Here is a 104,881-nt window from a genome sequence, read left to right as displayed (position 1 = left end):
GCTGGCTAGAGATGTCTCACCGTACCTGCTAAAAGTATCTGATTACTCTACGACAATTTCGGAACTAGATACACTTTTCAGTTTCAATCTGCCGTACAATTACTCGTAGCTTGTTTTACTTACTTTCATCTAATAATATTAAATTATGCTGCATTATTCAATCTCAGCGACAAATAGTTAGAGATGCTAGCAACATTGGAAAGGAACTTTGTACTTTTAATTGGTGCTTCTGTTGTAATTAATGTTGCTATCAATTTAATTATTTTATTAATTTATTTAATTATTAATTTTTAGTATTAAATTTATTTCATTCAACTTTTTACTAACGTCACTTTTTGCGGGCACTTTTTGTTTGTTTGCATATGAAACAAATATTTTATGCTGCCACTTAGTCAAACAACAGTTTCAGAATATATTCGAATCTCTTATCGGATGGGGTTAAGAATTGTTATACAAAACAAAACTTTTGATAGAGAGGTGAATGTTTTATTAACGTGCAAATTCCTTTCAGTTAAGAACACATTAATACAAAGTTCACGAAGCGTATAGGTTAATATTCGATGCAATCGATTGAAGTGAAAGTTACTGATGCTAGGTTCACATGTTTGTTGCACTCTGAACTCAGTTGATAAGTAGTAGATGGTATCAAAAGGGGAAGATATAAGCAAAAGTCCTCTAGTGCTGGTGCAAACGCTTCCCCGCACTATTCGTTGAACTTACAATACGGACGATCCACGGCAGTATTGAGCGAGTAGTTGCGGAACATACCGCACTGATATAGATGGCCGGTGAATTTGTGCGACTTGGGAAAATATCTATGGAAAAGAAAAATTAAAAACATGCCTCTAAAGATGTTCATAAACTCGCCACACGCTTGCTCGATGCTTACTTATGCGGCACGGTATGGGGACACGGTGGATAGTACCCGTAGTCAGCGTTCGAGGTGCGATAGATGGGATTGCGCCCCTCCTGCTGCGAACCGTAGCCAGAGAATTGATCTGTAAACGAAATGTGGATAAAGACACACAGTTTTGAGTAACTTGCACAATCACACACCGTCCCAACCACTTACAGGGACTATCGATACGCTTCGGCAGGGACAGTCCCTTGTAGATATCAGCCGTATTGAGCGCTTGCTCGCTAATCTTCTGGTTTTCGCTATCCATTTCCCACCACATTCAACACCAGCTGCCCACAGCAAACTCACTGCACTGTATGGAAATTTGATAATTAACTGAACTGCAACACTGACCGTGCACGGCTTTTTTATAGGCTGCGGGCGCGTGGCGCGTTTTGTTTAGATTTTGCTACTGCTTCGTATCCGTCCAACGGCACACTGTTTACTGAGGTTTGATAAAACAATAACAAGTGGGCCGCTGCTGCATAGCAACGGCATCCTGGCGGTGTCGATAGATATCAGGGGGGAAAGTTTGAATTGAGACTACCAAGCAGTTCGAATGTACGCGAACGGTCGTTTGGAAATTTCGTGAAACTTGCCTATCTTTCAAAGTGGGAAAGAGCAATTAAAAAAAACGTAAAACTTTTTTCATCTATGCTCGCTTATTTTGTATTATGTATTAGACCGTTTCCTGTGAATGTATTAAAGGGACGAACAGCATTGTAATGAGTCCGTCTAGTTTTTAGCAATATTAATTCAATTTAAGTCATAATTGAAAGCTTTTTAAGTTAAATAATTACTTTTTTAAATCAATCATCTAAAACTTAAGCTGATTGTAAATGCAAAAAAACACCGTTCAAAACATTTGTAGGTTGTAATTTTTTAAATTTTATTTTCAATAATTATTTTTCTACTCCAAAATTACTTCTCACATGCATCTTTCACGCGACACCCTGTGAAACCGATTCAATGCTTCATTTTCTCCGCCTTCCGTTTCGCAGGACGAACCGTACACTATTTGCGTTCGCTTCGTGACACATTTTCCACGCTCTGCAGGCGAAACAAGGCCAGCAAACGATTTACGAGGTCCCGCTTTGTCCTCCCCACCATGATGGATACAATACGGCAATCATATGACAAGCTGTCAGATTGGGCTCACAACCACACAAGCAGACGAGAATAGAAGAAAAAAACAACCCCACAACTTATCACGATACCGTAACTACTCCAAGTGTCGGGGAGAGAGTCTTATCAATTCCCATACAAACATTACATTCCCACCAAGAGGCAGAAGTGCGCATGAGCCTGCCACATGCATTCCGAAAGCGATGGTGAAAATGCCGAACCACTCTCCTGAGCAACTTCAACCGACCCGAACGGGTACCATATGATAGCGAGCAGCATGCGAAGCATTGGTTCTATGTGCGGGCTCGCAGTGCTGTCAGTGAGAACATCGTCCCTCATGGTGCGTGAGAAAAAAAATCAACACACGCACACACACTCGGCAAAAGGGCAAACGAATTTTCACGACCTCACCTCATAGCCAGCATTCCCAGTCAGTGTCGTTTTTGTTGGTCGCGCAGATGCATCGAGCGTAGTGGAGCTTACGCAAAAAGAAACGGTGGTCGTTCGCTGACCATATCTCGCCTCCCCCTCCCCTCTTACGGACAGAAAAGGAGTTCCCGTTTCTGAAGGAATTGGGAAGGCAGCACGTAATCACATCGAAGCAGATCGAAGTGCTCTAAACGTTACAGGTGGAGTGCGACACGGCGGCAATCCCTCTTTGTGTGCTTGTAAAGCTGGAAGAAAAAGGGAAACAATTCGTTCAATTATACGCTACATAACTAGCGCACACACACACACACTCAAACACATATCGTGAGTTTTCCTGCAGCGTCATTCGGAGCAGGTGGAATTGAGAGTGAAATAAAGCGCTAAAGCTGTGTGTTCTTACTTACTAACAATTAGTGCAGTCCCCTCACCGGGAAGTGTTCAAGTGGAGCCTTAATTTAAACAGCGAGAAGAAGGTTTATCGATCGTACGCGCCGCAGATTGCAGATACCGTGAGGTGACGTGCAGTCGTACTCAAACTGCCAACCACAGCTACTACCAATGAATTGTACAAAATTCTTTGGGAAGAACGAATGGAAAACCTCCAGCAGCACTATCCAGTTCCTTTGAAGGCAAGGGAAGGAAGGAAAAAAGAAACCCCGCTAATCCTTTAAAACTCCCCGTGAGGAAGCCGAACTGGGAGAGGGTCCCACTCCGCATGGGTGGGCTTGAGAGTGGTGCCTCACCGAGAATACTCCACCACAAACCAACGACGGGGCGTCTCCATCGGCAGGCAACGTGGTCACTTTCCAGCCATCGCGTAGAAGTACGCTACCTATCAAGATACAGAACATCAGCGCCTCCTGTGTGTTTGTGTGTGTTTGCGCGTGTGTTAGTGATAAACAGAACACTTTCGCTCTTTGGCGGTGTCTCTCTCGCTCTCTCTCTCGACTGAGTGTGTCTCTCTCCCTCTCTTTGCCACCGTTCAAGAAAAACGAGGGTGAGAAAACACGAAAACATTCTTAAACGGCGCTGTGTTGTCAAAATTATTTCGAAGTTGATCGAAACGCTTTCCATTGCCTGAGCCGTGCGTGTTGGTGCAGCTTACTGCTAAGGAATACTTACTGTCTGTTGCTAATTAGAACTTGTGTGTACGTAATTGTGAACGCTGCTTTCCTGTGTGCTTCTGTGGTGCCGGAGGTAGAGCCGTTTGCAGCTTAAAATCGAATCGAAAATCGCCTTTGTTGCGATGACCCATTCGCCACAGTGATGAGTGGGGGAGGAAGCACAACCAACACAGAGGAGCCGTACAGTGCAGTGGTACCAGTGAGCCGATGTAAGTGAGCAGTGAATCATACCGCAAGATGGGTTGACATCGCAGTGAAAAACGTTAAGGAAAAGCGACGACACACATCTCCGTCCAGTTTGTGCAGTGCGGCTTTTTTTGTTTTTTTGGGTACAGTGGCATTCTTTTGCTTTTGAGTGCAGCGGAAGTAATACAAAAGCTTGGGGCGGTGGTGCACAGTTGTAAGTTAAAGTTTGTGCGTGTGTGAGAGAGAAGGAGCGACACTGAAGGAAGGAAGCAAATGGAGCCACCTCCGCTTGCTTTGATTCCATGATAAACGCACTGGCAATCGGATGTCGATGCAAAAGCGTGCGGTGTGCTTGGAGAGAGTGTGTTTCCTGTGCAACGAAACAACGCGGTGAGCGTTATGCAGCATCCTGCCAGCAGTAGAAGGTGCCGTTCTGCTTTGCAGTTATGATGTTACCGTGCGCTAACCACACACCACCGCTACCATCGTAGAAGTGTAGTGCGTTCCAAGTCCGCTTTCGTCGTGAGCGGCAAAGTACGGCGAAAGTACGGGGTTTCCGGATTTGTTGCACAGTCGCGTCGCGTGCAGCGAGCATTCATCTTCATCCAGAAATAAGTTCATCATCAAGACTCATCATCATCATCGGCCCTTCGTCATCTACGTCGTTTGTCAGGGTGATAAATCGCTCTCACGCCTCCGGCCCGCCTCTATCGGTAGTGGTGGTGGTGGTCGCTTTTGGGGGCACCATTGTGCCTGCGAATTGCCGAACTCCTGGACACGGGCAGCTGAAAAACGGCGCAGTTAATACGTAAACGTGGGCGAAATCGGACACACGGGCAACGATTATGAATGGTAGTAGTATTTTTTGGTTTGTACTCATTGGCACAGACGCACGTACTTTGCTACCCACCGCACATTTTCACTCATGCACACACATTTCGATTCGTTTGCCAACTCATGTTTCGTTCATTTGGTCCGCTCGAGCCTACGATGCCAGCGATGGTAGGGTACTTTTTCGGTACAATCAGTACTATTTATGGTTTCCCTATCTGTGTTTCAAGCGCTTTGGGTAAATGCGGTAATGTTATCGCTGTTTACTAGTGTGACTGTTTATGGAATTTTACAAAACCTTTATTAGTTGATACATCATATTGTAATCAGTATTATTAAGGACCTTCAAGTAATTTTTTTTTTGTAAGCCGTAATGCTGAACCTTATTGTGCTAACAATTATCTACAAACAATATAACTATCTTCCCCTTGCTATTGTGCCTTATACCGGTCATACTCGGTTGTATTATTATTACCCTCAAGTCAATGTTTGTATTGTTTCTAACTTCTAAAGAAGCTTAGAAGTTAGAAAAAAATAATATTAAAACGATACAAAATCAAGATCATTATTACTAACCTATAGCAACGTTTTTCATACGGACCCAATGTACTCATTGTTTGGTGGTAGTGGGAAACTGAAAATATTGATCTATGGTTATACAAAACGAACTGAAATATGAATATAAATGATATTTATTTGAGACTTTATAATTAATATTAATCGGTGAATTAAAAAACCTCTTATGCATCAAGATGATTGGATTGAAACCCCATATGTTCTTACCTCATCTCTTCCTGGTTTCGGAAGCAGGATTTATGCGTCCCCTCAATACGTATCTTCCACGTTCGTAAATTGGGTGTACTGTTACATAGCAAAGATTGTAACACAATCTCTCCGAGCACCTCCAACAGCTCATTACTTTCCATCTTTCGGGGAAAAGCGTTTGATCCACCTGTGCCTTTCTTATCAAGCACATAACGATGGCGTTAAATGAAAGGGGTAATCGTGCAGCACCACACAATTAATAACAGTTGCTCACTTTTCCAACCGCTGATACCACACAATTCGTTGCAGGCCAAGCCTCCGTTGGACAACAATGGCCTTGAGGCTTGAGTAAATTGCATGCCCGTCGGCAGTTATCTGTCCTGTAAACGACTGTGAAAAATGGACCCCCTTCCCGGGGTTTGCTAGCTCGGGTCTGTTCTGCCGCATCTTGAGAGATCACCACCACTCGGAAAAGCCAAAATCCTCGAGACGGAGAGCCTAGAATGCGGCATCACTAGGGAGAAAAAATCGATACTCTCTACCCCGGAACGGCGAAACAGGCTTCGTATCCGCCAGCAGCAGCAGCAGCAGCATAGACAACATGGCATACCGTGTGTCTGCCTCATTGTCTACCATTGGCGCTCGAAACGATGACCCAGATGTTTCACCGGATTGTCCACCACGGGGTCGGGCGACGGTACGCGGAACAAACTCTCGTCCCGCCAGTTGCAATTATTTCCCTCTCCACCGCTCCACGCTTTCCAAAACGGAAGCGTCAAAGCGCACACCGAGCGATAAAAACCAAACGTGCCAACTGCAGCTGCCCGTTGCAGTGGTTTTGTGTGCCATGGGGCCTACGAGTGACGGGCGGTTAGTGTTTTTTTGGTTCCTTTCTCTCTCTCTCTCTCTCTCTCTCTCTCTCTCTCTCTCTTTCTCTCTCTCTCTCTCTTTATCTCTCTCTCTCGCCCTCTCTTTCTCTCTTATTCTATTATAATGTTTGCTGACCCTTGTCTGATCTGTGCCTAACTTTCCGATCGGCTGGTAAAGCGTGGCACCTTCGCTTTATTGACCGGCAGTGATAGAATGTTTTGCCATCGGTGGAAAATTGAGAACGTGTCTCTGGTGCACTATACCCCGCTCCAGACCAGGATCCCTGCATTGGCCCGGCTTTGTCGAGCTGTTCGGTGTTCATATCGTACTTCCCGTGATACATGAGAATGGTGTACTGGTACGATAGGTACATTGAATTCGTATGAAGCGTGTTGCGCATCACACTTTTGATGAACCGACAGGATCACGTTAGATATTGAGTGCTAATAGAAGATACATGCCGAAAGTGGTACAGTAGATAGCACGCTTTGAAAAAGTACACTAAATATTTCAGAACTGATTGATACGTTATTGGTGATTCAGTGCTTATTGTATGATTAATCCTATAAATTCATTATTGCGAACGCTCTTTTAACGTTTCACTGATATAATTGATGGATTCTTAGGGTTTTTTTTCCATCTGATCAGTGTGTGCATAGTAGACAATACGATATCAAAAAAATTAAACGAAGCTGTTGTATATTTTAAGATATATTTTCGATATTTTAGCACTCAGGGTTGGTTCATTCGCAACGTTATAAGGGAGTTAGATGTGAGGTAGAAACTATCTTAAATCCATCTTTACTTCATCAAAACAAATTGAAAACTTTCATCTGCTGCCAAACGATAATGATAAACAAAAAAATGTTGACAGACTCAATAAGGGTTCATGGGATGTACAATGAAATGGGATCGAAGCACTTTCTTTGAACAGTTGATTAAAATAGGCATTTCTTTACAATAAGTCAGCATTTATGTTACCTCATCGTGAGAGGTGAACTATGTTTGCTAGTATTTCAGTCAATATTTACAGTTTAAATTTGGTTTTGAAAATCACATTTTGCACAGTGCGTGCGTAATTTTAACAAAGTGCGCAATAATTGAGTGGAAAATCTGAACTTAATAACTGCTGGAAAATCGATATTTAATGCCTTTGGTGTAGCCGGAGCAGCACCAACTAAAATGAGACAGGCAGTTGTTGGAAACAATTACTCACATTTAGCAGGGTATAGTATCGGGGTAGGAGCGATATAGGGGCAATATAGCGCATAGGGGAGATCCCATAGTACAGTTGTCGACTCGTATGTCTTATGCGAGTAATAGGTTCAAGCCTAATGTGTACCGTCCCCACGCAGAAAGGACTGACGTAGCAATCCGGCTGCGTTTGAACGAACACGTCTCGAAAGGCATAGGCCGGCATGTCCGTGTAGGTCGTTACGCTAAATAGAAGAAGTGCCCGATTATTGCACGAAATTCTCATCCCAAATACTACGCTCCATACATTGAAATTGATGTGGTAAAGAAACGGTTGAGAGAAAAAGTAAGGCTAAAGCATTATCAAAAATCTATGTGTATCCCATCTCATCTAAATAAGCAGCATTATGTTTGGATGTAAAGATCAATTTATAGCTAAGGAAACTGGCACATTAGAAAAGTCTTTGTGGATTGGGCTCCCTACCGAATAACATACCTAAACATTGATCTTCTCTGAATATTTCTGATTGCTTAGTTCCTACAGACGATTGAATACGAATTTCTTCCTTTGTTGGTTTTAACAAAACATAATGCATTGTCACTTTTGTAATACTTCAAACCCCGTTTCATTAGCTGATTGGTATTATACGGACAATTAATTTAATAACAGTTCCATTTCCACGAACTCGATCCGTAAAATTTTCTCCATACAAAACATACAAACAAATTCAACCGTAACTGATTGAAAGGGCCGATTCCGTACAACTTTCCAACACGCCCGCCAACACAGGTTGCACGATTGCACATTGCTGCAGTCACCACCTTCATTGAATTCTAATTTCCAGTGCCAATATCCTTTCTGCTATCATTCGCCCTAGTTTCCATTTGGCACCCGTGGCACCACGATCCTCAGTTCTCTTTCGCTTCCGCTGAATGTGCCACCCCCTCCCCCCCACAGACTACACCGACCTGTGCAACGGATTGCCGCACAGACGCAATCATCGTACTGCCTCCGGTTTGCACCTGTATGAGTGTGGTATCGTTTTTAATTGAATTCACCGCATCGATTACAGATCGCGAGAGCACACAGTGTTTGTGTGTGTGTGTTCTCGCACCGAAATAGAATTCGAATAGAAGTATGGGGCAAATCTACCCGGAACCGGAAAATCCGAACACGGGCACGAATTGCCTTGCTCGGTATGCGAGGCACTGAAATGCATCGAATAGAAAGCGTAGGCTATTGCTAATGGGTTGTGTTTTCTGTTGTACCGTCTCTGTTCGGGGATTATTTCTCTAAGTGCTGTTACACCTAGTGCTGTGGTATTGACATTAACATAGACTCGCATAGCTCGCCCGTCTCCACCGGCCAGAAGCTTTCCTCGAAACGGTATGCTATGGTACTACCTGACAAACGTACCGGCTGAGCAACGCAATTCTCGATAAAAACGTTTGCTCGATGCGGCTGTCGCCTCAGAGGATGTTTAATTACCGTCTGCCTTCCCTTTTTGTCTTCTTCTTCGGACGGACTCATTCTCCGATCAACGCGTAATGGAACGACAGTTTAACCGCCCACGCGTTTCGCCACCTTTCCACTTGGATGAAGCTGTTGATTTTCCACCCCGACCAGCGCGCGTCAGCGGGGAAATGTTACCGTTAAACCCGGCCGCTCTCAAGCACGGACTTACTTGCTCACGAATGTGACCTTTCCACACGTTAAATATTCATCCACATGAAAATACTTCACCCGACCTGACCCGGTCTGACCTTTCCCTTCTCCCTTAATGTTGTTGATTTCTTTCAGCCTATAAGCCACGGGGAGGACGGGTAATATAAACAACATGCGCGATAAACTTCCAAGTACATTAATTTTGTATTCTATCTTGCCTCCGATATCTATGCTTTGAGTTTTTGTTTGACCCCCGGTGCGTCTAATGGTTGGCATGCACTGGTTCAACAATCGCAATCTGATTAGGGAAAAAAACCTTCGTTAATCGAAGACAAACTATTGATCCACGACGGCACGCGAGCTAGCGCATAAGCGCACAGAGAGAGAGTGGAGGAAATTCAACAAAAACTGGTGAAATGACACCGGATTATCTACGTTCAATTGGTCACGTGTTTGATGTGATATGGATGAGATCATTATGAGCAGCGCTTAGAATATTGAAAGGACATTAAAAATAAAAGTATTCTTTTTTTAGATGGTTCAATTAAACATCTTACATCTTCTGATAAATATTTTTTAAAATGCTTGTCTAATATCATCACACATATGATAACAATCAAATAAATTTGTTGAAAAATGATTTGAATCAATCAATTACGTATTAATTGAACAAATTAAACTATAACCTTTCGATAAATTGTCGCATTACTTGATTTGAAATATTCTCTTTTTGTATTCTTCGCAATTAAATAAAACGCTATAAAAACGGTAAAAACGGCTTGTGCGAGAACAATTGACCGAGCGTCTCCATTTCAACTCTAGAAATTTGCTAACATCCTATAGCTTCTTCTACGGTTGGCAGTTTATCGATCTGTACCCCGCTCTCCAGCCGATTCTAAGGCAAATATTTGCAAGATATCCGAGGCAATTTGTCATTCCATATCCCCAGTTTTCAATATATCGGCTTTTTACTGTACAAAAATATTGAATAAATTTAATCTAGTAAATCATTAACTAATCGGCAGCCAAATTTAATTTAAATTAATACGTGAGTATACCTAAATAAACTTTATTAGAATGTTATATACAGTTCCTCTGGAAGGTGTATCCTTTTTTCCAGCCTTTGTGAAGTCATTTCATAGCTTATTTTATTATTATATCAGAATTCTGCACACGCACTTTTACGTGTCGTTTTATGCCCAATATATTTGTACCAAAAGTTTTATAAATACCTTTTTTTTAACAATTCCCATACAATCAGTCATCACATTGTAAAACAAACAACTGAAGAAATTTTTTATTCTTTCGCGGAAGGCGTTCCCTTCCATCATATGAACAAACCGGCTCATGCAATTGGAATTTATTAAAAGCGCAACAAAAGGAAATTAATGCACAGTTCTTTGAAACCAACATTCCCAGCCAACACACACATCTACTAATTACACCCATGTGTGGGCCCGTTGCCATGGTATCAAATCAATGTTTTTGACACACGCAAGTGTATTCGTCGAATCAATTGAAAGCCGAATGCCCTTTCAAAGCATCCTTTAAAAAGCATTGTGTTCCAGCAGTCAGCCATTTTCCTACCATCTTCGTGCGGTTTGTACTCTCACCTCTTATCGTGCTGTGTTTTTACCTCACTTACAAACGAATGTGTGATTTTCTTCCCAATTTTTTGCTGCTGTATTCCAACGAAAGCTGAGCTTATCCCCGCCCTAGTTGCCATTAACAGATTGTTAGGCGGGCACGTACACGCCACCTGCAGTAGGAAGCAAATAACGGACCAAACCAGAGCATATGGTAGAGCATGAGCATGCCAAGCGAGTCGCTCCGACGTCATCAATCGTGTGGGTTTTGGAATTTTACATCGAACGTACGGATGCGTAGGAAATGGAGGCGCTAGCTCGTGTCTCTCGTCTTGTACCATGTTTTTCTGCGGTTCGATTACAGAGAAGAAAAGAAACGAAGTTCCAGCCAAACCTTGCCCAGCCGGCACGGAATGTGTCCTGGGAGAGAAATTATGTTTTCCATCATGATCAAAATTGCCCTTCGCGCCGTCGCCCCGACTCGAGCGTCCAACGGCGAAGTGGGCGTAAATGCGACGCGCACCGGATGGCGTAACTATGATAAGGAAAATAACGACCTAACTACACTAGAGTGAACCAGCCTACACAGTAACCACCACCGGAAAGGATGTCTTTTGCAGACCGGTGGTAATACCAACTGGCCAACATACAGTTTCACTGGCCCCGTCCACGTCCTCCTCCTCGTCGTTGTTGTTGCGGTTCATCATCTTTCGGTCGTTGGCATGTAAATGGCACGCCTTGTCAGCAGGAGTGCAAGGGAAACAGAGCAACGAGTAGAGTCTACCTGATGCCGCTGCATTGTGGTTTTAGGTTCGGTGACGTCTAACAATATATGGAGAAAAAAAAACAGCAACACAAATCCAAACACTAACCTACTCAAATAACAAGCAAACGATCCGTTTCCAGGCTGTTGTGTTTTTGTGTGCGTTTGTTGTGTGTGGTTCCGTTTTTGTGGTGGAATAAGTTGAAATTTTACAATGGCACAGCACGTGGACGAAGATGATATGATGAAGGAAGCACTAGAACTGGCAAGCTGGCTAACAAAGTTCACCGATGGAAAGGGAGGTACAATGCGGAAAGGGGAGAGCGAGGGGCATGATTTGTGAAACGTAATATTGTGAAAAGGTGAAAGTAACCTTCGCTTGTTTGCTTTGATCGTGTATGCAAAGGCCACGGAGTCTTTTGTGATGGATTGTGCGCGTGTGTTTCTATCATACTTTCGACGGAAAAAGGACAAAGACTTGGGAAAAAGGCGTCTTTGCACCGTAATAGATGCTTGAATTGATTGTACAGTCAGGAGATAAGCAATGAGTTTTCAATTGAACGCTCCTGAATATTTAGATCATTAAGTTAAATTGTAATTTCAATGACTCTAGGGTTTACTTTAATTTGCCTTTAAGTGTTTTCTACCAAGAAGTTGGATTAGGCAAGACAGGCTAGCCCTGAAGTATGACAACCATTCCGGTATTCTATCCCGGTTGAGAATGCTTTGCTAGACCCATACCATACCATCCCACCATCGAAAAGACAAACCTAGATTCGTGGACAACCCTACAGGCATTGTTTTGAGACTTTCTTGTACATTGAAACCTTGCGCAAACGAGATAAACCAACCACTCGTACCCAGTGTATTGTACTGGACCGAGTAAAATAGCCTCCAAGTGATTTTGACATCATCAACGCCCATACTAACAAGGTATTCATTAGTGAATAGGTTTCGCACGAGTGTTGTAGGACGCCTTTTGAAGTTGTCCCACAATTTCAACCTTCGTAGGGTCAAAAGCCACCCGCTGCTTAATGTTTTAAGCTAACAAAAATCTCTCGCTGAAAGGTTTTAGTTCGCTGTGTGGTGGGACCGTGTGGATGGTCCTTCTGAGAATAGCCAATTTTGATTATTTTTAATTCAGACGAGTGAGCTACTGTGAACGAGAAAGAGTGATAAGGGAGAGAGAGAGCTTTATATCATACCTTTAAACGTTCGCCTTCGTTTTACAGTTTCTGGAAAATATTTCAGCTTGTTTTTTTAACTGAATTCTTTCAACGAACAAATTAAAACCAATAACATCTTAAGGTCAATTTAGTGATCAAGTTTTTTTTTTTTTTGACAGAGACCAAAACTGAGATTCTGAAAAGACTACATCTTTAAAACATAATCGATAGGTTCCTAATTAACTACATCATTTAAGAATCTTCCTGCTCCAAGCTGAGACAATGGCTGTAATATTGTATGAAAATCAAATTAACCAGTCACCATTAGTCGTCAGACACATGCACACAGGTATTAAATATGAAAGCAAGCTATTGGTTTTCTGAATGGAAGAATGTGCTAGAGTTATAAATCATCTAATACTAATAATTTCTAAGTGATGTGGCACTTTAGTGACGTTCATCAACAAGGTTTTTCGTAGCTGGCGGAATAGCTAACTGGTGGGGATCATGATTATTTCAGGCAGATATCTAAACTCAGCCCTGTTCTTTATTAAATTGCACAATTTTTTATCGCAATATAACGTTATATTTACCAGCAAAAAGAATATTCAATTCCTTCAATACCTATTTACACCAATTTAGAAACAAAACAGATCTCATAATTATCGTACATTTTGCTCCTCGCAAATTTTTACGATGTATTCATGATTAGATTGGCCTGAGACGAACAACAACCAAACTCGTTTGGGAACTAACCATATTTATATGTTGATGGGTGTTTTGTGAGATATCATCGAAAAACAATACTTTTTTGCACGCTTACCACTTGCGCACTAAGAGGAGCTTGATTAAAATTTTCTCAATCTCGGAATGTATATGGTTTTCTGTAATTCATTTATAAACGTACATTACAATCCAGTTTTTTTCCGGTGAAACGAGGGAGACTCCTAGCTCAAAAGCACTCGGTATTGCGTCAATCGATGGATCATAAACGAAAATTAAATTACCGCTTCACCGAATCCACACACATCAATCCCATAGCCGTAACTCCATATCAAACCCATCACAGTCAAGCGTTCGATCGTCATCCAGCTCATCATCATCGTCATCATCTTCGTCCCATCCGGCAAGATGGGGCTCCTCCTGCTGCTTGCATTTATGCTTGATGTGGTTTTTACGGCGACAGGAATCGATCCTGCCGGTGCCGGTCTCCGTGCAAGCTCCAAACTTTGCTCCTGATAAAGCGTCACTAGGCCGAATGATAGGCGGCACCGGCGTCTTGACTGACCGTCGTTCATTAACCACTTTGCTTTTAATACCAACCTTAGCTACCGGGCACGTTCGGTCAAATTTCTAGTGGCCTAGCAGCGGAGAGCGTCGTCGTCGTCGTCGTCGTCGTCGTGGTCGTCGTCATCAGCACGACCAGCCACAAAATCAAGGACTGACCCTAGACGATTGTGCGTGGTACGTGCGTATGTGCTGTGTCTCGCGTGTGTGTTACTGAGAGTGTAGTGCAAATTCCACCGCTCCCTGCCGCCCGATGGTGTAGCATGGAATTTACGAGCGCCATGATTTATGATGGTGCTCCGCAGCTAAGGACCAATTGCCATACCCACGCAACAGCCGAACGGAGCCGCACCGTCACCGTCAGCGACCACCCGTACCGCCAGTGCCACCGAGTGCCACGCGCCCCGTACCGAGGTCTTCCGCCGCAGCTTGCCCCAGCCCGGTTCGGGCTAGCCTCTTGACATGAGTTTTCTCTTCAGCTCGATTAAGAACCTTACCGTCGGCGGTACGGGGGCTTCCTCAGCGGTCGGCAGCAGTGCGGCTCCGGCGACAACTACCCCGACCGCCGCCAGCACTGGCCCGATCGTCAGCTGCTATCAAGGTACATTCCAAACGATACAGAGGCCCCGAACGCTGTCCACCCACCGTGTTCGCTCTGGTGTCCGAAGGCTGCGCCCTTCACCGTTGGCCCCTTCGCACACACACTCCGGTTTGCTTGTTACTACTTTAGTGCTTCCCGGTTCTGCTTGCCTTCTTCATCCACCTACCCAGGCGCTTCTGGGGGTGGTTTTATTGCATGAGTTTAGTTTTTTTATGAATCAATAGCACGGTGACGGACGCCGAGGGAGATCGGTGGGCGGCAGGATGTTGTTGAATGGAGCGGCGTGCCGGAACCGCCGAAGGACACGCCGAGGGCGGAAGTCGTGTTCATTGATTCATAAGCGATTTGAACGGTTACATTGTTTGAGAGAGAGAGAGAGAGAGAGAGCATGTACGTTCTTTTTGCTTTTTTTTATTTATTTTTTTAGTTGAATCGCATTTTTATCACTCCCCATAATCGATCGTGAATTGGTACGATACATAAATTTCACCACCGGGTACGAGCAATTGGGAGCGATCGTGCTAAATTAATTTATTCAAATCGGTGCCGTCGGGTGTGTGACATGTGTGACAAAGGGCTTCCACACAGATACACCGGTTGCACAGCTTTCACGCGTTAACACGCTTGGTAGCATTAATTGTTCCGCTAGATAGTTTGTCATGGACAGTATTACGGTTGAGCGTGTTAGACATTGTGATTTTGGAGTGAATAATAAATAATGATGATAATAGAAGATAGAAATAGACACATCACATCGTTATCCCGATTGACGTAGATTCCCGGTAAAGTAAGGTTTGCTTGATAACTTATTTAGCTTCGTTCGAATTCATAGTTTTTCTTAGCTAATTTCTTTTCATACTGTATCTTTTACCCCTTTATAATTAAGTTTCGTTTATTTCAACATAATGCTTCCTTAGCAATACACATCATATGTTCAGAATTTCTGATTTCCCAACAGGTTGAATCACCTGTCGCTAAGTAACGTAATTCTGAAATATGCAACACTTTTTTCTAAGCTTATCATATAAATATTTTAGAGCTTTTTGTACAATTAAAAAAAGGTCCTACAAGATTCTTTACATATCAGTATCGTAGTACATACCATTTCCTCTATACCCCATTGAATCAACAATTTAAATTTATTGTCGTTCATTGCAATGAATCTCTTCTTACAAATTACGAACAAAATCGATACTGTTTGCAGGAGTTTCGGCTGCATTTTCATGCATCCATAAAATTACGACCAATGCCCAACTCTGACAAAAGCAGGGCTAACTACATTAACTCCAGCTCCATTTTGTTTAAAAGGAATTGAATTGGCATTACACCCTTTCTCCAGCGTTACAGTTGAATTCCGTGCGTCTTTTGCTTCGAATCGCGTGTCGTCATCTGCGAATCGCATGTCATCATCAAATGTGTGCCTTTGCAATGGAATACAATAGTTTATTTTCTTATTAGACGCTTACAGGATTTTCCAAGTCAGTTTCGAATATAAACATTGTTATTTACCGCATCCAATATGTTTTTGAACAGCTGTCAAATGGTTTATTTGTTTCAAAATAAGAATTTCAGTTTCAACACACATAACAAAGAACTGTCAAACTCAATCCAGCTTGAGTCGTGTTGAAAATCATGCTGTAGAAATTAAAAAATATTGTGATGGAAATGAAATGCCATATCGATGTGGAGCAACATTTTGCATGCGGTGAATAACAATGGTTACATTCGAAAGTGACTTGGAAAACCCTGTATCATACGAGAGGAAAGACGATGAGCGGAGTGTGTATCCTTTCTCTCACTCCCTCCGCTACCTTTGAGGGATGCTGCGAGCACTGGAAACGCTACTAGCGGGGACTACACTTTAACGTATCGTAACAGGAGATCATCCAAATCAGGAGGAAGCTCTATCGATCTTTTTAATCGATCCTTTTTATCCGTTTGATAGATAAAGAGAGACTTTGATATTTCAGTATATCGTTTCGCCTCTTAATGGTTTACGCTTAAGTCAGTTCTATCAAAAGATTTTTTTTAAATGTATCAACAAAGTACTCTGACAAGTAAGTCCAAAATCTCGATTTGAAGTGTCTCGTCTGTCTAACTCGTACTTTAAGCCATTAATTTTGAAAAGTATTCTGTTCGAACTGTATATGAAAGTAAGCGCACATCAAAGCTAATAATAGTAATTGTGAAAAGTTTTCAATGTTACTCACTGACACTAGCCACCTCAAAACCGCACCCCACTCAGCAGGACTTGTTGTGCGTTGTCCAAAACCATCCAACAATTTTCCAGCGACGGAAGCGGAAAAGTCCATGCAACCAAACAACAGCATGCTTTTGTTCACGCAATGCGAACCATAAAAAGCTCACCCGGTAGCTCATGCAGGCTGCTCCGAGTTCAAGTACAACACGAGCGAGTGTATTGTTTGCTGCTGTATGCTGTTCAAACAGCAGCAGCAAAACAAGCTACAACAACAACATCAACACCAGCCATACTTACTTTCCGCTGCTTTTGTGCTGTTTATGAGACTTGAGAGCCGACTAAATTAGAAAACATGTAGATGGATAAGCGCGGTAGGGTCGCGCCTGTGAACAAAGCAGAAACAAACAAACACAAACGAAAAAAAACGTATCCACCGCCACCCCACCTTGACCGGACAGTGTCTGCGGCGGTGATGCGGAAAAGTAGCCCTACCCCTGGTGCACTTCACACACAGGCTCGTGCAGACACGGTTTCTCTTTTGCGTTGGCCCCTTTTTCGCATTGTGCACCCTTTTGGCACTGCCCACAGGAGGCTCATCGTCGGCTGCAAGGGCATTCAAAAAAAAAAGCCTACGAAAAGCGGCAAAACGTGCAACAAATGAACTAGTTGCTTCCGTTTCACTTTGCCACCTGCTTGCCGTCTTGTGAGAGGGCGCTTTTCCGTTGGGCACACGCTCCCTGCTTCTTTGCCTTCTGCTGGGGCCAGCTTTTTATCAGCTCGAGCCTTTGTTGATAGGTTGACGATGGTGACGTCGGTATCAATATTTTCTGCTTGCTATCCCGCTCTCTCTCTCTCTGTCTCACAAGTTTTCCAGCGTGTCAGTTGCCGTTATCTTTAACACTTTCACCATACAGCCGAAAATGGGCCCTTCGCATACGGTGCCACAGTATCGGGGAAACGACGTCTATTTTCGTCCTTCACCATTATTGACAGGTTCACCCAACGCCCAACAAAACGGGGGAAGCCGAAAATGAATACTTAATCGGATGGAAATGAATATTTCCCTGGCAAGCGTGCGAGGAGAAATACGAGATTAGTCATTCAAGGACCCGGTTATTGGGGATGGTTGATGGTAGACGGGCGCTAAAAGAAAGAAGAGGAAAAAAAAACGGAAGCTTTTCCTATCCTCCGTTTGGTGGCAATTCAATCGCTGCATCCTAATGCCACAGCCGTGCACGAAAGCTTCGAGGGGCGCTCGAAAATAGAATCAAACTAAATAGCAAGCTTAATAAAACGTGTAATCCATCGTTTTAAAATAAAATCATCAGGAAGCACGTACAGCATGTTAATCGCACGTCGCGCCCTAAGCCGTCTGGCGTCCAGCGTTGACAGGCCATGGCCCCCCGTTTCCCTCGTTTAGAAGCGGCGAACCATGATAGCGCTATTTTTAATGCTTTTCCATTCCGCAATGCCCTCGAACGACTTTCTAATGAATTTGTCCTTCCCTCGGAAGCTTCCAACGGGCCGCTTCTCTTTCCCTCGCTACCCTCCCTGGCGCAGCATTAATCTCAATTTGCACCGTTGGCTTTTGCTTCCTTGGTCGGTCCTTGGGCGCAGTCCCCGCGTTCGTTGATTTTTGCACTTGGAAGGCAAAATTTTATTTCCTCATCATTCGCACATAAAAACGCACCCAGCCCGCGCACAATCTCGAGTCCGTCCGTCCGTTCGAGCCGACCACCAGTTAGCCACCAAGAGTCACCAAACAACAGGTGGTTCAAGGCAAAAGTCGCGAAAAACGGCGCCACTTTCCACTCCCCGTTGTTCTTGCTTTCTTTTCCCAGAAACGGTTTGTTCCCCGTGGCTTTGTAGAATGTGTCTGCGTGTGCCTGTGTTTGTTTACTTTCGCCTCCTTCTCCATTGTGCCGACATCAGATTCCGTTCCGGATTTCCGACAAACGAGCTCGATTATCATCCATCGCGAAGCAATCGTGTGACTTGTTTCGCACTTTTTTTACTCTCCTCCACCTAGCCACTAGTCCACCAGCTGGTTTCTTGGGCGGATTTTCGCAAAGATTGAGGGAGGGAAGAGATTGTTTATCGGCGCTAGTTAATATCTGCAGTGCAGTTAGCATCTTTTTGTGTGTGTGTGTGTGTGTGTGCTTTGGTTTGAGTTGTTATCATTGCTGACTCGCTTACAGCTCAATCCGCTAGGTACGGATTATCGAGGCGGATTAAAGCGGCTCGGTAAACATACTTCCAGCGACTTACGATGCAGCCTAAATGTGATGAACAACTTTCTCACCACATCTCTGAACTACTTTCCATCAGCGGCGAAGAAGTAATCTTCGCCCAACTCTAATTTCCCTAACGGCTCGCAGTAACGCTGAGATAAACCGGCCGTGTCAGACAGGTGAAAGATTAGGTGCTTATGCTTGTTGAGTGGTTAAATTGCTAGTTTTTATTCAGCCCGATTGGCTAAGTCTCCTGACCAGAGAGAGCTTACGACCGAAAGATCTTGGAGAAAAAGTTTGGCTTCATTCAGGAATGGGAATGTTGTTTCGTGCGAGCAATTTCTAGTGATGATTGTGATTCTTCATTTCTCACCTGTGCCCTCACAGTGCCCTCGTGGTAATGATATCACTTTTACATCTCAGATTTATTTCAGTTTTTTTGTTTTGTAGGAAAAAAAGTTTTTCCATTTATTAGAAGTTTTTCCCTGTAGCCAAAAGTTTGTTTATTGCACGCATTTTAATATTTCCTACTCAGTTCGTTCGTTTCGTTCGTTCAATTCGCTTCAGTTACTAACCCAAATCTGACACTAGTGCACCCAGAAGTTCACTATTTTGTCCTGTTCCAAGCTCCAAAACACTCCCTTTCGTTTCGTTTGCAGAATCGGAAGAGATGCGATTCAATGCTTTATCACCACCACCACCTCCCCCGCCGCCCCCACCGTCGGCCTCGAGCTCCGACTACAACATCAGCAAAAAGATGGGCGTCCCGGACACGCAGTCCGACTTTAACCAATGGCTGCACGCGATGAAGATGGTGGCCCGGCTGCCGGGCGGCATGCCCTCGGAATTTCGGCGAAAGGTACCGGGGTCGCATTGCTTGTTGGGCGGTGCTTACGTGCAATCAATTGATCTTCAATTTTTCTCCCATCCCGAAACAGCTCTGGATGGCGCTAGCCGACCGGTACCTAAAGACGCGCTCGCTCAACTGGGAGGAAGAGTCGGCCAGGTGTCTCAGCGAGCAGTCGGACGAGGACGACGAGGAGCTGGGCATACAGATCGTGAAGGACCTGCACCGGACCGGGTCGAGCCTTTGCTCCGGCCCGTCCGGCACGATCAACCAGGGCAAGCTGAAGCGCGTCCTGCTCGGCTACTCGCGCTTCAACCCGGAGGTGGGCTACTGCCAGGGCTTTAACATGCTCGGCGCACTGATCCTGCAGGTGATGGACAAGAGCGAATCGGACTCGATCAAGGTGATGATACTGCTGATCGAGGGTCTGCTGCCGGCGGGCTACTTCTGCGGTTCGCTCGGTGGGCTGCAGGCCGACATGGCCGTGTTTCGCGATCTGCTCGGGACGCGGCTGCCCAAGCTGGCCCGCCACCTCCAGAAGCTGCAGGGACCGGAGGGAGCGTTCGAGCCACCACTGACCAATGTGTTCACGATGCAATGGTTTCTGACGCTGTTCTGCACCTGCCTGCCGATACCGCTGGTGCTGCGCGTCTGGGATCTGATACTGATCGAGGGTAGCGATGTGCTGCTGCGCACGGCCCTCGCGATCTGGGGCATACTGGAAAGGTAGTGTGATGGTGCATTGAAGGCTCTGGCTAGGCTGCTTGACAATCGAGTCTTTCCTTTTGCAGCAAAATCCTCGCCACCAAAACGGCGGACGATTTCTACTGCAAGATGGGTGCCCTCTCGTCCGAGCTTGTCAACGGCAGTCTGGTCGACTCGAACGCACTGATACAGCGGGTCGTTGACATTGGACCAATAGCGGACCTGCAGAGGCTGCGGGATAAACACCTCAACAGTATTACCCAGCTGAAGGACACTTCCAACTTGAAGTAAGTTTGCACTCCCCAACAGATCGCCAGATTGGGGGCGTTACTAACACTCACTTTATCCACCATTTCCCAGGATTTTCTACTCCGACGACGAGGGCGAATCGGACGAAGACTCCCGGCTGGCGGTAACGGCAACGGCCTGGGGTTTGCGGTCCGGTCGGCGGGCCTCGCTCGGCATCCCGCCCAACTTTGCCCGCGCCGAGGGCAAGGAAAAGATGAACCTGGACATCTCCCTGCTGAAGAAGCAGTACGACAAGTTGCGCGAACGGCAGCGGCAGGCACATATCATCCTTACGGCGGCCGTCGCCCGCCAGCCGGCCAACCCCTCGCCGAACGCTGGGACGCTGCAGGTGAACCAGCTGCTCGTCGGCAAGAACGCGCTGCTCAGTGCCAAAGGCAAGCGGCTCGGACCGCCCCAAGGTGCAGTGCCGCCCGTGCGCTCCGGCTCGAAATCCTCCTCCAAACAGGCCGGCAAACAGTCCACCGGCCCGTCCCGGTCGCCGAAACCGGTCGAGACGCTCCACTGGAAGGATATGGACGAGACGAAGCAGCGCCGCAACAGTCTCAAGTGGAAGGATCTCCCGAAAGACGCGGCCACAAAAAAGCCGCCGGACGAATGCTCCAAGCCGGACAGTTCGCCCAAGCTGAAGAAGTCGGCGAGTGCCTCTTCCGCCATCAGCAACCTGTCGGAAACGGGGAGCAGCGGGGGCGACGCTTCGTCCAGTGCGCGAACCGGCGGTGCGCTCAAGCGGCGCAGCGAATCCTCCTCCTACAGCGAGGAGTCGGACGGTGAGTCCAGCACCAGCACGTCCCTGTGCGACGACGACAATCAGCCGCTGAGTGCGTCCTCCCTGGAGGCTTCGCCGATGAAGCGGCGCATCACGCCCGAGTCCATCATCCGGGAAGTGCCTGACGAGGAGCGGCTGGTGGTGATCGTGCCGAGCGACAGTGAGCTGACCGACATCAAGGAGGAACCGTCGTCGTACGGTGAGGACGAGGAGGCCGAGCTTAGCCGGGCGTCCGAGGTCGATCCACAGCTGGTGGGTGAGCTGGTAAGTCCTCTGTCGGACGTGGTGGTGGAACCGCCACAGCGAACAGCGCCAGACAAGCTGTCCCCTGCTAGCCGACCGATCCAACCCGAACCGGAAGATCATTCGCTCTCGGTGGCGATCACCAGCACGAGCCAGCTGTCGCCCATTCCCGACATCACCAAGTACGTCAGCATGTCCACCATCAGCCCGCTCAAGACGCCCTCCTCGCTGATGGACTACTCCGACTATCTGGCCAACATACCGACCGACAATACCGTTACCGTGGACGTGACGAAAAGCCCCACCCCGATGGTGGAGGTCGCTCGGGTCGAGTCCGAACCGGCCGCGTTCAAGGTCAGCGACGAGGGCGTCACGAACGAGCTGTTCGAGCGGATCAATGCGGCCGAGCGGCCCAGCAAGCTCGACCTGCACGTACTCAAGGAGCGGCGGGTGAGCGAATCGCTCGTCACCACCGCGGAGAGTGTGCTGGATCGGAGCGACGCTACCTCCAAGCTGGACAACTACAGCTTCACCAACGTCTCGAACCGCTCGTCCATGTCGTCGTCCTTTGTGCTGGAGCTGCCGATCAAGAGCACGCTGCAGCACGACAGTCCGCTCCTGCCGCCCAGCGTCGATCTGGCGGCGGTCGTCGAGCGCGAATCGTCCCAGCCGAAACAGCAGCCCAAGTACCAGATTGCCGATGCGCTCTGCACACCGACGCCGCAGAGCGAAGCGGCGCCCGGCGAAAGCCCGGAAGACATCGAGCGCTATCTGGCCAACCGGGTCAAGTTCCTGAAGGAGAAATCCTTCTCCATGGACGACCCGATCAAGGGGGAGGATCTGCCGCCGGAGGACATCACGAAACGGTCCGCCTCGGAGGGTCTCGTAGCGATCGACAGCAATCCACTGAAGAGCGACAAAATGCTGGAGATCATCAAGGAGAACTCGCTCATCCTGGGCCGAATAGTGCGCAAAACGCGCGACCAGGACGAGCAGCGGACGGATCAGCTGATCAAGCAGGACGAGACGGAGATGCTGATCCGCACGATCGAGCAGCTGCCGAGTTTGCAGCACGGCCAGCACTCGCCCGACCTGAAGCTCACGCACAGCGTGGTGGACGAGCTGTTGGAGCGAGCGGAACCGGACAAACCGCTGCACTCGCCCTTCCGGCTAAAGTTTGAGTGTGAGCCCACCGTTCCCAGTACTCAGGGGGAGACCGACGTACCGATGTTCGCCGGCGAGGACATCAAATCCAAGACGGATCTGCTCATCCAGCGTACCGAGGAGCAGCTGGCACGGTTTGCACCGCCCGAACCGACGTACTACGTGCGGAAGGACAACTTCCGCGAGATCATAACGCCGGAAGAGGAGAAAGTGACGACGGAACCGGCCAAGGGCGCAATTGTTGAGTCGATGCCGGCCGCGATCGTGCCACCACCACCGCTACCGGCGGTCGTGAAGGAACCGGACCCTGTAGATCCCGTCTCGCCGACGGCACCACTGAACCTAAGCTTTAATGCGATCGATACGAGGGCCGTATCGTCGAAAACGGAGGAATTGATCAAGAAAACCGAGGAACAGTTGGCGCGCTTTCGCACCCACGACAAAAAGATGATCGACAAGCTGGAGAAGCGCCTGTCGCTGATCGACATGAAGCTGGGAGAAAGCACCCCGCCAGCGATGCTAGCCAGCACTACCGCCTCCACCACCACACTGTCCGCCACGGTGGCTTCGAGCAAAACGGAGGAGGTGTTGAAGAAATCGGAGGAGCAAATTTCGCGCCTCGCACTGGCCCGCAAATCCCCGACGCGCTTCAAGCCGGGCAGCGCGGCCGACCACAGCGCCACCGATCCCGCCCCCACGATCAGCCTCAAAACGGAGGAGCTGATCAAGAAGACGGACGAGCAGCTGGCCCGCTTCAAGGCGGCGGCCGAAAGCACGGCAGAGAAGCGCAAAAGCCGCCACGAGCTGGACGAGCTGCTGCGGCCCGAAAACGGCTGCACCGAGCGGATGCTTAGCCGGTCGTGTGAATCGATCCGCAGCGAGAGCCTCTCGTCCCTGGACGAGACGGCGATCGTGCGGCAGGTGCAGGAGCAGATGCTGCGCACGATCCAGCTGCCGGACGAGGTGCGCACCTGCAAAACGGACGAGCTGATCCGGGGCATCGAGGACGGGAAGATCAAGCTGGGCGACGACTACATCACCACGATCAAGACGATCGACTATCTGAAGCGCTCGAACGCGAACATGCTCGCGACGCTGTCGTCGATCGAGAACTCGATCAAAACGATCGACAACTACTGCGACTACGAGTCGGACATACAGTCGGACCGGATCAACGACACGATCGACAATCTGGAGAAATCGCTCAAACAGTTCGACGCTCAGCACCCGGCGCCCCCGCTCAGCCCAACACAGCGCCGCTCGTCCGGCCCGCTCGGCACCGAGCCACCGCTCGTCATGGTGCACGACTACTCGACCACTCACCACGAGGCGCGCTCCTGCCGCCCAACGTCCTGCAATCGACCGAGCCGGCCGCGCAAGCGCAAAGAGTACTCGCCCCGCCGGCGCAAGGACAAGGAGCGCGACCCGGACGGCAAGAGCGTCTCCGGCAGCAACAATCGCGCGCGCAAAGACCACAGCAGCGACTACTCGTCCGACAACCAGTCGGTCGAGCGCGAATCGCCCAAAACGTACACGTACGCCTCGTACTACAGCCACTCGCCGCCGATAACGCCCCGGCTCGTGTCGCCCTCCCGCAAGCTGCCCCCGGAACCGACGAACGCGCGGCCGACCACGCTCAAGAGCACCTCGCACGATCGGTACACGCTCGCCCTCGGCCCTCATCCCTCGTCGCCCTCGCGGTTCGACAAGTCGCCATCGTCGCCGATCATTACCAAAGCCTACCTGGAGTCGCTCAAGCCGGCCACCCCGGTAGCGTCCGGGCGGACGACCCGCTCGGCCGAGAACTCACCCCCGTACCATCCGAACCAACCGGTCCCCCTGTCGCCCACCAGCTCGATGCAGATTGGCCGCTACCAGGCGGGCACGCTGCGCAGCGCAACCGCCCACCACGATCCCGACGCGCACTCGCACATCAAGAGCTGCGAGAACATACTGATGCGGTTCGATTACGAGCGGATCTCCGCGATCGCGGCCAGCTTCCCCATCAGCAGTGCGCTCTCGCCATCGCCCACCAAGTACAGCAGTCTCGACTTTAAGCAGGACGGCGGTGGCGGTGCGCTCAGCCTGGGCAGTTTGGCCGCCTCACCGAACAACAAGTCCCTACACTAACGGACCGAACACAACGACGATCGTTAGCATCACACTCACGCTCTCTCGCGCTCCTTCTCTCGCTCGCTCTGTTTGATCCACAATTTCTGTGATAACTCATTGTGTATAAAACCAACCGAAACAAAAAAAAGCAAAAAGAAAATGCACGGAAAGTCCACAGCCCAATTCTTCAGAGGCAGCGAGTACGAGATTTAGCCAGTTGTCACCAGATCATTACACCTGTCTTCATTGCGCTTGTATAAGAGGCAGGAGTCAACGAATCAAAGTGTTGTCGTTAGTGGGATAGCTTCCCAGGTTTCCCCGTACTGGTGGACGGGGCCTCAAGTCTCACCGCACCTCACCCTTAACCAAAACCCCTGCAATCAGAAGTAAGTGGCGTGTTGTGGGGCGGAGAGCGCTTATGCTTCTAGTAACTACACCCTCTAACTATCTACATTAGATATGAACGGTTGTGTAATGGGCACGAAAGGCACTAAAAATAGCACAGGAGATACTTGGAGCGTTGGGTGAGTTTTATGAGCGACAGACGACGAACGGAAAATCCCCTTACATACGAACGTTATGATTAGCAGAAAGGTTACATCCAATCCAGTACAGCTACGGCAACGAAAACAAAAGGCTTTGCAGGCAGATACGTTGCAGGGTTGTTCTTTTTGTTCAGTTAAACTAGCAGTAGCAGATCGCTGAGGGGAAAAAATAGGAAGAAGGAGATAATGTTGAAATTAACTATAAAAAAACACACGCAAAACCTTTCTGCGATCGTTTGAAATGTTTTCCGTTTTTCCGCTTTTTTCCCCCCGATCGCATCGGCATCCGGAAACTTGCGGACATAAGCACAGTGTGCGCACCACCACCAACATTGTTGTTACCTGTATCGTTCGTTCGCTCATCTCCCGCCATCCTTGCATTACACATCGGTTGTTTATCGCACGTTGATTGTATCATATATTCGACATTGTACTTGTATAGTTATTGGGGTACATTTGATATTACCGGCGGACCGGAGGCGAAAGCAAACGCATAAGCAAAACGGATGTATTATTGTCCCCACTCTCCTTTCCCCCCCCCCCCCCCTTAACTAAGCAAAGGAAACGAGGGCAGGTTTTGCGGGCATATATGAATTGAAACAAACAAACAAATATGTAAGAAGAGGTCAGTCAGCTGTTGCGTTGGCGCGTGTCTGATTGTTCTTCCCGTGGAGGTGGATCCCCTCAAGGAAGAATAGAAGAACAAACCGGACAGGCAAAACGACACATTCATTGACGGGAACGAATACCAATACTAGAGAAAATATACACGAAAAACTGACGAAATGTGTGCGTGTGTGAGAGTCTATTGCCTTTCTCATATCTCTCCCTCTCTCTCTCTCTCTCTATCGGTGTACTAAAGAAAGAAAGCAAAAAAGAGAATAAATTCTTCGCATCCAAACGTGTGATTGAGCCGTGGTGGGCCGGAACAACTGTCCTGATAACCCGACACTCCAAATCATTTGACCTTTTTTTCCGAAACGACACGGCAATTCTTTCCCTACCCATCCAGCTTCCCTTTCCCAGCGATGGCGAAGTCACGTGATACGCCGTTACACGCCCCGGGAGGAAACGTCATCTATCATCCGCGTAGGGGATGATTTGGCTTATCATGCCGCGGCCGCTACTAGGACTACACACCGTAGTTGTACCGTAGTCCCGCGGCCGTGCCGATTTTTGGTTACTCCCCGCGGTCACAACAATCTGCGGACCCGGACCCGGCCTGCAGACCTGGAACGTTCCCCCTCTCGAGCGTCTTTAATCATTCGGAGCTGATCGGTCGAAGTGATCGTGTCGGGTCGTGTTTCCCTGCTCCATTGATAAGCCACGCATCCGGTATATAAGCTGCCTCCAATGGCCGGATGCGTGCTCAGTACGTTCGATTAGGCGGTCCGGACCGGCACTCCAGGGTGTCGTTTTGCGTTGTGGTTGGCTTACGCAGCAGCGGGGTGATGAAAAGACGAGCCTCCGTAAAGGAAGGGTGAAAGAAATTGTGCGACTATACCTCAACATTTGCCACTGGACGGTGCTGGTGTTATTGTGCAATGCGATAAGCACTCTGACACAACGGAAGCAGCATCTCACTAAAACCCGGATACTACCACTTCAAGACGTAGAAGAACGCGCCACTCCGCAAATATCACAATGCAGCGCACAATCGTTCTGAGCAGGCAGCAGCTGGGGCAGGGCTACAGCCGCATCGGTGGTCTGCTGGCGCCCCGCCGGTTGGCCACCGCCAGCCTGCAGCTCCAGCGCTATCTTGCCACGGTGGAGGAGCTGTTCCCGAACAAGCCGGACTTTGCCTCGCGCCACATTGGGCCGCGCAAAACTGACGTCGTTACCATGCTGAACTCGATCGGATTCAAGGTGATTATTGCGCGCGCGCGCGGTTGTGTCTTGAAGCGCTGATATGAAGTGTGTGTGTGTATGTTTGTTTGTGTGAATGAGTGTGGTTGTGTGTGTGTTTGTGTATGTGTGTGTGTGCTCTTCCGACAGGACTGTGAATGATGCTACATTGTGGCAACGATTAACAAAACAACAAACTCCCTTTTTTAATCTCTTTCCCGCCACCGCCGCCACCGCCAGTCGCTGGATGAGCTGTCCGAGAAGGCCGTCCCGGATACGATCAAATTCAAGCGCATCCTCAACATCGAAGACCCCTTGAGTGAGTATTGGGAGCAGTGTTTGGAAGAATTTCACAACTTCCAGCGATATGTCGGCACCGCGCTAGTAACCGCGCCTCCTTGCGCGGCTCAGACACCATGCGGCTCCTTTGCGTAAGCGTCATGGCATCGATCGATTGGCTGTAGTGTGTGTATGTGTGTGTGTGTGTCGGTGTGTTTTCCCTTCACCGATAACCCCGTGAAGGCGAAAGATCAACCCGCAAACAACGGGCACGACGTTGCTGACTCGACGTAGTAGGCGCTCTCAAGGCCCTACTCACTGGCTGAAAGCGAAAGCGAACGAGCGTGCTTCGGGCTCTATGGCAACGATGACGTTTTCCGATTTGGGTCTCCGTTGTTTGTGAATCCTTTCGCTTCGTTGATAATAGCACAAACACGCGCGTCCGCCCGCTCTACAGCGCTAACCGATTGACCCCCATGAAGCGCTACGCATGGCTCGGGTCAACGCGGACGAGGTAGAGCGATAAGCCCCCTACCCCCCTCTCTCACTCTCTCTCTCTCTCTCTATCAGCTGCAGCCAGTGAAGGTTCCGTGTATTCATTACAGACTGTCCAAAAAGTATCCGTCTAGCTGCATATTTTACAGAAAAAGGCGAATTTTGGCCGCAATAGGCATGGGGTTGTAAAGGTAATGATGAGGTTTGATAAAGGGACCAGTAACACACACATATTGCTGGAAAATCACCATCACAATAGTGAAATAACAACTAGATTATTTAAAAACTAAAAACAGTCGTTTGAATGGCGCGCAAAAAGTATTCAGCCTTTTGGCGTAATGTACGTAGGGAAACAAAGGAATCAAAACCTGTCTGTGTCTTGATCTTGTTTCTGTTTGCATTTATGACTAGTAGTAACTACTTGACCAACGCGATAACTAATTGGAACCTTAAAAAGGGCGCATTTTTGACCCACTCATCTAACAAGACTTGTTCTCTCAATTAATCTCTGGTAGAAATATTGCATTTCCGGACCACGTGGCTAAATTCCTTTGAAGAATTGGCAACTGATATCATATTGAGAGTCTGTTAAATCGTTTTCATCAGTTTGGTTTCAGCTAGTTTGGTATTTTGGGCAAATGACAATGCACTGTATATTCTCCCGCTCGACTCACTTTGAACTATGTGTTACTTTTTAAGTACAATTTCTCAGAACTGGGACTCAAAGTACTTAAACACTGCAAGAATATGTTCCCCAATCACGTTTCCTTTCAATTCGAATCATTTTTCTTGTATTCATCATCTTTCCTCACTGAGTCCTAGTAACATGGCACCATGGTGCTACCGCTACACGAGATTTTGCTGCTACATCTTAGTAGACTGTTTTCGCTATAGTAGACTGCGGCCGCATGACCTTGATGTGTTTAACTTGTTGCAATATGCTAGTAGAGCCTAATTTGAAATGAATTTTTGAATTGTTGGATGCTTCTTACCAGATTTGACCACTTTCTGGGTGTGGTATTAAAGACGTCTGTTCTTACTGAAGGGTTTATTACAACTAACTAAGGAATGAGGCCTCCCAAGCATTTTGTAACCTTTAAAAATGGGTTGGATAGGTTATGCATTGGATTAAGATACGATCTTGGTGATCATGCTCCATTATTTAAATACCCCACCTTTAGTGCCTTTCTGACCGCTCGAAGTGCAATTGCAACAACAGAAATGCATTCATTTAGAAGCACGTTACTAGCGAATTGATAATAATAAATTTAATTCATGTTTACGTAGAGTTTGGCCAGAGGAAATGGGTAAAAAGTTAGAAAGGAGAATACTTTGTGCGCGCCAATCAAACCACAGTTTTTAGTTTTTTTTTTAATAATGTAGTTGTTAATGTACTATTTTAATGATTATTTTTTAGCAATACGAGTGTATTGATAATTCCTTTATCAAACCTCATCGTTACTTTTATCGCCCCATGTTTATTGCGGCCAAAATTCGTCTTTTTCTGTAAAATATTTAACTAAACTAATACTTTTTGGACTGATTGTATTTGTTTTTATACTTATTTTTCATATTTTTTTCCTTCTCTTTCTCTTCTCTCTTTTTGGTATTCATTCCATCACTCCCAGACGAGCACGAGCTGATCGAACGGATCCAGCGAATTAGCGACCAAAATGAGATCTGGCGTTCGTACATCGGCATGGGCTACCACAACTGCCTGGTGCCGCACCCGATACTGCGCAACGTATTCGAGAACCCGGGCTGGACGACGCAGTACACGCCGTACCAGCCGGAAATTAGCCAGGGCCGGCTCGAGTCGCTGCTCAACTTCCAGACGCTCGTCACCGATCTGACCGGGCTGGAGATCGCAAACGCCTCCCTGCTCGACGAGGGTACGGCCGCGGCCGAAGCTATGAGTCTGTGCTTCCGCCACAACAAGCGCCGCAAGGTGTTCCTGTCGCGCAAGCTCCACCCGCAGACGGTTGCGGTGGTAAAGACGCGCCTGGAAGCGTTCGGCATCGAGGTCGTGTTCGGCTCGGTGAAGGAGATCGATTTCGGCGACCATGAAATCTCGGGCGTGCTGATGCAGTACCCGGACACGTTCGGGGACGTGCAGGACTTTGAGCAGGTGTCGAAGGACTGCAAGAAGAACGGTACGCTCGTGGTGGTGGCGACCGATCTGCTCGCCCTTACGCTGCTCCGCCCGCCGGCCGAGTTTGGGGCGGACATTGCGATCGGGTCGGCTCAGCGGTTGGGCGTACCGCTCGGGTACGGTGGTCCGCATGCGGCGTTCTTCGCCTGCCGCCAGAAGCTGACGCGCTTGATACCGGGCCGCATGATTGGGGTGACGCGCGACATGGACGGCGAGGATGCGTACCGGTTGGCGCTGCAAACGCGCGAGCAGCACATCCGGCGGGATAAGGCGACGAGCAACATCTGCACCGCCCAGGCGCTGCTCGCCAACATGGCCGCGATGTACGCGATCTACCATGGCCCCGAGGGGCTGAAGAACATTGCCAACCGGGTGCACAACTGTGCGCTCACGCTGAACGCCGGGATTGAGCGGGCGGGTCACCAGCAGCTGAACAAAGCGTTCTTCGACACGCTGCACGTGGTGCCCGGGGGCGGCTCGACGACGGCCGAGATTAAGGCCCGGGCCGAGCAGAGGAAGATCAATCTGCGCTACTTCGAGGACGGTTCGATCGGTGTGTCGATGGACGAAACGGTCAAAACGTCCGACATCGCCGATCTGCTGTGGGTGTTTGGCTGTCCCGATTTGGACAGTGCGGTGGCGGATCCGCAGGCCACCGGGCGCACCATCCACGGCACGCAGTTCCGGCGCACGTCCCCGTTCCTGACGCACCCGGTGTTCAACAAGCACCACAGCGAGTCGCGCATGGTGCGGTACATGAAGCAGCTGGAGAACAAGGACATCTCGCTCGTCCACTCGATGATACCGCTCGGGTCGTGCACGATGAAGCTCAACTCGACCACCGAGATGATCCCGTGCTCGTTCCCGAAGTTCACCGAAATCCACCCGTTTGCGCCGCGCGAACAGGCCCGCGGCTACATGCAGATGTTTGCCGAGCTGGAGAAGGACCTGTGCGAGATCACCGGGTACGATCGGATCTCGTTCCAGCCGAACAGTGGGGCGCAGGGCGAGTACGCCGGGTTGCGCGCGATCCGCAGCTATCACGAGTCGCGCGGGGAGCAGAACCGCACCATCTGTCTGATCCCGGTCAGTGCGCACGGTACGAATCCGGCCTCGGCCCAGATGGCGGGCATGAAGGTGGAAGCGATCCGGGTGAACAGTGCGACCGGCGTGGTGGACATGGAGCATCTGAAGGAGAAGGTGGAGCAGCATTCGGACAATCTTTCCTGCCTGATGCTGACCTACCCCTCGACGAACGGCATCTTCGAGGACAACGTGGTGGAGGTGTGCGAGCTGGTACACAGGCACGGCGGCCAGGTGTATCTGGACGGGGCGAACATGAACGCGCAGGTGGGTCTGTGCCGGCCGGGCGACTTCGGCAGCGACGTGTCCCATCTGAACCTGCACAAAACGTTCTGCATTCCGCACGGCGGCGGTGGACCCGGCATGGGACCGATCGGGGTGAAAGCTCACCTGGCGCCGTTCCTGCCGACGCACCCGGTCATCGATCCGCACCCGGAGAACGATGGCCAGAGTTTCGGTGTGGTCAGTGCCGCGCCGTACGGTTCGTCGGCCATTCTGCCCATCTCGTGGTCGTACATCAAGCTGATGGGTGGCCGGGGGCTGCGCCGGGCGACGCAGGTCGCCATCCTGAACGCGAACTACATGTCCAAGCGGCTCGAGAACCACTACAAAACGCTGTACACCGATCCGAAGACCGGGCTGGTGGCGCACGAGTTCATTATCGATGTGCGCGACTTCAAGAAGACGGCGAACGTGGAGGCGGTCGACATTGCGAAGCGGCTGATGGACTACGGGTTCCATGCGCCGACCATGTCCTGGCCGGTGTCCGGTACGCTCATGGTCGAGCCGACCGAGTCGGAGGACAAGGAGGAGCTGGACCGGTTCTGCGAGGCCATGATTTCGATCCGCAAGGAGATCCGGGACATCGAGGAGGGCCGGCTAGATGTGCGCGTGAACCCGCTCAAGATGGCACCGCACACGCAGAAGCAAACCATCTCGTCGGAGTGGAACCGGCCGTATCCGCGGGAGCTCGGTGCGTTCCCAGCGGTAAGTAACGGCGGTGGTGCAGTGTGGTTAGAGCGCAAGTGGCTTTACCTTCTCTTTCTCTCTTTTACAGCCCTTCGTCAAGCCGGAAACGAAAATCTGGCCCACTGTTGGACGCATCGATGATCTGTACGGCGACAAGCATCTGGTCTGCACCTGTCCCCCGATGGTGCCGGATTACGAGTAAAGCGTTCCTTCGGTCCTCGCCTTCTCTGTAAAAAAACAAAAGAAACATCCTCTACCCTGCACAAAAATCAACCATTAAAACATATTTAAGTACTGTACGGAACGCACGGTTGTTTTATTTCCTGTCCGATGCTTTACAATTAGTAACCTTGATAAAGGGGCTCGATTAGAGTCGTAATAAAAAAAGGTGCGCTTTACATCATGTACTTGGTGTTTTCTTCCTGCAAAAACTTGGCCGACCGCTTCGCGTCCAAAAACAGGGAATGTACGTCCATTATGTCGTCCTTGGTGATCTGCGTGCGCCCATTCACCTTGCTCGTCTGGTTGGCCGGCGTCAGCAGCTGCACCGCGTACCGCAGCGTCGTGTTGGACCCAATCTCGCTCAGCGCCTGGATGGCGGCGTCCTCCACGTTCAGCCCCTCCGTCTGGGCCCGTAGCCGTATGATCTGTTCCATTTCGCTCGTGTTGTACGGGGCGGTGCGCACGATCAGCAACCGATCCAGCAGATCGAGCGGAATGCCGTGCGGGGAGATGATATCATCCGTGCCGCGGATCACACACCGGCCGCGGTTGGTGGCAAAAATGACAATCGGTGCGATGGCCGATTCGAGCGATTTGTGCAGATAGGTGAAGCACTCCAGATCGAGCATGTGTACCTCGTCGATGAACAGCACGCCTGGCACCAGCTCGGCAATGCCCTGGTCGATGTATTTGTTCACGATTTTGTTAATCTCCGTGCGCAGCTTGTCGGTGATTTCCGTCTTTTTCGGCTTCATCATCTGGCCCACGATCGACAGCACGTCCTGGCCGCCCTGGGGTCGCGCGTTCGCCGCGTCCAGATCGTGCAGCGTCACGTCCTGCACCACCTCCTTCTTCTTGTGCACCTCACCCTTCGGCAGCGGCACGTACTCCTCCGTCTCGAGATCGAACTCGGTGGCAAAGTTGTCGCTGCGGCCCTGGCGCTTCACCGCGCCACTGTTTGCCTCGATGTAGATGACGTCGCCGACCTCGACCTTTTCGCGCTGCAGCGTCTCGTAGATGCTGGGGTCGAGCTTGAGCTGCTTGGTGCCCTTGGCCGTCTTCAGCCCGATCACCACGTTGCTGATCGTTTTGCCGTACCCGCCCATCGGGTTCTCCGTCTCGACCGGCGTCAGCTCGGTCACCTCGCCTTCGTACACCTCCTTCGTTTCGCGGATGCGCAGCCCGATCGAGCGGCGGAAGTTTTCCATCAGCACTTCGGTCTTTTTGATTTCGCTGCTAAACACTTCCGAGCCGACCATCGGACAGAACGGCACCTTGTTGCCGAGCTCCTGGGCAATCGCTAGGGCGATGGCCGTTTTGCCCGTGCCGGGCGGTCCGGCCAGCAGCAGCGCGCGGCCGGACATTTTCTTCGACTTGATCAGATCGACCACGACACCGGCCGCTTCGCGGGCGTCCTTCTGCCCGACCAGCCCGGCAGCCATCTGGAGCGGCACCCCATTCTCGTCCAGTCCGAGCCCCTTCACGTGGCTGTGGGCGGCAATGCGCTGGGTTTTCACCGTGCTTTTTACCTCTTCAATCTTCATTGTGGAAACTGGGTAGAGACAGGTCACTTGCACGAGGACAGGACTACTCTGATCGATTTCCTGGCGTGTTTACTGCCGGTAAACACAGGCGTTCGTTTGACCGTATCCAAGGTGTATCGCGTGCGCGTGCTAGCATGCATGGCAGAGTGACCAGAAATACCGATTTATCTGTATTCCTACCGATTTTTCATATGCCTACCGATTCACAGATAAGCCTCCTAAAACTACCGATATTTCATTTAACCTACCGAAAATCACAGATATTTGATTTTTCAGTCGTTTAAGCTTAATCTGTGGCGCATGGGATGCTGTTTCAAGGATTGTTAACCTCATTTGTTACTTAGGGCAGTGGCAACGCTCATCAGATGCGATTTTATCGGACGAAATTTATATGGGATTTGACAGATAACGTCGGACGTGCGATTTCGTCGTCCGACGTTATCTGTCAAATCCGATATAAAAATTTGACAGGCCGTCCGATAAAATCGCATGCGAAAAAGCGTTGCCACCGCCCTTATCGCGCTGATGCACGTTTGTTTGCCTGGCACTTTTTATTTTTATCCGTTAAAATGTAATGTTCATAATTAGTAGAAAATGTCAGTTGCGTGGATTCCGAGAATTGCTCGTCAAAGAAAATCATTTAAATTTGAATCTCGCTGTCGGCGGTTAAAGCTTACCCGACAGACAAAGAGAATGAAATTTTCAGGCGAGGGGTAAGTAGAAACACACGGTGGGGGTCCGGTCCAAGATCGGATCCGAAGTCCGTTGTTTTGGGCTAAAAATTAAAAATGGCGGATGGAGCGCTACCACGGAAAGAATGCGCTCTATTGCATGCCTTTAAAATGCACGAGGCGCTCTCACTGAAAAGAACGCTCGCTCGCGCTGTTTCATTGTATTTTCCTTATACCCCTGCCTTTCCGTTTCTTTCGGCTTGTGCTGAATTGGTACCCCACTTGATTATTTATATAAGACGCATACTTTTTCATTCTTTATGCTAGTAGGGTAAAAAGAAATTGATCGTTAAAATAATTGATTAAATTTAAATGGTTGCGTTCTCAACAGTGCTCCTGCCGAAATCTGCCAATATAATCTGGCCACACTGGTCCGCAGGTCAGGCGAGCTTTTTGGCGGCCACCGTCGCAAAACCGTCGCAAAACGTCAAAACCGACGTCGCATGTACTGCAAACCGACGTCGCCAGCGAGCGAAACTCGCAACGATTTCGAGGCGCTAGCCAAGGTTATTAGACTCTATACAGGTTACGACAGAGCGTTTGAGAGGGTCACCATTATGGATACCTTGTTTACAACTTTTCTGTCAAAATAGATGCCGACCAGCTGTTGCTTGGCACGAGCAACATAAATAAGTTTACAGAAGACGAAATTACTGCTACAATTATTCTTCATGCTAACTAGTTATATCATTTATAGAATATGACTTCTATGTTGGATTGGTTAATGCTAAGTCAATTTTGCTTACATGCCCTGGATATCGTCGGATTGTCTCATCAGTTTCAATTGTTCTACAGGTTTGGTATTGCTGTCCTAGCTTCAGTGGACGAGAGTTCATGCCGTCCAGCAGCAACAGTGTCCAAACTGGGTAGATGCTGCCCCTCGTATGAGAAGTGGCCAGATCCCATGTCGCTTCGCGCATAACAGCTCGTCCTTTATTCGGATTGGAACGGACACGGAACAATTCAGTGAAAGAGTATCGATGTGATGACACCCTTTTGACGATGTTGGTCAGGGAACCTGTGATGATGTGGTGCAAAAAATGCTACCGGCATCACTTTCGTTCCGCTATTGCACTTGACCCGAACAAGGACCGCGACGGCACTGACGAACTTGCGGCAGCGGTGATGATGCGTATCCCTCCTTCGAAATTGCGGTGCTGAGATGATGATAAGGTAGAAGCTTGTGTGGTATGTCCTTACTAAAACACTGCTTAAGCTACACCCAAGGTGACATGCATTATCGTCCCCCACAGGAATAAGGCTGCAGCCAAAACGGAATGAATATTTGTTTTCTTTGAACTGGAACGGCAACAGTGGCAGCATAGACGATCGTCTCGAACATGACGACTGCAACGAACCGACATGGAACCGCGGACAATAACTTAAATAACAACTATGCATAAGCACAAATATACTTATAGTTTATAGTTCAACATTTACTCCCCGGCTCAGCCACTACTCTTCCTTCACAAGTGCTCTTCTCGGTGACCCTCATATTCATCTCTTTCTCCTTCTCTTTATCATATAATTTGTATGAAAAGTGAAATAATGTGGATAGGGTTTATCTGCCTCTATCAAACATGAAAAATATTATGACGTCATACATGTCAATACTGCAATCACATCGTGTGTTAGCTTCCACGAGAAGATATATTCGTTTTTTGATTAGGCTAGCATGCAATGCTGTCTCTATTGAACCGTTAGTTCGGAGCCGTTGATTCGTCGACGGCTCTGGAACAGTGGACTCGCAGCCGGCTCCGCAGTTGTTGGAATGGAGCCGTGAGTGCAGAGCTGATAGTCCGGAACCGGTTGCGGAGCCCTTGGAGCGGAGCCGGCTACGGAGCCGTCGGAGCGTAGCTGGCTCCGGACCCGTTAGTCCGGAGCCGTTGGTGCGCTCCGAAACGCCCATCACTAGATCACAGGACTGTTCTTGGACGGAAAGAATCTCGTGTGATGAAATTCTACGAGAAATTAAAAAATAAAATTATTTCTTTTTCATTTCACTAAAATATGAATCAAATTACCACGTGCTGTTAGAGACCGGTTTGATGTTAATCTACGGTTAGAAACGTGTCGTTCGATATGATTTTTTTTATGTCCAGCCGCTGCATACATTTTCCGTCCAGCATATGCTCACTATTTGGCTACTTCATCCGCTTCTTTATCGGCTCTCCCTTATTCCTTATACACACATGATTTTGCAGCAAACTTAAGTTAATGTCCTGAGATCGTTTTCCGACGTAACGATTTTTCAACTCGTACATGTTGGGTCTTAATACGATAACACACGAATATTCATAGCGGAATCCCTTCTCCACTTTCTACACAAGTCCAGTAGAAAGTACATAATTAAAATTAGATTTACAATAATTGAACAATTCAACCTAAAACATCGTACTATTGCACGATTGCAATCCAGTTGCAATCAGTCGAATTGTAAACAAACCAGTCCAATTGTAAACAAACCATTCCAATTTGTCTGTCTAAATTTTTTCATTCATTTTTTTATTGGAAATCGGCCAAAACAGGCTTTTGTCATAACCTGTATAGAGTCTAATAACCTTGGCGCTAGCGACGGTCGTTTTTGACGTTTTGCGACGGTTATTGACCTTTCGAGCGAGCTTTTGCCCTGCGGGCCAGTGTGGCCAGATTATATTGGCAGATTTCGGCAGGAGCTCTGTTGAAAACGCAACCATTTAACCAAAGTGAGTGTATATATCAGGTGGGCTTATGGTGTTCTTTCTCACCAATACATCGACACACAATTTGACGGTTTGCTCCATAACAAAATATAGTATGCCTTGAAGTTTAAACAAAATCTCGCAGAAATTGTATGTGGTTTTGCTCAGGCGTAGCACGAAGAAAGAAGCCAAAAAAACCTACGCGACGGCCAGTTCTTGGATTAAAATGATGATCTGAAGATTACTGGATAACAACCCAAGTGCCACAAATCCACTAAACGACCACTAAACGGCTTCTAAACGACTCAAGTTCTCTACCTAAACGGAATATAGAAAGACTTCGTTTAGCAGACGGCAAACGACTCATGCATTCTAAAAATAGCAAAAAAGCTGGTGGCGCTATCTGTTGGAGGGATACCCCAACCAGTTGAGCTTCATAGCTTGGAGGAGAGCTTTCTCATTTCCTCTGTACTGTTGTATGGTTTCGCATTGAAGTTATGCCACCGACAAACCGACGTGACACTTCGAACAAAATGAGCTTCAAAAGTTGTCTCCTTATTTCAAATGAAAATACGTTAAACACTAGCGCCATCTCTATAATGATTCGCTTACTACACTGACACAGAGAAGAAACTGCTAAACCCCCTTTTTGTTTTTCTTCGCAAATTCCAATGCGTATTGTTTTATGTACTTCTCACATCTTTTGCATTGATTTGGAAACTTATAAAATGATTTTCCTGGGTGTTTTGTCCAATAATTCTCACAAAATCTTGCCTCACACTTCCTTCGCCATTTGTATTTAGAAAAGTTGTTTACATCGAAGCAGCAGGGAACAGAGCTTACTTTGACAGAAGTGTTCGCCTCACTGGTAAATGACAGTACTTTCGTGTGGGACACTTTTGTAACGCCAGTGTCATGTCGGTTTGTCGGTGGTTATGCATCGCTAGAACTAGAACGGCGATACGATTGCTTAAATACTAAACTCCAACGGAAACCACCAGCACTGAAGAAAGTGAGATTTGTGTAATGGTCGTTGGTGTTGATACCCGCGTATCTGACCACACGACCATTCATATAGATTTTTGCTCAGAAAGTTAGAAGGCTATCCCAAGTGCCACAAATCCACTAAACGACCACTAAACGGCTTCTAAACGACTCAAGTTCTCTACCTAAACGGAATATAGAAAGACTTCGTTTAGCAGACGCCAAACGACTCATGCATTCTAAAAATAGCAAAAAAGCTGGTGGCGCTATCTGTTGGTGGGATACCCCAACCAGTTGAGCTTCATCGCTTGGAGGAGAGCTTTCTCATTTCCTCTGTACTGTTGTATGGTTTCGCATTGAAGTTATGCATCGCTAGAACTAGAACGGCGATACGATTGTTTAAATACTAAACTCCAACGGAAACCACCAGCACTGAAGCAAGTGAGATTTGAGCAATGGTCATTGGTGTTGATACCCACGTATCTAACCACACGACCATTTACATAGATTTTTGCTCAGAAAGTTAGAAGGCTATATAGGTCATAATAAAATGCAACTTGTCGAAACACATTGCAAGAAAAGGATAGCAATATAATGATGAGTTGTAATACGCCATCTATTGATCAAACCAATGAAGCTGTGGAGCTTTCATTTTTTTTCTATGGATATTCAATTTTCCAGTCGTTTAAGCTTAATCTGTGGCGCTTGGGATATTGGTCATGATAAGATAAAACTTGTCGAAACACATTGCAAGAAAAGGATAGCAATATAATGATGAGTTGTAATACGCCATCTATTGATCAAACCAATAATGAAGCTGTGGCATAGCTTTCATTTTTTTTTTCTATGGATATTCATATATTCCAGTCGTTTAAGCTTAATCTGTGGCGCTTGGGAACAACACAGTTCCCTAGCAAAATCTGATATATAGGAAACGATTATTGAATCCGTTCAGTCAGCGAGCAAGGAGAAGTGTACCAAGCGAACCAAATATGAATTTATACTGAAAGTGAGGAATTTAACAGAGTGCCAGTGCTCCTGTTCAACAGACCATCGAAATATCTCAAATATCGAGTAAAATTGTGAAAATTTTGGATAAAGTTAGTAGTGAGTCCATAGAAAAATCATCAAACCATCCAGTTTGGTATGGATCTAACTGTCAAACCAGGGATTCTTCCTATTTTCGTTTTTAGACGTCAAATTGCACTGGATAATCCCACCTGATATATCAACTCATTTTGCATTTAACCTTTGTTTCTATGGCCAAAAATACACCCTCATCTTTATGATCACCTACCCGGGTATGTCATTACATACATTTTGTATGAGAAATTGCTCTTTTGCGTGGTAAATTGATCATATCTTCTGTTTTAGTTATTGAAATAACTTCAAATTTTCAGGAAAGCTTGAAGTCAGGTGTATCTTGGGGACCGCCCCAAGGATATTCTCGTGAGATGGAACTTTCATTTTCCGCATTAGCACCCCCTCCTATCCCGCTTAACACTTCTTTCGCTTTTACTTCTTTAAGTTTCGAGTTTTAACCTACCGAAAACTACCGATAAAATTTTGATGCGCCTACCGAAAATCGCCAAAATAATCTGGCCACACTGATCCATAGATAAACAACTTTGACAGCTCTCTGTTTGACGTTTTGTGTCAGACAGCGACCCGGTAGCACCAGCTTCTGGATTGATAGATTCATGGAATAACTCTGCAAGGTATTTGCCGGTTTACCGAACCAAATATATTTATAAACCATAAAAACCACCACGTGAGGTAAAATGTTGTTCTTTAAATGCTAATATTGCCAAAACATCCCACATTTTGCTGCTCTTCCGTTTGAAGCGTATTTACAGCTTTGCTTTCGACAGCACTTCAAAAGTGAATCCGTTCTTGCACAGCTCGTTGATCAAGTTTGTCTTGGCAAAAGCTGCTCCTGGGGTCAGAAAACCGCCACTACAAAGAAAAGATGCGTTAATGTAAATGAACTCCTTCTCGCATCGCGTCCCACCCTACCTTCCAGGCATTTTATCGCTCTCCTCCAGAATGGTGCGACCGCAAAGCACCAACGCAACGCACGTTGCACCATAGCCCGGATTTGTGCCAGCCACCTTCGTTCGAATGACCTTGTTCGGCGGGGTCGTATACTTGTCCTCCGGGCTGGCCAGCTTCTCCTCCCAGCCCTTACCCTCGAAGTAAAGCGCAAAGTGCGTGTTATTCATGGCTTCATCGCTTGGGCCCTCGTGAGACACCATGCCGAACGAAAACAGTTTCGGGTGGTTCAGCAGCATCTGTCTGCCGAAGTTGGTCTTTACCATCATCCAAAAAATCGCTCCCACAAACGACACTGCCAACGCTTCGGCTAATCCACTGTCGAAAAAAGGTGCAACGAATCATTATTGCCATTCGGGCATGGCGATCGCAAGATGACCTCTTACCCAAACGAAATGTAAGCCCTCATTTGCAGGGGACGTTTGTTTTCCGTCTCGTAGAAAAAGCGCTGCGTTCGTGCGACACACGATCGATCCGCACCCTGAAACGGTAGCGACCACTTATTTCCTTGCTCCGAGCGATGAAGCGTTGGCCGCTCCGGAAGCTTCGGTTTCACGTCGGGCATTTTCTTCGCGAACAGCTTCCTCCGAATTTCGCCCACTTCGTTCATGTTTGCAATCGCATGTACGGCCGATGCCCACGTTCCGTAGTGAATCGCACCCAGCTCCCGGCGGCCCGTCTGCTTCGACACGATGTAACTCTCGACCGAGTTGACCACACCATCGAACTGCTGCTCCAGAAACACCGTACCCATGTCGGCCGGAATGCTGTCGAACCCGCAGGCCGATATTAGATAAATGCCTTTCTCCTTTGCTGCCTCGTGGTACTTTAGCTGCATGCCTTCGAGGAACTGTGGCTCCCCGCTCACGTCCACATGGTGCGTCCGTTCGGCTAGACATGCCTTTAGCACCGGCTCACCGTACAATCGATACGGACCGCAGCAGTTCACGATCACCCGACAGTCCCGTGCCATGTTGATCAGCGAATCCTGATTGTTAACGTCCGCCAGCACGATCGGTACGTGCGACAGGTCAGTCTTGGCCTTTTCGCCAATCTCTTTCAGCGTGTCTTGCAGCTTGTTCTGGCTACGGCCAGCGATGCCCCACTTCATGTTGGCCAACAGCTTAACGCTTTCGAGCAAGGCATATTTGCCAGTAAATCCACTTGCTCCGAAAATTATTACATCGAGCCGACGTGCCATGTTCATTGCTGAAAAAGAAAAAGAAAAGAAAGAGTTTAATCGCATGTCATTAAACGTAAAGTTGTGTGAGCGACTTTGACCGCTATGTTGTTTTTTTGTACAGGCTTTTTGGGTCCAGGCGACATTATGAGAGGAAGAGAGATCGTTGCGGAAAGTGCCTAAATGTGGTTGGACGGCGAGCAAAGGGATGGCGATGGGGAGGAGAGTCATACTTGGGTAAGTAGCGGCAAATAAATTTAGTGATAATCTTAAATCAAAAGAATATCATTAGTTTTGCTTATTATTGATATAAGTTGTTTCAGTAAAAGCAAAAATTCCCCTTTTTTAAATGCATCGCGTATGAATGATGCTGTCCACCAAAACAAGCCTGCACACTAGCACCAGCTACGAATCATCTACCATAGCAACACGTATAAAAACACAAAGTGCTCCTTGGATCACCACATAATTCCTGCTTGTACATCGTGAATATCACTTCACCGCGGCTCAAATCTTGCTTACCTTAGTTAATTTACTAAAGCCCAATCGTTCTATATTGCTTTTTCTACTCCCAAACGCGATGGAGCAATTTCACAACCGAACTATACACTTGCTGCCCAAAAAATCCGTCTGTCAGCTAGGTATGCTCGGCGCTATGTACGCTATGTAATCGCCCATGAGCCCAGGGACAGGGAGATAAACAAGCGCAGATTCGTCGAGTCCAAAAGTTAAATGCCCTACAGGGTGGTTGCGCTGAAGGAATCTTTCGATGTTGAGATTGGATTTAAATTTAAAAAATATTAGATGTTATGGAAATGAAATTATTATTTATCTTTACAAATGCTTTAAGATCAAAAAAGATGAACATAAGTTCAAAGTGTGTTATCACATCACAATGCAAAAAATCAGAAATCCGTCCAGAACATGTGACGAAGAACTGACCTAGGCAAAACATATTTTTGAATGGACTTGAACTTGAACTTTTCAATAAAAAGGTTTGTGTCTAAAAGCATATTCTCAATCAATGCAGATATTATTAAAAATCCAGCAGTGCAAAAACATAAACAGCATAATTCACATACCCCCCCGATCGAACCGGCTGCCAGGACAACAACAACGGAAACACGTGTGCTGGGCATGTGTACAAGGTAAGGCGAACAAAGCAACGAAAGCACCGAAACCGAAGTCTTATGTATCACAATGTCAACTGTCCACCTTCCCAAACATTCCATAACGCGGAACATGCGCAGCTAGATTTCGAACCCAACGACAGGAAAGGACCCAGAGAGCTTCCTACCAGCTCGACATCGTTCAGTTGACCAAGGTGCGTCGCGTAACGATAACGGTTCTCCGTCAAACCAGCACACGTGTCGATCGGGTTCGTGTTCCTCACCCCCTTCTTCTTCTTTCGCGTTCGGAAAAGTGCGTATTCATCTCATCAATCGACAATCGGTTCTACCAGCCAAAACACGCAATCTGTTGAACTTGGTTGAAAGTTCGTTGAACTAAGGCCAAAGTTTGGAAAACAGTTCCTACCGGGGTGTGTACTCTACAGTTCACACGTTTCAAGGAAACCCATATAAAGTGTAGGTGAAGAGGTGTTTCAAAATATTAAAGTGTTTTAATTGAAAATAATAATGAAAGTGTGAGATCATTTGTGTTGCGTTGGTGACGGGGGCACCATAACAAACCCTATCGCGCAAAGGCTCGTCTATTGGGCTCGTTTGTGCTCCCTCTTCAACTCGGCAGCAATGCCAAGCGGACAGGAAAAGGATAGCAGGAACTAATAATGACTGATGATCGGCGGTACACGTTTTATAATTTATACCGACTCCCTTCCCGTCACAGCATTCCCGTATGTATATTATCAGCCGAATGGCATCGGCGGAATCGAACGTTCCAGAGGTTGCTGGTGCGTGGAGAGGGAAGGAACGGAAAGATAAACAAGGAACTAGAGGGTTCGTGGAAAAATGCCACACACCATCCGGATAAGCGCCCCGTTCATTGAATCGTCAGACCCACACAAGAACATTAGCAAACGGCGGCAATGACGATTTTCCATTTCTTTTCCATTTTGTTTTGCTTAATCATTTTCCATACCCTTAGAGGTTCAAGGTCAATGGCGAGCAGATGATAGGGGGCACCCAACACTTAGTCATGGGGAAAGTCCACCAAGCGTCCATCCAAGTCTAAAATCGCGTGACCGGTGGTCGGGTCGGACGGGGATTGTGTTTAAATGATTGATTTCGTTTCGTTTTCTTCTTTTTGCACCAATGCGGTGAACCAAAAAAAAAAAACACATGGTTTGAAATCCATTTGCAGCACTAGAATGTGGGGAATGGATAATCGCTACAAATATGTTTCGATTTTTTTTTGCTTAACATTTATCTACCCCACGCGCCTGTGTGTCTATTGCCTATCGCCTGTACTTTCGTTTACGGGGAATCGTTAAACCTTGACCTATATCTATGATGGATTTCCCGATCCATCGGATTCGTGTACATGGGAATGGTAATGTTTACCCTTTTCCCATACTACATCGAACAAATATTTGTGGCAAACTACTTAACAAACAGTAATAACCCACATGCATGGTTTTCAAAAATGTACAGCGTAGAGTGACGCAAATGTGTCTCCCTACTTGCCTTATCGGTATTAAAAAAATACGCCACTTTAAAGGCATTTACAATACACTAACATAGTACGGGTAGTGGCTTTGGCCCTATGTAATCAGGAGTGATCTATCATCAACCGACCCGTAACTGGACCGCTGTAACAAAGCCTCCCATTCGGCTAACGATAATTTATAAAGCACTGTGTAGCCTTTCACCTACAGTCGCTCTATATCCTATTGCAGGCTATATGTAACACGCACACGGAAAACGGAAATGGCGTGCAGCAGCATTTCTTCTCGCTCGTTATTACGCCGAACGGTTCGTCAGTTTTCACAAACGCGCCACTAACAATCGGCCCCCTCTTCTGACCCGGTCAAATGGAGCCAAATATGATGCCGTGCTAAATTATTCACCCACCGAGCGGCGATTCGTTAGTTTCACCACAGAGCTGCCGATGATGGGCGAGAACGTGAAGGTGGTAGTGCGGTGCCGGCCGATGAACAAGCGGGAACAGCAATCAAACTGCAAGGTACGAAGAGGAAGAAGAATTAGAGCCGATGCAACAAACGGTTAAGGGATTCAACTAGGTTGTACTTACCTTCTCCCCCCCCCCTCGCTCCCGCGTTGGTTTCTTTTCCAGAGCGTTATACAAATCGACAACACATTGGTAAATCTAGACAATCCGAACGATCCGAACGCGTCGCAGAAATCGTTCCAGTTCGACAATGCGTACGGTTATGCGGCAACGACGGAGAACATTTACAGCGACATTTGCTACTCGCTGGTGGAGGTAAGCTGATGCATCCTGTACCGTGAACGGGGGGTACCGAGTCGTCCTAACGCTTCCATTTCCTTTTCATTGCACCCTTCAGAGCGTCCTGGAAGGATACAATGCCACGATATTTGCCTACGGTCAGACGGGTTGCGGCAAATCGCACACGATGCAAGGGACGACCTACAACCTGTCCGCGGCCGATCCGAACAATGCGAACAACATCGGCATCATACCGCGCTCGTTCGAGCACATCTTCGAAGCGATCTCGCTGGCCAGCGAGGTACGCTATCTGGTGCTGGTTAGCTATCTGGAGATTTACAACGAAACGATACGGGACCTGCTGCAGCCGCAGTCGCCCGCCGCAACGGCCAGCACCTTACAGATCAAGGAAGTGCCTGGGGAGGGCGTGATGGTGCAGAACCTTTCCCTGCACACCGTGCACGGGATGAAGGAGTGCATCGAGCTGCTGGAGGCCGGTGCAAAGAATCGGATGGTCGGTGCAACGCTCATGAACATCGAAAGCTCCCGTTCGCACTCCATCTTCAGCATCAGCCTGGAGCAGATGTCGACCAGCGTGGAAGCGGACAGCGGGGTAGCGATCAAGCGCGGCAAGCTGAATTTGGTCGATCTGGCGGGATCGGAACGGCAGAGCAAAACCGGCGCTACGGGCGACCGGTTGAAGGAGGCGACAAAGATCAATCTTTCACTGTCCGCGCTCGGCAACGTCATATCGGCACTGGTCGATGGCAAAACGAGACACATTCCGTACCGGGACTCGAAGCTTACGCGGCTGCTGCAGGACTCGCTCGGGGGCAACACGAAAACGCTGATGATAGCGTGCATCTCACCGGCCGATTACAACTACGACGAAACGCTGTCCACGTTGCGGTACGCTAGCAGGGCGAAAAACATTGCCAACAAGCCGCGCGTGAACGAGGATCCGAAGGATACGATGCTGCGCGAGTACCAGCAGGAGATTATGCGTCTCAAGGAGTTGCTAAAGGGCGAGGGAAGTACCCCACCGGCCGCGGTGAATGGGCACTACGACGCGAACGGGTTGGATGCGGAAAAGCAAGCACTCAGATCGCAGTACGATCAGGAGGTGACGCATCTGCGCCGCGAGTACGAGCAGCAAAGGATCGCCAAACAGGAGCTGGTGAAGGATATCGAGAAGATAAAGGCGTACTACGAGCAGCAAATGCAGCTGCTCACCTCGAGCCGGCAGCTAGCAGCGGACGCCGAGCAGCTGCGGCAAAGTACGCCGGCCGTGGCCCTAGCCGGGCGGGATCGTAAGGAAATCTACGATCGCATCAAGCAAATCAAGGACGCACTGATCGGAGGCGAGCGAGCGAACGACATACAGCTGAAGGAGAAGCGGTACCGCAACAAGCTGGCGTCCGAGAAGCGGATCAACGCGCTGGCCCAGGCCCTCGGACGGATCGAGCAGTCGGCAGATCGCGACCTACTTCAGGGCCACTACTCCGACATACAGCAGGAGCTTAAGGTGCGCTACGAGCAGATACGGGCCCTGCGCAGGCGCACCAAACTGCTGGAGCAGGAGGTGTCCGACATTCAGGGCGAGTTTCAGCGCGAACGGGACGACTATCTGGCCACGATACGGCTGCTCGAGAAGAAGGTCCTGTTTTACGAGACCGTCTTTCAAAAGGCAATGCCCGTGCTGCGCAAGGATGGCCGATACTGGAATCTGGAGTGTTTGGAGCGCGAATCGGAGTGGAACGATGATTTGCGCAAGTGGCGGTTGCCGGATGATACGCTGCTAAGGTTGCGCTTACCGCCGGCAGAAACGCCACCGCTAGCACCTTCACCACCACCGTCGGATGTTTCATCGCCCGGGAAGTTGAATGGGCGCGAAAGCCAAACGTCCCTGACCGCACCGGGTCGGTTGGAGCGCAGCTCCACCATGTTTCTTGCCAAATTGCCCGAATTCCAGCAGCACGACCGGAAGCCGCCAGACGAGCAGCAGCAGCGCAAAGGTGATTTCCTCAGCAAAAGCACCAACAGCAACCCCTTTCCGAAGATTGAGGACGTTGCGATGACCTACTTTCGGCCGCGGCGGGCCGCCGAGCTGGTGTACAAAAGTGGGTGGCGATCTTTGCAAAAATGATGACGATGAGGGTGGGTGATCGTTGTGTTGCGCGCTATTACGCTTTCGTGTTTTGGAGAACATGTGGAGAGATTTTGAGAGAGAATGTTATTTGATCAATATTTTATTTACCGTGTTTTCTTTTGTATAATAAACAATTACCTTTGAAAGCTCCTGTTAACCGATTGCATTAGCTTAATCTCACAAACAGATCACGGCCCTTGTAGGCGGGCAGATTCATTGCGTACTTTTCCTCCAGCTTGCCCGGCACGAACCGTCCACCAAGATAATGCTTGGCGTTTACCAACTGTTTGGCGCACAGTTTCGGAGCCGTCAACGAAATTAGACAGTCCGGCTTAATATCACAGTCCGTCCGGGGGCCCAACTCTACGTCCCAGCCGCTCGGAATGTCGACGCTTACGATCGGAAGCTTCGTCTTTTGCAGAACCTCCATAATGGGCCGGAAGGACTCCCGTACCGGTGGTTTAAAGCTGAACCCAAACAACGCATCCACAATCAGACCAAACTCTGCCTCCACCCATTCGCCGGCCGGACAGTCCACCGATACGGTGATGCCCATCGATTCGGCCTGATGTTGGAGATTTTTAAACAGCTGCTTGTCGGTTCGCTTCGGATAGTATACGTACGGTACGAAGCTCATCAAGGAGAGATGTCGAGCGGCTACCAATCCATCGCCTCCGTTGTTGCCCGGTCCACAGCAGATTAGAACCTTGTTTGAACTCAAACTGCAATGTAAACGAGTATGAGTTTTTTAAACGAAAATTCATCCACTTTGTTGCTATAATGTTATACCTATCGGGGCTGTATGCATCGGCAATCGCAGAGGCACAGCTAAGGCCGGCCAATTCCATCAGCTGATCGACGCTAAACTTGTACTCATTGAACAGTTCCTCATCGACACTGATGGCTTCCTGCTGGTTAAGATATTTCATCGTGCCGTACTGTGCCCTAGCAGCGGTCAGAATATGCTTATTGCTATGTCGGACTTTTTGCTAAAATATAATAAAAATGATAAAATTCACTTTTGTTACAGGAATACGACTAAAATCACTCACAATCCTTGAGAAGAGCGCAAAATTCCGCTTTATCACTCGCAGCAACATACCGGCGCATTGTTTACATATTTGACATTTTGCGTACCAACAGCCGCCTGCCAAAAGCGGCCAGCTTGAGAACAGCCTTTTTTGAATCGAAAGAAAATGGACGGTTATTCCAAGTTTAGTTTTCCTGTTTGAAATCAGTTCGTTACCAATATTGATATGATTTAGAACTACTTTATAAGTTTTCTATGCTCTGTATCCTTTTCCATCACATCATCAACATAATTTTCACATTTTTTTATCTTGTTGCAAACAGCCCACAAAATTACCAGTAAATTACTTTCCAGTTTTGTTTTAGTACGCGGTTCTCTAAATTTGACAATTATTTGAGCAAATTGTACTGATTTGACACATCAATTATAAATTACCAAATAATTTCCGTTTTGATCAAATGTTAAAAACATTTCAAATTATTTAAAACTGTTATATTCAGTCAGAACCATATCAAATAATTCATAAAGTGACTAAAACCGCCCTCTACTTGCAAAATTACACGAAAATTAGTGATATTTTAGCTGGAAATCACGAGATTCGACTTACGCGGAAATTCGAGTTACGCGGTATTTTGCGGCCGTTTTCGGTCCCCATTAACCGTGTATCTAGGGGACCGCCTGTATGTTCCTGTCCCGACTCATTGTGGAAACAATCCCCACAACCCCGCCAAACCGATATGCACCTTGCTCCCTCTGTCCATGTTTTGTGTTATCTATACTTGCGAATATTTTCGCTAATCGCCTGATAAGGCAATGATCGAACGCATCCATGCAAAACGCATACAAACCGGTTTGGCAACGTGTGTGCTAAATCTGTACTCCGATAAGAAACCAATTAAGATAAGGCCAATTATTTAGAGTGGATGCGATTGCAACGCACATGAATGCCGCCGGTGCAATTCAAAACTTAAACACAGTAGAGCTCCCCCTTAACCTGTCCCTCTATCGAACCGATTCAAAACTATTCATCTGTCAAACCGCATCACGGACCGACTGACGTACGGAATCTTTCTGCTCGCACTCGCAATTGTCCATTTTTGCTCCGCCAGTGAAGTGTCGGACTATTTTTCACTCCCAAAAGTTGTACTTTTCTGCAAGCGCAAGAAAACCCATATCCTCGGCAAGATGCAGGGACTAACGATGGCTAGTTTGAAGAAGAACCCAGCGGTAGGTAATCGTACTGGCGTGATGTGTGAAAATTGCGACCTTATTGGTCCATTTTGTGTGGTTACGTCACGAGTGTTTGTTGGAAGGGCACGATATGGATGGCGTGAAAAATGGTTCTGCCCAGTTCCTCTTGTTTGTTTCCTTCTTCTTCTGCTGGTCACAAGTGCTTACTAATCACTTTCATCCCCCCGCCCTCCTTCCTTTCCGCAGCTGATCCCGCTGTACGTGTGTATCGCGATGGGTTCGGCTGGAGCCGTCTTCTACACCCTTCGTCTGGCGCTGAAGAGCCCCGAAGTTACCTGGAGCCGCAAGAACAACCCCGAGCCGTGGGAGGAATACCGGACCAAGCAGCATAAGGTGACCCGTCGCGTCGCGTTATATAAATGTGTGGTGCAGCAATTTCAAAACGATCCGCCCTCCCCGCGATGACCCCGGCTGTCCCGCGAAGGGGGAGGCTCTATTTTCGTTTGAAGCGACCACTTATAATTAGATGGAACCGTTCACTCTGGTTCGGAAGGTTGTAAACAAATGCACTAATATCGACCCTCTTTCCACTTTCCACTCTCGTGTACAGTTCTACTCTCCGGTCAGGGATTACTCCAACATTAGCAGCCCGGCCCCGAAGTACACCGACTAAAGTGTCAGCACATTGTCAGCCACTGAAGAGGCGCCACCGGCTATAGAATGGGGACGGGGAATCACCACTCTAATATATACCCTAGCATCAATAAAACTGGCCGCGGAACGACAACACCGGACGCCCATTCTCCCTCCCCTATAGTAGTGCAGATGTATTATTTGTCATTTGAGCAGCCGCTGGAAAAGACTCAAAGGATAAACGGAATTCGATCGACTAATTGGAACACATTTAGCACGCAGTGATGAAACGCATACTTTGGATAAACAACATCCCATCCCAAAACAACAAGCCACGGGACGATTGGTGCTTATTCTAGTTTGGTTGGCAGTTAGAACTTCTTATTTGTAAATATGGTCCAATCTGTATGGGTGTGTATGGTGAAACGGAACCAATTGCGCGGCAAATAAAATCTGCTGATTTTGAAAACCAAGCCGGTGACGGAGCGACGTAAACGTTTATTTGTGGTGGCCATCTATTTTCGGCTATGGATGATTGTTGTCTGGCATTGTTATTTGCTGCCATACTTTGAGCGATTTGGTGATGATGATGATTTGGTAAACAAGCAAGTTCGATGCCCGCGCACCTTGCACTTGTGAGATTTCTAGCACCACCATAACACGACGATCGAGAGTTGATGTATTTGAAGTGAACTTTATTTCAAGATAAGGGTTCATTTCAGTTATTGGAACTAGGGGCATACGCGATTTATTACGACTACCCAGACTAGGAGTCCGCGTGTGATCCATGACCGTCCAAAAATGACCGTCCCATTTCTCTCAAGTACATTTTCATCTTGTGCTTTATCCAATTGAGGATCTTTTAATCAACCTTCCCGCTGGACGCTAAATTCTTGTAACCGCTTAGAGCCTTCTCTGCTTGTATATGTGGTGCAGTGGATAAAAAAGCAAGCTACAATGAGTTTACATTACGATCGATACGAAAGAAATGCAATGCACTGATTACCCTGCAAAGCGTCTAGGAGACTATCCGGGATAATCAGGCAACTAGGGGATTGAAAAGCAAGGATTATAACGACAGCTTTTGTTCAGAATCGAATAGATAAAACGAAAGAAATAATATCTAGATGTATTTGTTGATTTCAACCTATCAGTATCAGTCGGATTGGCAATGTTTGGTTGAGAAGTCTAGCAAACCCGTGTAGGGTTAACATGTTCCCTCTCATTTCACCAAGAGAAAGAACCTACCCAATAAGAACGGCTAGCTGATAAAAAGAGACCATATTAACCATCTTGCCACAAGCAAGTAAGACAACATATTTAGAATATATTGAAGCAGTTAAAGAACTTTGAAATTATCAGTTTTGAAGTAGTCCTGATTATATTGTAATAAATTATATAGTAATGACTAGATAATCATAAAAAAATGCCGATGAATCTCGTAACTGTCCTTGAAATTCAAAATCATAAAGAAAAAGTTGGTTTATTTCACGGGAATGTCTAAACTATCTTCATGATGGGACGAATCTTTGCCACAAGCACTGCCTAAGCTATCACAGCTCTCTCTATTTTCATTTTGGTTTGTCCCAAGCAATTCCGTGAGTATCCCGTTTTGGGTGAGCAGAAAAGAAAACGAATTCTCACTATAGTGAGTATAAAAACGCTTAAATGAATTTGCTGTGTTCAATGTTTTAGTTTATTTTCATCAACTGAATGATTTTTTAAATGCTATGAATTGCAGTGTGATTTATAATACTAAATTCAGCAAAGAAAAATAGTAAATCAAATCTAGTCCAATAAAATCTAGTAACAGTAACAAAAATGAATTCTGGTTATACAGATATTCGACTGCGGTTGGTCGATTCTTTTACCTTTTTATATTTTTCAAAGTTTTTTTTAGCTTACCTCACTTTTAAAATAATTGATGAGCTGACGTACAACATTTGTTGAAATTCCAGCCTACAAACGATCGTGCACTACCACCATGTGAGTGAATCGATGATCGTGAACAAATGCTGTGAATTGTTGTAGGATTTGCAGGCTGGGTCATAAGCCCCAGGTACCACAGCAGCCAGTGAGTCGGCGGCCTTCTCACCCATCCCTTCCAGTGAGCAGGAAGTGAGCCATCGCATTACCGCTCAGTTCACCGAACCGCTCTCTCCATGCGTGCAAGGGAGCAAGAGAGCCTGCATCCCTAGCCTGCTGCGTGTAAGCAAGGCAGAGTAGCGCGTGCGAGACGAAGACGGAGACTCCAACCATTGCTTGCTCAAACCGTTCTCCCCTCCCTTCAAATGCGAATGCGCTATGCGCCAAGAGCATGCTGGTCGCTCGCGCCGTGGTGCGCGGTTGTGTTTTCTGTGACCCCTCGAAGCGTGCGGACGTACGTGTCGTCGTTCCGGCAAAAACTACATCCGCTACCCGCACGCTCGCTTCTTTCTGCTGGCACCCTGAACTCTGAAACACTCAAACGGTACGGTACGAAGCAGCACAGTGCGGTATGTGTGTGTGTGTGTGTGTGTGCATTTAGTGTTACTACTTCAGATTGTATTAGCTCAACAGCCTTGACCGTTGTATCTTGTGCCATCCATCGGCATACAAACGTGTGCCCGCGTGTAATTGTTGCAAAGCAGTCACAAGAAAGTGCAACGGTTGAAAAGGAGGAAAACAAAAATCCAACCCAAAGAGAGTGAAGACACCAGTAACAGGGGTGGGGTTAGGTATACGGGGTAGAAAAAGGAAGTTCTGCGTCAACCGCACCCTCCCGTTATGGCAGAAACGGAGAAGGAAGGATGACCCGCACTACACCCGCCTATCGCAGCCGCCGTAGGTGACATTCTTTGCACACATTTTTCGCATTGTCTCTCGAGCGAACGCTTCGCGCATTTATGCTAGCGCGCCCGGGCTGTTTTGTAGTTGGGCCGTCCTCCACTGTACCCGAATCCGGGGTTGGGAGGAAGCGAAACGGAACGCGCGTGCAGTTGCGACAGCGGAAGTTTGCCGTTTGATAAGAAAAGCGAAGAAAATGTTGAATCTGTAGGCAAAGCAGGCAGGCGCGCAGCCCGAACACACTCGCCAGCCCGTTTCGTAGCAACGCCAAAGTGCCAAAGTAACGCAACATACGGCGAACCAGAGTAGGTTTGTGGCGGGTGCAAAGTGTTGTGAACAAGGATAGTTGGCCGCAAAAACGGGGCCTTTCCCTAGGGGTAGGCAAATATAACAAGCTTTTTTTTCTGTTTGTATTTGGTTGCAGTGAATTTTACAGTGGTGAAAATTCAACGCTAGAGTGTATGTGTGTTTCTGTGCGACAGTGAGTGCGTATGTGTGTGTGTGTTATGTGAGCAGTTTGGTGTGAAAATTTGCTCGTCCTTTTGGGCAAGTGCAAACAAGGAAAATTCGCTTCTGTGATCCGACCCGTGCAGATATAGGGCAGGGCACATTGGGCTCGGGCACCATCGTTTTATGCTCCTTTAGGGTGCGTGTGTGTGTGGTGTAAGTGTTTGTGTGTGTGTGTGTGCTCCGCTGCCACCCAAAATGTGTGTCCCTGCTGTGTGTGCGCGTCAGTGTGCCGTTGCTGCGGTGCGTGCCCGATAGTGAAGGCGAGGGCGACGAGCGCGACGGTTGTGTGTGGTGAGCAGTGGGCAGGGTTTCGTGTGCGCACCCCGCACGGGTGCTGGCTCGCGTCCAGGATCGGGGCGGCGGGCACCAACCACCCAACCACCGTGTGCCAGACATCCTTGTCCATCCTTGTAGGCAAAACAGAAAAGCTCACCAATACACAGGGATCGTGGAAATCTGTCGCTGACGCACACAGGGCCCTAGTTCGCGCGTGTGTATGTGTGTGTGTGTGTGTGTGTGTGTTTGTGTATCGAACATCCTTTTCGTATTATCCGATTGAAAGAAAAACAATAGGCGCATCGTTTCGTTTGGCGACAGTTGCTCACTAGCCAGACGGTAGCAACACAGCGTCCCACCACTCCCCTGGGGAAATCCGTTCCACACCCAACGTTTCTTCCCGTGTCGCTGCAATACACACGCATACAAACATGGCCGTTCCAGTGTTTCTCGAAGGTATGGTACTATCGCGCATATACGCAAACTGTTTTTTTGTTTGTATTTATTTGTTTCCCTTAATGCTTAATTAAACGTAAACCGTAATGAAGAGGAAGATAATTAAATTAACGTGCATTACGCTAACATGCACCCGACATTGGAAAAGAAAAGGCCTGCTTTGTCCAAAATGAAAATCCTTGCTTTGGTTGCTGAAGCACCGAAAAATAGGCACACGAAATGGACAAATATTCGTGACGAAAGTCAGAAAGAACGTTCAATATTCTAGATACAGGATCAACAACAACAAAAACCCGTCTAACACACCCAGTAAAGTAAAGCAGCATACACACTGCTGCGGCGCACTTATACACCTAAAGCCTGTGCGTTTTTCCCGTATCAATTTCGTCCCTAGTTTTCCCTGTTTTCCGTTCTGCGCGTAACACCATCTCCCCACTGGTTCTGGGGTGTGTTATCTCGCTTCTACTTCGCAGCACCGTGTGCCACCTCACATGAGGTATCGGGGCCATCTCTCCGCAAGCGTCAGACATTCGACAGAACGAAAAACGGGTTGGGTTCGAAATTTTCCTGCTGTGTTTGATGCACATCTCTCCTTTTTTTTATACTACCACGCGATCCTATCGAACTCTCTGCTGCTGCTTTTTCGCGATTGAAGAAGCTCGGTTTCCCTTTACCTGGAATGTGGGCGCTGGCCAGGTACAGGAGCCGCCCGGAAGCCTCGCGATTCGCACTTACGCACACGGTGGAGAAGACCGCACCGGTGTCACGGTTGGGTGAGATTTCGGGGCAGTGCCACGGACCGTATCCAGGCGTAAATCATCGCGATTTGATTAGATTGACCATGAGTGGGGGATGTGGGAGTCTCATTTGTGGGGGATTCGTTCCCCCCGGGGCAATGGGTTTAGAAGGCGAGGGAAAGTGAACAGTTTTTTTTTTCGGATTTATTCATTGGCACCGAAAGGAGTAAAAACTCCTAAAAAGGCGGGGCGTGGACTGTTAGAATTTAGAACAGCAAAGCAAACAGAAAACAGCAAACTGCGCCAAAAGGGACGAAAATAATCATCAATTAATTTACACCACCTTGTTGCTACTGGCCACAGTTGAACACACGGCTGTGCGAGACCTTATCGGCGACTGGTTCGGAAATGGAACCGTAAAAATGATTGGCCAACGCAAATGCACGGGCGCGTTGGGAAATGGGTGGACTTTTAATTTGGTCTTATTGTTTTCCGAGGGCTTTTTAGCAACTTGAAGTTCGTTATCTCCTCAGGAAACCATCAACATTAGGGGTTTATTTTTTCTTAGCTTTTCATATCAATATTTTGATTAACACAAACGCTTCTCACGAAATATGGCTACGTTTGGTCGACTGCTTCCATTCCGGTACAATGTATAAGCCAACTGTAATTTGATACTTTTGATTTAATGTATGTAAAATCCCAATTCTCCTTTTTACCTCTTTCATTCGACACACACCAACTAAACAACCTCCCGCCGGGATGCATTGGCTCCGTAACGCATCAAAAATTGAATTAAACACATCCTTTTGCGGGTCGTACATCCGCAACGGAGCGTTCGAATGGACACAATATCATCACCCCTTTCCCGAACGAACGATTGACCCTCTGGAGGATTTGGGTACCTTTTTGTTGGTATCCGATAGAGAGGCTATACCTACACGCGGTTTGGGTGCCCGAGTCACACACAGAAAAAGGGACCGTACACTCGAAACAAAGCACAAAGAAAGAAAGGTATAATATATGTATTTAAATGACTCGGTAGCGCTTCCTCACTTCCGGACGATGTGTGTGAGTGTGTGTATGCGTCAAATATTAAACGCATCGGTCGTTTCGAGTGCCCCTTCAAAGACTTTTGAACAGTTTTGAGCCTGTCAGGAGAATCGAGTTCTACAATGTGATCGGACTTTGGCTGTTTGACTGGCCAACCGATGCAGTCGACTTCGTTCTTAGACTGCCCTTTCTAAGACTGCGGCGATGGGCTTAATAATAATATACACTTCGCGGCTCCGTTCGTTGCCTTCAACGCATCGCGAGAGATTGAGCGAAGAGCATCTTCGACTGGGGAGAGCTGAGCGGAACAAACAAACAAGCCACACGGCCGGAAATAATAAATTTGCGTGCAAAGTGCATCGACGAGTGCAATGTTTTTGATTGCTCTTCCTCCCACTGTCCCTCGCTTGCCTTTCCCACCCCAGACGGGCTGTCGGAAAGATGGTTCTTGGGCGACGCAGTAAGCCAATACTAAATTAAGCGCAACGAGAACAAATAAGCAGACGCTGTGCACAGACATTGGCCGCAGCAGAGCAGCAGCTGAAAGGATTTGTTCCGAAAGCAGTCCCTCCCATCATACCATATGCACTCGGTCTCGGGTGCAGGTCCACATTTGTCTGCCGAAAACCAGAAGCAGCTGGTCTGTGTGTCGCGATGGCAAGCTATTATGAGAAAAGATTCTTCTTCTTCTTCGCGTTGCCGATCTGTTTCATCATGCTGCGCGCACGCACACACAAACACCACTGTACGGTTAGTCCTTTTTTGGTGCTGAAGCAGCTATAAAAGCGCATCAATACATTCACACCGCGTGTTGCGCACATACAAACACGTGCCAGTGCAACGGCGAGGAGCGCACGTGCGCATGCACGCGATACAGCGACGACCTGGCAGCTGTCAAAGTTGGGCAGCGAACACACAAACAAAGCGGCCCCGTCGTGTGTATTGGAAAGGGCACATATAAACACATTCGAATCAAACACCAATACTAAGAAGCGACGATGAGGACGACGACGACGACGACGACGAGGCTGGAAAAACGGACCGATGCGGGTGGATTAAGTTTGGAAAGCTGCCTTTCTTCCTGCTCGATTTTGCTTCATCACTCAGTTCAGTTGCTAGCAACGCCCGACCTCCACCGAGCCCGAGAGAATGTAAACAATGTGGGCGATTCTTCTTTTACTTCGCAAGGGATTAAGAAAGAAATTGTTGTGTTTCTTTTTTTCTTTATTCTGCTGGAAGCATTCAATGCAAAGAATGAAGCAGAGAATATCCTTTTTTACCAGACGCTTAATCAGCAGGGTGTGACGTTAAATGGAGTAAAATGGGACAGATAAGAGAAGAAGCAGGGACGTGCTAACAACGAGAGCTGCCAGCCTGCTGCATTCGTGTGCATGTATTTGTGGCTGTGTAGAGGTTTATCTCCCAGTCAAGGGGTATCTTTTTTTTATCGGCTGAGATAGACCGACAGGACGACAACAGATGAAGAATGGAAGAAAAGCTGTATGCAGTGGTGAGCAAAAGCCAAATGAAACCAATCGTCACAGATTAATAGCGTAATCTCAGGCGAAATCATATTTGATGTGTTGGAAAAGAGAGAGAGAAAAATACATCTTTTGCATGTTAAAATGAAACAAATAACAGTTTTGTCGATATTTTTGAATTCCAATAATATTTTACACTTGTTTTTTTTAGTGAATTGAAATTTTACAAACATTAACAAAAAAATGTATTGTACTTTTTAAATTTGAACAACATGTGCGTAAACGGCCTTTAAACCGTTCCTACTGAATAGAGAAACAAAATCAAATGTTTCACCTTAGATTACTAACACCGAGAATTCACTGTTTTCAATGTGAACAGCACATTATTCAAAACTTGCGAGATGTTTTTCAACAGCTGTCATTATTTCTGACAGCTGGGTGGCTAAAAACAAAAATTTGCGATTTTTGAATAATGCCCTTAACATTAGAATCTGACCCGGAATGCAGTGTAAAACAAAGATAGCAAGATAGCAATATGTTATCATTATGTATAGGCATGCTCTTGTACAATGACTTATCCGGAATTCCCCCCAGAAAATGGTCTATGTGACTCATCAATAGAGTCTGTTCAAATTGCACATTCTGGGAAAATAGAGTTTCCGATATGCTCTGCCCTCTAAAGGCTAAGCAACGATGTACTCAATTTCCCTAGCGTCTGACTCATAACCGAAGCAGGGTTCGAACAGTCCCTCCCAAGGCATTCCCCAAGGTCAGTGGAGATTCCCACCATTATCAGACGATAGATTCCGACGCCGATAGCATTGATCGCCGATCCCTCATGCGACAAACGGCAATAGAGTATCGGCCATTGCAGCATAAACATATCTCTGCAGCAAAGAACGGCTACCACCGGTTGACGGCGTGCCTGGACACGGTGCCGATAAGGCGATCGGTTTCAATAAAAGCAATAATAAACCATAATGCAGCTGTCTTCATAATTCATTTGCACTCTCGCTCTCTCGGGTTGCACGCGACCCAATCGGAAAGATAACAAACGCGCCATTACACTAACGATTATGGCAATTGTTGTTTTTACCTACCGGTGCTACCCAGCGGTTGGTTGTTAATTGGCCCTGGTTGTGGACGCTGTGGTGTGTGTGTGTGTGTGTGTGGGGCCGCCTTTATTGTGTGTGTGTGTGTGTGTGTGTGTGTGTGTGTGTGTGTGTGTGTGGGGCCGCCTTTATTGGGCTTCTGTGCCGTGCCAAAGAATGTCGTCGACTGTTGGTGCCTGGCGAAATAACAAAATATCCTTTTGTTTGGCGGCTGCCCGAAGGTACAACGGCGCAAATGAGCCGCAGGGCACCGCACACCGTGCGAAGGTGACAAGTGTGTGTGTGTGTGGTTAAAATTACATGCCGCCTATCATAACGCGGGACAGCGACAGACGCAAACAATTCTCACACACGCGACATTCCATCGCGAATATCTTGAAGCAGCTGCCAATTGTTCAGCCATGATTTATAGAATTGACAGGCTGTGGCAAAACAGCACACGTAGAGCAAAATGGAACTGACCGCACGGTTGGCTCGAAATTGGGCCCACGAATGGTGCCCAATACGGATACTACCCCCTCCGGTCACCGGTCACACTGCTGACACGTTTTTGTTCGCCATTGGTAAAGGTTCTTATCCGTAGCCTTTATCTAGCTGTGACCGCCTGTGTACGACACATTGCTACAGCCCGATACAGTTATGGGGCAGTCATTTTTTTTTTCGTCTCTAACAAATGTACATTTTTATGTTCCAGCGGGGGGGGGGGGGAGGGGGGGTGGCAGGCGCGGCTGTTTCTGTTTGACCCCGGCAAGTCGCATTCGCTACAATGTTGCACCGTCAGTTGCAGTTTTCTCCCACTCAGTATTTGGCTGTCCCTTGTCGCGGCCAGCTTTATTATGCCACCCCAGGACGCAAACATACGCGACAGCAGTTGGCACTGCTCAACTGCTGACGAGGTCGTGGAATCGTGATCAAACCATTTCTCCGTGCTCGGCGAAAACACGGAACGGGTGGCCCGAGCACTTCCGCTTTCGAGCGACCAGAAGAACACCACCGCCGTTGGACATTCCGGCCGTCCACACGTCTGCCGTGGCCACGTGAGTGGTTTGCAAATTTATGGCATAATTAATTGGGCGCAAACTTAAGCCCCGGCGTGTTCTCGTTAGTCGAGCAGCAGTTGGTTAATGCTACAAAAATCAACTGCTCAATTAAATGAGTGGGGAGAGATCTGGAGGCGAACCTTTTCACGGTCTGTCAGGGCGTCAAGTGTCGATACCGGGTCAATAATGAAGCCGTAAATTATAGCCTGTCCAACCACTAGGCCCAGCACTCGCGCGGCGTTATCACCCAGCGACCCAAGGGACCCAATAATTGAAATATTAAACTGCTCTCTTCGAACGCACACGCTTGATCGCTCCCACTAATCTGGGGAGGGGGAGGGCGTTGGGTTCGCCGTCTGGTCTTCGGGGTTTGGCGCGCTGTTCTGACCAGCCCCGGTTATCCAAAAGCCGGTTAAACACGATTTAACGACAAACTGGAGCTTTAATTACGCCCGGTAAAAAAAAAAAACGCGCTTAACACTTAACCAATCGGCTTCTGAGAAGGAAAGGGCCCCGTTTCGGCCAGCCTCTCCTTCTTCCTATGGAGAGCAATACGTGCAACTGGTTCCATTCGATTCACCCACACGAAATCGTCGCCCGCGGTGGTTCAGCATGCGGTCCCTGTGTGTTTGTGTAGGAGTGTTCGGTTGCTAGATAAGAAGTTGTCAGATTTCGCAGGCACTGGCGCGCGTTTCCCTTAGTGCCTGAAGGGGCGACCGGGTTCTAAGATATATTCCGCCCCAAAGGTGTTGGTGGTGTTGTGTTATGCTTTATCAGTTACACGGTGCACCCTTGGCCTCTCCCCGGGAGGATAGTTGAGGGCAATTGCTCCCCCCGGTTGTCTGTTTACCGAGCGGGAGGGGGCAGGGTGAAAGAATCTGAAATAGGAGAACGATTGAACCGCACGCGGGGGGGGGGGGGGGGTGGTAAGCCCAACCAACCCACCGGTAGCAAGTGGACAAGCAAACGATTTTAATTACTTTCAATCGAGTCAAAAATTGGCTGTTTGCTCATATTCCCTTCACCGGGTTCGGGGCTCCCAGTCTGTTGGGTGTTGTTGGGGCCACGCCTCGCCACGTTCACTGCTACGAGTTCTTGGTGGCCACCACGGACACATTATGATTACTGTGTTTTTACCCGCGGACCATGTGCACGGTAGCCGTCGTTGTCGTTGATTTACTACTGAAGTGTGCTAAAATTTGTCCCTAATTGGAAGGGAATCGTGTCCGTCAGACGTATTGGCTCTTTGTACAATCTTCTTGATATCTTGATGGAGTAGTTGAGGCGAAGGAAATACACTTTAAAATAAATGCGGTATTTAATTATTCAAAAGTTTGTTTTTGCCACCCATTATCATTGAGAGCTCTTAACTGATTTTGAAAGCTTTATTAACTCATTTACAGTTGGCTTTTACGAGCTGTAAATAAAACTCTTGAAGATTCTCAACCATCTAGAGTTAATGTATTCCACAATCAATCAAAACATCACTCATTTTTCGTCGTTGTTCGTTAAGTGAAGTGGGTTGTTTACTGGTGCCGTCCAACTTTCAGTCCATTTGCACTAATCTAATCATATTAAATATGTACACCTGCTAAGCATTGCTTCCCTGGCCTGTCCGAGGCTACACACACACACACACACACACGCGTACACACACCGACACTGGCAATCAATTAGTGAGACCTCCTGCTCCTATTTCTCGCCGGTACGCCGCGGATACAACATTGATTTACCCTTCGGTTAATTAACACACACACACACACACACACACACACACACACACACACACACACACTCGGCACAGTAGCACACAGCACAAACACAAACACCGCTAGTCAAAAGGGAGAAATTGCTTAATTTAAAAATCAACGCCTCATCGAAACAAATCATCATGCGGGAGGAAAGGCCCATTAGCTCCTACCGTGGCCCAAATACCAGTGCCAACACACCGGTGGGCCTCGCAAAGATTACATGCACAACCAAGCAACCGTGAACGAAACGAAAAACACACCTCTGAATGTCAGACCCCCCCCCCCGCCTACCCACTCTTTGGTGGGAAACTCCGGGTAGTTCCGGAACAACCAGCGACGACGACTACCACGACGACACATGCCGGACAAATCCTGGTTACGTAAATTATGTGTGACACCTTTTCGTTCACCACTTGGTGCGAATGGTGTGGTGTAATATGGCCGGTGTATGGCCACACGTAGCTGATGCACTCATAGCCGCTGACTCATCACAATCGCGAAATAGTGCTGAGTACAGACACACATACACACACACATAGTATTGGTCGTCTTCTTGGCTGGAAGACGGGGTGAACACACACAAGACGAACAGCTCCTCGGAAGGGGTTGTTAAAAAAAATGGAGAACAAACAAGATATGGGGTCGAACCCATCGGTGTCGGGAGGGTTGGTTGTGCTCTGCTCGCAAACTGACGATTCGCTTTTGGATCGAATGGATGTTTGGGGTAGTGCGGTGCGTCACATATACAAACAGTGGCCCACAAAACGACAGTTTCCACCATATGGTAAACACATTCTCGGTCGATCGGTTGTTATTTCACTTTGCTGTGGACGCAGACACAGCCCCGAACTGATTGATATGTTAAATCATTCGTAGGAAAGAAATCTATTCGCTGCTCCCTGTGCAACATAAACTTATGTACGCTTCACTTTATTTTAATTGAATCGAATTAATAATTCCTATCAATAGCGAAAGGCATCTTTGTGCTGGACGAATTGTTCAATTGGCGCCTGAGCAAGAACAACTTAAAGCTCTGCCAATAACACCATTCGCTCATTCGCAAACAAACCGGTACGCGAGCGACTGAAGTGGCAAAAACAAAAGGAAACCAACCTTTTACAGCGTGCGCTTGGGGCAAAGCAATCGCACGGTGAAAGGATTGCTGGAAAAAGGGGCTTGCCATTTCGAAAACCTTACTGTCGACTACCTACTGGTGCCGATTAGTCATAGGAAAGCCTGTCCGCGAAGGAAACAGACCAAAGGAATGCTTGGCGTGTATGGTAAAGGTACGGTCACATTTAAATCCGGAAATAAGGCAACATTGTACGCGCGAGCAGAGCAGATATTATGAGTGAGGTACGCGGATAGCAGTCCATTTCAACTAGCGCAAAAGTTCACGGACGCTATTTATCGTACAATCCCAGCTGCCCGGTGAGCGAAGGTTAGGGGATGAGCTCGCCCTGAGACACCAACCCAACACCGGTTGTGCACTGGTAGAGCAAACAGGTCCATCAACATGCAAAGTGATAGTGGGTAAAGGTCTTTTCGATCAACACCACACAAACACAAAACGACCTTCTCGGGTCTCTATTCTCTTCCGTTCAGCTCCTTACGGGATGGAATGTTTGGCAAACGGAAATCACGCTCGTGTGTCGTTGTATCCAGCTGTATCGACATAATCTCGACCAAGACGACGTAACCATCTGCTCCGACCGGTTCGCCTTTAGTTGTCGCAACTTCTGACCGACGCTACCAGCCAAGGTCTTGGAAGATAACGAACGGACACACACACACACACGAGCAACAACGTTCTGAATGTGGCGTGCGTGATGCGGAACTGAAATTTAAAAACATTAGCACAACAAGACAATCGACGACAGCTACTAGAGCCTGGTCAAAGCATTTGCCACCGTTGCTTATGTTTCAATAGCAACGAATACTAAACATCGCCATTGTGTATGGGGGCATTTACTCACCCACCCAAGTGCACCACGATAGAGAAAGCAAACTGGGCAAACGAGGCAGAAGCTAATCTGTCATTTGCGGTACGATTGCTGGTGAGAATAATAATTACCACTTCCCGTCCCGCTGCGAACAGTTTGATCAGATTCCTAATTTATGACTTCGATAAGCGGCATGCACGGTGGCAATAGCTCTATGCACGACTGCGCGTTCGTTCCAGTGGACGGCAAGCTGCCATAAACGACCCATAAAAACGTTAAGGTTAATATAATTTTCATGTTTTTTTTTGCTTAATCCTAGATGAAGCTGAAAAAGTTTTGCGCTATTTATAGTATTTCAATGCACAAAATCAAATCAATGCAGCAGAGTTGAATGAATCGATTTAAGTTCACTACATTTAATCGCATGAATGCAATGACGAGTGAGTGATTCATCCCAGTCCGCCTTGCCTAACCGCTGAACCGAACCATATCAGTGATTTCGCTATGCTTGACAACGTCCGTTGATAGTGTGCCCGACTTGATGTGAAGTGCATCAAACGATCGGCCAAAGCCCATCGAACGTTGATTTCCTTCGCTGACAGGACGACTGGGCACCATACTGTGTGATCGATGAGAAGTTTCGCTCACGATAATCATTTTAATGCATACGGCTGCTGCTTTATGCCGATCGATTACAATACGAATGAAAAAAACGAAGCATCAAACGAAGGCTGCAAAATTCATCATCCACACCGGGTATTACTGAAACTTTATTGACCGTTTCAATCTGTTCTGTTCGCTGACTGTGTATTAAATTTGCAATGTAGCGAAAGCGCGTGAGATAGAGAGAGAGAGAAAAGAGCCAGCCAATTTATTACTTTTGCATGTGTACCGATACTTTGCCAACCGAAACCTTAGCATAGATCCTGCGTGTACCGTGCCAATCGAACCGAAACGCAACCATATTTTACGTTCTAAATTATGCTGCTAAAACTGTCAAACTCGGGCACAGCTCCAGGTGTCAGCACCTTTCGCCAGAACGGTCACTTTCCGTCCCTGGGCTCATTTTTCTTCGGCGCAGCTTGGCGTCGTCGAGGGGGCGCGCGCGACCCTCGCTTGGTTTCGGTATCAAACCGGGCAGGAGATTTGTGTGACCTACCAACCACAAAAAAGAGCGAAAGATAGACAAGCGTAGCCCCACCGGGTGGCCAGAAAATAGCCGCCCGTTACTATTTATGGATCAGTTTGTATCAATTTATGTCACGTAATTGAATCTAATCGCCTGACCGGTACACACGACCGGCGTCGGATGTCATATGCACCTCCTCCCCCCCCCCTCCATCCCACTGCTGATTAGTGGCCAATTAATTCCCGTACCGTGATAGCAACCGGGGGAAAGGCTGGTCTCAGCTCCCGGGGCGTCCCCGTCTGTCATTAGCTCGCGGCCCAGCTGGTCCGGCACGGGGCATACACGCGAAGCGTGGCGACCGAGGCAACACAAAAAAGTTGGATTAAATTCCAGATTTTTGCAAACGTCTCAAGACCGCCCGTTGCGGGATATATTCCAGTGCCGTGCCGTGAACTGTACGCGATTACTACCGATTCTTATCTCGGTAAAGCTCCACATGCGTTCTTGACAACGCAACCGACATTGCTTGCTTGCTTGCTTGATTGAGTTTGCTGCTCCCTGAATGTTGTCCGGGTTCGGTGGAGTGCTGTGTACTGCGGCAGTATCATGACCATAAATTACCGTCCAGCTGTACGCGAGCGTTCCCAACAGCTGATGATTGACACGTCTAGGCCGGTTTGCGGCCGGCCGCAAATGGTAGTTATCTAATTCTTGCCGTAATTCTCGCGAAGCAAGAAGGAAGCAATCGCCAGGCAATGCTACGCGGAGACACGGCGATGAATTACCGTCAAGCATCAGGATAATAATGTTCACTGTGCAACGATCCACCGAATCCACTGCTGCGGTGGTGTGAAGAAAGCAATCGAACTGCTAGTTTGTGGCAAATGTATGCAGCGCCGACGTACGTACTGATTGGCTGACGGCTGAGCATTATTAGCGAAACGTTTCTCGTGCGTCTAGAGGGTGTTGGCCATGCCCTATCGATCCTGCCCGGAGTGATATATGTGTATATGTGCGCGCACGCTGGGCTTGGCAAACAACACGCGTTTGCACCACAATGTTGCCCGGGACATAGCAGGCGTATGCTTACCACCATCAATCGAGCAAACACGGGGCGCGCTACCGTTCGAGAAGGGCGGCGCGCTGGTTGTACGGCAATTTGTTGAAAGCAAAACAACTTGGGCGCGCGCGCGCTCGCCCACTGTCCAAGATCAAGGTTTGAGCCGGAACCTGGTGCCGGACGCTGGTCGCCCAAACCCCCCCGAAAGACATCAGTGTTTTTGCGCCAAAATTGAACTGCTACTCACGTTGCCACGAAATCCGCACCGCACCTCGCTGTAGCAGAACCCTTCGCGCCAACGGGAGTGGTGTGGTTTCCAAGTGGACTGTGCCTGCTCTGATCGGCTGTATCAATCATTGCTTTCAATTTTGACCATTCAGTCAGGTCCGTCAGTCAAGGAGCATTAAAAAAAAACTGAACACGGGCAACAAGACACGGCGCAGACACATCGAAAACTCGCAACATGCCGCTGCTGTCTGCTGCTGCGTTGATATTGAGCCGTTTTGTTGTTCAGCTGTCCGTCCGTCCGTCCGTCCGGCGGCAGCAAGTGTGGCGGCGTGTTCGTGTCTTGTTTATCGGTAAGCACGCGCCTTCTCGCACCCGGCTGAGCAGCTGACCAGCATTCGGGTGGAAAGGAAAGAACAAAAGCCAAACCGCCGCCCGACGCCAAGAAATTCGATTTCGCTTTTCGACTGTCCTCCGCCCTTCTTCGACGTCTTGATGACGTCGTCCAAGAAATCAGGTCGCACCGTCACGGACTTTGCTGGCCTGGCAAGGGCAACGCTTACAAACGCCGTAGTCCACCGCGTTTCCAATGAGGTCAGCTCGGTCTCAGAATGAGCCCATCGAAAAAACGAAAAACAAAGCTTACGGTTGATAATTTTATCTTGCATGCTGACCCGTTAAGGGCTTGCCTGCTGACCCGCGCACGTGGCACAACAGAAAGCGTCCTGATAAATATGGTGGTATGGAGTTTTTTTGTAGCTTTTTTACTGGAGGGGGGTTGCGTATCGAAAGGTCATTTAATGATCCTTTGTTCCGTTGGCACGGTGTGCGCGATACAATACGAGATTAATGAGACTCTCGTTAGTGTTGTGTTGTTGTGGCGGTATCCTGCTTGGGGAATGGTATGGGATTTTACGGTCCCGCGATTGGAGGCGTTAAGTACAAGCTTAATCCACGGGATAATGCACCTTGTTAATGGTTAATTTGTCGTAAGCATGTGAACATTAAAGCCTCCAACATTTCCTCACTCCTCACCGACATGAAAAACACATAATCTGTCTAGCTCAAAACAAAAGAATGTCCCGTCACTTCAATGCACCATTTCCAGGGATTTTTGTTATAATGCAAACTTCTTCTCCATTTTCCACTGTCACACAGATCAAGAGCCGCAAAATCAATCTGTCATGTCTAGACGACAGGTGGTGCTATCCCGGCGATATGGCTAGAGGTCTTTTTCATTTGCAATCCGCACGTTTCATACTGTGCCATACTGCCTCAACCGTCCCAACCGTTGCATCGTCAAGTACTTCCGCTGTACAACGGGGGCCCCACTAGCGCTCTCAGCGCTGTTGTGGTTAAACACAAGAAGTCGCCTTTTGTCTGGCATGATTGAACAGCAGCAACACACAGCGGCAAGCCACCGCCAGAAGAACCTGTCTGAGGCAAACCAGCAACAACAAAAAAAAGGCAAAAAGGAAAAGGGAAGGAATTCCCTCGTCCGTCGTCGTCTGCGTGGAAGGGACGAGTAGTTGCAGTTCTTGCATCTTCCATTCATGTTTCGGATGAATCGCCAATGCTTCGTGGTGGCGGTGTGGTGTTGGTGGTGGTAGTGGTGCTATTTTTATAAACCTAGCAAACGGCAGAAATAGATGCGAATGAACCAGCCATTTCGCTTGCTTCCAAGCTTTTCGTGTCGACTGTTGCGCGCCTGTCTTTGAGCCTGGTTGTTGCTTTGGGTTTGCTGGCGGAGGAGCGATAGAATCGCACCGAATCGTCCGGAACTGGTTCTTGCGGGAAGAACGCAAACCAGGGGAACGGGGAGGGAATACCCTCCGGACTGACTGGGTAGGTAGCATCGACCAGCCGGTGAGGCATGACTGCAGCAATAACAACGCCAACGGCCGGACGATGTGCTCTTTTTGGTGCACCATCGCCGCACCGCTGCTTACGATGTGCAAAATGGAAAGAAAAAGCGAACCCACTGCTCGATGCCTCGGTACGGCTCGGTCCAGTGCATCGAAGGGGTGGTGAAACGGTGTATGAAATACGGTGCCGGTTACCTTTACGGCGTGAGGTCGATGCCCACGTGCTTGGGCGGCACACACGAGTTCTAGCGCTCTACTCGAGATGATAGGCCTGTGGTCGATTCTGTTGGCAGAGATTTCAATGCTAACCAATTGTTTTTGTCGCCAGCATTTTTGTATTATATATTTTTTTTTAGTTTTGAGTTACTTTTTGTAATATCCATAATACATCAAATGCTCTAACCATGTACTGGTTTTCTTCATCTCATTTCAGGCCGCATCGGTTCCACACCGGACAAGGGCGTCCCCGATATGACCTGCATATCGGACATTGACGAGAATGGCATCAACCGCAACCTGAAAGTGCGCTACGAGCGAGACCAAATTTACGTATCCTTTTCCAAAAACTGAAACTATCAATCACACGACCTAATCTATGCTGCAAAAGCGTTCTTTTTAGTGTAAGCATAACAGAGCGTACGTAAAGCATAACCGGCCACCCTTCGGACGGAACCAACACTGATCGTAAAACCGTTTGTCTTGCAACCGGGTAGTAATTCGTCAAACTTTGTGTGAGAACCTGTATGTATCTCTCTTTCTTGTGCCTTCTCATCATTTCGTTCCCCATTCTTCTCATCGCATTAAACAAAACCCCCCTCATCCCAAGAGTGGTTTCATAATTTGAAAACAAATACACGACCGTACCTAATTGTTTTCAGTGTTTCGTGTTTGGACGGCCCAAGAGGCTCGATTGGGATACGATGGTGCAATAAATATAAAACACATTTTACGCATCTTTGGCCGTGCACGGGTTTCTTCTTCTGCTGAGTGTGCTACGGTTCGGTTTCGGTGAGCTGTTACATGATACGCATCTGAGCCGAGAGCTCTGGGAGAGGAGAAGTATGTAAAATAAACTGTTCTCCAGACGCATAAAAGCCATAAAGACGCCTTCTGAAGGGAAGATGCTTTCCTTTTCCTTTCTGTTTAGCTCATTTTCAGTTCATCAAATTCCTAGTTTTTTTTCTTTTCTTGAGGTGTAGATGAAAAGAATGCAGTTTCTCGGAATATTCCTTGGAAGATGGAATTTTGTTCCAGCAATGAATCATCAGGCAGGAATTTATCTCAGCTGCTGGGTTTTATTGACAACATTCGCTCGCGATAATCGATTATCTTTTTCTCGAATAAAACCAAAATAGGCTTCACCACTGAAAGCCCCTCGATAGTGTTAAATATTCGTACCAAAGTGCTTAAGAGGGTCTGTACATTTGGGTTAATGTTTTGTTTTCTATCTCGGCCCCCAATGATTGAACCTCCAAAATTCCGACCCGATCAAAACGATGCATTGAGAGCGCAAACGCTAGCCACAAACCGGTCGTCAATCACGGGTTTTTGCTTCGGGTCCTGCTCTGCGATCGCGGCAGAAAATCACGACGCATCCAGCATCACGACACGATCGACAAATGGGCGATGAATCATCACCGCTCGCTTGCCGCATGAATCAGCAGATCGGAGCTTTAGCGAAACCGGAGTGGAAAAGAATACCGTTAAAAAGAGCTTTACGTCTACTGGTCGGGAAGTGTTGGAAATTCCCCTCCGGCGAACTGCAGTCGCGGTGGAATGATAAGCCCTCAACGCAGTGTGCAGTGTGGTTGAGATTCGTTTGCCCTTCTTTATGATTTATTCTGAGAATGGGCGGTTGACTCATCGATTCCAATTCCACTCTCTGTCCAAACAAGCTGATGACCGAAAACTTACTATCTTTCTTTACTGTATTTGTGTGTGGGAGCTCTTCAACAACCCCCCTTTGGATAACATTGTTAGCCCGCAAGGCGCAACATAACTAAACGCACGTGCCCTTTTATATCGGGCAACCCGATAAACCCTGTAACCAAAGGCCAGCATCAGCAGCAGCACCAGCAGCACGCTAAACAATAAAGAAAGGGAGCAGCACAACGCTACACAAGTAAAGCCGCGTGTCACATAAAGCACCGCCAACGCTACTGGGGCGTCCTGATCAGCGGACCGCTACAGCTCCTACGCCAGGCTGATTTGATGCCCACGCGACACTAATTTACGCCCTAAAAAGTTTGAATGTCTCAGCACATTAATTGGTTCACTTCTGGGCCGTTCTGGGCCGTGGCGGTGGCCCACACGCACCAAGCCTGCTTGTGGTGTTCCGGTCGCGAGTGAATGTCCGTGTCCGAGGGTTTAGCTCTGCACCCGCATTCCTTTGTAGTACGCATGTAACAAGAAGGGGGAAGGTTACAGAAATGCATAAACAAAGTTAAATGTACAGCACACACTTACACACATCCCGACACACTCAAAAAAACTTTGGTTGATTCTTGAGTGGAGTTGATGCAACATTTGTTTTTATTATTGGTAGTGCATGCATGCTAATGGATTTGTGTTTGTTAATAAGCGATGCAATGGATGGGCAGTTTGTTAATTGAATACTCCATTTTAATTACTACTTTCGAGTTAACTTGAAGTTGCACAATACAATAAAACGCTGGTTCGCCTCCTTTGCTCTCTTGCGTACATGATCCTCGCACGTGTCTATAGCGTTTCGTGTCTTAAAAAAGTAATCCCACCGCAGATACGAACAATGTTTAACCAAAGATCAATTTTAATCTCCCTGTTTTTTACGTCTACCACCACAAGATCGGATATGTGTTGTTTCAAATTTAAAGTGACAAATTAGTTTCCCCATTTTTCCCGGGCGGTTATTCCCCCTTCAACTTCATCTCTGGTTTATGTTACTCGCGTTGCGCAATGTTTCAACGAACGCGAGCATACGCATTGAGTTACGGATAGCTGCAGCATTCTCGGCGCAAACGGACAGAAAAGAAGCTACCGCTCCACCCAGCTCGACCAATTTTCCTTAACCTAAAGATCGTTTGCTTCCCTCACAGACGTACACCGGTTCGATACTGATTGCCGTCAACCCGTACAAAGAGATCGACTGCTACACGCAGGTAAGTTGCCCCTGTTTCCACGTACTGTTTAGAGCCGATACGTGGATGATGTGTGTCCCGTCCAATAAATCCCACCAACGTTTTCGGGGACGAAGGGCACAATCGTACACGATGGGGAGGGAGGGTAGTGTGAACCATTAAACCAAAGTGATTTATACGTCGGTGGCAATAAATTTGCCTTCCCTTTATATACTGCCGGTCGTTTGATGTGCTGCAGCAGCATCGTGTGTGCTTGTGTGTGTGTGTGTGTGTATGTGGAGCTCTTCAAACGAAAAGTCAGATCTTCATGGAAGAATGTGAGCAGCTTGTGTGTGCCTGAGGCTGGCCGATGAACCGCGCTCTCGGATTATGCAACAGTTCTGCAGTATGCTGCGCGGGGTTCTGTGCAGCATATGGGCGAATGTTGCGATGCTTCGTGCGACGACGAAAGCATTAACGGGCGTCACGGAAATACGGCATCCATCGAGAGCGCAACGATCATAAACGATGATTGTTACGAGTGTGACGGAGACATGCTGCACTCTGGTACTGCAAGCTAGTCTGTTGCATTCAACTGCTTGCGTTAGAGGGAGCATAGAAGAAAAAACAACAACATAAAGACCCTCTATCCAAAGCGAGGTACAAATTTAGAAGATGCACACTCTCGGCCCCGATGCACGTACGCGTTGTGGTACGCGGGCCGTTTGGAATGTGTAAGCCGAAATGTTTACGACATGCTGACACGGTGGCGAGCGAGTTTTTGTCCCGTGTCGTGCTTCGTCCGCCTCGTGCGCGATAAATTCATCAACCTGGTGGCCTGCCGGCAAGAGGTCTTTGAACCGGGCCAACTGACCTCCTGACCGGTGGCGACTCCGCGATTGTGCCTGGAGCGTGGGTAAAAACGTGATCGGTGCGAACAAAGTATTTCACATCCGATGTCTGAATTTCTGAAATGTCATCCTCCCAAAAATAATTGGCGTGCCTGGAGTTATGAGATCGCGCGCTCCTGTTTCGTGGAAAAGACCCCCACAATAAGCAATTATTTCGAAATGTTTTGCCAACCAATGGGTTGGTCTCATGCGCGTTGGAACTTCGGCACGGAAAGAGCTGTGACACGGACAAGGAACGAAGTATGAACACGGGAGAACTGACGTTGAATTATGTTCCCCCAAAACATTAAAGGAACATCGGCCACACCACGTCGTAATCTCCTATTACGCTACTTCCCGTATCTAAGTAATCCGTAAGCGGTTGCGGGCGGCAGAATTGAAGTCCATCATTCAATTTTTATGATCTCCATCGTCTTCCCCCCATCGTCCACCTTCCGTCCCCTTTTTGCTCGATCAGCGAAAGGCAAAACGACCGTACCGAAAACGATTAAGACACTACGGCACAGAACCACTCCACACCAACATGAAGAAGGCAGTGGCGGAAAGCTAACCGGCTCTGGCCCCCCCGCAAGCGATGGATGTGCTCTATTGGATGCGTTGGCAGCCAACAGCAACGGGAGTAGCAGCAGCAGCAGCATCTGCTTTTGATGTTCTAAAAAGATTTCATAAGAAAGGCTTAACACCAGCGGAAGATTGTGAGCGAGGAAGGAGAGGCAGCAGCAAGCGATGGAACACAAGTTTATGCAACGCGTTTTACTTCGTTTACCTTCCCTTTGGTGTAGTGGGTTGTTGGGAAAACTCCATTAATATACGCCTCCATCAACATAGCAAACGCATTTCTCCGGTTTTAGACCACGGCCTCACCAACACCACCACCACCACCATTAACAACAACCCCCCGGCGGGGCCTACCATTTCTTTCTCACTCGATCTCGAACAGCCCCACATTTTCACTTTTACCTCTAGCTGCAACCCACATCCACTAGGCGGCGAGGCAGCATCAGCGCAGGATGAAGAGATTAATACAGCATGCCTCTTTTTTTTCGGGTTCCGTTGCACCCGCCTCCCCTTACCCGTTGCGAAGCAGGCAGTTCCATATTTTTTCCTCTGGATTTTGTTTTTCTTTCCCTCGTAACATCCCGCTTTTTTGTTGTGCGATGGGGCACACAGGGAGATTCTCCACGTTGGGGCTGCCTGTGGCTTAGCATTGGGTGTACGAACGATTCACGGCACGCTTTTTCGGCCTGCGCTTGAGTTGACCCACATTCGTTGCGGTGTTGTGGCTGATATCTGTGCCTGGCGCACACGGACGGAGAGAGGTCAGAAAGTGGAAACACAAGCACTCTTTTTCTTCCCCACCGTTTGGGAGCTCCGTTGGGGTCGCAAAACTCGCACCAAAAGCTGAAAACTATCTGGTGCATGAACGGAGCCGCGCTCGGTCGCCAGAGGAAAAGTGCATGAACGCACTTGCGACGGCGGGCCGGAAAGGCCGCACTGGGAAGCCACTGTACAGCGGGAATCTTCATCTAACCTCAGTTTGAGAGTGACTAGAGGGGAAGGGAAAAGGATCCGTGTGCGGTACGGTAGCATGTACGTAGGAATCACTAATTACGTAAATAAATTTGTTTTCCATCGTGTCTGGTGAACTATCTCACTCGCCCGGTCAAATGCCCGATAGCAGCGGACCCGCAGGCATATGCCGGCTGGACGCTTTGGACTGTTGAATCTTTCTCTCTTGCTCTTCTCCTGGTTTCCCCACGCGTTGGCCGAATTCCACCGAGGCCAAACCCCCATCAATGCGCTACATTTTCCAATCAAACTTGCAAACACTCGTCTCGAAATTCAATCGATCCCCGATGAGGAGGACACAACGAAAAAGGCCCATCTTTGGGAGAGGCCGATTGTGCACCCAGTTTTGATTTTCTCTATCTCTCTCTACTGCGTGCAGCGTATTCCACAAGGGGTAACATTGTTTCCCGTCCGCCGAATAATGCTATCGCGCATAATTGAGGCAAAAACGGCACGCTTTCGTGCGCCCGAAATGCCCGCAGCCGTGCACCGTTATCAGGGTGGCTTAAGCCTGAACCCCTGACTTTACCTCATTGCCGTAGTTATCGATGATTATGATCCCCATTTGCTGCTGCTTCCCCGGCAGCTCGGCCGGACGACATAGATGTGTGTCCGAACACAATTGGGATACATTATTTGCACGTGTAAGTGGGAATCGGCTTTTTCGCTCGCTGAATCTAACAGGGTGAAACTTTGGGCCTGTGTTTTGTTTACTTTCGCAACATCGGTGAGGGGCACAGGAAGAAGCACTGTGCCACTTCCTACAAGTGTACCGGCACACCGAAAGTCGGGGTATACAAGCTATCCCGGGCGGTTTTTGTTTCGGGAGGATTAAACTTTCATTTTCGTGCGGGATTTTACTTTCCATCCAATGTGTGCCATCTATCACCGCCAAACCCGGTTATGCGTGTAAGTGTGTGACACCCAAAAAAAACACGAAATATTAGTTGTGAGAGATTACTTTCATGTGAGATGCTGGGGCGTTACTTGTTTATCCGGTTCAGAACTTGTTATGCTAAAATGTTGAAAGCTTTTCACCACCCATTAAACACTCTGGATTTTATACTTTAATCTGCTTTCACATTTCTCCATTGTTTCTATCACACTTTCATCTTTGAAATAAAAATGTGTTGCGAATGTTCAAAAAAATGGTTGACATCTGTGTTTTTTCACCCAATTGTCAAAGTCCAAGAGAAGATCCACAAAAGAAGTTGTTGAATAATACATACAATTTCCAATGTTTTAATTTATTGTATAATCCATTGCTTGCCGATAACCGAAACATCTCTTGCATCGGTTTAAAGTTTAATCAAATTCAGGGTCAACAAAATTTTCTCCGAAAAGGCAAGAAATTCCTGAATAATGAATATTACCAACAAGCGCTACATCTCACATTACTTTACAATGTAACATTACAATTTTTTTACAATGTCATCCAAAAATTTACATCTTTATTATGCTGGGAAAAATCCTTCGTGAAATAGAAGGTAATTGTGCTTTCCTACCACCCTGTCGTCCAAGATCACCTTTCAATCCACTCAGCAGTAGGTAAGCATGATCACCGTCGTTCTTACCTGCGGCTAATTACACACGTTTCTAAACGTGTCCATTGGGGGTTGTTTTTCCCACGGACTCTGAAGATTAGACGCTGACGTTCGAGACAACTTTACCGCTTCTGAGATCCTTCCACGGGCTAAACTAAGCATTGCGGAGCACTCGTTGTGCAGTAAGCGTCGTTGCAGTTGCTACCACCACCGTAGCCTTTAATTACCGTCCGGTCCGGATAAGAATGTCCGCGGAAAAGCAAACACCACACCGCGCACACTAGGAGCCTGTGTGCACCCAATACAGGCCGCTACGTGACAGAATTTCCCACGCCATCGACGAACGAATGAACAGCGGGCCTAATTTGCATTACGATTTGCAAGCGTAAGGGATGCAATTATCTACATCATAGACAACATTGGTTCGACAGCAAGCATTAAGATATTGGGGGCGTGTATTCACTGTTGTCCGAGATAAGACTTGCTTCGCACACACCAATCAAGTTCTTGAATTTCGTTCCCTAAAGCAGTGTGTCACCGCGTCGCAAGCCAGTAAGCTTCGTATGATTTACACAAGCGACGTTATTCCAATTACTATCTTCCTCACTGTGTCCTTCCGGTGGCAGTGCGGCATTATTGGCGGCGCTAATTGTGCCGACAATTGTCGATTGGACTGGGCTGAATTGCTGAAAATCAGCTGCTCAATAAAGTTTTATTGTAACCGTGTGGCCAAGTGCGTTAGCAAAAGCCAAGATCGCAAGAGTCACGCATTAACCCTCCTCTCACCCCAATGCCGGTAAACACTCTTCAAGCGCGATAGCGTGTGATTCACGCTATCGCCCTAAAGCCTTACGCATAAGGCAATCGCGCGCGTTTGGAGCGATGCTTCCGTTTTACTACTGACCGGTCGCGCTCGATCGTGCACACCACCCCGGTGGCGTCATAGTTTTACTGACATGTCCAAAATGTAACAGGTAGAAGCATACACACACACACCCTTTTATTCACTACAATGAAAGTCACGTAGGAAGATTCTTTCCGCCGTCAGGGGGTCTACTTCTCCTGCACAGCGACACAGCCAGCATTCTCAATGAGATGCTTGGAAATGGAATTTCTTATTCATATTCCAATGGTGAGAGGTTGTGTAGGGCGTGTAGCTAATGTCTTTAAAATTTATAATCACACATCATTACCGACTTACAATGCTTCTCAGTTAAAACATATCACACGAAGAAGCATCTAACAGCATTTGCTAGGATTTATAATATTCTACATTCCGATATTGCAAAAACACTTTCCTGTTTGACCACGAGACTAGCCACGTTAAAGGAAACTCTAAACCTGGCATTAATCCTACTCCAGTTCGGTTACGTCTTCTTTTTCCGTAACTCGTTTCGCAATTTACAGGCGTTAATTTTTTTTAAATGTCTCTTCCCCTCGACCTTTACGACCGGAAGTTTATTGCAGAGCAGAAAACGGAAGCAGCAGACTCTCAATTTAACAAAAACCAACTTAGCAAAAAATCGAATAACTGCCACTCGTCCACTGCCAAACGAACCTTCGGACTGTGCTGTGCACACGACGCGTCGCGGTTTCGATTGTTTAATTGATTAATTGTCGAAGCGCTACTAAAAAGTGCAATCTTTCTGTGGCATAATAAAGCCTGGTGCTCCTCCTTTTCGGTCTTTCAGGGACACGACGAAAAGCATCCTCCGCATGTGCGCCTTGGCTCCGTCGCGCCGAATTTGCTTGAGCTTGTATTCCGCTTCTTTCGCAGTAGTGCAAAGAAAGAGCTTAATTGATTACAATCAGCTCTGGGCTATTAAAGGTGGTGGGCTTTTTATTGGTGCATTGAGTTCACAAATTGTAGCTCAACAACGCACCTTTGGCTGCGAGGCAGTGTGTGTGTTTGTGTGTGTTTTTTTTCTTCTTTCTTTTTGCTTTTGGCGCACAAACGATCGCGCAACCCCCTTTTCAGGCCACTCATCAGGCATCAGTACCTTGCAGATTGAAATAGAAAACGCATGCGCGCTGTCTACGCGCTTATCAAACGCATCCAGCGTCCGAATCGAAAAGATCGATCATCATCACCGTGAGTGCGTGGTTCGGGATGGATACTCCCAAATGTGATGAGAGAGAAAGACAGAGAGAGATCGAGCGAGTGTGTGGCTCAAATCGCGCTAATCAATCTATGACCACCGCGGAACATTAAACCCTTTGGTTGGTGGAATTTGCACTACCGCACATTCCGCTTCCCACATTTCCCATTGCCCCACTGCCACCAGTGGAGACCCCACACTAACACCCTTTTTTCATGACGGGTAGAGGAGGAATGTATCTCGGCGAAACTTTTTCCTTCGCATCACCATGTCTGTGCCAAATAAAATACAATCATCATCAGTTGAAGATAGTCGTTTGCTGGGTATGTGTGATAACATCTCGCTCCTATGAAAAGCGTGTTTGCCACACAGTCGTGGGTTTGCGTGTCCAGCGCAAGCGCGCGCGTAGTGAAATCACCCACTCGACAGTGAACCACCAAGCGCATAATATACAATCTGGGCTGGTTTGTTTTCAACACGCCTGGCCTTGGCAGACGCTTACCGGCCTGATGAGGACCCACCAGAAGCACAGTGCCGCTGGTACCCTTTGTTTTAAATCTACGAATGATGAGTATATTTGTTCCAGCTCGTCACATATTCCCAGGGTAAAGGATTGAACTACGGCGCGTTACCTTACACACTGTCACACTCTCAACAAAGTGGGGAAATCCTTGTCTGGCTAGCAAACACATTTCGGCTCATGTTTATCACAAAAGATCACACCACTACCGGTAGGGGTGCTTCTTGATCGTCGCGATCAGTTCTTCCTGCCTAATGCTAATGGTGGGAAATTCGGCCCCTCAACATACAGATCAGATCAACGATGCGTAGCATACGCTTTTGAGCGGTCGGGAAATCCACTCTTTTAGCCGCTGGAAATCACCCGCATGTGGTTCCAGGTGTTGCCGGCACCACGGGCATAATTTTTACGACTCTTCTTTTTTTGTTTTGCTGTCTCGGCCAAAAGACCCTTCTTTTATTTAGTTAAATAATGCCCATTTTGTGTACGCTACCCTATGTACGATGATTTGAAATTTAAATTATACAATTTTATGAGTATGAGAGTGCTCTAACGATGAAGAGCCATTTGATGGCTTGAGATATGGAAGAAAAATGTGTGTATGTGCATGTGTGGGAGGTTGTTTGTACAAATGGAAACAGCAAAACAAAACAAAAAAAAAACAGATATGAAGCAGATCCAAACGGAGAAAACTAAATTATAACCTGCAAAAGCATCGCATGAAGATGGCAACACATATGCTTTGCAGTTTACTCTAGATTCGTATCATTTTAAACGACACTATCGATCCGTTTTGTTACCTATTTCTTACAAACATACAACACACGATGCACAATCTTGTAAAAATGATGTTTCATCTAGCCTAAACAAAATCATAATCAGCGCGCACTTGCAAGTGCAACGAAATGAGGTCAACCATGTCCGCCTGTCGGCATGCCGTGCGCGTTAAGCGTTGCAGCCAAAGGTTGTTAGTATCCTTCTGCACACCCCAGCCTAGCCCGTGGGCACTTCCGGGCGCTAAATGAGATTTCTTCCCTTCCTGTACTCATTGCGCAACAGTAGCCCGAAGGTGGCGGCAGGGCGTCAATGTAGGTCATTGCATTAATACTTTACACACCCTCGTTACCTCGTTGACCTACTACCGGCCGACGCTAAAGTTGAAGCGATATGACAAGCACTCGAAAGCTTAGCGCGCTTTTGTGTTTGACGACGAAATGGCGATTTAATGGTCGACGAGTGACGATGAAGAAAGCACTTTGCGAGCAAAACTGACTGTCATGCGAGTCACATGGGGGCAGCTAATAATGAGCTTCTACTTATTCTTTACCTCCGTCTTTTTCCCTTATTTCCCCCTCGTAGGAATATGTCGCCAAATACCACGGCCAGAAGCTGGGCCTGCTGGAACCGCACGTGTTCGCCATGGCTGAGGCCGCCTACCGCAACATCCGCGACAACAACACGAACCAATCGTGCGTCATATCGGGCGAGTCGGGCGCCGGCAAGACGGAAACGACCAAATTCATCCTGCAGTACCTCTGCTCGGTGACGTGCGATGTGTCGACCTGGGTGCAGCAGCAGATCCTCGAGGCCAACACGATCCTGGAGGCGTTCGGCAATGCGAAAACGATCCGCAACGACAACAGCTCCCGGTTCGGCAAGTTCATGCAGGTGTGCTTCGACGCGAAATGGTGCATCAAGGGCTGCATCATCCAGGACTATCTGCTCGAGCAGTCGCGCATCACCTTCCAGAGCCCGGGCGAGCGGAACTACCACGTGCTGTACCAGCTCGTGGCGGAGGGCAAAACGAACGGCGAGCTGGCGGCGGCCCTCCATCTGCGGGACGCCTCGTTCTACCGCTATCTGAACGCTTCGGGCGGTACCGGTGAGGCGGGCACCGATCAGTCGGCCCTCGAGGTTGCCACCGAGTCGAAGCGGTTCGAGGCGCTGCGGCTAGCGTTCAACGTGCTGCAGATCTCGCAGCCCCTGATCGACGGCATCTTTCGCGTGCTGAGTGCCATAATGTGGTTGGGCAATCTGGACTTTGCCGACGTGGACGGCGAGCGGTGCGAGCTGGCACCGGGCGACGGAGAGATAGTGGCGATCGTGGCCCAGCTGCTCGGGCTGCAGGAGGCGGACCTGGTGCAGGTGCTGCTCAAGCGGCAGATCAACGTGCGCGGCAACATCACGGAGATACCGCTGAAGCTGCAGGAGGCGGGCGAGAACCGGCACGCGATGGCGAAGGCACTGTACTCGCGCACCTTCGCCTGGCTGATCAGCCACATCAACACGTGCATCAACCCGGGCCAGGATGCGTCCCGGTTTTTGGGCGTGCTGGACATCTTCGGGTTCGAGAACTTCAACACCAACTCGTTCGAGCAGCTGTGCATCAACTACACGAACGAGAAGCTGCACAAGTTCTTCAACCACTACGTGTTTGCGCTCGAGCAGGAGATTGTAAGTAGCCGCCCGTAAGTACGCCAGATCGGTGTTGTAACTGTGTGTGTTTTTTTGTTTGTTTTGCCTTTTCCAACTTTCCAGTACCGCCAAGAGGAAATCAAGTTCTCCCACATCCAGTTCACCGACAACACGCTCTGTCTGGAGCTGATCGAGAAGCCGCCGCGCTGCATCCTGAAGCTGCTGACGGAACAGTGCCATATGCCAAAGGGGTCCGACACGGCGTACCTCACCAACCTGCACGGCGAGTTCGAGTCGCACGGCAGCTACGTCAAGGGGCAGGATCGGCGCCACTGGGAGTCGGAGTTTGGCATCCGGCACTATGCGGGCTGCGTAAGCTACACCGTGAAGGGATTCGTGGACAAGAACCGGGACGTGCAGCAGGACGTGCTGTTCGACCATATGAGTCGCAGCACGAACACGTTCGTGCAGGAAATCGCCTCCTTCCAGGATCTGCTCTCCATCCAGCACGTTCAGTCGGCATCGTCCACCACCAGCACGGTGTCGCGCGGCACGTCCAAGGGCAAGCTGACCGTCAGTGACACCTTCCGCCAGCAGCTGCAGGCCCTGGTGGATGTGCTCCAGAGCACGAACCCGTGGTACGTGCGGTGCATCAAGCCGAACGCGGCCAAGCTGCCGAACGACTACGACGACCGGCTGGTGCTGGATCAGCTGCGCTATCTCGGCATGCTCGACATCATCCGCATACGGCGCGAGGGCTTCCCGGTGCACCTGACGTTTGACGATTTCGTGCAGAAGTACCAGTGCCTCACGAAGCGCTTCCGCAACATGTCCAGCCAGGACCAGGCGCTGGCCGTAATACGCGAGCTGAACGTACCGACCACCGAGTGGCAGCTCGGGCGCACCAAAGTCTTCCTGCGCAGCGTGGTGCACGAGCCGCTCGAGGACGCCCGCAAGCAGGTGATCAACGCGAAGGCGCTGATCATACAGCGCAACTGGAAGCGGTTCAGCCAGCAGCGCCAGTACGGACGGACCCGGTCGGCCGCCCTCAAGATACAGCACGCGTACAAGGGGTGGAAGCTGCGCATCGAGTTCCTGAAGAAGCGGCGCGCCGCCATCGTCATCCAGAGCCACCTGCGGGGCGTGTTTGCGCGCGAGGTCGCGACGGCTCTGCGCGAGATGCGGCGCGTCGACGAGGAGATGCGCAAGCGCGAACGGCTCGAGGCGGAGCGGCGCGAGCGGGAAGCGGCCCAGGCGGAAGCGGACCGGAAGGCGCTGGAGGAAAGCGAAAGGTCTGTTCTTGGGCTTTGGTGGGGTTCAGCATTTCATGATCTAACAGTAGTAGTTGGGGTTTTGTCTTTAATTTGTTACTGTAAACTGGTAGTTGGTATAACTTCTCAAGTCTACACAGTCCGTTCCCAAGTTACTTAGAGTCGTTGGTATCTTAAATGCTAAAAAAAAACATGGAAATGTATAACCAATTATAGATATTATCAATATCGAAATGAAAATAATTCGACAATAATGCTGTTGTCTTTGCAATCTACCTCGTAACTCGGGAACAGCCTGTGTACTTATCATGAACTTGCTCGTATTGGTCCAGCATATCCTTTGAATTCAAAACCAGTGTTTTTTCTTTGTTTTATTAATCAAGTAGTTATTACGAGCATGAACGTCAATTCTCACGGTACTCTAGCATTTCTTTCGAACGTTGCTGGCAGCATATTTATGTGTCTTCTTTCTCTCTACCAACATTCCCAACTTAACGCAATGACTGCAACCATTTCCAGCTTTGCAAACCTTACCCTGGTGATACTTTTAATTTCCCTCTCGATTGTCACTACCGCTATCATGGGTTAGGCTACATACCTTCACCCCTTATCTCCCCCACCCTTCGTACCTGTTTTGCTTGCCATTTACATCTCACCCCAAACTAACCTGCCACAATTCGACAAACGAGCTCAAACAAACCGACCAACCCTGAATCCCTGTTTTGATTTTCGTACATTGTATAAGCATGCTAATGTGTAGTACCGGAGATGGGCACGGAATCGGGTGAGTGGGGCCGTCCGCGGCCCTAAACGTGTAGTTGTCTGTCTGTAGTCTGTCCGTTGTACTTGCGTCGTTTGCCGCTGCTTCCGTTTGCCACTGTGTGTCCGCCGTCCCGCTAATTGCTTGGCTAGCGCCCCCCCTAAAATGCCACTAGGAAACTGTCGATTGCACCGTTTAGTTGCTAGTTTGTAGTGCTGCTAATTCTTGTCTCGTTAATAACAAAACTATAGCCGTTTCTCAAGCACCACCGTCTAACCTTGCCTACGCGCGAAACTAATGCTTTCTTCACACCAACACTCACTCTTTCCCTGCAGGGTTGCCAAAGAAGAGATACTCGCTCTGTCGCAAATGGCCGAGCAGATAAACTCGAAACTGCACTCACAGCAACAGCATGCCGCAAACAATAACAGCCGCCTGCTGGCCGCGCAGGCCGCACAGAACGGTGCCGCCGCTGGGGGCGATGGCAAGGGCGCTGGGCCACCGCAAGCCGGTGGCGCACGGGGGGCCGGTTCGGCCAGCCTGCAGAGCAACGACTCGGTTGATCTGGACAATCTGTTTGCCTTCCTCAGCGAGGTGCAGCCGAACGCGAACTCGAACGCCATCATTGACGAGATCGGCGAGAAGATGGACAACCTGGTGGAGGACCTCGACGTCGAGCTGGAGTCGGTGATCCAGCAGGAGATCGAGGGATTGACCAGCGAGCGGAACAATAACGTCGCGACGGTGAAGAGCGCGGCGGGTCCGCTGGCAAATGGCACTGGTGCTAACAATGCGATTAGCAGCAACAACAACAACAATAACAGCATTAACAACAACAAGCCAACCACTCCGAAGCCGCTGGGCGGGTAAGAGCATTGGTCGAGTTTGTGCAGGAAGCTAATGATATAATGATTAACGCCTTTTTCTTCTACCCTTTCAGCATCCCATCACTTCCCGAGCCGACGATGCCGCCACCGCCGCCACCGATCGAAAACAACAACCACACGCTGCCGGTCGCACAGTCGCACCATCCGGCCACGCTGCACCACATCCGTCGCCACGAAGAACCGATCTACGAGGCCGTCATTCATCTGAAGGAGCTTCCACCGCCGCCGCTGGACGGGCACGAAAAGGTTCCACCAATACCGCAGCACCAGTCGCAGCAGCTGGCAGCGGCCATGCCATCGCCGCCTCCACCGGTACACGCCCATCAGCAACCGGTACCGCCGCCACATGCAACACACGTGGCGCCCGCTCCACCGCATCACGCTGGTCCGGTAGCACAGCCGGCAGCGACGCATGCGGCCCACAGCGAAGCTCCGCCGCAGCCGCCGCCCCACGCGCATGCCGCACCCAGCCACGCGTACGTGCATCTCGAGAACGGAACGGGTCACAAGCTGCGCCCCAAGAGCCCGGCCGTCATACGCTCCGCTAGCCCGATACAGCGCACCGGCACCAATGGGCCAATGAGCCCCTCGTCGCCCAAGCACAGCCGGCCAAGCTCGCGTGCCTCCTCGACCGGCGGGGGCCATCCGTTCGCGGAGCGTGAGCAGCGCCGCAAGTACCGCGTGGAGAAGAAGCTGCAGGAGATGCAGCAGCTGGACATTACCGAGCGGGAGAAGGAGCTGCTGCGGGACGACGTCTACTACGACATACTCGAGTTTGCCGAAAGCTACTACAACACGCACGAACGGTCGCCGGAGGGCACGATCATGGCGACGCTCACGCGCAAGGGCCGCAAATCGGTCGACATGGTGCCGAAGTACGAGATGATCACGTACTACCGCGGGACGACCATCCCGTCCTCCCACATCCACATGTACGATCCGGAGAACGTGACGATTGCGTGCAACATCTTCCGCGACCTGTGCAAGTACATCCGCGGCGAGCTGAACAGCGAGCGGGAGCTGCAGGTCATCCAGTTCATCATCGGGCAGGGCATCGAGCGGGAGGAGCTGCGGGACGAGATCTTCGTGCAGTGCATGCGGCAGGCCACCAACAACCCGAGCGTCGACTGGACCGACCGTGTCTGGCTACTGCTCTGCCTGACGATCGTCGCCTTCCAGCCGAGCAAGCTGCTGTTCCGGTACTTTGTGAGCTTCCTGAAGAAGAACCTCGAATCGCTCGAGGGCAAGCTGCGCCAGTACGTCCAGTGGTGTCTGGACAACTGCAAAAACACCAAGGTCCGGTGCCGCCAGTATCCCCCGTCGAGTGTGGAAGTGGCCGTAAGTGTGGAGCAATTGCGCTTTGGGGTGACGCGACCCAGATGAAGCGATGACGTGTGTTAAATATTAACGCTATTCCCTTTTTCGCCCCGCAGGCTATGCGACGGCTCGGTACGATCGTGTGTCGGTTCTTCTTCCTCGATGGGCGCACCAAAGCGATCGATGTGCATCCGACCGATACGGCGAGCGACGCGGTCGCCAAACTGGCGGAAAAGCTCGGCCTGGGCAACATCGAAGGCTGGGCCATCTATCAGTCCCGCCCGGACGGCGAAGAGCACGTCAAATCGCACGACTATCTGTACGACATTATCGCGGCCTGGGAAGCGTACGTATTTTTCTTGCCCATTCCATTCGTTTCGTTTGCTGGCTTTGTTGCGTTTGCGATTTGTGTGTGTGAGATCGTTGGGGTCCCCGGGATTGGCATTGTGGCGTGTGGAGACTGATTAGCGAACTGTTTCAGACGATTGTAACGGATTCTAACGTAAACCTCTCTAACAAGACTCCCTTTCCCTTTTTGTAAAAGACTGACGGAAAACGTGGACGGTGACCTTTCCGACGAAACTAACATGGCGATAATACGCATCTCTGGTGTAGTGGTAGTGTTGGGACATTCTTAGTCAGATTCATAATTCTGAGTCTTTACAATCAAATGAATCATGAAAAAGAGTTGATGAACCGAACACATCATATTATTCGTAAAATTTTAAAGATTCATGATTCTTTTAAGATTCATTACTCTTCCCGGAACTGATTTACAATATATTTAAAGATTCATGATTCATTCAAGACTCGTTTAGAGGAATAAAGAATCTCATGATTCGTATTGAAGACTTTTGTAAAATATTTTAAAGGCGTGATTATTATACTAACATTTTAAACCAACGGTATACGACATTTGATATAACCAAGACCTTGTACAAAGATTCTTCAAACTCTCTGTTTGATTCCCAGGTGTTAGTTTTTATGTGATAAAAGATATTTTATTTCACTCACACGAAGGAATTACTTCGATTAAAATATCTCACCAAAATGACAAAAAGAATCATTTCAAGTAAAAAACATAAACTTCTGCAGTTTAGCAGATCTCCATAGGATTTGCTTTAAAAATCATGATATTGTAAAACATTTGACCAATATGAATTTTATTAACATCATTTCCCAATCTAAGCTTCGTGTGATGTAAATATCTGCCCTTAGTAGAGTGGCCATTTTAGCAGGATCATTGACGGAATCATTCATTCATTATCCCAACTCAACCCAAACTCATCCCCCCACGCTGTGAGTGATGGTGTGCCGTGCGATTTTTTTTTTCACAACATTTGATTGGGTAAAAAGTGAATGGAAACAAGTTGTGTACATAGCTAAAAAGTTCATCCATATTTCCTCCACCTGCAAGTTCAAATAATGTACCACGGACTGCTTCTCTTTCTCACTCTTTCTCCGGCAAAATACTGTTGCGGTCAAACGCACCCTTCGCAAACTGTGTCCACAAATACGCAATACGCTCGCGCACAAACACGTTGCCCATCACATGAACCAAACAAAAACAAATAAAAAAAACCACCCCTGAACAAACAACTCCAGTGGACGTGACCGGGACTGTCGTCTGACGAACATAGTGAAAAAAGTCAACCGGCGGGCGTACCGGATCGTACTGTATCTGAAACTGCCCGAGGAACTGATGAGCACAAAACTGCCCAAGTACTACACCACCTGACACGCAAACCACCACGTGACGATGGGAAAACATGACGAAACCCAATTCGGTCGTACGACAGTTCGACGACACAGTGGACGTTGCCTCGCATGCCTCGAACGGGTCTCATCCTCCCGGGGGCTATAGTGGTACATCGCTGTATGCTTTTTTGGTTGCTTCTTTTACGGATGGTATCCTTTTTACAGCAAGCAGACGAAGATTCACGCATCCAGCTCAACGTTGCGCAAGAACGCAACCACGCTCGGGTCGGGCGAGAACCGGTTCGTGTTTAAGAAGCGGCTGTTCAAGAGCACCCGGGAGCTCTCGCAGGATCCGGTCGAGGTGAACATGCTGTACGCGCAAGCTGTTTACAGTGTCGTGAAGGTAAAAGGATCTCGCAAGCAAGTCTCATTCCTTCCACAAAGCTCTAACAAAAGCCCGTCCTCTGTCCCATTTTAGTGCGACGATTTCCCAGTCTCGGAGAAGGTTGCCCTTCAGCTGGCGGGCCTGCAGGCGCAGGTTGCGCTCGGCGACCCATCGAACCAGCCGAAGCCGGAGTACTACTCGGACGTGCCGAGCTATCTGCCGGAGCGCATCTCGAAAACCCGCGAAGAACAGTTCTGGGTGCCGATACTGGCCCAAGCTCATCGACAGTACGGTTCAGGGCGCACGGAGCTAACGGCAAAGGTGCTGTACCTGTCGTGTGTCATGCAGTACCCACTGTACGGCACGACGATGTTCGCCGTGTCCTACCGTGGCTATTGGAGCTATGGCAACAGTCTCATACTCGGCGTGAACTGCGAGGGTATCATCCTGATCAAGCCGGACGACAAGTTCGTGCTGTACGAGTTCCGGTACGCCGAGGTGGAGTCGATCATGCTCGATCCGAGCGACAGCTTCATCACGATCAGCCTGAACCGGCACACCAGCACCGGCAGCGCCGATCAGCAGCGGTGCTTCGTGTTCGAGACGGCGCAGAAGAACGAGATCGGCTCACTGATCGTGTCCTACTATCCCGCCCTTTCGAACTGGATCACCGAGAACGAGGTGCCGCCGAAGAAAAGCAAGGGCATCACGAACGAGGACCGGGTCCGGCTGCACCACAACCTGGTCGTCTGCCGGCGCCACCTGGTCGATACGGAGCTGCTGCGCAAACCGCAGGACCCGAGCGGTGGCTTCCTGCGCAACACGCTGCGCCGGCTGTCGAAGCATCGGCTTGAGAAGCTGCGGGCCGAGCACGGCAGCCCGGTTCACGACCACGGCGAAACGTACAAGGGCTTCCCGCACGCGTACTGGGCGTTCAGCCGTCAGGCACTGCCCCAGAGCCTCAGCAAGCTGCCCGACCAGGAGGAACAGGCAATGCTGCAGGTGTTCAACTCGATTCTCACATACGCCGGTCTCGGACAGAATGGTAAGTGGGAAGAGAATGACGAAAACCAAAAAAACATCAATGCGTCCCATGCGCCATCACACACGTACGCTAATGTAAATCTTCCATTTCCATCTCATCTTTTGCCTTTCTGCCTATCATCGTCCTGTCCCCCTCCATCCATCATACACCATCGTGCTGGATCGCAGGCGAAACAGTTCAGCGCGCAGAGGACGAACACATCACGCTCATACAGTCGATCATGGATCGCTGCATGCGCAAGGAGTCACTGCTGAACGAACTGTATCTGCAGCTGATCAAGCAAACGACCGACCATCCCGATCCCAACTCGCGCGTCAACCTGCGCCACTGGGCGCTGCTCTCCCTTGCCTGTAGCGTCATACTGCCACCGCAGAAGGTGGTGCGCAAGTATCTGCTAGGCCATCTGAAACGTTGCGCTAGCGATTTCATCACCGAGGAGGGCAAGTATGCACGCTTTGCCGAGAAATGTTTCTTCAAAACGCAGGGCACCCGCCGTCGGCAGTGGCCACCGTCGCGCGAGGAAATCATCTGCACGATCAACCGGCGGCCGATCTACGCGCGGTTCCACTTCATGGACGGGCAGTACCATTCGGTCGAGTTCCACCCAAGCTCGACCTCTCGAGAGGTGATGGAAATCGTGAAGAAGAAGATCGGACTGCAGGAAAATGCACTCGGTAAGTTGTTTTCCGTGTGGGGTGTGGTTTTCGCATCAGTGCGCAATGTGTGGAAAATTGCTTGCCAGTTTTGATGTTTAGGTTTTACAATATAATCTTCAAGCTCAAATATACTAACAAGATACAGGATACATATGATGTTGTACATTTAACAAAAATATGTTTAAACCTCCCTCGAAAGTGTTTGCCAACTTTGTAGCTTGCCGCTATTTGAAGAGCAATGGAGTTGGCCGGAACAATCCAAATCTAACCTGTCGAACTCCATGTTGTTGTACGAGATGACGACTGTACCAAGGGGCCATGCCCTGATGAACTAAATATGCGTTGACTTACAGGACCGATAAAACAGACTGTTCAATTCTGATCGTATAAAGTAGAAGTTCAATCATGCAGGATTTTACTTCTTAGTTATAATAGCAAGAAATATGTTTTCACGATTATGCCACAGAACCGGGCCCTAATGAACTATACAAGTTTTATTATAAAGTAGTTTCTCGAGCGATCATTCCTGTCGACATGATTATGTAACACTGATGCGATCGATCTACCAAAACAAGGTCTTCTTCGGAATCATAACCTGCTTTGCTGACATTATGTTAGAAACAATGCATAGAATTTCGACAGTTTTGTCACACTACGGAGGTTTCGCGAGGTCCACAATGAAAAAAAAATCTACAGGCTATGAATTTCTGTGAGTTTTCCAAAAACTGGAGTTTATATTCAAACGTATGCGTTTGAATTGAACTTTCAGTCAACTCCAGAATTCTATGCATAAACGCAATGGCAGCCAGAGTTAGTTCGTAGACTATCAGGGTTTTCAATTACGGTGTTTGTATCAAAGAACAAGCCTCTTAAGTACGATCGGGACTATTCACCCTTTGGAGCACGTGCTCATTGTGCAATTCTATTGGGGCATCTGATTGACAACTAAGTCACTTGCATTTAACCTTAAACGATAGTGTTTTAATGTGCTGACTTAAGACAAAGTAAGTTCTTACTGGACAAGCGCTAAAATCATTTCACGGCAAAGTAGTACATGTCCAAACCCAATACGATACATTGGACGAGTTTCAATCTGTGAATTCCGTTAGATCCACACATGAAATGCATCCAATGCGCCCATACTAACACCCACTTTCTAAACCCCGTTTTGACTCGTTTGTCGCTTGTGCAACTAATTCGCTTCGGTGGGCTGCAGGTTACGCTATCTACGAAGTGCTGGGCGCATCGGAACGCAGCTTGCTGCCGGACGAGAAGGTTGCTGACGTGATGTCCAAGTGGGAAAAGTACCGCACGGCGGCCGCCCAGGCGGTGCAGCAAAATCAGAGCTCCAACTTACCGCCCGCCTGCCGCCGGCAGCACCATCTGTTTCTGTTCAAGAAGCATCTGTTCTGCGACCAGTACATGAACCTGGACGATCCCGTCGAAAAGGAATTGCTCTATCACCAGGTGCTACACGGTTTGCGTACCGAACGTTTTCCAATCACCGAAATGGAGGCTGTAAGTAGCGCAGAAGCCGCCAGGTGTGTGTTTTGTTCCATATCTCTGATGTTAAACGGTTCTCTTTGCCCTTCCATAGATTATGTTAACTGCTCTACAAGGACAACTTGAGCTCGGCGACAGCTCCGACATCGTGCAGGACTATCGACCCATAGCGGCGCACTGTTTGCCGCCGCGCTTTGTGCCGAACATACCGCGCGACAGCGTGGCCATGCACCATCAGAGCCTGCGCGGGACGACGCCGGCCGAGGCGAAGAAATCCTTCCTGAATCTCATCCAGAGCTGGCCACTGCACAAGGCCACCATCTTCGACGTGATGCAGTCGTTCACCTCCAACTGGCCCCGGATGCTGTGGCTAGCGGTCGACCAGAAGGGTTTGCATCTGCTCGAGCACCGTTCGCGCAACACGCTCTGCACGTACGACTACCAGTCGATTCTGTCGTTCTCGCCCAACATGAACTGTCTGATGATCATTACCGGCTCGGATAAGAAACAGTCGAAGGTGATACTGACCACGGCGCAGGTACGTTGATGTCGTTCGCCGGAGTGCCCTTATGGTATCCTAACTTTATTTTCTCCCAAACCCCACCGCTTAGGCCTTCCAAATTGCTAACCTTATTCGCGAGTACATGGAAGTGCTGCAGCGCCAGCAAACGCACGTGGACGATACGCAGAAGGAAAACCAATCGGCCGGCGCTAATCAACCGCCCGTGCCCCAAGTTCCACCGCACAACCAACCGCTGCCACCGCCCCATCAGCATCTTCCAGTGCAGCCGCCATCCAGCCAGGGTGGCCCAGCTGCAGCACCGGGCACTGATCTGCGAAAGGGCGGCCAAAGGCCACCCTCAATGCTGCTGCGTCAGTCCAGTGCGGCACTGGTCGCACCGCAACCTAGCTAGATGGCATCGAAACCCGCCAAACCCCAGCAACTACTCCTCCGCAGGCACTAATGGCACTGACAGCTATTGTCTGTAGCACTTCCATGCAGACAGAGTGACACAGGAAATCAAACGAAAACGTAATCAAAAACCAACACGACGGACGGTTTGAACTGGAACAGGGTCCCCTGTACCCGGTGGTATCGTCCGCTAAGCTAGTCCAAGCAGTTATTATTTCGACACCGCTTCACACTTGCTGGGCAGAATCGGGCGAGATAGGGGGAGGTGGAGTCGGGCAGGAGCATATAGCATGATAACGATAAACCAAAAACCAAACAAAAATGCAAACCATATACAAACCCACAATCGTTGCTTATTGTTAAAACCTAGCCAATAGGAGATCTGATTAACCACTCCTACTGGTCACGAGAGGAGATGTTAGGGAATTTATTGCTAAATGCGCGTTGTTTTGTTTGCAACTCAAGAACAATATCATAAGATTGATTCAAAAGGGTGTGTGTGTGTGTTTTTGTGAGTGTTTGTGCGTGAGGTTTCGCTTACAGCACACAACGTGTCTAACTATTGAAGGAAAACACAGTAACAGTACCAAAAAACCCAAACTGCACCGTAATGCCGTAAGTGCATCGTGCGTGCAACGATTTCTTCTTTCACTGCCCTTTTTCACAATACAGAGAAGACCCCAGGAATAGTTTCTTTTCCTCCCCTTTTGTATTAACTTCTTTGCGAATAGAGTATGTATTACGTTGTGATTTAGGCTATATTGTATTATATATCTATGTAACTTTTTCTACACCATCATGATCATTTTGGATGGGCATCTTCTTCATCCCCAAAGCTCCCAATCCTTGCCAGGGGTTTTTTTTTAAATACCGGCAAGTGCGTATGGTGAATGATTGTATGCATGTGTGTGTGTGTGTTTGTGTGCGTTTTAATGACGAAACAACATACCCCCAAAAGAAAACTGTGGGACTCAGGCCATTATTTACAGATATGTGCGTGCGTATTTCATGCGCTCGTATGTGTGTGTGTCTCTCTCTTTACGACACACGACACGTGTTTGAAATGCACGCTCTTTTCTAATCTCTTTACTACCTTCCACGCACTACGACGACGCAAGTAACCACGTGCACCAGTGCGCTTCTGAGGAGTCACGTTTTAGTGCTAAGCTTTATGTAGATACACACTACGACCGTAACGAATGGGTACGCTATTTAGTGCAAATGCTATTTAATATTAGTTTCATCACTTTACCGCTTCATTACTCGCATTTAAAAACTTTTTTTTATAAACAAATCCATGATTGGCTTTTAACGATAACAAAATTAGGTTCCCCCTTTCCCCCTTATTAACAGCTAAAGACTAAGGACGTTCTGCAGCAAATGTAGCTAAGGTAAATTGTACAAAACAAACAAAAAAAACATAAAGAGTGAATATCGAAAATGTAGGAAAACAATCTTAAAGTTAGCAAATGTTAACGACACAAGACAGGGCCGAGAGACAGAGAGAGAGGGAGAGAGATAGAGAGAGAGAGAGAGAGAGAGAGAGAGAGAGAGAGAGAGAGAGAGAGAGAGAGAGAGAGAGAGAGAGAGAGAGAAAGAAAGAAAGGAAATGTTATAGAAAGAAACATTGTAGTCGATGATTGAAGTTGAAGATTGAAGAAGCTGAATAGAGAGAACCCTCATCCCCTCTTTCATTCCCCTTAGACGAACGCCCTTTCATCTAGCGAAGGATAAAGTTCTTTACTGTAGTTTCCTCTCCCCTAACGCCTTTTGGATGGTGTGGATCCGGCGAGTAATCTTTAGCATAACCCAAGACCCGATCTGAATTTTTGTTCGTTTGAAGGACTCTTAACTATGATGCTGTACAATGGGATTCGTTTCGCAGGCAAACTGTTGCTAAAAGCGATTTGTGTAGCACAAATAATCAACTTCACTAGTCACAGGCGTACGGTTGAATTAGTTTCAATTTTTTTTTAAAAAGCCTTTTCACTTTAGCCTTCACTTTATTGGATGTTATGTTTTTTATGTTCATCGAATGATGGTTTAGAGCGGAATGGAATATAGAGAACGGGCAAAGTGATTATGGTTCTGTGTAAGCTGAAATATTTCTAAAAAAAAAACCCTGGCAATATTTAAACTATGGACACTTATTTTTTAACTCTTTTTTATTATACTTCTATCATTTTCAATCGTACGTGCGAATGGGTGTGTGTGCGTTTTTTTTAAACTACACCTTACAGAATACAGAAACCCCATTCTGGTTTGAAAAAAACCCTGACAAATAGAACGATAAGCAAGGAGAGCGTTTGCTGTGCTAGGTGTTAGCATTCTCTCGTTCGAACAGGAGTGCCACGAAGATGAGATATTCAAACCCTTACAAAATATCAAATAAATAAGCCCGGTCACCAGGCACAGCTGTATCTAACACAGCGGCACTGGTGGCCGTATAATGTTATCCGATCATTATTACACAAAATAGAAATAAAAAAAAAACAAACACTATATTGGTAATCGTTCCGTATACAACAAAAAAAAAGCAAACAAACAAATAAAGCATAAAAAAGTATGCAACGCACGTGCACGTGCGCTGGAACAATACCCAAAGGTCTGAAATCTGAAATGCTTTCCCCATTTTTGAAGAATTCATGATTTGTTGTTGTTGGGGAAAGTGAAAAACAACAATCCAAAACTAAACCAGTAATACAACTATTGAGGAAAATGTAGTTGGTGTTTGACTTTTTTTTTGCGTTGTGTTTAAACAAACCCGAAAAGCGAACCCGTTGGCAGCAGAAGTGCTACAAGGCGTCCGTAATTAACAAACTTCACAGTGGGGTAAAGAATCGATGGCGCTTTGAGAGCGTGAGATGTATCCAAAAATACTGATTAGCTAAGCTGCATCATCTCCGTTTTCCTATCCTCAACGATCAACTGATTATGTACGTTGAACGGACATTATTAGAGACGATCTTTCCATGAAAAATCTACCACTAGACGAATTTACATCACCTGGCAAACCTTCAATACGATGACTGAGCAATACTGTCAACACATTCCAATTGTTGTTGTATTTTAAAGTCTAATAATACAGCTCATGGAAGTCCAAGCCATGATAAGCTAGCTAGTTTGAAAGATCAACGACCAACATCACATGTGTGTGCGGAAAGCCTACGCAGAGATAAGCCCAACGTGATCTTCACGCGATAGTGCAAGTGTTCTTCAAGCACTTGAATCTGGAACCACCCGCGCCCCGAACATCCAACAACTCTCCAATATACCGAATTCATCCCAAGACACATTCTGCTGGATTCATGATCACACAGGTATTTAAGGAAACGAAATAGCAGATCGACTAGCCAACGCAGGACGTAATATCCCGGAATGCTGCCATAACACTCTTCCACGTCGTGACTTCATTCGCCTTAGCCAAACCATCATCGCCAATAGCTGGAATGGTTATTGGGTTAGCAGCAGCCGCTTTTTCCTGAGAACCATCAAGACCACAACATCACCATGGAGCGACCATCCATCACACCAAGACTAGAGAATTCTATCAAGACTTCGGATTGGACACATCTGGCTCACTCAAACCTTTGTATTGTAAAAATCCAACTCACCACTATGCAGTTTCGGTGTCGTCGACATTACCGTCCGTCACGTCTTAACCGAATGCGACGGTTCTACAGCAGAATGCATCACCTGCAACTTGGATCAAAGCATCGACTGTGCCTACATCCGATCAGTGTTAGAATATCGCAGTATAGTTAGCGACCCCTGCACCGAACAATGGAGTAATCGAATCGAGGCCATCCAAAGAAAAGTGACTAGATATGCTGTAAGATTCTTACCATGGCGACAGGGCGATATGTTACCGTCATACCATTCCCAGTCAGTGTCTGCTTTTAGGGATTAAGCAGGTGAAAAAGCGCCATGAGATAGCTAAATGCCTTTTTATATCAGAACTACTCAACCACCACATTGATGCTCCTACTCTATTAGCTACGATAGAATTTAACGCGCCATCTAGGAATCTACGTACGCGTCAATTCATATCCGTCCCTCGTTATGGAACTCGTTTTGACCAGTCTGTTCCTATGTCACCTATGTGTCGAACTTTCATCAATAACTATGATTTATTTGATTTCAACATATCACAGAATGTTTTTAGAGATAGACTCAGGACACAACATACGTAAGTACATTCATGTAGGATTTTCAAGATGCCGATGGATTAATCAATAAACATAAACATAAACCATCCTCTCACCAGGCAGTGATTGCCAGCGTAAACTTTTAAAAATTCTTTCATATTCCTAACCTTTATAAACAACTCTAACCAAAACCACATTTGTAAAAGACAATAAAATCAACGGTTAGCTTTAAGCAAATTAAGACTACCCGGTATAAGGTAACTGCAAGCCACAAATTACTTACAGAGAAGAATGCTAGATTTAAGGTTTAGCTTATAAACCGATTAAAAGAGGCGAATGAGGCCAATTGCATCAAAGTCTCTATAAAAATAAACCAGAAAGAAACTTGACATGTGAGCAGGATGAAAATCTCCCTTAGCGTCCAAACAAGGTTTTTCAAATTTTCTCATAACGTTGGGAGACACTTTCTTGATTCTTTCTCATGGGAAGTGAACTTCATTAAGGGGAATCGGACTACAGGAACTGCTAATAATTATTAACAACCGATTCGCACAGAAGGTGTTGTTCCCTGTAATTGACGACAGAGGGCGACATGGTAAATGCTTAGTGTGGACAACGTCCAACACTGATCGGGCCGAGTACTCCCGAAGGCTCACGATCAGGGCTACGGGAGAGAAGAAAGTTCACTCTTTCGCCTTAGCCCGAGACAAGTGACGGATTTTTTAAGGTCTAATAATAAAATTATAACTTAAAGGCAGCTTAAAAAACGCTTGTTTTTATTAATAATAATTTACTGTGGGCGAAAGAAAGAGTGCTGTTGATAACGTCTCAACAGGAACCTTTTTTAGACATGGTTATTTGGATTCCAATAAGAAAGAGAAGAAGAAAATCTTCCTCTGAAATATTTCCAATCCTTTCAAAAATCCTTTATGATTGACTTGCTCATTCCTTAATTCAGTGGTGTCAAACATGTTTTGGGTCGCGGGCCGGATTACGGTTCAAATGATTCTCGCGGGCCGCAGTTGGGCGGCGTTGGGGTGGGAATGCTTTCAATTGGCAAACATCATTAAGGACTTATTCTTGGACCTCGAATTTTATCTACATTTTGTTTCGCAGCCTCCTATAAACAGTTCGTGAAATTCATGAATTCGCTCATATTGTAGCATATCTACAATGCAGAACTTATCATAATACACACTATCAGCTATAGACACATTGTAACATACTTCGGAAAGCCAAATCACACTATTGCAACATATTTATTATAACACATCAGCAAATCAATCCACACTATAGCAACATACCCAGACCATACCGTCCAGAGAAAAAAAACCATTGAGGCACACTTGTCGAAAACAACCGAAACGCGCAACATAAACAATTCTTCAAGAAACTTTCCAGAACTTTTGTAAAACACTAGAAGCGCAGCATAGGCACATAATGACAGACACCTCACACCTCACACTCATGTATAAATTGCACCTCATATCAATAACCTTTAATTGGGATAAAACACATTTTGAAACCAACTGTACGAAACCCATAACATCTTTTGATTATAAATCAAACCAACTCCGACGATGGCAAGTCAGATTTGTTCGGACTGTCAGGATAGGACTATGCCCATCCAACATCTATCGACTTCTCATTTAAAGAGTTTAAATATGTCCCCCTAAGAAAATGCAGAAGTTTTTGCGAAAATCGCAGAAGTTTTTGCGAAAATCGCAGAAGTTTTTGCGAAAATCGCAGAAGTGTTTTGCGAAAATCGCAGAAGTTTTTGCGAAAATCGCAGAAGTTTTTGCGAAAATCGCAGAAGTTTTTGTGAAAATCGCAAAAGCTTTTGCGAAAATCGCAGAAGTTTTTGCGAAAATCACAAAAGTTTTTGCGAAAATCGCAGAAGTTTTTGCGAGAATCGCAGAAGTTTTTGCGAAAATTGCAGAAGTGTTTTGCAAAAATCGCAGAAGTTTTTTGCGAAAATCGCAGAAGTTTTTGCGAAAATCGCAGAAGTTTTTGCGAAAATCGCAGAAGTTTTTGCGAAAATCGCAGAAGTTTTTGCGAAAATCGCAGAAGTTTTTGCGAAAATCGCAAAAGTTTTTGCGAAAATCGCAAAAGTTTTTGCGAAAATCGCAGAAGTTTTAGCGAGAATCGCTGAAGTGTTTGCGAAAATTGCAGAAGTGTTTTGCGAAAATCGCAAAAGTTTTTGCGAAAATCGCAGAAGTTTTTGCGAAAATCGCAGAAGTTTTTTGCGAAAATCGCAGAAGTTTTTGCGAAAATTGCAGAAGTATTTTGCGAAAATCGCAGAAGTTTTTGCGAAAATCACAAAAGTTTTTGCGAAAATCGCAGAAGTTTTTGCGAAAATCGTAGAAGTTTTTGCGAAAATCGCAGAAGTTTTTGCGAAAATCGCAGAAATTTTTGCGAAAATCGCAGAATTTTTTGCGAAAATCGCAGAAGATTTGCGAAAATCGCAGAAGATTTTGCGAAAATCGCAGAAGTTTTTGCGAAAATCGCAGAAGTTTTTTGCGAAAATCGCAGAAGTTTTTGCGAAAATCGCAGAAGTTTTTTGCGAAAATCGCAGAAGTTTTTGCGAAAATTGCAGAAGTATTTTGCGAAAATCGCAGAACTGTTTGCGAAAATCGCAGAAGTTTTTGCGAAAATCGCAGAAGTTTTTGCGAAAATCGCAGAAGTTTTTGCGAAAATCGCAGAAGATTTTGCGAAAATAGCAGAAGATTTTGCGAAAATCGCAGAAGTTTTTGCGAAAATCGCAGAAGTTTTTTGCGAAAATCGCAGAAGTTTTTGCGAAAATCACAGAAGTTTTTTGCGAAAATCGCAGAAGTTTTTGCGAAAATTGCAGAAGTATTTTGCGAAAATCGCAAAAGTTTTTGCGAAAATCGCAGAAGTTTTTGCGAAAATCGCAGAAGTTTTTGCGAAAATCGCAGAAGTTTTTGCGAAAATCGCAGAAGTTTTTGCGAAAATTGCCGAAGTTTTTGTGAAAATCGGAGAAAATTTTGCGAAAATCGCAGAAGTTTTTGCGAAAATCGCAGAAGTTTTTGCGAAAATCGCAGAAGTTTTTGCGAAAATCGCAGAAGTTTTTGCGAAAATCGCAGAAATTTTTGCGAAAATCGCAGAAGTGTTTTGGGAAAATCGCAGAAGATTTTGCAAAAATCGCAGAAGTTTTTGCGAAAATCGCAGAAGTTTTTGCGAAAATCGCAGAAGTTTTTGCGGAAATCGCAGAAGTTTTTGCGAAAATCGCCGAAGTTTTTGCGCAAATCGCAAAAGTTTTTGCGAAAATCGCAGAAGTTTTTGCGAAAATCGCAGAAGATTTTGCGAAAATCCAAGAAGTTTTTGCGAAAATCGCAGATATTTTTTGCGAAAATCGCAGAAGTTTTTGCGAAAATCGCAGAAGTTTTTGCGAAAATCGCAGAAGTTTTTGCGAAAATCGCAGCAGTTTTTGCGAAAATCGCAGAAGATTTTGCGAAAATCGCAGAAGTTTTTGCGAAAATCGCAGAAGTTTTTGCGAAAATCGCAGAAGTTTTTGCGAAAATCGCAGAAGTTTTTGCGAAAATCGCAGAACTTTTTTGCGAAAATCGCAGAAGTTTTTGCGAAAATCGCAGAAGTTTTTGCGAAAATTGTAGAAGTTTTTGCGAAAATCGCAGAATTTTTTGCGAAAATCGCAGAAGTGTTTTGGGAAAATCGCAGAAGATTTTGCAAAAATCGCAGAAGTTTTTGCGAAAATCGCAGAAGTTTTTGCGAAAATCGCAGAAGATTTTGCGAAAATCGCAGAAGTTTTTGCGAAAATCGCAGAAGTTTTTGCGAAAATCGCAGAAGTTTTTGCGAAAATCGCAGAAGTGTTTTGCGAAAATCGCAGAAGTTTTTGCGAAAATCGCAGAAGTTTTTGCGAAAATCGCAGATGTTTTTGCGAAAATCACAGAAATTTTTGCGAAAATCGCAGAAGTTTTTGCGAAAATCGCAGAAGATTTTGCAAAAATCGCAGACGTTTTTGCGAAAATCGCAGAAGTTTTTGCGAAAATTGCAGAAGTTTTTGCGAGAATCGCAGAAGTTTGTGCGAAAATCGCAGAAGTTTTTGCGAAAATCGCAGAAGTTTTTGCGAAAATCGCAGAAGTTTTTGCGAAAATCGCAGAAGTTTTTGCGAAAATCGCAGAAATTTTTGCGAAAATCGCAGAACTGTTTGCGAAAATCGCAGAAGTTTTTGCGAAAATCGCAGAAGTTTTTGCGAAAATCGCAGAAGTTTTTGCGAAAATCGCAGAAGATTTTGCGAAAATAGCAGAAGATTTTGCGAAAATCGCAGAAGTTTTTGCGAAAATCGCAGAAGTTTTTTGCGAAAATCGCAGAAGTTTTTGCGAAAATCACAGAAGTTTTTTGCGAAAATCGCAGAAGTTTTTGCGAAAATCGCAGAAGTATTTTGCGAAAATCGCAAAAGTTTTTGCGAAAATCGCAGAAGTTTTTGCGAAAATCGCAGAAGTTTTTGCGAAAATCGCAGAAGTTTTTGCGAAAATCGCAGAAGTTTTTGCGAAAATTGCCGAAGTTTTTGTGAAAATCGGAGAAAATTTTGCGAAAATCGCAGAAGTTTTTGCGAAAATCGCAGAAGTTTTTGCGAAAATCTCAGAAGTTTTTGCGAAAATCGCAGAAGTTTTTGCGAAAATCGCAGAAATTTTTGCGAAAATCGCAGAAGTGTTTTGGGAAAATCGCAGAAGATTTTGCAAAAATCGCAGAAGTTTTTGCGAAAATCGCAGAAGTTTTTGCGAAAATCGCAGAAGTTTTTGCGGAAATCGCAGAAGTTTTTGCGAAAATCGCCGAAGTTTTTGCGCAAATCGCAAAAATTTTTGCGAAAATCGCAGAAGTTTTTGCGAAAATCGCAGAAGTTTTTGCGAAAATTGCCGAAGTTTTTGTGAAAATCGGAGAAAATTTTGCGAAAATCGCAGAAGTTTTTGCGAAAATCGCAGAAGTTTTTGCGAAAATCACAGAAATTTTTGCGAAAATCGCAGAAGTGTTTTGGGAAAATCGCAGAAGATTTTGCGAAAATCGCAGACGTTTTTGCGAAAATCGCAGAAGTTTTTGCGAAAATCGCAGAAGTTTTTGCGAAAATCGCAGAAGTTTTTGCGAAAATCGCAAAAGTTTTTGCAAAAATCGCAAAAGTTTTTGCGAAAATCGTAAAAGCTTTTGCGAAAATCGCAGAAGTTTTTTGCGAAAATCGCAGAAGTTTTTGCGAAAATCGCAGAAGTCTTTGCGAAAATCGCAGAAGTTTTTGCAAAAATCGCAGAAGTTTTTGTGAAAATCGCAGAAGTTTTTGCGAAAATCACAGAATTTTTTGCGAAAATCGCAGAAGTGTTTTGCAAAAATCGCAGAAGTTTTTGCGAAAATCGCAGAAGTTTTTGCGAAAATCGCAGAAGTTTTTGCGAAAATCGCAGAACTTTTTGCGAAAATCGCAGAAGTTTTTGCAAAAATCGCAGAAGTTTTGCGAAAATCGCAGAAGTTTTTGCGAAAATCGCAGAAGTTTTTGCGAAAATCGCAGAAGTTTTTGCGAAAATCGCAAAAGTTTTTGCGAAAATTGCAGAAGTGTTTGCGAAAATCGCAAAAGTGTTTTGCGAAAATCGCAAAAGTTTTTGCGAAAATCGCAGAAGTTTTTGCGAAAATCGCAGAAGTTTTTGCGAAAATCGCAAAACTTTTTGCGAAAATCGCAGAAGTTTTTGCGAAAATCGCAGAAGTTTTTGCGAAAATCGCAAAAGTTTTTGCAAAAATCGCAAAAGTTTTTGCGAAAATCGTAAAAGATTTTGCGAAAATCGCAGAAGTTTTTGCGAAAATCGCAGAAGTTTTTGCGAAAATCGCAGAAGTCTTTGCGAAAATCGCAGAAGTTTTTGCAAAAATCGCAGAAGTTTTTGTGAAAATCGCAGAAGTTTTTGCGAAAATCACAGAATTTTTTGCGAAAATCGCAGAAGTGTTTTGCAAAAATCGCAGAAGTTTTTGCGAAAATCGCAGAAGTTTTTGCGAAAATCGCAGAAGTTTTTGCGAAAATCGCAGAAGTTTTTGCGAAAATCGCAGAAGTTTTTGCGAAAATCGCAGAAGTGTTTTGCGAAAATCGCAGAAGTTTTTGCGAAAATCGCAGAAGTTTTTGCGAAAATCGCAGAAGTGTTTGCGAAAATCGCAGAAGTTTTTGCGAAAATCGCAGAAGATTTTGCGATAATCGCAAAAGTGTTTTGCGAAAATCGCAAAAGTTTTTGCGAAAATCGCAGAAGTTTTTGCGAAAATCGCAGAAGTTTTTGCGAAAATCGCAGAAGTTTTTGCGAAAATCGCAGAAGTTTTTGCGAAAATCGCAGAAGTTTTTGCGAAAATCGCAGAAGTTTTTGCGAAAATCGCAGAAGTTTTTGCGAAAATCGCAAAGTTTTTGCGAAAATCGCAGAAGTTTTTGCGAAAATCGCAGAAGTTTTGCGAAAATCGCAGAAGTTTTTGCGAAAATCGCAAAAGTTTTTGCGAAAATCGCAGAAGTGTTTTGCGAAAATCACAGAAGTTTTTTGCGAAAATCGCAGAAGTTTTTGCAAAAATTGGAGAAGTTTTTGCGAAAATCGCAGAAGTGTTTTGCGAAAATCGCAGAAATTTTTGCGAAAATCGCAGAAGTTTTTGCGAAAATCGCAGAAGTCTTTGCGAAAATCGCAGAAGTTTTTGCGAAAATCGCAAAAGTTTTTGCGAAAATCGCAGAAGTGTTTTGCGAAAATCGCAGAAGTGTTTTGCGAAAATCGCAGAAGTTTTTGCGAAAATCGCAGAAGTTTTTGCGAAAATCGCAGAAGTTTTTGCGAAAATCGCAGAAGTTTTTGCGAAAATCGCAGAAGTTTTTGCGAAAATCGCAGAAGTGTTTTGCGAAAATCGCAGAAGTGTTTGCGAAAATCGCAGAAGTTTTTGCGAAAATCGCAGAAGTTTTTGCGAAAATCGCAGAAGTTTTTGCGAAAATCGCAAAAGTTTTTGCGAAAATCGCAGAAGTCTTTGCGAAAATCGCAAAAGTTTTTGCGAAAATCGTAGAAGTTTTTTGCGAAAATCGCAGAAGTTTTTGCGAAAATTGGAGAAGTTTTTGCAAAAATCGCAGAAGTGTTTTGCGAAAATCGCCGAAGTTTTTGCGAAAATCGCAGAAGTTTTTGCGAAAATCGCAGAAGTTTTTGCGAAAATCGCAGAAGTTTTTGCGAAAATCGCAGAAGTTTTTGCGAAAATCGCAGAAGTTTTTGCGAAAATCGCAGAAGTTTTTGCGAAAATCGCAGAAGTCTTTGCGAAAATCGCAAAAGTTTTTGCGAAAATCGCAGAAGTCTTTGCGAAAATCGCAGAAGTTTTTGCGAAAATCGCAGAAGTTTTTGCGAAAATCGCAGAAGTGTTTTGCGAAAATCGCAGAAGTTTTTGCGAAAATCGCAGAAGTTTTTGCGAAAATCGCAGAAGTTTTTGCGAAAATCGCAGAAGTTTTTGCGAAAATTGGAGAAGTTTTTGCAAAAATCGCAGAAGTGTTTTGCGAAAATCGCCGAAGTTTTTGCGAAAATCGCAGAAGTTTTTGCGAAAATCGCAGAAGTTTTTGCGAAAATCGCAGAAGATTTTGCGAAAATCGCAGAAGTTTTTGCGAAAATCGCAGAAGTTTTTGCGAAAATCGCAGAAGTTTTTGCGAAAATCGCAAAAGTTTTTGCGAAAATCGCAGAAGTTTTTGCGAAAATCGCAGAAGTTTTTGCGATAATCGCAGAAGTCTTTGCGAAAATCGCAGAAGTTTTTGCGAAAATCGCAGAAGTTTTTGCGAAAATCGCAGAAGTTTTTGCGAAAATCGCAGAAGTTTTTGCGAAAATCGCAGAAGTTTTTGCGAAAATCGCAGAAGTTTTTGCGAAAATCGCAGAAGTTTTTGCGAAAATCGCAAAAGTTTTTGCGAAAATCGCAGAAGTTTTTGCGAAAATCGCAGAAGTTTTTGCGAAAATCGCAGAAGTGTTTTGCAAAAATCGCCGAAGTTTTTGCGAAAATCGCAGAAGATTTTGCGAAAATCGCAGAAGTTTTTGCGAAAATCGCAGAAGTTTTTGCGAAAATCGCAGAAGTTTTTGCGAAAATCGCAGAAGTTTTTACGAAAATCGCAGAAGATTTTGCGATAATCGCAAAAGTGTTTTGCGAAAATCGCAGAAGTTTTTGCAAAAATCGCAGAAGTTTTTGCGAAAATCGCAGAAGTTTTTGCGAAAATCGCAGACGTTTTTGCGAAAATCGCAGAAGTTTTTGCGAAAGTCGCAGAAGTTTTTTGCGAAAATCGCAGAAGTTTTTTGCGAAAATTGCCGAAGTTTTTGTGAAAATCGCAGAAGTTTTTGCGAAAATCACAGAATTTTTTGCGAAAATCGCAGAAGTGTTTTGCAAAAATCGCAGAAGTTTTTGCGAAAATCGCAGAAGTTTTTGCGAAAATCGCAGAAGTTTTTGCGAAAATCGCAGAAGTTTTTGCGAAAATCGCAAAAGTTTTTGCGAAAATCGCTAAAGTTTTTGCAAAAATCGCAGAAGTTTTTGCGAAAATCGCAGAAGTTTTTGCGAAAATCGCAGAAGTTTTTGCGAAAATCGCAGAAGTTTTGCGAAAATCGCAGAAGTTTTTGCGAAAATCGCAGAAGTTTTTGCGAAAATCGCAGAAGTTTTTGCGAGAATCGCAGAAGTTTTGCGAAAATCGCAGAAGTTTTTGCGAAAATCGCAGAAGTGTTTTGCGAAAATCGCAGAAGTTTTTGCGAAAATCGCAGAAGTTTTTGCGAAAATCGCAGACGAAGTTTTTGCGAAAATCGCAGAAGTTTTTGCGAAAATCGCAGACATTTTTGCGAAAATCGCAGAAGTTTTGCGAAAATCGCAGAAGTCTTTGCGAAAATCGCAGAAGTTTTTGCGAAAATCGCAGAAGTTTTGCGAAAATCGCAGAAGTTTTTGCGAAAATCGCAGAAGTTTTTGCGAAAATCGCAGAAGTATTTGCGAAAATCGCAGAAGATTTTACGAAAATTGCCGAAGTCTTTGCGAAAATCGCAGAAGTTTTGCGAAAATCGCAGAAGGTTTTGCGAAAATCGCAGAAGTTTTTGCGAAAATCGCAGAAGTTTTTGCGAAAATCGCAGAAGTTTTGCGAAAATCGCAGAAGTTTTGCGAAAATCGCAGAAGTTTTGCGAAAATCGCAGAAGTTTTTGCGAAAATCGCAGAAGTTTTTGCGAAAATCGCAGAAGTTTTTGCGAAAATCGAAGAAGTGTTTTGCGAAAATCGCAGAAGTTTTTTGCGAAAATCGCAAAAGTTTTTGCGAAAATCGCAGAAGTTTTTGCGAAAATCGCAGAAGTTTTTGCGAAAATCGCAGAAGTTTTTGCGAAAATCGCAGAAGTCTTTGCGATAATCGCAGAAGTCTTTGCGAAAATCGCAGAAGTTTTTGCGAAAATCGCAGAAGTTTTTGCGAAAATCGCAGAAGTTTTTGCGAAAATCGCAGAGAAGTTTTTGCGAAAATCGCAGAAGTTTTTGCGAAAATCGCAGAAGTTTTGCGAAAATCGCAGAAGTTTTGCGAAAATCGCAGAAGTTTTTGCGAAAATCGCAGAAGTTTTTGCGAAAATCGCAGAAGTTTTTGCGAAATCGCAGAAGTTTTTGCGAAAATCGCAGAAGTTTTTGCGAAAATCGCAGAAGTTTTTGCGAAAATCGCAGAAGTTTTTGCGAAAATCGCAGAAGTTTTTGCGAAAATCGCAAAGTTTTTGCGAAAATCGCAGCAGAAGTTTTTGCGAAATCGCAGAAGTTTTGCGAAAATCGCAGAAGTTTTTGCGAAAATCGCAGAAGTTTTTGCGAAAATCGCAGAAGTTTTTGCGAAAATCGCAGAAGTTTTTGCAAAAATCGCAGAAGTTTTTGCGAAAATCGCAGAAGTTTTGCAAAAATTGCAGAAGTTTTTGCGAAATTCGCAAAAGGTTTTGCGAAAATCGCAGAAGTTTTTGGCGAAAATCGCAGAAGTTTTTGGCGAAATTCGCAGAAGTGTTTGCGAAAATCGCAGAAGTTTTTTGCAGAAATCGCAGAAGTTTTTGCGAAAATCGCAGAAGTGTTTTGCGAAAATCGCAGAAGTTTTTGCGAAAATCGCAGAAGATTTTGCGAAAATCGCAGACGTTTTTGCGAAAATCGCCGAAGTTTTTGCGAAAAATCGCAGAAGTTTTGCGAAAATCGCAGAAGTTTTTGCGAAATCGCAGAAGTTTTGCGAAATCGCAGAAGTTTTTGCGAAAATCGCAGAAATTTTTGCGAAAATCGCAGAAGTGTTTGCAAAAATCGCAGAAGTGTTTGCGAAAATCGCAGAAGTTTTGCGAAAATCGCAGAAGTTTTTGCGAAAATCGCAAAACTTTTTGCGAAAATCGCAGAAGTTTTTGCGAAAATCGCAGAAGTTTTTGCGAAAATCGCAGAAGAAGTTTTGCGAAAATCGCAGAAGTTTTGCGAAAATCGCAGAAGTTTTTGCGAAAATCGCAGAATTTTTGCGAAAATCGCAGA

At 47.1% G+C, this 104,881-nt stretch overlaps 9 protein-coding genes and 1 long non-coding RNA gene across 19 annotated transcripts; 6 read left to right on the top strand and 4 right to left on the bottom strand.

The window, feature by feature from the left end:
- Nucleotides 1-464: 464 nt before the first annotated feature.
- LOC121589418 (UPF0691 protein C9orf116 homolog) lies at nt 465-1,336 on the bottom strand. Its single transcript, XM_041908342.1, has 3 exons — nt 1,073-1,336; nt 890-998; nt 465-815 (listed from the first exon to the last, which is right to left on the bottom strand). The coding sequence occupies exons 1-3, from the start codon at nt 1,176-1,178 to the stop codon at nt 704-706; spliced, it is 327 nt and encodes a 108-aa protein (XP_041764276.1). The 5' UTR covers nt 1,179-1,336; the 3' UTR covers nt 465-703.
- Nucleotides 1,337-2,450: 1,114 nt separating this feature from the next.
- LOC121589387 lies at nt 2,451-26,542 on the top strand. Of its 3 annotated transcripts, none has more exons than XM_041908284.1 (6): nt 2,451-2,652; nt 13,932-14,491; nt 19,582-19,781; nt 19,861-20,495; nt 20,561-20,761; nt 20,835-26,542. In XM_041908284.1, the coding sequence occupies exons 2-6, from the start codon at nt 14,353-14,355 to the stop codon at nt 25,084-25,086; spliced, it is 5,427 nt and encodes a 1,808-aa protein (XP_041764218.1). In that variant the 5' UTR covers nt 2,451-2,652; nt 13,932-14,352; the 3' UTR covers nt 25,087-26,542. The 3 variants fall into 3 exon arrangements, with proteins under 3 accessions (XP_041764218.1, XP_041764217.1, XP_041764219.1); XM_041908283.1 differs by having other exon boundaries at nt 2,451-4,614; XM_041908285.1 differs by lacking the exon at nt 13,932-14,491 and having other exon boundaries at nt 2,451-4,614.
- Nucleotides 26,543-26,906: 364 nt separating this feature from the next.
- LOC121589393 (glycine dehydrogenase (decarboxylating), mitochondrial) lies at nt 26,907-32,740 on the top strand. The gene is made up of 4 exons (XM_041908298.1): nt 26,907-27,479; nt 27,699-27,777; nt 29,861-32,454; nt 32,525-32,740. The coding sequence occupies exons 1-4, from the start codon at nt 27,258-27,260 to the stop codon at nt 32,636-32,638; spliced, it is 3,009 nt and encodes a 1,002-aa protein (XP_041764232.1). The 5' UTR covers nt 26,907-27,257; the 3' UTR covers nt 32,639-32,740.
- LOC121589401 (ruvB-like helicase 1) lies at nt 32,729-34,335 on the bottom strand. The gene has a single exon (XM_041908318.1). The coding sequence runs from the start codon at nt 34,200-34,202 to the stop codon at nt 32,832-32,834; it is 1,371 nt and encodes a 456-aa protein (XP_041764252.1). The 5' UTR covers nt 34,203-34,335; the 3' UTR covers nt 32,729-32,831.
- A 1,109-nt stretch (nt 34,336-35,444) lies between these two features.
- LOC121589420 lies at nt 35,445-36,347 on the top strand. The gene is made up of 2 exons (XR_006004305.1): nt 35,445-36,121; nt 36,187-36,347. It is a non-coding gene; the product is annotated as an uncharacterized LOC121589420 (long non-coding RNA).
- A 3,970-nt stretch (nt 36,348-40,317) lies between these two features.
- LOC121589406 (saccharopine dehydrogenase-like oxidoreductase) lies at nt 40,318-42,486 on the bottom strand. The gene is made up of 4 exons (XM_041908326.1): nt 42,353-42,486; nt 41,037-41,859; nt 40,615-40,968; nt 40,318-40,554 (listed from the first exon to the last, which is right to left on the bottom strand). Exons 2-4 carry the CDS (start codon nt 41,855-41,857, stop codon nt 40,449-40,451), a joined length of 1,281 nt encoding a protein of 426 aa, XP_041764260.1. The 5' UTR covers nt 41,858-41,859; nt 42,353-42,486; the 3' UTR covers nt 40,318-40,448.
- Nucleotides 42,487-44,890: 2,404 nt separating this feature from the next.
- Nucleotides 44,891-47,450, top strand: LOC121589394 (kinesin-like protein KIF17). The gene is made up of 3 exons (XM_041908299.1): nt 44,891-44,974; nt 45,086-45,235; nt 45,318-47,450. The coding sequence occupies exons 1-3, from the start codon at nt 44,900-44,902 to the stop codon at nt 47,343-47,345; spliced, it is 2,253 nt and encodes a 750-aa protein (XP_041764233.1). The 5' UTR covers nt 44,891-44,899; the 3' UTR covers nt 47,346-47,450.
- On the bottom strand, nt 47,282-48,555 carry LOC121589409 (NAD(P)H-hydrate epimerase). 3 transcript variants are annotated; one of them, XM_041908330.1, is made up of 4 exons: nt 48,401-48,554; nt 48,138-48,337; nt 47,487-48,070; nt 47,282-47,387 (listed from the first exon to the last, which is right to left on the bottom strand). In XM_041908330.1, the coding sequence occupies exons 1-3, from the start codon at nt 48,446-48,448 to the stop codon at nt 47,515-47,517; spliced, it is 804 nt and encodes a 267-aa protein (XP_041764264.1). In that variant the 5' UTR covers nt 48,449-48,554; the 3' UTR covers nt 47,282-47,387; nt 47,487-47,514. The 3 variants fall into 3 exon arrangements, with proteins under 3 accessions (XP_041764264.1, XP_041764265.1, XP_041764263.1); XM_041908331.1 differs by having other exon boundaries at nt 47,315-47,379; nt 48,401-48,555; XM_041908329.1 differs by lacking the exon at nt 47,282-47,387 and having other exon boundaries at nt 47,426-48,070.
- Nucleotides 48,556-49,417: 862 nt separating this feature from the next.
- LOC121589419 (cytochrome c oxidase subunit NDUFA4) lies at nt 49,418-50,675 on the top strand. The gene is made up of 3 exons (XM_041908344.1): nt 49,418-49,605; nt 49,816-49,962; nt 50,180-50,675. Exons 1-3 carry the CDS (start codon nt 49,564-49,566, stop codon nt 50,240-50,242), a joined length of 252 nt encoding a protein of 83 aa, XP_041764278.1. The 5' UTR covers nt 49,418-49,563; the 3' UTR covers nt 50,243-50,675.
- A 1,864-nt stretch (nt 50,676-52,539) lies between these two features.
- Nucleotides 52,540-92,448, top strand: LOC121589386 (myosin-I heavy chain). Of its 6 annotated transcripts, none has more exons than XM_041908277.1 (15): nt 52,540-52,672; nt 53,453-54,270; nt 68,100-68,215; nt 70,741-70,803; nt 78,764-79,858; nt 79,943-81,111; nt 82,186-82,716; nt 82,791-84,075; nt 84,171-84,400; nt 85,978-86,155; nt 86,231-87,182; nt 87,350-87,856; nt 89,055-89,356; nt 89,436-89,879; nt 89,953-92,448. In XM_041908277.1, exons 2-15 carry the CDS (start codon nt 54,246-54,248, stop codon nt 90,253-90,255), a joined length of 7,200 nt encoding a protein of 2,399 aa, XP_041764211.1. In that variant the 5' UTR covers nt 52,540-52,672; nt 53,453-54,245; the 3' UTR covers nt 90,256-92,448. The 6 variants fall into 6 exon arrangements, with proteins under 6 accessions (XP_041764211.1, XP_041764215.1, XP_041764210.1 ...); XM_041908281.1 differs by having other exon boundaries at nt 52,540-52,697; nt 82,441-82,716; XM_041908276.1 differs by having other exon boundaries at nt 52,540-52,697.
- The last annotated feature ends 12,433 nt before the right edge of the window (nt 92,449-104,881 follow it).

The sequence above is a fragment of the Anopheles merus genome, chromosome 2R (genome assembly GCF_017562075.2).
Source record: "Anopheles merus strain MAF chromosome 2R, AmerM5.1, whole genome shotgun sequence".
Taxonomy (NCBI): Eukaryota; Metazoa; Arthropoda; class Insecta; order Diptera; family Culicidae; genus Anopheles; species Anopheles merus.
This window is presented reverse-complemented; position numbering and strand designations above follow the sequence as displayed.

Excerpts from the sequence above, each read along its gene's own strand:
- LOC121589418 (XM_041908342.1), bottom strand. The coding sequence starts at position 1,178 with ATGTGGTGGGAAATGGATAGCGAAAACCAGAAGATTAGCGAGCAAGCG. Across the intron at positions 999-1,072 it reads GAAGCGTATCGATAGTCCCT|ATCAATTCTCTGGCTACGGT; the intron begins GTAAGTGGTTGG and ends TTTCGTTTACAG. Across the intron at positions 816-889 it reads CCCCATACCGTGCCGCATAA|ATATTTTCCCAAGTCGCACA; the intron begins GTAAGCATCGAG and ends TCTTTTCCATAG.
- LOC121589387 (XM_041908284.1), top strand. The coding sequence starts at position 14,353 with ATGAGTTTTCTCTTCAGCTCGATTAAGAACCTTACCGTCGGCGGTACG. Across the intron at positions 19,782-19,860 it reads CCTCGGAATTTCGGCGAAAG|CTCTGGATGGCGCTAGCCGA; the intron begins GTACCGGGGTCG and ends ATCCCGAAACAG. Across the intron at positions 20,762-20,834 it reads AAGGACACTTCCAACTTGAA|GATTTTCTACTCCGACGACG; the intron begins GTAAGTTTGCAC and ends ACCATTTCCCAG.
- LOC121589393 (XM_041908298.1), top strand. The coding sequence starts at position 27,258 with ATGCAGCGCACAATCGTTCTGAGCAGGCAGCAGCTGGGGCAGGGCTAC. Across the intron at positions 27,480-27,698 it reads TGAACTCGATCGGATTCAAG|TCGCTGGATGAGCTGTCCGA; the intron begins GTGATTATTGCG and ends CGCCACCGCCAG. Across the intron at positions 32,455-32,524 it reads AGCTCGGTGCGTTCCCAGCG|CCCTTCGTCAAGCCGGAAAC; the intron begins GTAAGTAACGGC and ends TCTCTTTTACAG.
- LOC121589401 (XM_041908318.1), bottom strand. The coding sequence starts at position 34,202 with ATGAAGATTGAAGAGGTAAAAAGCACGGTGAAAACCCAGCGCATTGCC.
- LOC121589406 (XM_041908326.1), bottom strand. The coding sequence starts at position 41,857 with ATGAACATGGCACGTCGGCTCGATGTAATAATTTTCGGAGCAAGTGGA. Across the intron at positions 40,969-41,036 it reads AGGGCTTACATTTCGTTTGG|TGGATTAGCCGAAGCGTTGG; the intron begins GTAAGAGGTCAT and ends TTTTTTCGACAG. Across the intron at positions 40,555-40,614 it reads AGCGATAAAATGCCTGGAAG|TGGCGGTTTTCTGACCCCAG; the intron begins GTAGGGTGGGAC and ends TTTTCTTTGTAG.
- LOC121589394 (XM_041908299.1), top strand. The coding sequence starts at position 44,900 with ATGATGGGCGAGAACGTGAAGGTGGTAGTGCGGTGCCGGCCGATGAAC. Across the intron at positions 44,975-45,085 it reads AACAGCAATCAAACTGCAAG|AGCGTTATACAAATCGACAA; the intron begins GTACGAAGAGGA and ends TTTCTTTTCCAG. Across the intron at positions 45,236-45,317 it reads TTTGCTACTCGCTGGTGGAG|AGCGTCCTGGAAGGATACAA; the intron begins GTAAGCTGATGC and ends TGCACCCTTCAG.
- LOC121589409 (XM_041908331.1), bottom strand. The coding sequence starts at position 48,448 with ATGTTGCTGCGAGTGATAAAGCGGAATTTTGCGCTCTTCTCAAGGATT. Across the intron at positions 48,338-48,400 it reads TTGCGCTCTTCTCAAGGATT|CAAAAAGTCCGACATAGCAA; the intron begins GTGAGTGATTTT and ends ATTATATTTTAG. Across the intron at positions 48,071-48,137 it reads GATGCATACAGCCCCGATAG|TTTGAGTTCAAACAAGGTTC; the intron begins GTATAACATTAT and ends TTTACATTGCAG.
- LOC121589419 (XM_041908344.1), top strand. The coding sequence starts at position 49,564 with ATGCAGGGACTAACGATGGCTAGTTTGAAGAAGAACCCAGCG. Across the intron at positions 49,606-49,815 it reads GTTTGAAGAAGAACCCAGCG|CTGATCCCGCTGTACGTGTG; the intron begins GTAGGTAATCGT and ends TCCTTTCCGCAG. Across the intron at positions 49,963-50,179 it reads ACCGGACCAAGCAGCATAAG|TTCTACTCTCCGGTCAGGGA; the intron begins GTGACCCGTCGC and ends TCTCGTGTACAG.
- LOC121589386 (XM_041908277.1), top strand. The coding sequence starts at position 54,246 with ATGGCCGTTCCAGTGTTTCTCGAAG. Across the intron at positions 70,804-78,763 it reads AGATCGACTGCTACACGCAG|GAATATGTCGCCAAATACCA; the intron begins GTAAGTTGCCCC and ends TCCCCCTCGTAG. Across the intron at positions 84,401-85,977 it reads ATTATCGCGGCCTGGGAAGC|CAAGCAGACGAAGATTCACG; the intron begins GTACGTATTTTT and ends TCCTTTTTACAG.